Genomic DNA, 141788 nt, shown 5'->3' on the forward strand with positions numbered 1-141788 from the left:
GGTTTTCAGTCCACTTCGAATTTCCTCTGGATGCTTTAGGAGTTGGCAGAAGCAAGCCCAGAGGAATGTTTTGGTTGACTCTGGTTTTTATATATAGCAGGTGGAGAAGCCAGCTTCTCCTGGCCAAAACCAAGATTTTCCCTGTGGGCATCATTTAGATTTGTTTGCCTTACCACCAAATCCTTATTTTGTATAAAGTACTCAAGAGAAAAAGTTGCCTCCCTGCCTCCTCCACAGTGTTTCTGCCTTTACTGTACCAGAAGCACATTTGCATGGCGCCTGCTGCATTGGAGATTCAGACTCTCGGAGTGTAAGTCAGTAATAAGTAAACACTGTTCTGAACTTTCTGGAGCAATTCTCTCCTTCATAAGAAGTTCTGTAAAACAGGTCACTAGGTCACAGAGAGAACAGCAAGCCTTTTGAAAGATTCTCTCAACACTTCAAACTAAGTACATCACTCACATATTAATTGTTCCATATGCAGAAGAACTAACAAAGCCTTGAAAGTTTGGATCTTGCACCCCAGAATTTCATCATCTATACTTTATGATGCTTCCACTGCAGCATCCAAATCCTTCCCAAGACTATGGTCTCCAGCCTCTCATACACTCTAGTCTCTCCTGTGTTCCTTAAATACCCAAACTGTGTCATCTTTTCATCTCCACAGTGCCCTCCTCCTGTCCTGTGTAACTGCTGTTGAGCCCACATAAGACCTCACACCACTTCTGTAGCCTCCTGTTTTGACAAGAGACAGCACAGGTGGTGACTCAACCAGTATCACATAGATTTTGTTGGGGGAGATGTTAGCTGCCAAACAGCATAGGTAATGTCTTCTCCTCAGCTTGTCTTTGGTAGAAGTACAAGCTGGGGTCTTTCTCTTCTAAGTACAGCCATCACCACTGCCATCTGCCAAATTTGATTCCGTGCTGACCAGTAAAGCTCAAAAGCTCATCATTGAGGACTAATAGACAGTGTGTTTGTATAACTTTTGTGTTGCTAGGAAACGGGGCTGAAAACAGCAATAAGAGCTATGTCCTGTTAGCATGTTTACGGATATCTTTCTTGCTAATATTTCAGTTGAGCTTGCACCGAGAGTTAGAGTAACGCTGTGCTAAGCACCATATAAACATATAGTAAGGTATGGCCTCTACTCTGATTAAAGAAGACGATTAAAATATGAAAAGCTATACTAGTCAGCTATTATAAATAATGGTTCTTGTAAACACGCAATAAAGAATAAATTCCACACGTGTGGGGTAGATACACAGGGACAGCTTCAGGCTGGCGTAGTCCATATCTGATCAACTGCAAACACAAATAGATCCAAATTTGTCTTTATCTGAACCCAACTTTGAAAACATATACAGCTTGCAAAAGGCATTCACAGGAGCCCAAATGCTAAATACTCAGCTCATTCCATTAGTGAGGAGAAAATGCTAATGAAAGGGGTAAGACCCAGACCACATCCATCTCATGGAGTCAACCTCCCAGGTTCAGACTAGCAGCAGAAGCTTACCCTCTGAGACTCACTGCTCTGCTCTACCGCTTCATCACTAAGCTTTCCAACATATCTTCCTCAACAGCCATAAGTTCAGAATGCTTGTTGGCAGGGAGGATGCTTGTCTCAGATCTCCACTTGACCCAGATGTGATCCTCTGTGGGTGCAGTTTCTCCTCACGCTGATGTTTCACGTAACATTTCCGTAGAGCAGAGGCTGGTTTTGACCCTACTACAGTTCAGAGAGATGCTCAAGCCATAAGATCACAGAGGTAGCAGCCATGTTAGCTCTAACATTGTATCAGCCTGTACAGTCATGATGGCATCTGATCAGAAAAGTCAATTGCTTGATGTTCAGGCCGCTTCCTTAGGAGAAGCCCTTAAATCTGCCCAAATTAGGCAGGGTGGGGCACTGAAAACCGGTTTTCCATCTGTTAAGAAGTTGCTCTACCCAATGGATGGTGGGTGGAACTTGCCCACAAGCTTAGGAAGTCGCTAAATGAGGAACATGAGCCTCTCAGCGCACCTAACTAGATGCTTCACCTGATTTGTACTTTGGTTCTTATTTTAAATCTTTGCTCCCTGTGTGAATCAAATCAGAGTGAAGTGGTGTTCCATTTAGTCTCCGAAGATAAGAGGACGCTCAACCATCATCCTTGTTTTTCTCTGCTGCATCAAGGAGTTACACAACTTTAAGCTGCTCATCAGGAAACACAAAAAACTGAGCCCTTCCCAGAGTGTCCCTTGGCCATCCCAGGAAGCTCTAGCATGTGTGCTTGGCTCAGTGTCAAGCCTCTAAAAGAGCTTGTGTTGGTTACTGACGTCAGCAGACCGTGACCTGAGAACTAGGATTCCTGGTTTGCAAAATGCTACCATGACACATTCTTCAATGCAAATGGATGTGTAAAGGTCCACTTCACTGGTAAAATTTGGGGGGTTTTTTTGTATTGGTTTGGTTTGGGGCTTTTTTGTTGTTGGTTTGGTTTTTGTTTGTTTTTTTTTTTTTTTTGTGAAAGGGAAGAGATTGGGAATCAGTGTAGAAGACTTGTCAGTGAAGTGTAACAAAAGCAACTCAAATACAGAAGCAGTAAGGACTTCAGTTTTTATATTTCTTGTCTTGAATCCCAACTCTCCTGCAACTAAATTTATGGAGAGGGATGTGGGGAGGGAAATCCACACTCATTTATTTATGGAAGTTAAGACGAAGTCATTATGGTTTGCACAGTATGTTTGCTATTATAAAGCTGTGAACAGAGCTACTGAAAGAGCATTTAGTGGGAAATATTGTCAGCTGGCAGTCTCGGGCACTTGAGTACCCTCCATAACACGCATAACGGAATCAATTTAAACCTAGTAAAAGGGACATTGTCTGATAAAGTAATTCCTGTTTGAACACAAGATGGCAGCCTTAAATAAATGCAACCCCACACAGCTTTTAATCTTACACATCATTAAATTCCTAATTTACACATTATGTTTTCATGGGCCAACCCATAACTCATTAGTGTTGAACTCACGAGTTGTAAAGACCAACACACTAGACAAATGCTGGTCTCTTTATCTGCTTTTCTTTGGGTGGCAATTCTCTTTTAGTTTACCACACTTCAAACTCAACATTAAGAAAGGTTTCTGATCTTGTGTGCTTTCTTCATCCTTTAAAGAAAAATCTCTCTGATTACTGCTCTGCACCCACAGATTTTACTGACAGAGGGTGGAGTACGAGAGGGGGAATACCTGAATTTTTTCTTCTTATTCAAGATATTGGAGTTCCTTGGAAGACATTATTTTCTGTGGGAGGATTTCAAAAGTGCCTTGAAGTCAAAAGGAAAAAATGACTACAAAAAGGGTAGGTTCTGGAGCTGATCTTGCTACTTTTCTACAAAATGTAATGTACCAAATAATGTTTTTATCTTTTGTCTTTCCATTCTCTTGACCAGGTGTTGCCTAGAAGATGACCAGTCACAAATGCTATCTGATGTGCAGGAGCTCCATAATGCTTCAGTCTCGTGACACCAGAAATAACTATAACAGAATGGATAGCAGTGGTAAGAGAAAAGCTGCAGTTGCTTTCATTGTCTTGAAAGGTATGGGTCCAAAATTGTCAAGCATAGATGTCTTTACAAGAGACCTAATATCCCCATTTTAATATCACATATAAGAACATAAATGACTATTGGAGTAGACCAGGAGAAGGGCCCCTTCAAGCTTGCTCTCTGTTTCTCTATTCAGACAGTAGCAGTAGGGAGTGTGAGTTACGATGCGGAACCTTAGGAAACAGGGCTGCAAGGAGATACTTGAGGCTGTTTTATTCCTCAGCTGCAGTTCAGCATCTCCCCAAGATCACCACACTGCAAGAACAACTTTTTTGAGCAAGTCATGGTTCTGTATCCTGGAACTGGGCTGAGGTTCTCCAGATGGCTGAGAACACTTATCAAAACAAGAAGTTCAGCACCATCCCTTTCCACCACAATTGAGCAAGCTGTTGGCAAAATTCAGCTCTCTTCAGTGGAATGTTCTTCTGTGCTACTGCCAAAGAAAAGCAAAAGCCACAAACCTAAAAGCAAATAATATAATTGAAGATAGGGGAAGAATATTCCCACCTCAAGGGTGAACAGTTGCAGAATCTCCTCCTCATCTTCAACAAAACCCTGCTTAAGATGATCATCCACAACATCAGTGGAAGAAATGTTGAATAAAGGCCCCATCTATTCTCACTGCGGTTCACAGTGCCTGCATTAGTGGGCACCCTACAGACACCTCCAGGGAATGACAGTGCTGACACATGTCAGCACAGGTCACCTGCTCAGCATACCCATTTAGCCAGCTTATGACTCTTATAGCATGGATGTCTTCACCCTCATCCAAGTCCCTCCTACCATTTATTTTATACCACTCATCTTTTCTGTTTCTTTATCTTTCCTTTCTCTTAAGATCATACTCTACACCTTGGTTTACTTCCTGGGGGAAAAGGTCTAGAATGGGGGGCATTTATATGATGATTCCAATTCAGACTCCCGCAAACACGTTCAGACTTGGAGATCCAAGCTACATTCTGTTCTTCTTTCACATCTTCATCTAGAAGTCTAATGCAACCTCCAGCAACATCTGTGCCACCTCATAAGAACATAATTTAAAAACGAGATTGCACAGGCATATCAGGAAGGGACGAATTCTTTTCATGGTTAATGCACAACAGGAGGCCCTCACAGATTTAGGTTCCACTCCTAGCTCTGCCCAATAGTTTGAACAAATCACTTAATCTTTCCAGGCTTTCAATTCCCCTTTATAAAAAGGGAACTGCACTTAGTGGAGATGGCTATGAGGATTAATGCACGTAGATTAAAGGACAAGAAGGTTGTATTCCTAGATGCATAACAGGAAGTACTCTCCCTGGCTTGCCAACTCTTCTTTACTCCTGCCAGAGATGGGACACAGCCACCGTTGGAGGTGGCAATTACAGCTCTACAAAGTATTACAGCAACGTATGGCACAGTGCATGGCCACCCCTCCTTGGCAGGATGCCTTTCCAAACAGGACTGAGCCACACCACTGCTCCAGGTGGGGCAGTGCCCTTGCAGGCAGCCCAGCCCTGCTCATAACTCTCTGGATAGACGGCAGAGCTTCAGCAGGCTGCAGACCTGGGCAAGCCACAGAGCCCAGGCAGGCCACAGAGCCAGGCAGGCTGCTGTCTTGCCGTCCACAGCTTCTGCACTAGCACTCTGCCTCTGCTGCTTGCACACTGCCTTGCCCATGTCCCCCTGCTGCCCCACTGCCCTGCTGCTTTCTGTTAACCTCTGCCCCTCGCATGCAGCTCAGGCAGACCTCTACTCAAGGCCAGCCTCTGCGAGTCTCACAGAACACAAACAAGACTTACCCTTCTGCTACATGCTGCCAAAGACAACACCTCGCACCGTATGCAGCCTTGCTCTCTTTTGGCCTCCTTTACATGCCACCAGTACATCCAACATATCGCATATGGATTTTCACACTACCCAAATCAATAGCATTCTGCTTGCTGGGCAAGTTGTATTGTGGTTGCCAAATCAAGAAACAGATCACTTAGATCTTTTTTAGAGGCAGATGCATTCCGTTCAGAATGGAGACTGAACACTACTTAGTCCACTAATATTTAATGAATAGCAAAAAGCCACTGTAATATTTATTTCCATTTTTGCAGCAAAACATACATCAGGATCCCATTGTGTCTGATGCTCTATGAGAACAGATTAAGAGCTGACCCCCACACCAAAAAGAATATATTCTAGTAAGAGAGAAGGCTTACTTCCAGCAAGTACTGGAGATGATGACAGTATGCACAGCTGTTCTCTCCCTCTCCCTCCCCTCATGAATTTGCTTTCAAAATCTTGTATCCTCCTAACACTGCAGTCAACTGCTTTATGCCTTCCTGCACTTTGGACACAAAAAAACAAAAACAAAACAGTTCTTTCTCTCTTTCACATTGGTGGAGAAATCAGCTCCGCCTTGATTTTCCCTGGCTCGTATCTCCTGTCTCTGGCCATGAGTCGTTCCTCTGGTAAGGTTTAGCCCGCATCATGTCACTAGGTCAGGTCACTCCTTTGCAAGTGACACTTTGTGGTCAAGGCTGTGTTCCTTGACCTGGTTTACTGCCTTTTAGACGTTCTGGTGTTTTGACTGTTTCTCGGATTGAGCAGAGGATGTTTGTTGGGCTGCTAAGAGGTTAGTACTGTGAAGCCTAGGGAGTGATATATGGATGGTTCATGCTTTCTTTTGGATTCAATTTTTCATCCTCTGTGGTGAAAGGAGTGTTTGCCGCTTGCCTAGGGAGACACCTGACATTTAGGCTTTATCTTCTGTAAAAGCTTGGGCCAAATTCTCTCCTCTGACTTTGGGAGTGGCAGGAAAGGACACCTGGCTGAAGTGAAGGAGGGGACAAAGAGGGACTTGTGCCCTTCTGATCCCAGGCTGCAGCAGGGAACTGTACAGCACTCCGACAAAAATCAGTCACTCCAAAATATAAAGGGGCCCAACCACCTTGCAGTCTGCACTGCAGAAATAAATCAGCCCCAAAGCACTCCTGGGCCTTATAGGGCAGGAGGAGAACAGAGGAGAAACTTGGGCTATCGTGTCCTCTTATAATGTCCTAATCAGGGGAGTCCCCAGCCGTGTGTTTTTCCAGCTTTCACAGCCCCTACACACCAAACTATAATACAAGAACCAAGGAAAAGAAAAAGAACTTTTCCCTTGAAAAATTTCTGCTCAAAGCACCAACATGCAAGCTTCTTCTTTTCTTTTTCTTTTTTTTTTTTTCCTCTCATTTCTTTTTTGGCTGAGACCTAATTTAGTAGCGTCCTAACCCAATTTGGCTGCCCCTGCCTCTGGCTGTAGCTCATATCCTGAGTCCGTAATGTTGACTTAACAGAGACATATCTGACAGGAGCAGAAGGAACAGGGAAAGGAGGCCTTTTTGGAGACAACCCTCCAGTGTAAAATAAGATAGGTATGTGAACCTTCACGTCTCCAGGAGCACTGGGAAGCATTAGCATCCAAGAGCACTAACCTGCCAAGAACAGAGCACGCTGGCTTTCAGTGACTCTGTCCTCAACTGCAAAATAGGTGGTTTACCAAATGGGGCTACCACCAAGAGAAGCTGTGGCTGCAGCTGGTCTTCTCATAGCTTTTCAGTTCTTGACTTTTCCTACCCTAACCGGCTGCAGCAGCACAGAACAGTTCTGAAAGGAAGGGCAGCTCTGTGGGGCATTTGAATGGTTGATCGCGGGTCAGAGATGTCAGGAAATCTTCCTTCTCTGAACAAAAGTTTGAAAGTTTGCAGTCCCCACCCCTAAGATACAGTCATCATCTGAGAGTAGTTTCTGCTGCTTTTGCACACACCTGCGCCTTCCCAATCATTCAGATGTCTGAGCTGCAATGACTGATGGTCCATTAATAGCTAAAAAGCCCCCTTGGCACAGGCGCTAAAAGAGGTATGAACTTTCTGCAAATGGCATTGCTTTATAGGAATAAATGCTACTTAGCTGGTTTCCCGAGTTTAGATAAGAACTTTGTGCCTTCTGTGATGTGCTGCTCAGTGTGGAAAAAAGACCACTCTGCTTGCATTTTGTGGTTGTCACTGCTGGCCTCCAGCTTAGTGGATAAGCAGTAACTTTGTGCAACCATTGATGATCATCTGCAGATATGTTTTATTTCATCAAGTATGGTAGGCTGTAAAAGTTAGACCGGCAGTTTTTACTCCTATACACGAAGGACAGAGTTATTCTGTCTGAATCTTTTTTACCATTTCACTGATGGGTTGCATCTGTCAGGTGGGCTCTTCGTAGTTCAGAAGTACTGGCAAGCTTTCCTTGTCGTGCTTTGGAAGGAGGCCTGAGTGTCCTTGGACCGATAGAATTTAGAGTGTGTTTAATTTCCATGTCACTGAAATAAAATCGTATTTGTTTTAGAGATTTTGTGAAATACTGTTGTTGTTTTCTAGTCTGACCTTTAGAGGCTCTGTATTGTCATGGCAGGATGTTGCTATGGGGATCACCTCACATGGGTGAGAGCACTAACCAGTACATGAAGATATACTGGGTGCTTTATGCCAAGCCTATGCAATGGCACTTTTGAATCAGAAATGGCTATCAGCAGTCTGATCGGCTGGCTCAAAAGCACACAGGGAGAGCTTGCTTCAGTTTACATCCCCTTTCCCTTTATTTTCCCGTGTTGTTTGCTGAGGATAACTTTTTCATAAGTTGGCTTATATATTTTGTTTTCTTCTAGCAAATATAACTTGCAGCAAATTGAAGATGAGTTCTGGAAGAGTTAGGTAAAGTCACAGAAGTCGAGGCTTTAAGCTCTATATACCTCTGATGTAACAAAATACTTTCTTCCTTCTTTTTTTTTTTTCCCCCTTTAATTTTTACCTCACCTGTAAGGTAAAAGTATCAGCGGTTAACTCCTCCTAGATAAATCTAACACAAATTCAGAAATACTTTGTGGTTGGACAGATGGCTGTAGAGAAATGATTAATCTACTAACCTTGGATTTAGGAGATACAGATTCAAGTCCCTGCTTGCTGCAGATTTTCCGTGTGACATTGATGCATAAATATCCTAGAATATGGCGACCAGCCTCTGTGCTTGAGTTCACAGCCTGTAAAATAGCATCGCCTTGTCTTTCAGGGCTAGGTAAGAACTAAGGCATGTGGCTTCAGTTGGGTAATCCTGGCTTCTATACAAGCAGGGAGGTTGCCAGAGCCCACAGCTGCAGGGTGAGCAGAAGATGACCAACACAATACTTGGAATAAGTGTGTGTGTGGGGGGGGAGGAAGGGGATGACAAAATGTTTTGTTACAGTTCTGAAGTGGTATACACATATATTGCAAATTGAGGCTACTGGGCGCTATGGGGATGGGTACCACAAAAAAGCCTGGCAAAAGCAAAGCTATTTTTGGGAAGCTAGAACATAATTTGCAGCTGCTCATGCTGACACAGATTTTTCTATAGTTTCATGTCTTAAGGACACTTGTGTTCTGTATGGGCATAATTAGTGCCAGTGACCGTCTCCCAAGGGAGTGTCTGAACTGGATTGCCGCCATCCTGAAGACACAGTATTATGAGAAGGTTGTCTGAGGAAAACAGGCAGATCCTCCTCATACCCCTACCTGTTCTCTTTCTCCATCCCCATTTCCCCTATTTATGCTTTTTTTTGTGCAGACCCAAATATTCAGCAGTTCCTCCTTAACTATTCTGAAGGACAGATGCAATACTAGCCAAAAAGCTCTTTCCCTCTTTGGCAACATGAGACACATTGTAGGCTGGCTACAGGCACCACATCCACTTCTCCAATACCCCTGTATAAATCAAATACACAGGTCCCACAAAGGTGTCTGCACTTTTTTTGGAGTACCCTTGTTAAGAACATATAATGGCCCCTCTAGTGGCTATCTACAGGAGAGAGCAGTTAATGTTCGTTGCTTCAGACCATCCTAAAAAGCAGAGGTGATGGGATACAAACCCCATGTTCCACGCAGTCTCTTGTGCATCTTCTGCAAAGTCAACCTGTTCCACATTTCTCTCCACATTTTTGATGAAAAATCCATCACCAAAAGTACTTATTTGGTGTACTTATTTGGATCCAGAAACCAAGTCCTGGAGATGCTATCTTTTCCTGAGCCAAAACCCTACTTCTCTACATAATTCATCATTTCTTTCTTTGTGCTTCACCCGCTGTACCCCCATGCAACATTTGAAGACATTGTGCACAGGCCTGAAAAGTACACAAGCCTGCACACGGCTGTCTCCTCGCATCCTGAGGCTGTTCAGGCTGAATTCTCTAGGATTTGGAGCTAGGGGGAGGAATGCATTGAGCAGACATGTCACAGGCAGGGAATGGGAGAGGCACTGCCAGGGTTGAGAGTAAAGGTCGGCGTGTTGGAGAGAAAAATCACAAACATTCCACAGCAACTGGGATCGTGGTCCATCTCCAGCAAGGGCTTCACATCTGGGAAGAAACTGCCTGCGGGTAATTGCGTTGCCAGAGTTGCCTCTCTAATTAATTAGTGATTTGACTTGGAGATTGGAAATAATAGTTGAAATGATGGCATAAGCACAGGGGCACTGGGGCTGCTGCTCCCGTACTATTAAGAAAGGACTTTCCTGCACAGTCTAATGACACTATATGGCAGCTTGAGGAATGTGAAGTTGTTTGCCCAAGAGACCAACAATGTGATAATATTGGCATATAACCTTCTAGTATTTGAGTAATTAGTTGCTTAGCTACTTTGGATAGGTCATTATTTTGCAAACTGGAAACATTTGCAAGTGGTGATATTTTCCTCGGTATGGTGAAAGAGCTAAACCTATTCTGGCAGTGTTCAACTCCTAGAAATATATATGCATAAATTGTTTCTAATGAGACCATCTGCCTTTTATAGCCCCTTTGGAACTAAATAGTACCCAAAGACCACTCCGTCTTTTAGATATCTGTGGTCAGAAAGGCTGCTCCTGGCAATAAAAGTATATGCTTTTTTTACAGATTGAACAGTTTTTTGATTCCTACATTTCAAGAAGTATGTTTGTGTGTGCATGCATGCATGATGCTGCTTTTATTTGTTAAAATTATTAGAAATCGTTGGCCCAAATCTCTTAGAGATAGCATCTGGTTACTCATCTGCTAAATTAGTATTTCCAAAGATAACAGAAATTCTGATCTTTCAGTTGCAGGGGGGAGTTTTGTAAATCTTCTTCAGCACATCCATATCTTCCTGTATTTGCAGGTGATAGAGCTATCTTAAAGGAATGCTCTCTATTTACCATTGCAGCTCAGTCGCCCAGATTCAGCACCCCATGTTGAAGTGTTGCATTTTGCCTCTGGAGGAAAAGCTGCACAACATGTGGGTGCTGTACAGGCATGACTTCCATGGGCCTGGCCCACAGCCACGCGGGCTGGGATGCACGAGGGCTCTCCTGGCTTCTGTCATCCTGGAGCCCGGGGAACAAGTTCCTGCTTTTCCTGCTGTTTATAACCAGACACCAATTACTACAAAAATAATATGGTACCCTGTAATTCAGCCCCTGCCTCCTCCCGCGCTTCTCTCAGCTGGAGCTGGCCAAGCGAAAGCACAGGAGTCAGGTGCTTTTCCCCACAGCTAACCCTCAGCCCGTCCCCTTTCGAGATCAGCTGCGGTAACACAGCCCTTTAAAAAGCCTCCACCACATGTTTGTTTGTTTATTTGTTGTTCAGCTCCGCAACCACGTGGATGTGTCAGCATTCTGAGGCTGCATCAAGCTGCACTCCATGTGGTTTCTCTCTGAACGTTTGCTGCGGTTCCTGCTGGAGCAGGCCTCCTCTGTGCCAGCTCTGCCTAGAGCAGGAGGTCCTGCGAAGAGACGGCAGCCACGTGTGGGCTACAGGTAGGCAGGGCTGGTGGTCAGGGACCTGGCCTGGAGAGATGCAAGCAGGCCTGGCACACCTCTAGGAGTGCTTTGGGAAGTACAGGAAGAAATGTGAAATCTCATGCGCTGGCATGGGTCTGAAAGCAAGCAGGAGGGTTTCTTCAGGGCACACCTGGTAGGTGACCTGCCCTGAGGCGGTTGGATGTTTCCGTGGTGCACTGCCTTGGATTAAATATTATCTGCTGGGTCACGTTAATTAACGTTCCAGCTGTCATAACACAGCGGGATGGTGAGCAGGAGGGGGGGGAGGATAAACACTTCTCTATTCGCTACCTGCTGTTAATTAGAGGAGGAATTAAATAAAAAAGAAGAAAGAAAAAAAAAGCTACACTCATTTTAAGCGATGGTGAATCGGTGCTCTGTGGTAACAGAGCTGCTCTGTGCACGTCTGGGATCTCAGCTATATCCACGATTAATCCAGAAATGGAGCTGGTGAGCCCAGCACCCGGCTTGGCTTAATTGCCAAGCTGCACACCGCCTAGGACAGGCATGCAGGAGGGCTGGGTGTGAGCATCTGCAGCTGGCAGCCCTGTACCCCAGGAAAAAAAGCCCTCTCTTTGAAATCTCTCTTGTCCTATTTCCTTTTCTTTTTTTTTCTGGGAAGTTTGGTAAAACTCCTTTGGTGTTTTTGTGAGCCGTGGTGCTTTGAAATGTATCTGAACTTTTTTTCCTTTTTTTTTTTTCCTTTCTCAGCTCAAACACCCTCTGCAATTGCTCGGTTGTGTTGTCTGCCTGTCTAAGGGACGCATAGTAATAAGAATATTGACAAGTTCGTATTTTATCCTATTCTTTTTAAGTGCAGTGAAATCCCATTTTCTGTTCTCAAGTCATGTCCAGTCATCACCACATAATTTGTCACTTTACCTGTTTTACATCTAAGTAACTGTATGAACTACCACAGGGTACTGCACATGGCAGCCCTTCCAAGGTACCAGGCTCTACACTGAGCTCTTCAGCAGGACAGCTGTGCCCGTTGTGAGATCCTGGTGCGAGCCTGCCTTATGCATAACTGTCCACACCGCCCCTGGGGCAGCCATAGTTATCTTCATGATTGTTTTTTTTCTTTGACAGGGTTGTTTTTATAGCTTTATCCAGCCAGGTTTACTGCTACGTCTGCATTCACAGTGGGAGCACTTTACCAGTGCAGAGCAGCAGTGCTCCTCCACCCACAGAGCACCCGATGTAGATACCTTGTGGCTTAGTGCTCAGAGGACAGCTCTGACAAAGAGCTTAGTTACTGTTCGTCTTCGCTCCAGAGATAATGGGATTTTAAAGATAGGTGGGGTGGGGTGAGAGTTTACTTAGCTTTTGAATTGAATGGCTGGACTTGGTTGTGATACGGTTTCCAGTGAAACGCACTTTAAAATGGAACCTTTTTTTCTCAACAAGCTTGTTTGTTTGCAAACACAGTTTTTATCAGCTGGCCAGGTCTACTGCAAATATGTGTCTTAGTGTGGCTAAAGGCCATCTGCACACAAAAATTACCATCTGGTTCATAAACCATTGCCACGGGGTCAGAGTGGGACTCCCCTTGCAGCTTTTCTCAGAGCTCCAAGATACCTTCCTCTGGACTCAGTCACGGCTCTGAGCAGAAGAAACGTCATTATGCATCTGCGTGTGTTTCAGTAGAAACAAGCAAAAATTCACATCTCGGACAAGAAAAAACACTAGCTATTATAGTAAATCAACATGAGCAAATTGCTTCTGTTGCACTGAGAGCAGTGTGGCCAGCGTCACCATTACGCACATGAATGAAATGTTGTGTGCTTGAAAAGGAGGTTCAACCACAGGCAGGAAAAATAAAAGTTCAAAAGAAAATGTCAGGTGTAGTCAGAGCAGGGTGCTCTCTCCCTTCCTATACAGAAGTGGACAATCAGAGGTCAATAGCACACGAGGAGTGAGAATGTATCCATGGGAAATCTAGCAACGTGCTGGTTTTAGTCCCTTTCATTCTAATTGTAATTTGCTTGAGTGATAGAGCCCCTGGAGAAGGAGGAAGAAGGAACAAGACAAATGGCTACATCCATTTTCATAGGCTTGGGCACTGAAGGGCGGAATAAAAATTTGTGAAGTAATTGCTGTCTTGCAGTATTCCACAGGGTAGGGGCACAAGCAAGAATTTTTTCTCCTTACTATCTGCAGCGTGAGATGGACTCACCAGAAAGCACTTCTTGGAGTGTGATTAGAGCAGAGGTGAACAAGGTGATTTCATCTTAGAAAATATTTTGTCTTCAGGTTGCCACGTACCTTGTCAGCAATCAGTCTGAGAATCTGATCTGGAGAGTTGTGCACAGATGCTCTTGACTAGCAGGCCAGTTCTGGCCATGCTCTTCAGATGTGACACAGGTTCACCTTCCCACCTGCAAACCAGCGCTGCAGTGCCTGTTCAGTGTCACTCCTGATAGCTGAATGCTGACAGGTGAATTCTAGTCACTAGAAAAGCAAGATCCTATATGTCCAAGCTGTCTTCACCACATCTCTTACTGAGACCCACATTTCAGGCAGCAAGCAAAGCACAGAGTTTTTGTACAGAATACAGTTCAGCTTTGCTAGTTGGCCAGTTCTGGCTACCTTAAACAATGCAATCACAATCCCACTGGCAGCATTAATGGGACAATGTTCTTGCAATCAGCTTTCTGAAGGTTACACCGGTAATCTTCTGTCTTCTTTCCAGATGCAGGTAAACTGCAAGAGGGAGCATTTTGCACATCTACACATCGGAACCGGGCTTTCTTTTAGCATTTCTGCCTCAAGCATCCCCACTCTGACACGAAGAACGTAACTGTCAGCTTTTCCAAAGAAAAATCTGTATTTATTTCAGGCATCATAATACAGTCAGGAGGGAAAGCACGTTCATCCCCACCTGCCGCTGCAGACAGCACTCGCAGATTACTAGAAATAGCAATCCCTCCAATAAGCCTTGGTGGTAAAACATTACCTAGAGCACAATGATTGGTGGGATCCTCTCTTTGTATTCCCTTCTACCTTTGCTTCCTTGTCTTCAGTTTTAGCTATATCTCACTACTGCTGCTCCAGCTTCTACTGATTTTATTTTATCCTCTTTTCACAGAGTGTTTTCATTTTGAATGTTGTCCCTATTCCCCAAACTATTTTTAACAGTTCCCCCTCTGACTCACTGCTGGGAATCCTCCCTTGGATCCGTGCTCCTTTCCTCGTTCTCACAGCATCACTCCTTCTCTGCCAGAGATCAGATCACGCTTCTTCATTCCTGCCTTTCAAAAAACGGACGTATTAGAAATCCAATGCCTAGGGCAGATCCAAGGTCGTTCCTTCCGAAAGCAAGGCAAAAGCTTCCCTTTGGCTTTCAAAGGTCTAAGCCAAAGTTCTCCTAACTTGTGACTGCCAAATGGCTTCTGTGCTGAACGGGTGAGTATCCTGAGCATTTCTGCTCGGTCTGTCCCCATTGTCCTTCAGATGCTGAAAAGGACAGGGCACAGAGCTGGTGCCGGCACGCTTTTGACCGCAGAGCGCTCAGAGGCAGGCTACCGCCTGAGAGCAGACCTCCTTCAACAGCAAAACTTCAGTTCCTTGCCCCTGCCACCCGGCATTATGCATGCAGAAAGTTGTTCTCCTAGCCCTGTTAATAAATTTTTTAGGAGACAATAAATCTCCACTTCGTTTAATAATTCATTTTCCTCAGACCGGAGTCCAGGTGGGTGTTTAGGCTCTCGCTTTCTCCTGGGACTCGACGGATGGCGAGGAGTCTGTAAACCGCACCATTTAAAAATACCCATGCGCACACACCTGCTCTCAGCCTCCGCATCTGCCCGGTAATTGCTAGCTTGGCTGCTTGGCTGGGCTGCCTGTCAGCAGCAGCGCGGGGCGAACCTCTGCATCTGCGAGAGCTGCAGCCTTCCTGGTGCCAAGCCTTTGGGGCTGTGCCGCCCTCCCCCGGGCCTCAGAGCCTCTCTCTGCAGGATGTCAGCTGTCCTCCTCGTCTCCTCCCTTCAGTGGGATGGCTTCCTCTGCTCTGACTGTGATAAGAGTTTGTTTTTTTCTCCAGCATACCCCGGGTTACTGCCGCTCTCTGCATTTTTCTGCTTTGATACCTGCATTTATGTTCTGATTTCTTTCTCTCTCCTGGGGCCACACTGCTTCTCTTTTCTCACCCAAAGCAGCTCTGCCACAAAGACAGATATTACTGATAGCACTGGGCTCCGTCGATGAAGCAGAGTTCAATCTACCTTTTGCAGAGATCAGGGGGAAGCGGGCACAGGCGAAAACGTCAGGCTAAGATTGATGTGGGACCGTTTGCCTAAATGGGTTCCCTACTTCCTTATTCTCGTGGAGCAAGGAAGCTGCCGATATCTGCTCTGTGCCTGATATTGTCTTCAATTCCACCATCAGCAACTTTCCCCATGCGACAGCAGCAGGTACATTCCCAGCTTGAGGTCAGACCGCCTGCGGCGGGCACGAGTGCAAAGGGGCTCCTGCTTTGTTCAGGCACTGAGCGTTTTGGCACTGCCACCCTCCCCAGAGAGAAACCTCGCTGTGTTTTTGTCATTGCTGCTGTTGTGTGGGATTCGAGATCTGCCAGGGAAGAATGGTGCTGCTCTCGCCTGAGCTGCAGCAGCCCTTTCTCCTCCAAGACAGCGTGCAGCTACTGGCAAACAGGCTCAGGGCAGGCTCCTTGCCACGGCATGCCTCGTGGCTTTGTGGCTGAAGCCAGACTCCAGCAAGCCGCAGACCCACAGAGACTTCTCTACACCCAAGCTCCAATTAGCAAGAAATCCCGTTTTATGCCTGAAAGTGATGTATTTTATGGTTGTTCAAATGTGTGCAAAAACTCCTGTGTGTCACACGTGGCCTCCTGCACGGCTGAGCAATAGACACGGGATCTCACCGCATGGATACTCGTGCCTTCGGATGGAAGGGGACATTCACAACAGTGAAAAATAGGCTGACTTTGTGCTCGCCCCGTAACAAAATAAATTGAGGGGAATGCGTTAGCATTTGTTTTATTTAACTTTGCCAACTTTCAAGTCAGCTCTCAAGCACCCAGAAGGTTTTAGAAAATGTTTAATCTAGCTCAGACAATTTCCTGAGCTCCCTAACTGGACCACCCCATTTTCTGAAATGCTGCCAAAAAGCCTTAGCCGCTCGCCGGCTCTGCCGTGCTGCTCTTTCACAACTCTTTGCCGTCCTTTAACCCCCACCCTCAAGCCGTTGCACGCGCCTTAATATAGTCCAGAAAGAGGAACCTCCTCGACCTCACTGTAAATGCCTGATTAAGCAAGCCCTCCGGCAGCCGGCAGCATGCCTGTCAGGCGATGCCCTGCTGTGCCGTGCTGCTCCAGCTGTGCTGTGCCCAGAGGTGGCAGCGAACATCGCTCCTCTCTTCCAACCACTGCCATACAGGGAGCAAGGAGGGTCACATGTGGCACATGAAGATGCTCTGCTGATTCCAGAGCCCCCTAAGATGCAGCTTTCAAACCTTGACTAAATCTTTTTTTTTTTTTTCTCCAGAGCGTAGCATGCAGCTTGCTGGGTTTTTTTCACTTTCCCACTAAGCGTTGTCTGCTGTCTGGGGGCTTGCTCTTCTGTCTGGTTATCATGGGATAAAAGTTTCCTCCCCAGTTTCCTGCTCTTCTCCCTTGTTTCCCTCTGCTGTCCACCCCCACTGCTGGCTCCAAGTAAGGGCAGCAAATCTCCCCAGGGCTCCCCACCACCTACTCTTTACCCGTTGCCCTTCCTTCCCTGCCCCCTGGCCTGTCTCTTCCTCATATCAGAGGAGGTGGGAGGATGAGAAAAATTGGCTGGGCTTTTCCAGGGACTTCTGGAGGAATTTGCTCTTTCTTTCCCTGCACATGACTGGCCCACCTTTATGTTTTTTACTGGGGGAGATGTCATTCGGGGGAGGGGACAACTTTTTACATGGACTAATAGTGATAGGATAAGAAGAATGGCTTTAAACTTAAAGAGAGGAGATTTAGGTTAGACATTAGGCAGATATCCTTTCCCCAGAGGGCAGTGAGGCGCTGGCACAGCTGCCCAGAGAAGCTGTGGTGCCCCATCCCTGGAGGCGCTCAAGGCCAGGTTGGATGGGGCTCTGGGCAGCCTGAGCTGGTGGGGGGCAGCCCTGCCCACGGCTGGGTAGGCTTTAAAGTACCTTCTAACCTAAGCTATTCTGTGATTCTATGATTCAAAATGAAATTTAAAAAAAAAACATGGGGGAAGAAGATAAAGACAACGGTAACTATTAAGAATTGAACTGCTAAGTTCACATGTTTTTCTGCAGCTTCTTGCTGGCTAAAAGAGGCAGAGTGTGTCACATGCAGTGTTATCAGAAGCCACTCAAATCCCGTAGGTCAGAGTTAGCCCCATGGCATGGTTCTGCCACGGGGTGCTTGGTCTCAGTGTGTGCAGGAAGAGGATGGCATTCCAGGCTGTCCCAGCACTGCTGCATGGAGAAATGAAACCCTCCAGGGCTCAGATTTGCCTCCCCTCTCTCACAGGAAGCAGTTTTGCTGTGGGGGAAATGCTGCCAGTAGGGAACAGCAGCATCAGCAGCTTTCTAGAGGCAAATCTCTGCCAGAGGCAAGGGGGCTTTGGGGACAGCACTGTTGGGGCTAGCAAGGCTCTGTTTCACAGCCTCAATACATGTGGCTTTCCTCAGTGCCCTGACCTGCAAGGTCAGGTCTCCTGCTTCCACTTGCTCGAGGTCTCTGCTCCAAGCACTGAAGGTGTTCCACAGCTTTCGAGTCAAGGAATTATTGTTCAGAAATAATTTCCCTATCTGTCACAGAATTATTGCAGGAGGGAAAGGATTAACAGGTATGCAAATTACAGAGAGTAGGGGAGGGAGCAGGAACGATGTTAAAAAATTAATAAATGCCTTGGTGGTATTGCTGCTCAAGCTCTTGGGTACCGTTTTAGAAAAATGAATGTGTTTGCAGGCTGGCTGCAGGCCTGATGGGAGCTGGCTCCGGGCATAGGATCTCCTGCACAGCTGAGGACGGGCAGCCAGTCCCTTGAATACCCACTCATATGCACACATTGTGCAGAGCATCTCCTTTTCATGTGCTTGGGCCTGAGGAAGAGCCGTGGCACAGCTGCAGGAGGCTGTGCAAGGGCAGCCAGGCCTGATGGCAAGCTAGAGTGATTCAAATGAGCCCCTCAGTGCCCAATCTCAATTTCTAAATAAATCTGCTTCAAATTACATTGATTTATGAGTCACATATTTTTATTTGATCAGACAGCAGTGCTGCAAAACCTTCAGGCGCTGAAGGTGTTTCTCATCTCCCCACGGTTTCAGATGGAGGCACCCCTTGCAGAAGCCATGTTTTTAACCCCTGACTCCACCAGCTGCTCGGCCAGGCTGCCAGCACCCACTCCAAAAACAGGTGGCAGCTGAGTCCTAACAGCAGGCTGTGTCCTGCCCTGCTATCGGGACATCTCCCTCCCCAGTTCTTGAACACCGTGCAGCCTCCCCAGCAGCTCTGCGGTCCCAAGCTTCCATGCTGAATCCCTGGGATTCTTCAGTGAACCTGGAGTGAGGATGTTTTGGACACTGGCTGTGCCCATACACATCTCTGGGAATCTGTGTTTTAACGTTTGTACCAAGAAATCAGTTTTCCAGGTGTCACGGGGTTAGACAAATACCTGATAAAGAACTAAACCTGTCAAATAAATTTACTTTGCAAAAAGACCGAGCCCTGCAGAAGTCTCTGTTGTGTACTTAAAAATATACCTTACGCCTTCACAAACAGACAGCCCAGGACACTGCATTCCTGTGCGCTCCCAAGCCAGCAGCAGCAGCGGTGGCAGCAGAACAGTGTGCATGGAGCTGCTGTGTCACTGTGCAGCCCTGCAGCAGAGCCCCTCTCCTCCTCCTCCAGCCAGCAGCTGAGTGAGTGGCAGCTCTTGCATGCTGCTTTGCCTTATAGTTAACACAGGTGAGGCTAAGGCAGACTCTGGGTTGGAAGGACATTGTCAGAAGCTCAGCTGGATGCTCAAACACTGGCTGAGCATAGGGCTGCATTTTTGAACTGAAGTCTAGCTGTGGAAATAGCCTGGAAGGGGCTTTCTGGAAGTGTCCAGCCTGCTCTGCCCCTGGCACGTCCCCTGCTGTGCTCAGAAAATAGCCCAAACAGCATCACTGCATTAGGGCTTCTGCAGGGGTGAATGGTTTCCTTCTGCAGGCAGTTGTTGCCTGCCACTACCCAGGGCATTGCCTTGAAAACTAACAATGCACCTTTTTGATGCAGCGTTATTTGCATCTCTTTGTTGACTTTGCTAATCAAGCTCACTTCTAAGTCTTTGAAAACGGGGCTAATCAAAGGCACAGGGCTCCTTGGACACGGCAGCCACTTCAGGCGAGGTAACCCCTTGGGGACCAGGCACTTTTGGTTGCTGGGCTGTTAAGGGCTCCATCGGGAGCTGGCGGTTGTGCTGAGCATCCAAGGTTAAGGAGGCAGGTAACTGCAATCCCTCTGCACCAGCTGAGCTGAGGCAGTGCCACACAGCCACCAATAGGGCAAGGCTTTGCTGCCTGGCCTTTCCCCTTTGCCACGTGTCCATGGTTGGGCACCTGGCTCTGCCAGGTCTGTGACGGTCATCAGTTCATGGGGGAGCAGGGAGATCACCACCCCCAGCAGCATGAGGGCTACTGCACCCATCACCGCATTGCCTTGCTGAGCTGGCCCTATAGTGAGGGGCTCCAAATTCTCCATGCTAGTGTAAAACCATCCCATGACTCAGAACTGAGTCCAAGGCTGAGTCTTCACTCTGCACGGTTCCCCACTCCATGCTTTGTTCTGCATTTCCCACAAAGGAGCATGATTTTTTCAGTCTGTGCAAGACTAGCCAGTGTGCGTATCTAAACCCTCTTCAGCTCCCCGTTGCAGTCATAGTTTTCATTCCTTTCTGGCTCTTTCAATAGTCTGTAGGGTAGAGCTAAGCTAAGTCCAATTCAGAAAGGGGATTTTTTTTTTAAAACTGTTTTTGTAGACCCCTAAGATGCGATAGTAAGATATCCCATTTCCAACTGCTGGGCTTATTCCAATGGTGTGCTCTGTCACTGGTTGCCCAGCACAGTGGCAGCCCCTCTCTGTCATTCATGGTGGTGCCTTGAGAGCAGCCAGGCCAGGCTGTCCATGCAGAACCCGTCCAGCACATGCTCTCAATTTGCATACTGTATTTGCCAAGAGTTATTAGTGTTGATCGGTGGTTAAATAATCTGCCCTTTCCATTTCAGGAGGCCTGTCAGGACTCACCTTTGCATAGGCTTTACTTACATGGGAGCTTTGTGACACACTGGAAAAGGATTTTCATTAGGGAGCCTTCTCCTTGTTATTGAAACAGCTACAAATACAAAGTACTGTCTCTGACATCACAAGTGTCTGCCGTGCATGTTGACATCTCTACATCCTTTGCACACTGAAATGGCTGCAGCCCACAGAGCAGGAGAGGCCAGGCTGCAGCCCTGTACGGGGCATGGTGCTAAGGACAGATCCCACATCCTGCCCAGGGAGGTGGTAGAGTCACCGTCCCTGGAGGTGTTCAAGAACCATGTGGATGTGGCACTGAGGGACATGGGCAGTGGGCATGGTAGGGATGGGTTGGTGGTTGGACTAGATGATCTTAGTGGTCTTTTCCAACCTTAATGATTCTAAATAAAGTTATCTTCTGATAGAGAAGGGATCATCCTTGCAGGAGGGATGGCTGTGACTCACACAGAAACAGTAGGAACAGCAGGAAGGGGTCAGAACCACATTCGGTTTCATGGTTAGGCAACACCTTTGGAAACTGGAGCCAGGAAAAAATAACTTGAGGGCTGAGAGGAGCATTGCAACGACCAGCTGCTTCCTGCACAGGCAATTATGCCCAGTGCCTTGAACATTGCTAAAAGAGCCAGAAAGGAATGAAAAGTACGGATGCAGCAGGGAACTGAAGAAGGGCTTGATATGCAAGCCAGCTAGTCTTGAACAGCCTGATGGAAAAAAAAAAAAAATCATGCTGCTTCATGGGAAATGACCTTCACTGTCAGAAGCAAGGGAACTGAGATGCACTCTGGAGGGACACCCTTCATCCCCTCTTCCTCCTGCCTACAGGTTTTGAGCAGCTGCTGAACTATGGGAGCTTTTCCCACACTTCCTTGGGCATGGGATGAGGCATGCTGTTACCACTAGCCCCAGAATCCCCACAGATGCAAGAAGTTCGAATGGATTCATTGATTTGTACAATAGGTTTTCCTGCTCAGTTATTGGCAGGTTTGCTAATGGATCGCTATTTAAGTGATTCTGATATTTTAAATTACATCTTATTTCATAGATGTACATTTATTTTAAAAAAGAGCACCCTTTGCATCTATTAACATATTAAGGAGAAAATAAAACATCCAGGTTGATATAATGTACAATGTGGCATTACTCTGGGTGCTTCCTAAGCAAGGGAAATCTTATTTGTTTAATAATAAGTTAGTCATGAATATGCAAATCTGCTTCAGTGCAGTACCTCACTGCTGTCACTATTAATGAGCTGCAAATTAATGTGACAACAAAAGGAAAATCTATTTAGTGGCAGAATTGCACTTCATACCTGGCTCAAGAGAGCAACCAGGCACCGGCACTTTGGTCTGCTGGAGCAAATTGTGCACGCAGTGTGCAGGTTTCTTTCTGGGCTGGCAAGCCAGAAGTAACCACACAGTGCCTTCACCCCAGCCCTAAGGCAGAAGGCAGCATTGCTGGCAGTGCTTCAGCACACACCTCGCCTGCAGGAGGGTGCGATGTGCAAGCAAGGTGAAATGAGTGCAAAGCACTCTAAGAGGTGAAATGCGTAATTAGCGAGACCTGGGTGGGACACTTAGATTGCTTGAAAGAGCCCCATCTTCACATATGTTTGGGGATTTTTTCACCTACAAGTTCACAGAGTTAGATTTGTTGGATTCCAGTCCTTTTCTTCTGAACCTCCTCTTGGCAGAAATGCAGTGGTGACTGAGAAAGGAACTAATATGCCTCTTCATGACTGTGACATTCAGCTCACGCTTTGTGTAGTGGTGCCAAGCCTGCTCCTACCAACACAAGACCCACAAAGAGCTGCAAATGCTATGCACTGCAAGCAATGCTGAACTGATGTGCTATTTTTCGGTTAGTTTCTGTACAAGTTTAAAGCAGCAATGTGGGCTTTTTTTCCTGCGTGAACAAAGTAACAAACCCGAATGTCTAACAGCAGTCCTGCACGCAGAGCTGGGGATTGGCAGCTGCCTGTGTTTGCTGCTCCCTGACACCTTGTTCCCTTTATGCACAAGCCATGGGTCCCATCTATGGGGCTGGCATTTAGCACAGAAACGAAGGGAGAAGCCAGCTTCAAGCTGTTTCTAGGGGTGAGTCTGGCTGCTGGGAGCAGATCTGGTATTATTTCCATTCTGCTCCCGTCATCCCACAAACCAGAGGCCACACTGAGCTTCCAATGGGTGCCTGGGCTCAGCCTTTGAGGGATTGCTCCACAGGGAGAGTTATGTGGGATATTTAGCCCAAAGGGGATGCTCCCCAGCAGAGCCCAGTCCTCTGGGTGAGGCAAAGAGGAGGAGTTCATACCAAGTTCATACCAAGGCCCGTGGACCGAGGGAAGCCTTTCCGCAAGGCCCTCAGGCCTGGCTAGTCTGCTCTCCCAGGTACGCCGCCATTACAAAAAAGCACACCCCAAGGATAAAGTGGTCACTTTACATCGAGGGACTTCACTGCGGTCAGATGTCCCTGCCGCTACCCTATTTTTAGCGTGCAGGCGTGCCTGCATGACAGCAGCGTGTGGCTGTTACTGCATTTGAGCACAGGGCCCAGTGCCAGCATGGAGGGCCCAACTGTACTGAGCATGGAGAGCACACACGGCTGACTGAGGGGAGATGCTCAGGAGGACATCTCAGGATCCCGAGGAGCCAGCCAAAATACACAATGTACCCGTATCCTATTAGCCTGCAGGGCAGGGGGGAGAAGAGGGGCCTGCCACGTCACCCTGAAGCACTGCAGGGCCTGTCCAAGCCCTGCGAGCCCCACTTTTTCGCTGCCAATTCCTGAGCTATATGACAGCGAGCTTCTGTTCCCTGAAAAATTCTCCCTTTGGTTAGCCCAAAGTGTGCTCGCAGCCTCAGCGCTTTGTATTAAAACTAAATGATTTACCCTAGTACTATTTTCCTCCCCTCTGCAGACACCACTGAAAAGAAAATTCAGTCAATTCAACTTAAAAAGATGACAAAGGAGGAAAAATAATTGAACCTATTCACAATTCTTCAACTAAAAGGCAATGCAGAAAGTATTGTGAATGCTGCTTTTAAGCCTCTGTCCCATAAAGGGCTCCCAATGTTTTCTCGTAACCTTGAATTTAGAAAGTCAATGTAGATTCTACCTCCGATTTCACGAACCGCTCTCGAGCACCTGTGCCAGCTCAGCTCTGCTCTGCAGGAAATGCACGTAGAGCCTCTTTTCATAAACATTATTAAGTCAGAGCTCGTTTCACAATCATGCACAGAATTAATGGGAGTCATGTTAGCATCTTCATTTCTCAACAGTTTTATTGCCTTTAAGAAAATTTTTGTAAAATATAAATACAAAGGCAGGAGATTTACTTACAAAGTTAAAACACAGATCTCAAACATAAACACACAATTCAGAAAATTTAGTTTATGTACAGTTTTCAAGCAACTTCAACATATGTTAGTTTTTCAATATTTTACAAGGTACAGAAAAAATAGTTCAAAGTCTTCTTTAAATAAAGAGCATAAAATGTTTAAACATATATAAACAATCCGGTTTGATGTGTGAAAACTAAATTTCACAGCTTTTAAATTAGGATATAAAAGTTCTTACAATTAGTTGATGCGTATGGATATGGTTTAATTTATATTACAAACTATTGAATTATATTCAATAGTGCTTACCTGGCCAAAGCAGGTAATTTTGTAAACAAAAAAACAAAAATAATATCACCAAGTGCCTTACCGAATCCTATCTCCCAAACAAGCCACATGACTTTGATCACATCACCTATAAAAAGTATGTTCTGTGTAATCAGTGCTTTGTATGAAACAAAGTCAGTGTGTGGGTGTGTTCTCTAAAAAAAAAAATGTTCCAAGTAATAACAAACTTATCCCAAAGCCTGTGTGCATTTAAAGAAACATTATATAACAATTTTGTAAAAACTGACTGAAGTTAAAAAAAAATTCTTCCAAAATCCATCCAACTGGAATTCAGATCTCTTATATAAAGGAAAGATATTTTCATATTTAATAGTGTCCTTTCTTTACAGAAACAATTGCATTTGAACACATATACATAAAGAAGTAATTGTATATAGCACTGTACATTAAACGGCCTGTTGGTTCACCAAAGGATGTCGAAGGGAGGCTCCTCATGTGGATGCAACCAATGAAGCGAGGAGCCCAGCAAAGTCTTGAGTTCGCTTGTAAACTCTACCAAGTCCAACAGCTCTTTGCTTTCTGGGTTAAACGCTTCAAGGTCCGTAGCACAAGCGAACAACTGGCTGAGAGAAGTCTGTTTGTAAAACTCTGCCTCTGTGATGGTGACGACTTCCAGATTGGGGAAGTTGCAGCGGAAGATGCGAGACGACATTTTTAGCCTCTTTACCACGTCTGAGAGCAAGAGCCAGTTTCGCGGTCTGTGGAGGCAAAGGAAAAAAACGTTCCAGCAACTGACGCGAAGCTATTCAACCCTCCACCGCTCCACCGCTGTGTGACTGAGCCTGCCCTCCCCACACAAACAAACCACCCCCTCCAAGCCAAGAGCTCTGCCCTGGGGCTCACACACCGTGGATGCAGGTGCTGGAGCCTGCAAACCTGAGCCTTGTGAGCACGTGTGCCAGCAGTCGTACCAATGTCTCAAACTTTCACCAGTCTGAGCCTGGCAGCAAGTCAGGGGATGGCCAACAGTTACAGCGTGAGTTTCAGCATCTCTGACTTCCGGAGATGCTGATACTGAATACAAGCCATTGGAGGGTTATTTTTCAGGTTAAGAAGACAATTCTTTAATTTAATCTTCCTACTTTTCTGCTCAGAAAACTTGAGTTACATCAATCACCAAAGTAATGAGAACATGCTAAAACCTGCCCTCCTTCTTGATTAGTATTTAGATCTACTTTTCCCACAGCTGTCATTAAAATGATTCAAATGACAAATGGTAGCTGTTTACTAAGCTAATTTATACCTTGACTATAACAGAGAATAGAACTTCTCAGGTCTTTGCTTATTATTATTATCATAGTATCTTCTGTAACGTGTTTGACTTCATTCAGAGTTTAAACAAGTTCTGTTGCAGCACCTAGAACAGCAGCAGCACTGTCGTGTTTTGACGATCCCGAAAGTATGTCCGCTCAGCAAAGCAGAATTTATTCATTAAATAAAATTAAGAACACTTTACAGACATCAATGCCAATTTAAAGCACTAGAAATGTTTGCATTTGGGGATGTTATACCAGGTGTCTGGCTGGAATGAGGGGAGGAATTTGTGTTCAAATGTTATTCACTCTGCTATGCATCAGAGATGAGTTGCTGCCATCCCAAGCCCAAAACCTGTATGTGTTCTTACCCCTGAGAGAGACACACTTGTATGTTGTAACATGGCAAGGGAGGCTCATCTGAAAATTCGAACTCAAACACATCGCTAAAGCCATCTTCATCTTCCTCACCCGGGCCAGGGGGGTTTGCCAAGACATCAAATCCGGATTCATCCTTCGGATCTAAATAAAATTGAATAAAGAGACCAAGTCAACATTTAAGAGACCACTGCAGGTCTTGCTTCCCTTCCAATAATATGATCTGTAAAAAAAATTGGTTTGTTTTCTTCCTAACTTCCCCTGCCACAAAAACAAGCCAGCCTCCACCCTCACCTGCTGCATGCTTTGGAAGTCTCCACATACAAAGAGATAAAGGGTAACATTTGCTTACCACATACAGAGCTTCCATAGAAGTCCCAGTACAAACCAGGGTCATCACCATTTCGACCTTGCAGGTCAGTTAAATACTCTGGAGAGGAAAAAACAACAACAAAAACATACTGATGAGAACAAAAAGGTGGCAAGTTTAGCAAACCGTCTGTCATACAGAGTCCCACCATGCATACTTCAAGCCTTCCACCAGAAACACAGCATATTCCTGATGCACACCCTATGGAAGACATCGTGGACATGCCATCCTCAAAACACGCCCGGAATTTGCTTCTCCCTGCATCCCTTCTCCCATCACATGAAACAATGACCACATATAACCACATGACATCACATAACCACCCTGTGTCTGACAGAGATGGACCTGACCTCAAGCTAGTAGTAGTAGCTGATAATGACCTTTTATTTCTGTGAAATGTGGGATTTGCCACGCTTTTTGGCCTGCAGTTACTCTGGACATCGATTTGGGGGTGAAGCAGTGGCCACAAAGAAACTGATGAAAAGATTTTTCCCTACAACTATGTTTAGGAGATCAAAGTGTGCTACACAGATGTAACTTGTGAGATTTGAACACTGAGTTGGTGAAAAAACACTGGGATTCAAGACACCAGGAAGTCTACAGTACTGGCGTCCTGACGCACCTATGTGTTCTCTGTGCTGGTACATGGGTAAGTGCTTAAACTGATTGACTGTGAGTACTGGAGACTTACAGAGGTGAGGTTAGTAGGGAAAACAAGTATCTTTAATCAAAACGAATGGGAAAACTCTAAAAGTACGTTACAACATGGACACATGTTTGAAGAGAAGAATGTAGGCATAATTTTATGAGATACAGAATGAAGAAGAACTTGCAAAAAATAATACATGGGGAAAAAAGAAAGACCGTGGGAAACTTGGCTGTGCTTTTGTACACAGAGGGAAGCTCTGCAAGTCCCCTACCAGGAAGCAAGGAGTAGGACTTTCTGGGGCTGAAACATCACCCCATGGCCATCTGCACCCTGGAGCCACCCACCTGTGAGGAAGGTCTCCATCAGCTCGCTGTGGGTCATCTTCACAATGGTCCTCCCCGAGTACGTCGCAAGCGTTGGGTCAGCACCATAAGACAGTAACAGGCGGACAATTTCTAAGTGATCATTTTCTACTGCATCATGGATAGGTCTAGGGAGAAGGGAAAAAAAGAGATCGCGGCGTTACACTTTGACTCAAGAATTATGTAAATGCATTTGAAAAGTAACTCCTGACTTCAGACCAAAGTTATTTATAGCGAATAACACTATTAATACAGCTGTCAATCGTCTCATTGTCAGTTTCACTCGCACAGCGCTCCTTCCCCTCTCGGTTTTTCACAGTCACACTGCTCGGGGCAGGCATTTCTGTTGCAGCTATTCATGGCCTTCCGCGTTTTGAGGGCCGGTACAATAATTACAGCCCTGTAACAGAAAGCAGGAGTTTGCACGATGCCTCGCAAACATCGTTTTGCTGCAAGTCGCTCTGCCACTCCAAATCTCTGCCCATTTAGCAGCGTGTTGCGCAGCACAGGCCCATTCAGCCTGCCTTTAAAATTTATTATACGTAACGGGGAGCAGTCTGGAAGCAGAACCTATCGCCCCCTGACTAATGAAGACGTGCTAAATCCCATCATTTCCCAGGACAGCGAGAAGCAGGGAACGGAACACAGCCAAGCCCAGGGGCGAGCAGCCACAGCAACTGCGCTCCTCTCCCTCCCTTCAGGCTGCTGAGCAGAAACGCGGCTGCCCCTGCCAGATCACAAGTCTAGAGAGAGAAGGACGGCTGCAGCCAGCACCGCGTGCTGCCTGCCTGCAAAACTCGCCAAGCCGCATCACAAGGAAACCTCATCTGGAAGTGGAGCAAGAAAAGCCCTGGGCCCTGTGTGCCAAGTGGTGCTGGCTGCTCACCAGGGCCGAGCCCCCCACCACACGCAGCAGCATCCCTGTTATTTGAGGACTGCACTGGCGTGGGCTGGTGGCCAGGGAGTGAGTTGGGATTGGTGGCTATGCAAAACAGTGCGGGGCCGGGGCGCAGAAGGGGACAGCCGCTGCCTTCACATCTATTGCAGAGTGGGGCTGGTGGGAGGGAGCTTTGAGATGCAGCATCTCACGAAGAAATACATTCCAGGTGTGCTTATTCCAAGTGCCTTCCAGTAGGCTGTGATGTAGGATGATTAACACTGCGGACATGAAGCACTCACACTTGCTCCCATCTCACTGGAAAGCTGTGCACAGTTCTGCTGTTAACATGCACACGCTACGCAGACATTAAGAGGCAAATACAGAGAGTGTGGAGCTCATTCCCTGCAGAGGGAGGGCTCACTCCATGCCAAGGGTCAGAGCACCCCTCATCAATCTCTCCAACATTGCACTGAAACAACACGCCCTGAGAAAGATGGTGCCACACTGCCTTGCAGCCCAGGCAGCCTCCCCTCAACACTCAGTGCATGTGCAGCAGCAACACTCACCCACACCAAAACACTACCATGCCCATTGGCACAGAGCATCTCATGCCAAAAACCTGGCAGGGCACAGGAAAGGTGCACGCAATGTTCCAACACTGAGTACATTTCTATCCCCTACTCACTCATGTTACTGCAGTTTTTAATGGTGTACTGTTTTCCATTTTATTTCAGAATTAGGATTTTCTGGTTTCATTCGGAGTGGGGGAAGGACTGTGGGTTTATTGGTTTGTGGGTTTTCTTGTTTGTTGTTTGTTGTCATTTTCTTTTTTTTTTTTTAACTGACTTACCTAAGTGGCTTTAGAAGCAGTAACGAATTCAAGATGATTGCTTAACTTATTAAAAACAGCACCTCAATTGCTGCCCGGTGTTTTCATCGATTTAACACCCGGCCAAGTTTATTAAAGAAGAAAACCCCAGGAGGGAGCCTCTCGCCCCTCTGTACAGCTGAGCAGGGCGCTGCAACTGGGCAGCAGTAGGGCAGGCAGTGGGATGCAGCAGCTCCATCTCTGCCGCCCACAGAGCACCCTGGCACGACCTGCATTTTATGAAGGCTATGAGAAAGAAAGGTGTAGCAAGGTTGTGCAGAAGGAGGAAGAACAATAAATAGAAGGAAGCAAAGGAAGGAAAGAAAATGTTGGCAGGGAGAAAAACGGGAGAGATTCACGCAGATAAAGCAGTAATGGGGCACTGACAGGATCCTTTATTGCTAGAACAGCTTTTTGGCAGGCTCACCGGTGGGATCGTGTGAAGGATACCCACATCTGCTTCTCCCACCAGGGTAGGCAAAGGAAGGAATGTTTCTCTATCTTGACGGGGCGTACCACCCTATTCGTAAGTTGCAGAAGTGAGTGCTGGAGCTAGCAACTTTCTGACATGAGAAAAAGATCCCTGTGAGTCCTTTCCTGCCCTCCTTTGCCCATATAATCTTTTCTGCCCTGAGCACTGATGAAATACTCTCTACCCCTAATAGTACCATTAACAGCAGTACAGTTTGTTTTTAAAACATACCCTTCAAAAAGGCCCCAGAAGGGTCTGGGGACATTCAAGAGCAGTGACATCCTACAGCAGACGCGCATCTCAGCCACTCTGATGTACCATCCAACCCTTACTACTATTTTTACTGCTCGAGTCAAGAAAACATTTCATTGGGGGTTTATCATTCCACCACCAAAATTATAAACAATTTAGACCAGACGGGTTTTGCTCACAGCCTTCCAGGCACCATCCAGATTTCCTCACTGCAGCAAGAGGCTTCGTTACTCCTACCAACACCAACCAGAGGGCGTGGAGAGAGCCACCTCAGCACGTTGTCTGCTGGCAACAGCTCAGCATCCCCCAACACACATTTAAGGAAAAGGAGGGAAAACACTGCAGCCTGTTTCCCTACATAGGGAAGCACAGCAACACAGACCCAAGTGTCAGGAACTGGAACCAAACCGAGTCCCCCTGACACACTGACCAATGGTGACACTGCGGGCTCACGCTGGCTGCCCAAGCAGCATGCTGAATGAGCTCACTATTGCTGTCCAGGGACTCAAGAGCTCCCAGAGCGACCAAAAATACCTCTGGCTGATGAGTGGACTGGGGAGGTGGTGGAGGGGACAACGAAGCACATTCAGTGCAGTTACAGAAGCAGGGGTGGGGTGTTAAGTCTTTGATGATGGGGTTTCTTTTTCTTGTTTGTTTGCTTTTAAGACATAAATATCTTCCCAAGGGGGCAACACATTCAGGAATCTAACCATAGCCACCCCTGTTCATCGCAGGGAAGTTGGTTTAGATGGCCTTTAAAGGTCCCTTCCAGCTCAAACAATTCTATGAATCTACAAATTGGAACCTGAAAAGCAACAAAGTTGAGAAAGATTGACACCGCTTTTCTCCCAAAAGTTTTAAGGATGAGAACTGCTTCAGGCTTCAAGATCAAAACGCGATTTGTCTTATGAATGCCGGGAGCTGCTCTGGGGAGATGGACAAGGCTGGCCCAAGTGAAAGCAGAGGCAGCACTGCTCAGGCACTCCCCACCAAAGCCTCTGCTCTCAGTTCTGTTGGTAGTCGCACTGCAGCATCAGGCTTGCATGCACCTGGGATTTACACTGTCCACGGGACACAATCTCAAAAAACACTAAGCCTGCCACCAGAAAGCAAAGGGAGGCACAAGTTGAGTTCTGACAGCAAATCCAGGGTCAGACTATGCACTCCTAAAGTGCATTTTCTCCAAAACAACTTTCACACCAGCCAAGATTGTTCCTGAAAGATCAACTCCACCTTTGAACTGAACCCCAATCCACACTTCCAGGTGGCAGTGATGGCACAGCTCCGGGTGGTTTGCTATCTGAGTTATTCCGTCAGTGGGACAAACAGCTTTGGGATCCCTTCAAGGGGGCGCTGGGTGCCCCTGGGGGGCTCCTCCAGTGGCTGCCTTGGGGCAGCCGTTGGGGCCCTGACGGACCAACCCCACAGCCCAACTTTTGTTCTGCAGACTCCTCCCTTACCCAGCTAATGCATGAAGAGCTTAAAAACAAAAGCAGCAGACCTTAGTCATGCTGATTTTCCCTCCCCGGCTATTGGGATGGTGATGGCAAATGTGATAAACAATTTGAGATAACAAGCAGCAGGAGCCTGGCGGAATACAAAGCGACCTGTCCCCAACACCAATAGCTGCGATCAAGTAATGCATATTCGGGGGAAAAGTTATCCCAAGGTCAGCCCCGCAGAGGTGGCCAAAGGCGGTCTTAGGGGTCGGGTAGGACTTTCCATTAGGAGACGCACCAGGAGCCTAGAAAAGATGCCTAGCCACATGCTCTACATCCTCAAAGCAAAATGGAAAACATAAAACAAAACCAATCTCAATATCTATTCTGTGAATACCCCTACAATTCTCTTAAGGGAAACAAAAGCCAGCACTGGCACTAAAAAAATCAATCCAAAATATGCAACGCGCAGACAGTATGGTTTAACAGCTAAGCAAAACAACATTTTTATATAGCACATATAGGGCTTGCACAACCAATCGCTGCAAAAGCCTGAAGTGCTCTTAAAAGTAACACCACTAACAAGGCAAAGACCACTCTTTTGGCACAATTCAAAGGACCTGGAGCACAGACAAATGGAGCTGCAGCTCAAGTATCATTCCTTCCTGCCCTGCAGCTGGGGATTTCACAAACTCTTTAAAAAAAAAAAAAAAAAAAAAAACTTGTTAAAATTCCCAGGAGAAAAAAAAAAACCCACACTGCGCTGAATTTGAGGCACAACAATTCCAGCACTCCATCACTCTGAGAGCCTGAGGCCTGGCCCCAAAGACAAGGGGCAGAGCAGCACTGCAACCCTGGGGGCTTCACGCAAGTTTGGGGGCAGAAGGCAGAGGGATGAGGCACATCCCCACGTGGCCATCACGGTGCTGGGTGCTGCTCACCTGGTTCCATCCTGCGCGCTGCAGTTGACATCAGCCCCGTACTCGAGGAGGTGCCGCACGATGCTCAGCCAGCCCCTGGCACAGGCCTCATGCAGGGCACAGTAACCTGCGTTGTCACGGTGGTTGACATCGCAGACCTTGTTTTCCAGACAGTACAGCACCACTTCCTGGAAAGAGCAGAGGACGAAAAACAGACACACTGAGTTATTTGTCACTGCACGGGCTTCTCTTCTCTAAAGAAAAAGATTATGGAGGAGACGACACACACAACCGCTATGATAATTCCATGCGTGGGGCTGGCAGCAATGCTTTGGCCTTTACACCTGCACTTCTGAGTGCAGGATTCTGCACGTACAACAGCATCGTGGCTAACATCAGTTGGGATTGTAAAAGGAAAAAGCACGTGACCCGATGCAAAACACATTTAACAAATAAAGGACAGTTTACTATCAGGAAACAAAAAAGCTTGGTTCTGTCATCACCGGGGAAATCCCATCTTCACCCACGCTGATTCCTGGTGGAATCCAAGTGGCACCAGCTCCAAACAGCGAACTCAGTGCTGTAAACTCAGCACCATTCGTCCTGCAGTCAGTGCACCACAGTGGAGTCCAACCAAAGATTTGGGGTGATGCAAGTCTTCCTCTATTTGTGCAAAAAAAAAACTCAACCCAATCTGGACAGACCGGAGAGGAGCTTTTCAGTATCTGAACAGGAGCTATAAGAAGAAAGGAGACAGACTCCTTGGCACAGCCTGTTGTGATACAGGTTTAGTTGGAAATGGTTTCCAACTAAAAGGGGAGATTTAGACCAGATATAAAGAAGTTTTTTATAATAGGAGTGGTGAGGCACTGGCACAGGTTGCCCAGAGAGGCAGTGGAAGCCCCATTTCTGGAGACACTCAAGGTCAGGCTGGACAGGGCTCTGAGCACCCTGATGTAGCTGCAGGTGTACCTGTTCACTGCAGGGGAGTTGGACAAGACAGGCCTTTTAGGGCCTCTTCCAACTCAAACAATTCTGTGATTCAGTGATTCTACGATTTTAAGTGATGCTGTAGGCACACACACAGCAAAATGAAAGCACTGATTGTGCATTTGCTGCTCCCAAGGATTACAAAGTACAGCAAGGATCAGGGGGCCCTTTGCTTTGTCAAAAGACAAAAATTCAGCCAACACTACGCACAATGCAGATATTTCTCCTGGCTTCAAATCCAGCAGAAAGCCCGCAATCAGCCGCGCTCCCAGCATCCCTGACCTGGGTACTGGTATCCAGGATACAGCATGGAGCCATGCTTCTCACAGGCCCACGCCAACCAGCCTGAGAACAAGAACGGAGCAGCCAGAAGCCATCCCACCCCAAGTCTTGGCCACCATCATCCCACTCATTGCCCCCAGGGCCAAGAACCAGCCCAGAGAAGAGGATGCTCTCACCTCATGCTTTCCCAAGGAAGAGTGGTGTGAAATTATACCCTAAAGGCATGACTTTCCCTGCACACCAGGCCTCCCTGCCGGGCACACAACGGGTGGATGGTTGCAGGCAGCAGAAGCCTGGCCACGCTCAGCGCCACTTTTAGCACGCAGTTACCGTTTAAAATAGCTTTTGCAGCTCGGAATAAGAAAAGGGCCTTTCAACTATTTCTGCAGAAGGAAAAGGCTCGTTTCAGGGCAGAGGACCCACCGCTGGCCAAAAACGCTAATTCTGTCGGGCAATTCTACATTAAGAGGCTATAAGAAGAATGCCATTACCCACAAAATGTAACCATAAAGCCCATAAAACTCTACATTGTTAATTAATTAAATGCCTCATTAACTTTTTCTTAACATGATTTATTCAATTCACAAAAAAATTAGCCATCGGTGGCGAATGTGGGGACATGTGGTGTTACAAACATGCTTTGGGTTCCACAAGCATCTCTCACCAGCACTGGAGGAAGGCCATGAAAGTGCAACAGGAAAGCTCAACGCCTGTGTGGGTGCTCTGCTCTGCTCCCAGACGAAGCACAGACAGACTCACTGACCGGAGCAGACACGACAACCTGTGTTGCTCGGCATGGGGCTGGGCCCCAAGGCAATTCCCAGTGTCAGCGGAGAGAGCCCACCAGAGCCTTTGCCCCCCCTACACCACACATTTAACTGCCTTCCCAAATGGGACTTATTCCCTAATCTACCAGAGAACTTCCCAAGTCCAGGCACGGACTAAAAAGCACTGAGCAAGCACACGGACGGGCAGCCTTTCTCCCGTCGCATTCATTACAGAAGCTGCTTGTAATTTTTTTCCAAAAAGCCTTTATGCTCCCTGTAATTCCCCCTCCTCTTTCCCCCCTCCGCAAACAGTAAATTACAGTTTTAAGACTACTATTATCTCAAGTCATTTGTTTCAAATGGTGAAAACGTAATGGATTCAAGCACGACCGCAGGCTGATGCGCGGGGCCTGGCGCAGACTCCAACCAAGGAAGCGCACGGCTCTCCCGCAGCCCCGGGTTAGCTGTGAGCACAGCGATGTGCCTCTGAATGAGCCACAGCCGCCCCGCGGCACCACCGGCTCTGCTGCTCACGGGGATGGCAGAGAACAAGTGTCTCCAGCTGCCACAGGTCACACGCTAGCAAATGAGCTTGACCCACCAGCTTGTTGTTTTGTTGTTTTTTTTTTTGTGGAACTTCTTGACCACTGCAATTTTTCCAGGGGATTCAGCTTCCTACTGAGCACAGCAGTGCAGCTGCTGGCTAGCAAACAGGCCAGACGCAGAGCTCCCACAGCTGCTCCAACTACGGCAGCCATCCCCACTAACAGCCACAGAGCTCTTCCCCTGCTGTGCTCCTGGGGAGATCCAGCGCAGCCGCCCTCTGACAGAAAATGAAAACCCCACCCAAACACAGGTCCACTCAAGGCTTTCAGGACCTTCACCCTGGCTGCTGGCTGCAGCCATCCTGATAAGGGCTGCAGCCAACTCCCGCTATCAGCAAAGCAGACAGAAAGCCCTCAGCCCCTGCTTCAACAGGACCTTGGCTCATCACAGATTTTTTTAGAAGCTCCCACTGACCTGAGTGGAGCACAGAAAGCAAAGTGCCCGGTGTCCCGTGGCAGCCCACTATGCAACTGAGCGCTTGTCCCTGAAGATGCCAAGCAGGAAGAAAATACCCACTCAAAACTAACAGCATACACTGCAATATATTTTGGCTTTGGATCCATGGGAAATTTTAGATCTTAAATAATTTAAATGATGAAGATTGCCATAGTAACATTGTAGCAACTACCGCTCCTCCTCCCAGCTAGAAGTGCCCCAAGCTGGAAGCAGTTGTGCACAGGACACATACCACAGAACCACGGAATCATAAAAACTGGAAAAAACCTTTAAGATCACCCAGTCTAACCTCTAAGACCAACCAGCCCATCACACCATGCCCACTGCCCATGTCCCTCAGCGCCACATCCACACGGCTCTTGAACACCTCCAGGGACAGCAACTCCACCACCTTCCTGAGCAGCCTGTGCCCCTGCCTCACCACTCTTTCTGAGAAGAAATTGTTCCTAATATCCAACTTGAACCTCTTCTGGAGCAAATTGAGGCCATTCCCTTTTATCCTACCTGGAAGAAGAGGCTGATCCCCACCTCATCACATCCTCCTTTCAGGTGGCTGTATAGACTGGTAGGTCTCCCCTGAGCCTCCTCTTCTTCAGACTGCACAATCCCAACTCCCTCAGCTGTTCCTCGTAAGACTTGTGCTTCAGACCCCTCACAGCTTCACTGCCCTTCTTGGAACACACTCGAAGGCCCCAGTGTCTTTCTTGCAGTGCGGGGTCCAACCTCCTGCCTGCCCTCTCCCAGAGCTGCAGGCCTCCCTCCAGCCCCGGCCACACAGAGGCCATGCCCAGGCTCCAACAAGACCTTAAGTTCTGTTGATGCTCAGACTGATACCACTAGTGCTGATGTTGAGGCTGTCCCTTCACCCAGCCACTGAGGCCACCCACACTGAGGCCAGGAATTGCACGCTGCTGCGCAAGGCCTGGCACTGCATGACAACACCTCCCAGATCTATATACCCAAATACAAGTGTCCTGAGCAGCTGAGCCACTGAACGCATCGCTCTCCGATTTCCGTAGCACCCGGGGGCTGTTCCGTGAGCAGGAGCAGCGCTGGGAAGCCCCAGGCCGCCGGCACAACATGCATGGAGCACTCCTGCGGTACATGTGAGCATGCAGGAGGACACTGAGTGCTGTGTCACACACCCATCGCTCCTTGGAGAAAAGACGGAAAAACAAAAGCCCGCTTCTAAACCACCCGCTCCTCAGCCAGGGACAAAGGCAAAAATGACACGGCTCATTAGAGATCACCTAAAAAAATAAAAGTCCTGGGTTCTGTTTGCAGATGGTTCGCATTTAGGCGGAAGCCAGGGCTGCTAATAGATCTTCACCCCGTGCTTGCAGCCCTCCTCGTGGGAGGGGGGAAAGGTTCCTGCAGTGCACCAGGCTCCCACCCATCCCACTGGAACACCCTCGGGCGCAGGCTCACCTCGTAGCCCAGGCGGGCCGCTCGCTGCAGCAGTGTCTCGCCTGCGTTCTTGTTGACGATGAGACGGCGGGCCTCAGGCGGCATGGGCCGGCTGGGGGGGGGCTCAGGAGGGGGACTGGCCACCTGCAACGCGGCAGGCTGGGGAGGCGGTGGGGCGGGCTGCAGCCGCTCATACAGCTTCTGCTCGTAAGGTTTGGCGGGCGAAGAGTCGCAGTCTGAAGTGGGCTCCGTGCGCTTCCTCACCTTCTTCGGCACCGCCACCTGTCAAAGCCATCACCGTGTCGGGGTTTTGTCTTTTACTTTTCCCTCCCCGCTTTTACAATGCAGCATTTTGCCGGCAGAGAATTACACCCTTCTGCCGGCGCTGAATTTTTCTTAAGAAGGCCCTGCAATGGCTTTTAAACGCGAGACTCCTCCATCCCCACAGCAGCAGATCAAACACGGGCAGGGTAAGGAAAGCAAACGTAGAACGTGCAAAGCACGCACAGAAACGCCGGCGCGGAGCACCGCTGCCTGCATGCACGCAGTGCAGTCGCTCTGTGCGTTAGCTCTGCACACGGTGCGCTAGTGGGCAATTAAGGCTAAATAAAGATACCTTATCTTCGGCATTTTCGATATCTGTGGTGTCATCCCCTGTCAGGGATGACCTCCTCCTCCTCTCCTGCAGTGCCAAGTGTTTTGTTTTACACTGACGTTTCCCTGATGGCTTCTCGCACTCGGCGTATTTCTGCAGCAGAGACTCAGGTTGGAAATCCTCCTCTTCGTCTGTGTACAGCCCATCTGTCTTCCGGCTTTCTTTAATTTTCTGCTGTTTGGCAGCCAACCTCGAGGCTGGAGTGCAGCTTGGCTGAGCCTGCCTTTTGCTGTTTGCATTGCTGGATGAAAGGCTCTTCATGTGCGGAGACACTGGGAATACAGGCAAGCCTAAACGGGAAGGAAAGGCATTACACGTTGCATGGCGCGTTAAAAGCAAAACATATTGCTAGCACTTAACACGAACTCCTTGACTGCTTAAGAGATCTACCAATTACATTTTCAAATCATTAATATTTCAAGCGTGCCGCATTCCAATTGTAAACAGCATCCTGCAACCTAACGTCCGCTAACAGTCGCGACGCCCCAATGCGAAGAGCTGCACTCAGCTCCCTGCTGCCAGCACCCAGCTGGGGAGCAGCCGCTCCTTACCTGGGCTGCCTGCTCCAGGCACTGGGAACCCAGCGCTCCGCACCTGCGCCCCACCGGGCTGCGCCTGCAAGGATGGAGCTGGAAGGGGGAGAGGGAGAATGGAGAGTGTGGGGGAGTCTGGTGGGACAGCCGTGAGGGCAGCAAGAGAGGGAGCATCCCTGCAGCGGTTTTAAGTCAGCACAAGAGAGGCCTGCGGCAGGACGCACTCAAGGACAGGTTGGGTTGGTAGAGGGCTCGTTCTCATGGGCCAAAAGCCACAATGAGAAAAAGAGTGCAAGCAGGTCTGCAACAAAACAAGGACAGGAAAGTTGACTTTTTATAGCCCGAATTCCCCTCAGGAAGAGAAGCGAGATGACCTCAGAACCAAGTCCTTTGCAGAAAGATGCACTAAGGGCGGCTGGAAAGGAAGGGACACTTCAGCCTGACAATGCCACACCACTGAGAGACGGTGCGGAAAAAACCCACAGCACTTGAAACAGACTCTTCTCACCGAGGAGTCTCTGAAGTGATGCTGCTTTCAGAAGAGAAGAGGTGGCAGGAGCAAACAAGGCACCAGGCTGCTCCCAGAACTGAAACCTTTATTTAAAGAGGCGTGATCCAGAGCCAGCTGGTAACAAAAAATCTAGAATGCTCTTCACACTTCTACCTTCCCTTAAATAGAGCTGCAAAGGCAACTTGCAGAAGACTTTCCGGACTAAAGATGAAAACAGAAATCCCTTGCTTTGGAGCCACTTTCTAGAAAAAGATGCACATGGTGGTGTGCCAGCCAGATGTCAGGGAGTTTATGGGACACATGATGTGCAGATTGTGCACCAAAATCCAGTGAGCCTCCAGGCTCTGCAGCTGGGCAGGATGCCTTCCAGCTGAGGGCTGAGCCCACCACTGTGGGGCCGTCCTTCCAGCACCACAGATCTTTCTAACCACGATGGGAGAGCAGCAAGAGCGGGCAGGAATATCCCTTTAATATCCATGCAAGTTAAAAAACCCAGCCCCATGAGTGATGTGGCTTGTGGTGAGCTGACTCAGAGCAGGGCCAGCTCCCTGCCCGCAGGCTGCAGGATGCCTCGGCTGCTGCCGGCACCGCGGGCCATGGCTGGAGTGCTGTAGGAGCGTGCCTCCCAGCACGGCCAGCACGTGGGAGCAGCCACAGAGAGAAACGGCCAGGGAAACAGGGTCTGCTCCTGCATTAGAAACACCTGCTTGAGGCCAGAGAGAGAAATTTGAGGACAGGTCCCGGGTGAGAAGGAACATGCAGAAGTCTCCATCCTGGCGTGACCACCACACAGTGAATGCTCTGTTGCACAACAGGGAAAACTTCCCCACCCTGGTAAACTACAGATTTAAAGGCTTACACTTCAGCGAGGCCAGCAAAGTGACCTGAACGGTTTCTAGAACCTCCACATGCTGGCCATTGAGGAGCAACTTAGATGGGTTTATGGTTTTATGAGAGGCTTCCAAAACCAGAAGGCTTTTCGTAGTCATGGGGTGACTGAATCTCAACACCTCTGAAGCAGAGCACGAATGGGGCGGCATCTTTTTCTCTTTCCCAAGGTTACGTGTTAAGAGAAGACTGCCACTGCCTCAGGAGGCATTGCGGGGGAAAGCCAAGCATCCTCACACAATGCACCTCCTTGTTAGTGACCCTCGTTTAATCTCTACAAGATATCTCTTTCTGGAAGTACAAAGGAGAGCAGGAGATGGGCAGGGATGTCTGAGCGGATACCACGCTCACCAAGGCAGCACATAAAGCAAGGGAGGAAGAGTTAAAGCACCTTTTAAACTGTCTTGATCTTCTGCTCCATAAATCCTTTTGGAGAATTTCCCCAACAGTAAGCATCAAAGTTTGGGGTTTTCTGCAGTTAGATAATCATAACAAGTAGAAAGATGGGCAAGAAGCTTTAGGACAGAACTGAAGCTGGCAACTTTACGTGCGACTGCTTTGGACATGCCACCCAGGAACACTGTCTCCAGTGCAGGGTGACCTAGCTTCAGTCCTGCCCTTGGTGTGGGACAGCAGGACCCCTTCCTTCTGCTTCTCCCTCTCGACAGGGTCTCAGCAATGCCACCAGCTTGATGGAGCTGCCAGCCCTGGGGGAGTCCAAGCATCAGCCTGGGAGCTGCCCCACCATGGCCTCTCCCCAAGACAGCGACTGAGCAGAAAGGAGGAGAGAGGGCAGGGAAAGGGGACACTGGGGAGACAGTCAGAAACAAAACCAAAGAAATGGGATGCCCCTTCAGGGAGTGACCCACACAACAGAGCCTGAGTACCATGGGGCTAAGAGGATGCCTGGAGCAAACCATCCAGGCACCTCTCAGGGAGGATGATGAGCCTGGCTCAGGGCCCAGGAAGAAGAGGCAGGGAAGCCCAGCAGAGCACAGAGTGACGGAGACATTGGGTTCCCAGACACGCCACTGGTAGCTGTCCCAATGCTGCCCACCCCACCACTCTGATCCCGCACCCAGACTGACAGTCTGCTCCCTCCCAGCCTCCCTCGCCCACCACCACCATACACACCCCCCATCTCCTCTAGAGACACAAGCTCTATCTCCATGTTATCTACGAGAGGGTTATTTAAAGCCAGAAGACACACACACGCACAAACACGTAGTTACACACACATACACAAACACATTTGCTTGTCTGCCAAGTATCAGCTACGGTGCAGCTCGTACAGAGGAGGTGTCAGTGCTTACACAAAGATAGAGAGATAGATACTTTTAAAATAAAGCTCTCGACAGTTCCTTAACATCGGTGGCAGCATGCGTCACTGTAAATGCTAAAGCCAGCGGGTTTCCCTAGTAGTCTCTGCATACCTTGTTCATTGTCACTTGTTTTGAGGGACTCTTCAGACCAACTTCTATTGCTTTTGGCCTCTGACCTTTTCTTGGTGTGCCTTTCTTCTGTGAAGTCTTTGACCTTTGCAGTGGCCTCTGGCTGAACAGCCTCAGCTAAATCTTTCCTGCTTTGCCGGCCCAACTTGCCGGACGGGGATCTCTCTGGTGACACCTGCTGCTCCCATAGTTCCCTAAGATGCTGCAGGTGACGCTGCTTTTTGGGATGGAGCCCTGTTAATTCAATGCACACCTTCAGGTTGGTCACCTCATTACAATTGGGCTCTTCTAAGTGGTTAGAGGAATTGTTTGTCATTTCCCTCTCAGGCCAGTCATCTAATGGAAAAATAACTAAAAATTAATCAAAAGGCCCCCTCAACTTAAAACAAAAGCTACATTTCACTTTCGGGGCATATAGTCTCACCGCACTATGCATTTTAAAGGTTTGCTCATTAAGGGTTACATGCACTACAGTATCTCGCACTGCTGTGGCTACAGTGTCCAAGGACTAGTGCTTTACCCGTGTATACCAGGGTTTTTATATATAAGTATATATATATACATGCACATATATATACATACATATATATACATATATATAACTTTAAGTGAAATGACAGTGCTCACATTAGCAACTATCAAGTTCAAAAATGGAAACACATTAAGCCAAAGGGATGTTCCTTTCACAAGACATTCCATGAGAGAGACCACAGCAAAATGCCACCTTACCTTTGGAGCTCTTCTTCTTTTTTGCCTTTGATACAAATTCATCCTGCAGCTCGTCCACAAAGCCCTCGCTTTGGCTGCCATCATTTTGCACTCTCTCACCAGAGTGTTTACGCTTCCTGTCCAGACGCGGACATGGATGTTGGCCAATCTCTTCTGTTGGCTGGTCTTCCGCTTTGTCGTATATAGAATGTCTCTCTAAATAACATTTCTCATTTGAGAGATCTTTTTCCTCCAGAGCTTCGAGAAAGTGACCTTGGTTGTTTTCTGCACTAGCAAAGTTACCTAAAAATGAAAGAGAATAAAGACGTGGTAAGTGCAAAACAATTCACTGTGAGAAAGCTGAGCTCTCTGATCTCTTCAATGTCATCTCTATCAGGGGTTAGAGTTTATGAGGGACGCAAGTAAACATGGAATCATACTTCGGGACAGCTCTCTGGTCAGCCTAACCCAGCAGCTTTCTCAACCGCTCCATACAAATCCCCAAAAGTAGGATTCTCACTGTTGTTTACACCAGTTGGAGAAGTACAAAACTCACAATGCTTGTAGCCATAGAAACATCACAATATATTTTTTAAAATAAAGAAACATCTTTACATATTGAAAGCGCAGACCCTTTTCAGCAGGCAACCTCGCCCCCGAGCCTTGCTAAGTAATAACCCAAGCTACACTTTGCAATGACTTTCTTTTCAAAAATACTCTCCGATTATAATAATGCATCATTTTTCCACTAATTCATAATTGTTCCCACATCGAAATGCAGATTCTGGCTTAAAAGCATTTGTCCCTTCTTCTGGAGATGTAAGTGGGAAACTGCGCACGCACACTCAGACACGGGAATGCCACTAAGAATAGCGATGGTATTTTGCAAAAAAGCACCACTTGAATCCAAGGTTATAAAAAGGCTTCCTCACATAAAGCAATCAGACAGACGTGATCCTTATCATTTCCTTAAAAAAAAACCAAAAAACTGCACTCACTCAGGGAGGTATTTCCAGGGATAGCGACCAGGTGAACACTGAAAGGTGTGCTAGGATGTGGCCTGGCAAGGCAACACAGAAACACTGTGCTGTCATACTTTCTGTGCTTGGTCCTCTTCCCTCAAATTTAAGGACAGAGTGATTTTAAATGGATGCTTGGGTCCCAGGCCTTTCCCCAGGCACCTGCAGCCCCCAGTGCAGCCCGAGCGCATCCCTCCTTATCCCCAGAGCTGCAACTTGGTGCAGCGCTGCAAACACTCGCTGCTTTCACCATACCCTTCAAATGCAGAAAGGGCAGATGGGGGGGAGGGGGGGGAGGAAGCAATTGCCCCTCCCTAATGAGATTTTTCTTCATTGCATCTTGGAAAAGGCTCCAAGCAGCACCCAGCAGTTTGCAGGCACCAGCAGACACCTCAGAGTTGCTCGATGCCTGCAGGGCTGTTGTATAAAACAGCAGAAGATATTTGGCCAAGAAAAATCACAACACAAGCTGACTTTTTCCAGCCACATGTTGGGATGTTCAAGCCACTCTGCTATCTGGCACCCCCACTTCCCCCAAAACAAGAATGCGTTTGGGAAGAAGCCAGCAGACACCTCCCAGTGCAGCCCGCACAGGGTCGCAGGCAGCAGCAGCCCGTGGAGGCTTTGGTCGCTCTTAATCTTCAGCTTCGCAGGAAGCAGCGATCTAATTCCAGCCCGCTGCCACCGCAGGCAACCGCCTCCGTATTAATTCCTTCTCTGCCAGAGGAGAGAGGGAGGGCCTGGCACAGGGAGGCAGTGCCGAGACACAAGGCAGAGGGCAGGGACGCCCGATCCGTGCTGGCTGACAGCTCTCCCCCACTGGCACTGCTGGCAGGCTGAGGAGCAGTGACACAGCCAGACGCCTGTGCTCGCTAATCCGTGTTGCATAACTGCCCCGCAGAGCTGAGCGGGGCCACGGTGCTGTGTGGGGCTCATCCAAGATCCCTGTCAAGTGGGTTCCTGCAGCCTGTGAGGAGCACTGTGAGCACCGAGCCAACAGGAGGCCTGGCAGCACTTGTGTGCCCAACAAGGACAAGAAGTTGTGCTTTTAATCTGCCTCCCTGCATTCAGGTGGGATACAAGGGAGAATTTCTTCTCAGAAGAAGTGATGAGGCAGTGACACAGGCTGCCCAAGAGTGGGATAGTCCTGGAAGTGTTCAAGAACCGTGTGGTTGTGGCACTGAGGGACATGGGCAGTGGGCATGGTGTGATGGGCTGACAGTTAGATTGTCTTAGAGGTCTTTTCCAACCTTAATGATCATACAAGTACAATATCCTTTTCTCTGCTTTAGGTGGAAAACAACATGCTTTGAGCCTTCCTATCCTCATTATTCAACCAGCGAAGAGGTAGCCAGAAACAGAGGATAAATGCTGAGTTCTCATAGCAACACACCTCTACGAGCAAGGAGATTAAACTCTCAAACGTGTTCCTGCCTCAGCCCTCAAGCATCGCGACTCTCACCGCACCGCGAGAATCAACACCAACACCACAAACCATGCCTGCTGTCCTATGACACTACGGATGAGGGGACTCCTTCACACATGGCTTCTGCCCGGAGCCATATCTCAGTACACTGGCTCAAGAGAAGCAGTTCCACACGCACAGCAAAAAAAAAACACGCACAAACTTTCCTTTGTTTTTTTTCCACCTTCCTGTTGCCGTCAGCTGTATGAGACTGGGGCCTCCCATGCAATGCAAACAAGGAAACACATCGTCGTGTTTGAGCTGCAGTTCTTTTGTTCAAATAACATGGCAGCTAAAAACAGCATTTCCTCTTCCCCGCAGCTACCTTGCACTGCACTCACTTAGGCAAGGCAGTCTTTATGCATACCTGTGCCGTACTGACAACCCAAGTGCTACAAACCAGCATCCAGCACCCAGCACCCAGATCACAACACAATCAGAAAGTCACCTTCAGCACCAAATCCAGAGCATCCAATGTGTCAGAGGAAACCCAGTTGGTTTTGTGTCTTTTTTCGCCAAGCATCTCTGCTTGGGAACTTCCCCGATTTGTTTCCATTTGCCCGAACAAACACACTACCGCTGTCTCCCTGCACAGCCATTTTTCCTCCTTTTTTGCATTGTGTGAAGGCAATAACTGCACAGGGCACGGGACACGCTCGCTGCTGTGACCTCTCATTTGCCTAGGCATACTCACAGCCCAGCAGAACAGATGAGCAGAAGGCTGTTGGGCCACATACACAGTGGCACCTCGTTCCGAAGCTGCCCACCAGCCAACTGCAGCTTTCACTTTCACACACAGAAACTGCTTCAACTTTTTTCCTCACGCCTTAAAACCAGATTTTTAACCTATCAGGTCCCATTCTTCCCAGTTAAGGATTAAATGGGCAGCGTCTTCCTGCTATAAAATGAGATGAGCGGGTAATTATGCTCCCCGATGAGGAAATTCATGGCTTGTGGAATGCATTCAATCTTTCACACTCCGGTATGATTTTCAGCATCGCTCCGAGAGCTGTGCTGCACGCCAACATGCGATCATCACATGCCCGTATTGATGTGCGTGTCCATGCCAATAGCTTAAATCACTTGATCTCCGAACAATTCTCTGACTCATGACATATGCATCCTATAATTTATCGTGTTTGTGCTATGGAAATGCACCGAAGAAGCATTGCCTCAGCAACATTTACAAGTCACCTTGGCAACAAAGCAGCTTCACCGCTGTTCTCATAATGCCCCGGAAAACCTGAACAAGATGGGAGAGAATCAAAGCACCTCAAGTTAGAGGTGCTTAGATTTCCTCAGCTTAGATTTCCCCATATCAGGGCAGTACACCACCTGCCTAAAATCAGGCACGAACCTCTGGCATAGCACAGTGAGGCAGTGCTGCAAAGCTCAATGCTGCCAAGTCAGTGTAAAAGTTGAAGGAACCAGGTACAGCCTTCATTTGCTTCAAAAATAAGTCAGTGTTCGTGCTTCACACCTAAGCAAAACAACCATTCTCGAGGGTGCCTTAACAGAAGAGCCTGCATCCCATCAAGTGCCTCTCCAAGCATCGCCTGCCGCGTTACCCAGCCTGCTGTCATTGCACCGGCAGCAGCAAGCTGGCCCCATGCTGCAGGCACATTAGCAAGCTTTCACGCCAAACACAACAGCGTGGTTAGGAACTGGAGGAAATGGGAAGCAAACAGCATTTCTCCCCTGATCACAGACAACAAGCATAAGAGCGAGGTGCGCGTGGCCCTGCTTGGGCAGTGGTGTGCTGGGAGCTGCAGCTTGAGCGGTGCAGAGCCGCAGGCAGCCGGGGGCCTCCTGATTTATCTGCTGCTGTCCCCGGGGGCAGGAGGTGAAACACCACGATAAAAAACGTACTGAGGGCTGAATGTGTGCCTGTAAACACTGTCGGTAGCACGGGCAGGCATGCTGGAGAGGAGTTCTGATGTTAGGGGCTTATAGCTTCAGCCAAACTCTGAAACTCCCCCCTATCCAGAGCACATCAGCAGCAGGGAGGCACAAACCAACAAGACTGAGCACACTTCTGCCTCAGACACGCTGTAGCCAGCAGACTCGGGAACGGGAGACCTCCACAAGTGATGGATTTAAGGACGTACTGTAACACTGGCCTTTGATGAAGGCAGTACGGGGGGAGGAGGTGGTGAGGGGCAGGCAGCATACTGTGCATCCTTTCCTCTTGGATCCAATCGGGGAAGTGCCAGTTGGGTGCTGCCCTTCCTCCTTACAGCCACCGCAGTACACTATGATGAGGGAATTCCCACCCAGCTCCTCAGCTCAGCCTCCTCCCCAACCTGACGCTGCTCCACTCCGACATTCAGAACCCCCCCCGCCTCGCCGCCTGGCCAGACCAACCCTCATTCACGCTGCTATTTCATGGCAGCAATGCCACAGTAACTTGATTTAGGTGAGTAACGGAGCAAGCACGATTGACTGGCGTGCTCTCTGCCAAAAAGCATTAAACAAAGACCAGAACAATAATTCAAAGTTATTAAATTGCCCGAATAAATTTCCTACTGGCCTTACTTGCGCATCCCTACCCACAGCAGCACACACATCCCTCAGGCTGCCCAACGCACACACTGACAGGGGCACCACAATGCCCACGCTGCGCTTCCCCTTGTTTAGCTATGCTTTCAGAGCAGGCTTTTTTTTTGGAGCAGTTAAAAACAAAGTAGCAGCAGGGGGAACCAAGCCTTTCCTTAATTACTTCGTAAAAGAAAACCAATTTGGAAACTGATGGAAGCCAGATGCTTACCAACAGTTCCCAAAATAAGAAGCGATTTTGCCCACATAACGCAAAAAAAGCCAACACCAGCTATTTACTGACGCTTCCCCGCCTCCAGCGCTCCATCCCCAGTACCACACACCCCCAGGGCCAGACAGAGCCACGAGATCTGTACAACCTGCACACGCAAGACACACAGATCACCCCACGCCAGTTCTGCCCCAGCTGCTGCGGCACAGACACACAGACACATTTCCGAAAGCCATCGAAACACGCTTACATCTGTCATTGTCATTTTGGACAGCAATGGCATCTTCCAGAGCGACAGGCTTTGGCTTCTTTTCACTGCTTCCTTTCAAGTTTTCCCAGTCTGCCTGGCTGAATCTGCAGACCTCTGAGTCTTTGGTAGCTGTTTGGCCTTCTCTCTCTTTCATCTCCAACTCTGAGAAGCGCATCATTGCACGCTAGAAAGAGAATTCATATGAAAAAAAAAGTCTTGCGATAAAAGCGCCTTCATTTACCTTACCTTCTATGAAAGTATTTCCAAAGAAAAAGCTGAGCCAGACAGTTAGCGTTAGAGTTTTAAGCACCTGACTTGTCAAACAGTGTTCTAGCATCGATATGCAAACAGCCACACAATTCTTTCTTAGATCAGTGTATATATATGCATATATATATATATAAATGTATACTGTATATAAAACAAAAACATTCCAATTTGGAGATAAAAGGAGACAAAAACAAAAAGAAATTAAAAAAAAAATAACACAAAACTGTACAATGAATAAAGACGACCATGGCCCACAAACTTCCCTTTGTGTATTTGGAAATGAAATTTAACTCAAAGGTTTATGTAAGAGTCTAGTAATAAAAATTTGAAGAACTGACCTCACAGTAAGCAGCAGGTAGACATAAAATACTGTCCTCTTGTAATCCTTCCATCTATGTAATTAAAATGGGCACTCAATGGATCATTTAGATAATTTCATCCATTTTTATAAGCATCAACCACTTCTTTTCTTAACAATGCAAAACAATTTGGCTTAACTCATCTGTTCATTAAAAGTAAAATACCTTAAGGCTATTCCTACACAGCATCTCTCTGCCATCCCTCAGCATCAGCCTCGGTGCTGCCCCTACTCCTTCCTGACTACTCGCTCGCGTGGTGGAACCGTAGCGCAAGCCCCACTCCTCCATGGCTGCTCTCCTCCGCACCGCACGGCACGCCTGGCATACTAATCACAACTTGGGACACACTTTGCTAGCTGGCACTGCTGGCCGAGGCAGAGATTACAGCCACCACTAGCGCTGCCATAGCATGCACTGCATTCCTGCTCGACTCCCCTCCGCAACTGCAAACACACTTCATACATACATTAACATTTCTAGCAGATCTTATTAAGAGCCCTTTAAAACTTACTCGTGCATACATACATGAAAGTCATACATGCTATTCTTTACGCAACCTCGCTTTAATTAACAGGCTTCTCGCGCTACATAAAACCATTCCTGACAAGCACGCCCTAGCGAAAGAATCCCTGTATTTCCCCACCTGCGCTGCTGATACCAACTGTAATACTTGACTGTGACTTACTGCAGAGAAATAATGGCAAGCACCGCGCGTTGCACCGCAGGACTCACCTGTAGTGCCCGCTGCTCCCGGCTGAGCTGACTCGAGTCCGCGTACAGCTCGGTCGTCACACACTTGAACCGGTCACCTACATAACCAGCAGAGTTCGCGATGCGTTTTGCCAGTTTAGATGGCTTGGGTTTCAGTATTTTGCCATCAGCAGAGTCTGCGTCATCGGGTCCATCTTTGGTATAGGTCTGGTTGGTTTCGAGGCTGGGCTGCGCGGTGCCCAAGCAGAACTGCTTGGCGTCGTCCTGCGCTTTGCCAAAAGTGAGCGCGGGGCCATCAGTCTCGTGGGCAGCCTCCAGGAAGGCAGGCGCAGGCTGGAGGGCCACTCTCTCTTTGCCCTGAACAGCAGATAGGTCTTCTTTCCTCAAACTGAACAACGCTGAGCTTGGGGCTTGCTTAAAATTATAGCTGTCATGCAGATCACTATTCCTTCCGAACTCAATAAAATCCCTGTGCTGAGACGCCTGCTCTACCTTGTGCTTCGTTGGGTCGTTAGCCTGACCACCACTCTCAGCAGCAAATCCAGATTTTGCTAAGCTTGCCTCACTTTTAGAGTCCTGCTCGTCCCGCAGGAGCTCTGGGAAGAGATGCTTGTCACTTTTGGAGGAGCTCTTGCCGTGGCCAGATCCCTGGTGTAACTTTACCATCTTATCGCTGGACGCAACCTCATAGTGCACCTTGCCACCTGCCTCCAGCAGCTCAGGAAGCCTGCCACGCAATGAAGGATCCTCATAGCGTGCCCGCTCGTGGGACCGCGACCTCCGCTCTCCCTTCTCCTCCTTGCCCATCTCCAGCGCTGAGTGCTGCAACAACATGGGGTGCACCATCCCCATGCCCAGTGCGTCCTGGTAGGTCATGAACTCACTGCGGCCAGCTGGGAGGCTGTATGGGAGGCCAGGCTTGGGAGCAAGGTGGCCCGGGTAGAGGCTGCCGTTGGGCAGCAGGACTGGGTGCGGGTAGACATGCCCCTTGCTGTGCAGGGACAGAGGGCTGATGGCAAGGCCCTCTGGGACGGGGTATGGGAGATAACTCCTGGGGTAGGGCAGATGCGGGGAGCGGAACGCCTCATTGGGCGGCAGGAAGATGGGGCTGGAGGCCAGGGCGCTCTCAGTGGCTTTGAAGCCAGCTTCCTGGCCGCAGGGCTTGGTCACCTTATTGCTGTGCTTGGCCGAGGTGGCCAGGGGCTGCCCTACATGCTGGATGACTGAGGCTGCACTCTCCATGCCACTCCTGGCTGCCTTGGTACAATCTGTGTTGGCATTAGGAGCTGGCGAGGCCGAAGCTGGCCGTCCCCCTGCCGGCACAGTCCCTGACACACTGCCCACCGCTGCCTCTGTGCCACCCATCCTGGGGCAGGAGGAGCTCCTCTGCTGCGGGATCACCCAGTCCAGTGCCTTGTTCTTTAGCGTGACACTCTTGCTGCTCTCCTCACCGGGGCCGGGTCCAGGAACTATCCAAGAGGAAGGTGCCGTGCTGATGATCTCAGGCCGGTAGATGGGACAAGTCCCAGGGGAAAGGGTCTCCTTCTGGGCATCCCCCCCCGGAAGCAGCGGCCCACCTCCCGCCCGGCCATGCACCAGTACTGTCGGTGGCATTTTTTTCACATGCTCCACTTTCCCAGCACCTTCAGCATCAACAACCTTTGCTGACAAGTCCAGTGGCTTGTCAGCAGCATCCTTGGCCGGGGCCTGCTTCTCGAGCAGCGGGGGTGAGCGGCCGTCCTTCCGCTCATGGCTGGCCTTCCTGGCATGGGGCACCGCCTGTGCCGGCACTTCAGCAGCCTCACCAGCCTTGGGCAGCTTGCCATTGGGCAGCCGGGCAGGTGGGAAGTCACCACCCACATTCAGGTAGGGCTTGGGGAGCGGGACGGAGGAGGAGGGCGACGTGGCGATGCTGGGGAAGTGTTTGTGGAACTCGGCATAGGCATCCCCCACCTGGGCAGGCAGTGGGAGGCGAGGGGATGGCCGGGGCGAGTGCGGCAGCAGGAGCGCAGGGTCAGGCGCCAGGCCACTGGGTGCTGGCTTGGCAGCGGGAACGCGGGGCTGCTTGCTGTTTGGCAGGTGCGGGTAGGCGTGCGTCTCGACCGGAGCACCGGGGCTGACTCCCATCTTCCATGACAGACCCTTGTCTGGACAGTGCACCAATGGCGGGATGGCTGGGGACGCTGAGGCAGCCGAGATCCTCATGGGTGAGGCGAGAGAGGATGGGATATGGGGGGTAACGTAGTGGGAGGGGGGCAGGTAGAGGAAGCGCTCACCGTTGGTGCAGACAGGCGAGTAGGCCAGGTGCTGCGGCAAGCTGTAGGTGGACTGCTGAGGTAGCAACGCCTTGTACATGTTCAACGAATACTTATTTGGTGAGTCAAGAAAAGGGTAGATGGTGGGCGTCGCTCCCTCCATGTAGGGGTTCACCCAGGGGAGCCGTAGGTAGCTAGCACCATTGACGCCCAGAGGGCTCTGCTTGTCACTCGCGGCTCGGTCCAAGCCCAGCGTTTCTCCCGTTGGGACTGAGTTTTTTTGTATTCCAGGGGGCGTTTTGTAGATAGCGCTGAAACCATTCGGGCCTTTTCCAGAGACAGCTGCATTTTCTACTGCCTCGGGGGCATTAGACTTAAACTGTATCTCTGGATTTCTTTCAGGAGTAAATCCAAGACCAGCTATAGAACCTGTAGCATCCCGCGACTTTTCAGAGCCAAGTCCACACAAGCTGGAATAGACAATGCTACTAGGGACCCTGAGTCCTTCTCGCATAAGTCCAGACCTGTCCATGCTCAGAGCTGCCAAGCTGTCAATTCGATGGGCTGTAGTTGCATCCACCTTCACAGAAGAAGAAACGGTTAGCTGTGCACTCTGATAAAAAAAGGCTACCGCACAAACTACAGATACGCTGTCATTCTGAAGAGAATCACCACCAAGGCAAGCACTCACAGAAAACACACAGAGGATGGCCACGCTGGATTATATGAGAAGCTATGGAACAAAACAGTCCACTACAAACATCAATAAAGATCTCTCTATATCTTCAATTCATTGATCAGAATCTAAAGCTTGAGGATCCAGAGCCCAAAAAGCCCAAACATGCCCAGAGCCAGAGCCTGGCAGACACCAGCTCCTGGCCTCCAGCCCCGGCAACTCAGAATGAGGCTGGGAGCATGGAGAGCAGAACTCAGGGGAGAGCTGGAAGGGCAGGAGGGAGAGCCTCCTCCTTCCTCCTCCTGTCATCCTCCTCCAGGAGCTCCCCCTCCTCCGCAGCTTGATTGCAAGGCATCTGAGCGCACAGAACAGAGCCAGGTCAGCCATTGCTTGTCAACAAGGCACTGAACTCCGCTCGCTGCTCACCACATGCTCTCAGAGGAGGAGACCGTCAGCTCTGGTGCTCAGGGACTACATGAACCGTTTGTGGTAGACGTAGCGGTGTGCTGCGTGGCATTACTCATAACGGAGCGAGAGAAGGATGAAGTCATACAGCAGCGCACACCACAAAGTCAGAGCCAGAAGGCTAACGAGATAAACAAGCAAAGTCCCATTGCACTGTTCCACAGAAACAATCCCTGCATGCCCCTGCAGTAGAACTGTGTTTGAATCGCCTCTCCACATGCAACATGCGGGAACACCGGCAGGTGGGGAGGACAGATGCGATAGCAATAATTTCTTACCACACTGTGATTCAGGTGGTTTTCTTCCCTCAACTCCAGTCTGCTTTTCGGTGCATCGCCATCATTAACTGGGATTTTCCTATTAACAAACAGAAGCTTGTTACTGGAAAGCACCCTACGCACTTCATTATCAGTCCAAGGTTGTATACTACAGCAGCCCCATCCCATACTGTATTTAGCTGTCCATGCACGGTGACTGCTTTAGCAAGGAAGGATTGTTTGAGAACAAGAACACACTGAGCCCATCTCAGGGCTCAGCCTCTTGCAATGCCCACAATTATTGCCAATGTTTACTATTTGCTCCTCTTCGCTTTCTTCTTTCCCAAGAAGAAAATACACCATTTTAAACACGCCCTTTCCACGTACCACCCATAAATGCTGCAATGGAGAAAATTAAAACACACACACTAATATCATACGATTGTCAGCTGTTCCATGCTAAAGAGGGGGCTGCACATCTGTGCCATAGCAGTGCTGCAGCACTGGGACTTGTTATCATGGCAAGCACCGATAAAGAATATACCTTAGTGCCAAATTTCAAATCCCGGGGATAAAAACCGCTGACATGCAACAGAAGGAAAGTTTCATCATTACCCCAAAGTACTCCCTTCAATCAAAGCACTTAAAGGCACACATCACTTCCATCAGACATCAGCACCCGCATCGCCGTCACCCCCGGCACCCAACTGATCCCTGTGCAGGAGGCAGCAAGCTCACGGTAAGGCCTCGGCTGCACAACTTGCAGCAGCTTAAATATTTACCTGTCCTCATTAATTCCACACATGCGGACCCTTTCATTGCTCATCCAGCTATGAACGTTGCCATACAGGGGGGTTGCAGAAAGCATGACGTCTTCTTAAAAAATCGCTGCTTTTCTTCACGGTTTTATATTCTATTAAAAAAGGAGGGGGGGGGGGGAAGGAAGAAGAAAGTTGAGCAGATTTGTCTGGGAGGAAATGCAAACATCAGAGCGGAGCAGGCGGCCTCCCTCCGGGTCATTAATAATGAATGCCGCGTTGGTGCGGGGAGCGCGCTGCCTCCGCCAACCGCTAAGGGAGATACCCTGCAATAAAGGAGCAAATTGAGGGCATTTATAGGTCAGAGGAGATGGATCTTTTCCCCAGCGCGCGTCCAGAAAATTAAGTACCATTCCGGGCTATCGACAAAGAAAACTTTCCCCAGTACATTGAATCAGAGCATGCTGCAGTTCACACCAGCACCCAAACGCCCACCACGGTGGGGCCGGAGCAACGGGCTCACAGCAGTAGGCTGGGGCTGGCCACAGCAGATGAGAGGACGAGAGGCAGCCACGTCCCCACACCCGGCAGTGAAGGGAATGCCTCTCCCTCCCACCACCACCTCCGCTCGCATTAAATCCTGCTTTGCTGCATGAGCGAAGTGTCAGGACAAGCTGCGTTTTATTAACAGGATTAGCACGGCGCATGATTTATTCCGGTGCAAGATTTTAATTGCTCTTCGGAGGTCGAGTCGTCGCTTTCGACTGCGCTTCAGCCCGCATCCCACTGCCGAACGCTGGCTTAAGAAGTAGGGGGAGCCTTAATGCACAGGATATCCCTCGGCTCTTCCTCTCTCACAAAAATAGAAGCCCACAAGCGGGCGGCACGGCGCTCCTCACTGCGCACAGGGCTGACCGCGGGGAGCTCAGCGCATAGCGTCTCCCACCACACGCAGCTTCCCCAGCAAACTCATTTCCTTTGTTAGGCTCCGGGATATGCAAATGGTGGCTTTGGCATTTAATGGGGAAGAATCCCAGATTGCACCTCAGCACAATACTTCCAACACGTGGGGAGGGATGTAAGGGCCCGAGCGGCGTTCGCTCCCCAACACTTTCCTCTCCCCTCGGAATGGCCTTTTGTGCATAACTCCGCGTCTGGAACAAATGTATATTAATGGCACAGCACCGTGACCCTCCTCTCTCCAGCACCATTCGCTCCCCATAATGAAGCCCACAAAAATCACTGCGAGGAAACAAAAATCTGCGGAGATTACAGACCACGCTATCATTCAGAAGGAGTTATTTCACTGCAAAGACGGTTTCTGGACAGATTTACTGGTTTCCAGATGCGCCGCTCGTAATGTTTTCAATAGAGGCAGCAGCAGCATGGCTGGAGTGATTTAAGGCTTTCCGTACGGCTGGTGGCCGCACCACTGGGAGCCTCGCACCCTACTCGTTTTGGGGACAGCTCTGGCCTTCCTCCTGGATGTGGATGGCTGAGATAAGGCACAGTGCCCACACCAGGGCAACTAACGAAGCAAAGAACTGCACCGGAGAACAAGAGCCTCCTGATTCAGAGCCCTTTGGGGTGCAGGGTAACCAGCTGCAGCCCCATCCCCTAAAGCCACCCCAGGCACACAAGTGCGCTCGGCACCCAGTGAACTCTATGTGAACCGCAACGGGGTAGAGGTCTGCTAGTGCCACCCTTGCATCACTGCAGCTGCACCTCTAGTCGCACCCCTTCTCTCCTTCCCTCCCGGGGGTGCCCGCAGCACTACGACGAAGACAACGCTCCTCTATTTATACCCGCCTTCCGCGGGGGCGGCCCCGTTACGAAACCCCGACGGCAAGCATCGCGGTGCGCGGCGGGGAGAGCAAGGCCGCGTCCGGCCCTCCTCCCTCCCTCCGTCCCCTTCCTCCTCCTCTCCCCGCTGAGCACCGCCCGTCCCGGAGCACCGCAGCCCCCGGAGCGCGACCGGCATTTCCTCCGGGAGGTGCCTGCCCGATAGGGCCCTCCGCGGCTAAATATAGGCGGTGATGCGCGACGGGGGAAGTGGGGGGGGAGTAGTGGGGGGGAAGAGCGAGACGCGCACACGCGGTTCCGCAGCGCTGCCGCCGTGTGAAACCAGCTGTGAGCGGCGTCTGCAAGCACTGACCTGCACGCAACGCCGTGCCGAGCCCAGCCGGGAGCGCCCGGCCCCGCACCGCAGGGGCAGGCGGGGGCACACCGCGCTGCTCGGGCGGCGGATTAGAGCGGGGAGCGTTCGGGTCTCCCTCGCAACGTCAACAGACTTTTGGCAGCCGTCGACGCCAGCAGCAGCACGAAGTTTTGTTCACGCGCTCTTGGCGTGGAAACGAGAAAAACCCGGTGCCGGGCGGCGGCAGGAGGGGGAAGGCGAATCCTCGCGGCCCCGGGAGCCGGGCGGGGGGCGGCCGTCGAGGGGGGCAGGACGGCCGTCGGGGCCGCGGCGCGGGGAGCCAGGAAGCAGGGCGGGGGGAGCGGCGCAGCGGCGCACGAGTTCCCTTCTGGCGCCTTTCCTCTTTCCACCTCCAGCCCCGCCTGGCTGCCCGCCAGTTTCCACTGCACAACCGCGGGGCGGGCAGCAGCGCTGCGGCTGGGGGGGGAGGGGGCGGTGGGGGGGAGCGAGGGCTGCGCCGGGTGCACGGGGGGGGGGGAATGGGGGGGGGGGGGGGGACGGGCGGCAATCGAGGGCGGCCCCAACGCTCGGTTCCAGGCCGCTGGAAGGATCATTGGTAGATTTGCGCAAATCCCGGCGTGGGGAGCGAGAAGCAATCGGGGACTCGTAGCGATCTCCTTCGATTAGCCCTCATCTGGAGTTTGATTTAAAGGGCAGTAATCGGGCGGTATTTATAAATGCGGGCTGCCGTTCAGAGCTGCGCTGAGCCACTGCGTTCCCACCTCGGGTCTCAGTCCCCTATCGCGATCCCCAAAAGCAGGTAGCTAGCTGGCACCGGCCGCTTGCTCAAAGGGGCGGTGGGAAGGGAAGAAGGAGGCTGCGCTTTTTGCAAAATAAACAAACAAACAAAAAATAGGGAAAATATTGCCAGTTGTTTGTTGCAGCCTCCCCGCAGCATCCCCGCCAGCCACACGTTCCGGAGCCGGAGGAGGAAGCCGCAGGCTCGAGAGCCGCCGCTCGGCTCCTCGGATTAGAGCACGAGTGTGACCTTTACCCGGGACGTGTGGCATTTCATTTAAGCGCAGCGCCCGGCACAATGCGCCAGCGAGATCGCTAACCCGATTGGAAATCCACCTCGAGCCGTGCGCGGCTCCTCTGCGGCTCTCGATGTGAGTGCTCCGCCGCAGCCCCCCAACCCCCCCCCCCCGCCGCACCATCACGTGTCGGACGGCGGCCGGGACTCGCCGCCGGGTAAACACGGGACTGTCCAGGGGGATGGAAGGAGGGGGGGCACCGCGCCGCGCCAGGCTCCGGCCCGGCGGAAAGACCACCCCACCCCACACACACACACACACACACACGCATACACGCGCGCGCGCTCGCGGTGGCCCCGGGGAGGGCGATGGGGGAGGGAGGGGCGGTCCGCCCCCCCCCGCGCCGTCTGTCACGCCTTGGCCCCGCACAGGCAGCGCCGGAGCGGCAGCAGCGCTTTCCCCTTTCCCATATGCCGCGAGGCGAATCGTCGCGCTGCTCTCGGCGCCGGTTACAGCCAAAAAGGGAGGGGAAAAAAAAAAAAAAAAGTTTTCAATTAATGATAAGCCCAGGGACTGGGGAGGGGGGCGGGGAGGCGGCCAATAAGAAGAGAGAGGCAAAATGGCTGCGAGCCCTCGGGCGGCCCTGCCCGCCCCCGGCCCGCGGGGAAGGAGCCCCGGGGAAGCCCCGGCCCGCTCCGATCCGATCCGAGGGGCGGCTCAGAGCTGCGGGTCCCCGTCACCGCGGCGAGGAGCGCCCGGGGATCGCGGGGACGCCGCGTCGGCAGCACCGCACGAGCGGCACCGCGTCGGCAACCACGACGCCCCCCGGCCCCAGCGCACCCCGTGCTTCTTCGCACGCTCCGCCGCAGCGCTCCGGAGGCGGCGGGGAGGGGAAGCGCAGATCGGCGAACCCCGGCTCCCCCCTCTTCTCCTCCCCCGGCGGCAGCGCGGCCCCCTCCGGCCGCCCACCCGCCGCGGCATCTCCCCGCCCGGCCGCCCGCGCCATTTTAGAGGCACACACACACGCGCTCGCCCACGCTCGCTCGCACACACGCACGGAGCGAGGTTTCCGCCGGAGCCAACGGCACGGCCGGGCCCGCAGCGGGGGGGCGGGGGAGGGGAAGCGGCGCGGCGCTCGCACGGCCCCGCGGCACCGCAGGTAACAGAGGGCCGCGGGGAGGGAGGGAGCGCTGCCCCGCGCGCCCCCGCCCCATTAACCCGCCGCGCCCTCGGCGCCCCGGGAGCGCTCATTGTCGCCTTTATCCCGGGCGGCTTTGGCTTTTCAGGAGGGCGAGAGAGAGAAAAGAGAGGGAGAAAAAAAGAGAAAGAAAGCAAAAAAAAAAAAAATAATAAAAGAGAAAACCCCTCGAGCCAGCCCCTTCCCCCCGCCCGCCCCCATTGTTCGGCCGCGGGAGGCCGGGCGGTGGGCGAGCGCAGCCCCGGGTTGCCATTCCCGGCTGCTTCCCGCTGCCCCCTCCACCCCCCGTCTGTCACAGCAACTTCAGGGCTGGGGGGATCCTCCTCCCCCAGCCCCCACGAATAAAGAACTCCGAGAGAGTTGGACGGAAAGCCGCGCTCCCGTCCACAGCGCTACGCTCGGTACGCGGCCCCGTTGCTCCCCCCGTCGCGGTCGTCCGCCTCTGCTCCCCTCGGGGCCGCCCCGGCTCAGCGCTCCCAGCCCCGGCCGCCGCCGCACGCCAGGCGGGGGAGGCCCCCCCGCATCCGTCGGGGACGTTGGGAGATATTGATCACGGACGCCTTCATTTTGCATAATTGCGGCTGACAGGGCCTGTGGTTCCCTCATTTACGGAGCAACAGCTTCGAGGGGCTGATGGATGGGGAGCGGCTCTCTCCGCTCTCCCCTCCCTGCCCCCCCGGCTCCACAGCCCCACCGGGCCTCCGAAACTCCTGCGGCAAATGGCCGGCACGGCTCAGCACAGCAAGGCTTGGCTCAGCAGAGCACGGCTGAGCACGGCACGGCTCGGCTCGGCATAACACAGCTCAGCACGGCACGGCTCAGCACAGCAAGGCTTGGGTCAGCACGGCACGGCTCAGCATGGCACGGTGCTTTCCCCAGGGCCGTCTCAGCCCTCAGCTTATGAAAAGTGTTTGGGAAGTTAGGGCTTATCCTCCCTTTTCTTTCTCTCTCCCTCTCTCTCTCTCCTCCCAACAACATGCAAACAAACAGCTCGGTTTCTCCTAAACAACGCATAAGAATTAGCCTCGCCTCGAAGTTTAGGTCGGGCTCACGGCGCTAACGTTTCTCCCTGCTGGGAAATGCTTCCCTAGCACTTCTGGAAGCGCTGGCGATTCTCCGGCTACGGAAGCAAACATCTCTACAGCCGCATATCTCAACCACGCATCACCTTCTGCACCGTTCTGAAGGCACAGAAGGGAAAAGAAAGGAAAAAAAAAAAAAAGTATGGGGGGGAAATAGGGGAAAGAAACCCCAAGCAGAATGCTCGGCTTTTCCAGAAAAATAAAGAAGGGGGGGGGGGGGGGGGGGGGGGAAAAAAGCAAAAGTTGCCTTGTGCGCCTATGCCCCGCGGCGCGGAGCCCCCGCGCACTGCCAGCCCCGCTCCCACCGCGCTGCTCCGCGCCGAGACAAAGCCGCGAACGGAGCGCGCTGCAGATGGGCGGCGATGGGTTTGTGCCGCCGCTCAGAGCTTTAATTACTCGTTCTTGATCCGTGGGACTACGACACGACACCGCCAAGGTTAAAATGCCCTGAACGGCTCTGAGCAGATGTGAACGAGTTGGCAGACGCGCAAATGAGGTCTGCCTCTAAGCATGATAACAAGTGACTAATACATTGCATATCGCTGAAAGAAAATTATTTTTCTCTAATTTGCATTAGCTTTTTCTAGGTTTTTTTTTTCTTTTTTTCTTTTTTTTTTCCTTTATGCCGGCGACATTCCCTGCTCAGAGGCTGCAGCATAATCCTGCAAACATCGCAGCTTCAAACACGGTGGAAGGAGGCAGAGATGGCAGTGTTGGGGCCGTGCGGCCCTGCTTATCTTCAAGCCTTTGCTCCTAGGCGAAGAGCATTTCGCAAGTGGTCTTCCTGCACATGTCACACCATGGCAGAGAAATGGGGGCTAAAATGCTGCACGAAAACAGCAGTGCTTTCATCGCTAATAGTACGTCATCACCCATAGAGAGCCATGGGGACGGCCAAGGCCAAAAGGAAAAATAACATCACGTAAAGAGGATTGGAGAAAGATAGATAAAAGAGTGCAGGAGTGAGCACTCCCCGCTCTCCTCACTTCCCACCCCAAAGCTGCCTCGTCAAAAAAAAACAAAAAACATACTAAAGAGAAAAGGAAAAGGCCCTAGTACGTGGAGGTCACCCACTATATAGAACAGAGTGCTTTGGCAGGGAGCAAAACGGTGTCATGCACAAATCTAGGCCAGGACCCAGTTCTGTGAGCTCCCTTGGGTTTCCCGAAGCTCTTCTACAAGGGCCAGGAGAGCACTTTGGGTGCAGAAGCAAACTTTGAGAACAGGCAGTATTTTGTTCCTCATGCCTCAATGATACGTATGGCTGTAAATGCACACGGATGTATGTAACAGCAGGCTGAGCAGAGGCTCAGATGAGAACCCCGCCGAGGCCGCAGCAGCGTTCTGCCCAGCACTGCCAGCTCCGGGGGTGCGGCCCTCCCGGGTTATCTCGGCTGCAGAGCGATCCCAGGAGGCCGACACAGCTCCTCCTCCCGCAGCACGTGCTCCGAAGGCAAACACGCACCGCAGCGCCCGTGCCTCATGGCTCCGCTCCCGCAAGGCCCCCACACGGCCCCGCGGCTCTAAGGCTCAGCGAGGGCCGCTCCGGGGCAGCCAGGGATTTCCCGGCCGGGGGGTGAAAGGGGGGGGGGGGGGGCGACCGCCGCTGCCATCCTTCCCGGAGTCCGGGAGCTGCCTCTCTCCCCCCGGGAATCGCTGCGGCCGCAGCAGCGCTTTGTGTGCGGGTGCCGAAGAGGCGCGGGCCGTTCGCGCTCCAACAGCTGTCACATTATTTGCGCTGGCCGTAAACAGCCTTCGCGTTCCCCCCCCCTCCCCTTCGCCACATAGTTAAACCCAGACTAACAATCCGCAGCTCGACATCAAACCAACAACAGCAGCATTGTGTCCGCCCTCGCCTCTCTACCACCGACTCCCGCAGCTGGTTCGCTCCGAACGAGGAACCCCCCCCCAGGCGCCCGCAGCCCCCCGCCCCGAGCACCGAGCGGGAGTCAGGCGGGGCCTCGCCGCCCCCCCCGTTCCCCGCCCGCCCCTGGCAGCGGCCCCGGGGCTGTCCCCGCACCCGAGCGCACCCGACGCTGCGCCCTTCCCCGCGGAAGGGAGACGACGGCAAAAGGAAAAGCAGCGCCGACTCAAAGCGCGTGGCGTCCCGGTGGCACCGCGCACCCGCACCCAGCGCTGCGGTGGTGGTGCGGCTTGGGCCGGGGTCTAACGGCCCGTGCCTCCCGCCCCGCGCTCAATCATCGCTCTATCAGCCACAAAAGTTGGTGAGGTGAATCTCGCCGAGTAGCAGCGAGGGGAAAATAAATCAGTTCCAGGAAGTGCTTCCTTGCCTGCTCTGACACCGAGCGCTGCCCAAAACTACACGTCTCTACAAGGAAACTGCAACGGGGTGAATTTCTCTGAAATGCGCCCATCACACCAACTCCTGGCGCACACTTTCTCGGTGTTTACATGCAGGTTTGGAAATGGCAGGGGGAAAAGCCAGCTTCATCAGAAGCACTCCTCCACCTCATCCATCCCCTGGTGCCATCCCACACCAGCGCACTGGGTCTCCCACCACCGGGGCGCATCTCCCACCAACATCCCCACTGGATCCACAGCCTGCATGCAGCCCCGGCCCGGTGCCATTGGCCAGCCATTGCCTCTCTGCAGCGAGCAATCTGCTGGCCTGGTGGAAACCACCGCTCACAAAACAATGTCAGCAAAGGCTGCGCCACGCTCGTGAGAGAGCGGCGATTCGTGCTACCGAGGCTCTCTCAGCACAAAGGCTTTTAGAGGAAGAGGAGAGCGAGAGAGGGAGAACGGGGAAAAAAAAGAGGGAGGGCTCTCGTGTTTCAGGGCCGCTGTCCCCTGGGAACCCAGAACCAAGTGTAGCTTCAATCAAATGCTGACTTCTCCTCCGGGAGCTCGGTCGGAAACCTGATCTCGCCAGCTCCTGCCTTCCTCCGCGCATATAGGCTGCCTTTTCTTTCATACCAGCAATTTGTATAAAGAGGAGAGCCAATACGGTTTATTGCAAGCGAGACCTCGCGGTAGCGGATCTAGAGAGAGATTTCTGGAGCTAAAATAAGACAACCTTCAAGCTGGCTGCTCGGGGCAGGCCACAGCGTTGCCTCCCCAGCTCCCGCGCATGGCTCTGCGGCACGGCACAGCGCAGCACTGCACAGCACAGCGCAGCCTCCCATGTGCCTCCCAAGCCCCGTGTCCTGCAGGGCTGGCAGCAGCACCCCAGGTTGGGTTTTTGCACAATGCCAGGTTGCACTTCCATTCAAACGTTCAGCCCTGGAGGTCGCTTCCTGCTCACAAGAACTGTTCCGGCTTCCCCTGCTGCTGCAACTTCAGACGGAGCAGTTCCTCTCCGTGGGAGCGCTGCCGTGCCCTCGGGCACAGGGCTGCTCTGGCACTGCAGAGCATGGCACAGCACAGCGTGGAGGTGTGCCCGGGGAATGAGGATGAGCCCTCCTGGCGCAGCACGGCATAACTTCTCGCCAGGCTGCTTCATTCTGCGCGGGGCTCTGCTCATCCCCTTTGTGCCTGACTGCTGACATGGGAGGGAAAGGAGCACAGGGATGGGAGCCAGGGAGACCCAGCCCCAGGCAGAACTTCTCCTGGCAAGGCTTGGCCTCCCACTGCTAGGGATGAGTGGCAGAGGCTTAGATGCAGCATAGCACATAGGGGTGTGGGAGCAAAGGGGACTGCCTGGAACTCAGGGATCCCTGTGGGATCTCTCCATAGCCAGGGGCTTTCACGTGGAGAAAGTTTGGTTCACAGAAGGGATCTGCAGAAAAAAGGGGAGCCCTGCACATCCCTCTCCGTGTCATTAGCGAGTTTTCTGGAATTTCACTCATCTGTCCCTGCCTGCCTCAATGCATAAATGCCACCTGGAGCTGCAGTATCCCCAGCCCTCCCACAGACAGGCAGACCCGTGCCAAGCACCAGCCGCAGCGCTCCCGCACGGAGGAGGAGATCTGACTTTTCCACTCAATGATGCAGGCCCGACTGTTTTGCAATATGCAAATCCCGGAAGGCGCACCGGGCCCCAAGGTGAGGCATTCCCCAGCGCTGAACGAACACTCGGGGAAGAGCTGAGGCAGCTCCTCTCAGCCAGCACCGCGCAGAGCAGAACAGCACCGCACCGCACAGCGCGGCGGCAGCTCCCGAGGCACCGAAGCGCGCTGCGCTCCGTGCCCGCCCACAGCACCCGGAGCAGCGCAGCGGCAGCACACGGAGCGCTGGGGCAGAGCCGAGCGCACAGCGCGCAGCGCAGCCCGCGGCCGCCGCTCGCCCCTCCCGGCGGGCGGGCGCAGCACAATGCCGGGCCCCCGGCCCCCCCTTCCCCAGCGGCCTATTGAGCACACTCGGCTCTTTATCCTCCCGATTCCCAGCGCGGCTGGTGGATTCTGTGCTTTCCACTTTAATTGTCTTATCCAAATAAAGCTTTGTTTTCCTTAGCGCCACAATCCCAACATTCAGCCCCAGATTTCCATTGGACAGAGGAGATATTTTATTCGGCGATTGTTCCGCCGGTCGGGGCTTACACGGCGCAGCGCTGGTTGTGTGCCGTGCTCACAATGGGGCTTTGCAGCCCCGCTCCGGCCCCGTACGGCCGTTTTCCAACGCGATCGCGACCGGAGTCGCTTCTCTCCTCATTTCCAACTCTACCCCAGACTTGAACAAGTCTTTGGGTTTGCACCTAGACAATAAATTTCGTTTAATTTAGCTTCCGGTCTTTAATTTTAGCAGGTCTTCTTTTTGCATGCAAATCAATATGGCAATTACCATCTAAAAGCTCGCCCAGCCCCAGGTCAATGTAAATTGATCATTGTCCGCCTTCTACAAAATAACACCGGGAGTCTGCGGTGCATAATGAGATTATACTGGAAACTGTCTTTCAGATCACCAATTATATTTCGAGCCGGCAGGATCCTCGCCGAGCAAACCTGTGAGCACGCGGCACCGAACCCACAGGCTCACCGGGTGGGTTTGGGGGCACAGAACCTCGCATCGTCCCAGCACCATTTCACAAGGCGTGAGGGCAGGTGTGTTCACACTCTCGATTTTCCAGCAGTGGAAGCGCGGAGGGAAAAACCCGCCTCTCCGCCAACAATTGCTGTCCAGCAAACAAGAGAAAATGAATTCCCTACTAGAAAGCAGCAGAACTTTCCTCAATCTGTGCTCGCTGTGAGCTCTTGGCTTCCTCCTCCCATCCCCACCTCGGTTGCTCACCCACCCGAAGCAGCGCTGCCAGGGGAGACGGCCCTGTCCTCGGGCCAAGGGACAGAGGGAGGAGGGAGGGAAGGTCGCCCTGAGCAGCGATCGCTGGAGCAAAAGGCCGCGGGGACGAGCCCGAGGCAGGCAGCTGGCGGTCACGGGAACTCCCCCTGCCTGCAGCCACGGCCTCGTGCTGCCTGCTGCACGCACGGCAAGGCACGGCACCGCACGGCTCTTGCAAAACCGAGTGCCAGCAGCAGGCCAGCTCCGGCCATCCGTTATTTCCCAAAGCAATGCCACTCAAAGAAGGAAGCACTCGACTCAGCTTCGCACCGCTCTTCCCAAGCCCACACTACAACGTGATCTACTGCGGCACGTGAGGGAATGACAGCACACCAAACAGCGGCGAGCCCCAGACACGAGCTCTACAACTCCACCTCCACCTGCACAAACCACAGCCACATCCTGCCCTGTGCTGAGCGCCCACAGCTGTGTCCCTGCCTCTGCTGCGGCCACACATGGCCCGAACTTGGACCTCTGCATGATGAGAGCCCTTAAAGGGCAGCCCCACACTGCGACGACTGCTTTGGCTTGTGCTCTTAGTTTGGGTTGTGGTGGCCTCAATCCTTTTTCCCCACAATGAAGACCTGAAAGCACGCTCCCAGTAAGGCAAAGCTAGCTGCTATGGGGCAGGCGAGAGGGCAGCAGGGACAGAGCCTGGGGCAGTCCTGGTAGGGACCAATGCAGCATACGACACAGAGCGGCTGTCCACCCGTGCCGGAACGCAGCCAAGGAGCCAGTATTGTTCCGAGACCCAGTCCATATTTGGTCATACAGTTCACACATTCTAAATATTGCTTTAAATATTAGAATGGAGACATTTGCCAATGTGGCTCAGAATGCACTCAAATGGGAGAAGTGATTTCTGGGCGCTCTCGGATTGGCAGCCTGGCGTTCCTAGCCTTTATTTTTTTGGGGGGGGAGAAGGGGAGGGAGGAAGAGAGGGAAGCCCCACTGGGTGTGTTTGTGCCGGTCCCTATTAGATATGCAACAAATCTGCCATTTCCGGCGCGGCTCCTATCTCATTAGCCGTGTATTTAGATGTGACGTGCGAATGGCGCTGAGCCGCTGCTGCCGGGCCCCACGGATGCTCAGGAGTGCTTCCAATAGGGCTGTAGCGCCCGGAACCGGGGCTCAGACAAAGAGCAACGGGAATGGTCTGCGCTGCAGGCGAATCCCACACAGCCGGCTTTTATCTAGCGCTCCAAAGCCTCCGCTGCTTTTAATCTGTACCGCCCAGGCTTGCACGGCACCACCGCGTCTCATCCACCACGAATGTCTCGCTACAAAGGGAAACGCGCACACGCAGCGCAAATGGCCCCAAAGCCACAGCGGGATCACCGCACCTGGACAAGAGCCCAGCGCTCGGACAGGGCACCGACCCACTCTGCATACACATGCGTGGCCCCGGGTTGATGGGACCTGCAGGAAACTCGCTGGGGTCCTCCACCATGGGGCTCTCGCTGCAGCCTCAGCGGGGGAACAGGAGAAAATGGGAGGGTCGCCTCACCAACCCATACACTCCCTGGAGCTTGCACAGGAATCTCCTGGGAAGGCAGCGGTGCGATGCTCACCCACTGAACTATTTTCATGGTGCAAGAAAGAGCTCCCAGAGAATGGATGGACAGATGGACAGGAGTGAGCGTCCCTGCCAGCACTACTCCAGGACACAACCAGAGGCTACAGTCCCCCCTCGGCTCTAAGGGTTAACAGTCATCGCCACCACCAATAAAAAAAAGAAAAAGCTATCGCGGTGACCTTTTCCTCAGCGACTCCCCCACTCTCCCTTTCAGGCTCTGGTTCTGCAGCTCGCGGGGAGCCGGAGCGCTGTCTAGACCGATCTATCACAGCGGCCAAACAATACCGGGGCGGCCCCTGCCTGCTCCCCACACCTTGCTGTGGCTGAAGTGACGACCATCCCATCTCATCCCACCCCATCCTCCCGTGTATTTATAGCCTGCACACAGCCCACCTTCATGCCTGACAAATGAGATTTTGTCTTCTCTCCCCCATGTCCGCTCCAATAAACACACACATACTTTGTTCCCCCCCCTTTCTTCCCTTCCCCCCCCCTCCCCCCCCCCCCGTTGCCCCGTGCCTGTTTGTTTTTGGGAACATTCCACACGCTCGTACTTCCGACCTCGGAGCACTCCATGCCCGGGTAGGGGTGCTCCCATCTGGGAATCTCCGCGCAACCCCCCCCCCCCCCGCATTGCCCTCCACCCCCACCCCCCCGGGGCGCTGCCCGCCGCCCGCCCGCCCCCGACGGGAGGGACGGAGAGCGGAGCGGAGGTCCTCCGCTGCAAAAGGCCGGGGAATAGCTAATGAGCTGTGCAGCCCATTGATCCGGCGCATACTTCCTAATTAACTCTGAGTCACCTATTTGTGACAGCGATTCAAAGCGCTGCGCCGGGGATCAACCGCGGCCCCGGCGTGCGAAGGCAGCGGGAGGGGGGAAACGGGGGGGTGGGGGGGGGGAGGGAGAGTGGGGGGGGGGGAAGGAATTTGCTCCTAATCCTCCTAAAAGCAATTAGGGGGAGCGCCGCGCTGCATGCCCCAGGGAAAAAACGTATACATATACGCATGCATTAAAAAAATAAAAATAAATTAAAAAAAAAAAAAAACAGAAAATACGGAAAGAAAAAGCACGCAGCAGCTCCGGGAGTGGAGAAGCGAAAGGAAATGGATCGCAGCGTTGCGATCGGCGGCACCGTTCTGCAGACAGCACCGCGGGGCCGGAGGCGGCGGCACCGGGCACGGCGCGGGCACAGCGCGGGCGGAGGGAGGGGCAGAGGGACGAGGGGGGGCCGCCCCGGGCGCCGCGGGGCCACCGCCGGGGGGGGGGGGGGGGGGGGGGGAGAGGAGGAGGGTGAGCGCAGCCCTCCCGTCCGCGCCCCATGCTTACTCCCCCGCGGGAGGGAGGAATTAAAAAAAAAAGTTAATGGAAACCTTTGGGAAATGCGGGCTACGGGGCGACGTGGTGTTGGTAGACCGCCCCCCCCCACCCCCCCCCCCCGCTACCCCCCCCCCCTTCTCCCTCTTTTAATACAAACACGAATACAAAAGCTGCAGGCTCCAGAGAGCAGATGAAAGCAATGAGCGGAGTTTCTGGAAAAGATTCATTAGTGGGAATTAATGCTGCGAGGCGGTGCCATTAGAGCCGGTCCCGCACTTTGTCACTTGTGCACCGCTCGCTGCGTTCGGGGCTTTCTGCTGTCGGGGCTGGGGGGGATTTCACCGATCCCCCCATCAGCAAACCCGAGATCCGACAGACATCGCGGAAACGAGAGGGAGGAAAACAAAACAACACACACACAGAAGAAAAAAAAAAAAAAAACAACCAACCGCACACACACACACCAAGAAAGAAAGAGGAACGAGAACGCTCCACAGCCCTCGCCCCCGGACTCGTTCCGCGAACATCAAATGCTCATCTGCTGCGCAGAGCTCGGCCCGGCCCCACACAGCAGCCGCCGAGCCCTGTCCCCTCCGAACGCCGACTCCCCCCAGGGCCGCTCTCCAACTCCGCACGGCACCACCGAGGCCGCCCGAACTTCCGCGTCCCGCCGGACCTCGCGCCGCGACGGCTCCGCGCACGGGAAAGCCCCGCGCCGCCCTCCCCACGTGCGCGGGAGGAAGGGGGGGGTGGGGGGAGACCGAGCCCCGTCCCCGTCGTCCCCCGTCGTCCCCCTCCGACGGGACACGCAGCGCCGCGGGCTCTCCCCGCCCCTCACCTGCCCGCGGCCGCCCGGGGCGGGGAAGGAGCGCAGGGCCCGGCCCGAGCGGGGCTCCCCAGTGCTTTCCGAGCGGGAGCACAGCCAGCCCCGACGGCGGGCCCCCGCTCCGCTCGGGCATCTCGGCCGGCAACCGCTCCCCGACTTCCCCTCCGACGAGGCGCACCGGGGACCCCGCGGTCCCGCGCCGTAACTTCCCACCCGTGGCGAATCGAGGGCAGCCCGGAGCTCCCGCGGGCGACGGGCGGGGAGCCGCGGCACTGACCTTTCTGCCGCGCCGGGGCTGCGGCGTGCGCCGTCCGCGCCGAGGGTCCCGACGCCGTCGCCCCGCTTCGCCGTTCTCCCCGGTGCGGGAGGAGGAAAAAAGTTTCCCGACCCTCTCCCGCCGTCCGCACCGCGCTGCGCCCCGCGCGGAGCCGCGGGGGCGTGCGGAGCGCGGCCGGCGCCGGCGGGGCAGGTGCCCGCGGGGAGGGCTCTGCCTCTCGGCGCGGCGCGGCTCGACTCGGCTCAGCGGCGGCAGCGGGAGCGGCAGCCCGCGATGCTCATTCCGGCTGCCGGCTCGGCTTTGGCAGCGCCATGTTGCTGGCTTGCTCCGGGCGAAGTTCCTGTGCTGGAGAGCGCCGCGCTCCCTACATCGCGCCCGCACCGCCGTCTCCCGTGCCCCGGCCGCCGCGGCTTTGTGTGTGTGTGGCTGGGGATTTAATTCTCCTCCTCCTCTTCTCCTCCTCTCTCTCTCTCTCTCTCTCTCTCTTTTTCTTCCTCCCCCCCCCCCCCCTCCCCTTTCAGTCCGCCGGGAAAGCCGCTCTTCCTCACCTTGCCGCTGGGAGACCGGGCTCCGTCTGCTGCACGCTGCGCTCCCCTCGCATCCCCCTCCCTCCCTCCCTCTCTCCCTCCTCCTCCTCCTCCTCCTCCTCCTCCTCCAGCCGCCGCCTCCCCTCCCTTCCCCTCCCCCCGGGCAGGCTGCACCGAGGGAGCCGCCGCCAGCAGCACAGCGCAGCGCAGCACAGCAGCAGCGCCGCCACCGCTCGTTCCCTCTGCAAGTTTCCCCCTCCCCTGGCCGCGCTCCCTGCCCAGGCGGGGCGAGCCCCGGCCCATCGAGCCGCCTCCCCACGCAGCGCCGGGCTCTGCCGCGCCGGCGGTCAGAGCCCCCTGCCCGGCCGCGACCTGCGGTTCCCGGGAGAACCCCGCGCCCGGAGGGAAGCCGCCCTCGGTCTGTCCTCCTCCCCGCGCTCGCTACCCAGAAGGCCAGCGGGGAACCGCAATTCCCCGCCAGCACCGCTCGCTCCGCTCCTCACCCCGAGCTGTCAAAAGCCCGGCGGCACGGCACGGCACGGCGCTGGCAGACGGAGCTGCGAGGCACCGCGATGCCGCCCCCGGGTTCCCCATACCGCAGGGGCATCCCCCAGCACGGCAACCTCCCGGCCCCCTCCCCTGTCCCCCCAACTTCCTCCCCCTTCTACCCCTCCTCTCCCTCCCCCCCCGGCCCCCTTCTCTCGGGTCTAAAACCGGGATGGAAAAAAAAAGCCGCGTTTGTCAACGTCTGCATTGCGCGGGGCGGGGAGGGCGCGGGGGGAGGCTTATTAAAGCGCGCTGCCGCCTGATCCGGCTTTGGAAGCCCTTAACGCGCTTTTTACAGCGTGCGAACGGGGTGGCAACCGCGGACGGGGGGGGGATGCGGGGGGGCAGCCGGAGCGCGGGTCCCCCCGTGGCGTTTCTCCGGCCGCTGTAAGCTTTGTGCCCGGGTTCAGGAGCCCTTTAATCTCCGGGTTGGTACTTATCGGCTGCGTGTATTTACTTTGGCACGGCAACTTTTGGCTCGCCGAGCCCGCCTCGTAAATTTCACGTTCGCGACGCCCATCCCCGCCGCTCCTCCCGGCTTCGGGCTCGCCGAGACCGCGGCTCTGGGGCTCCCGAGGCTGACCCGCACCGCGTCCGCGCTCCATGCGCTGCCGAGCTGCGGGAGCTGATCGCGGGCAGCCCGCACCGGGGGGGGCGGGGGGGGGATGAACGGGGTGAACGGGGGGGTGCATGGGGGGGAGGAACGAGGTGAGATGGAGAACGGGAAGCGGGAGTGTTCCGAGGATATTCGTATCCAAGTCTCCCCCCCCCCCCCCCCCTCTTTCAAATAGAACAAAAAAAAAAAAACAAAAACGGGACGCGAGCCACTTCGGGAAAGTCGCCAGCTGCCCGGGGAGGGGGCACGAAGCACTCACGCATCGCGCCGAGCTGCCTCCCAGCTCCACTCCGCAGCGCGGGGTTCCGCCGCGTACCGCACAGCGCTCCCCCGCTGCGGCGCTGCGGACATCGGGGAGGGTCAGGGAGGGCAGCGGGTGGCCGCGCACCGCAGGGACAGCAACGCGCCTTGTTTTCATCTCCGCTAACAAGCGGAGGAACACCTGGCCCGGGCCGCTGTAAAGCTATTTTTTATAAAGACGTTTTAGGGCTAGACATTAAAAGTTATTAGAGTGAACGCACGTGAGTTACAGACGCACAGCTGGAGGAAAGGCCTCTGCTGCCTTTTTTCCACCCCCCACCCCCCCTTTCCTAGGGAAAACCTCATTAACATCGCTCCTTTCGGGAGGAGAGCGGAGCCTCCACGGCTCTTTGCTCTGCCCGCACAGCTCCGTCTGGGGCCCGCGGTGCCGTCGGGCCGCGCTCACAGCACAAAGTCCGCTCGCCGCGGGGCTGCCCTCAGCGAAACGGGGCGGGACTGACGCTGATGCGTTTCTTTCTTTCTTTCTCTCTTTTATTATTATTCTTTTCTAATACTACTGATTACAAATGATCCCGGGGAGAACTCGCTGCATTCCCGTTTTCCCCCTTCGGCCAAACTTACTTTCTTTGCGAACGCCATTTCCTCCGCGGCGGCGTGGAACAGACCGCCGCTTGTTCGCCTCTGTGCCGTTTTGTTCCCCGCTCCGCAGCGGCGGACCCCGCGGGCACAGCGCGGCCCTGCGGAGAGGCCTCCCCCCACACACACCTCCCCGAGGGAAGCAGAGCAGAGCAGAGCCGGGAGCGGGCGGGAGGCCGCGCACGGACGCTCGGTGCTCCGCGCCGCTGCGGGGATGCGCTCGCCCGAGCGGCTGCCCCGTTAATGGTGGGCGCTTAACCTCCTCGTAAAGACAAATCCGGCGTTAATGGCACTGCGGGCTTCTCGCGGGGGATTCCCAGTGGGACGGCCTTACCCTGGCTCTCATTTACCTTCCTCGCCAGGAGCTCCCCCCGCCCCGAAAGTTGGGGATGAAACCCAGCGGGGCCCTCCTGGGGCCGGGGAGGCGGGGGGAAGGGGAGCCGGCGCCGCGGAGGTGAAATGAATGAATGCGAGCGCGGTGTTCAGCGCGCCCGGTGATGAGTGCTGGGAAAAGCCTATAAATAACAGATCACCGTCCTGAGCTCTGAATTGCCTGGCTTGAGTGTGTCTTAAATCAGACCTTTATCATTGCTTATTGTGAGGCTGCTTTTAATGGAAGTGCGGAAATCTGAATAACAAAACACGCCGGGCCCCGGCCGGCGTGACGGGTCCGCAGCTCTCCCGGCGCTGACGCGGTGCCAGCAAAGCGTGACCCCCCCCCCCGCAGCCGGGGGGGCTCTGCGCAGCCCGACTACAGCGAACCCAGCGCGCAGCTCGAGGCCGCTCCGCTGACAGCAGAGCGGTGATATAACCCCCTCCCAGCAGAGCCCGAGACGCGATCTGTTCCCGGAGCGAGCACCGCGCTCTCGCTCATACAAAGGAGAAGGACAAACCCCGTGGACGCGCCGACGGGACGGACATGCCGACGGGGCGGACGCACGGGCGAGCGGCCCAGGCCGAACAGCCGCCGCGCTCTGAGTTTCGCGGCCGAGGAAACCTCCACGGCTCGAAGGTGTGTTCATGCAGCCTGCAGCTTGTATGTTAATAATTGGATACAGTCGATGAATCACCTCCGTCCTCCTTCTGGTTTTGTTTTCGTGTTGTGTTTTGTTTCAGAGGGGGTGGGGAGAGAAAAGCAGGAGACGCTGCGCGGCTCGGCCCTGAATACCAATGCCGCGGCCGGGTTCGCAAACACTGGGGTTATTCACTCCGCCCCAGAGGTGACAGCGGGCTCCGGGCCTCCGGGAGCGGCCCTGCGAGCGGGGGGCGGCGGCACCGGACGGGGGCAGGGAGGGGCGCACACGTGTGCGTTCTCCTGGGAAGAGCCCCTCATTTCTCCTCTCGGATCGCTCGCTTTTTTTTCCCCACCCGCGCGGTACACACGAGGAGAGATTCTTTAGTCCCGAACTTAACACTTCACAGTGTTTTTAGCAATTAAGGCGAGAGGGGGGTGGGTATAAAGATAAGCCACTTTTTCGCCCTGCAAGTGTGAAAGATAAGATAACAGTGAGCCGGGGCACAACGTCTGCTTACAACCTCCCCCCGGCGATTCCGATCGGTCACCTCTTATCGCGGAAAATGTTCATTTTGAAAACAGCCTCGGAAAAAAGAAAAAAAAAAAAAAGAAAGAAAGAAAAAAAAGAAAGAAAGAAAAACAAAGGAAAAAGAAAAGTCTTTTCCGGTCCGTAACGCCATTCAGAGCTCCCGCGCCCCACACGGAGCACCGCTCCCCTCCCGGCGCGGTGATGGGGACGCGGCCGCTCCCGGACCCGGGGCAGAGGTCCCGGGAGGGACGCGGGCTCTGCCGTTCCCCGCCTGTCAGGCAGCGCCCACGCCGGCCGCGGCCGAGGCCACCCGCTGCTCCGCTAGCCTGGGGCCTGCCCTCCGGGCCCGGAGTTTCCCCCGCCCGCCGTGCGATAAGCCGAGATCCCGGGTACAAAGCGCTTCCCGACACCGCCCCGAGGGCGAGGCGCGGCGGCGCCGGGTGCCCGCTGCCGTCGGGGAGCTCCGCGCGGCCCCACGCGGGGCAATGAGCTGCGGGGATCTGTGAGCCGCACCGCCCGACGTGCGCAGCGGGGCGGCCCCGGTCCCTCCGCAGCTGCCGCTTCCCCCCTCCCCTCCCGCCGCCCTTCTCAGAACCGCGTTCTCGGAGTGACTGGGTCCGCAGATGATGACACGGGGAAAAAGGAGAAGAGAGCGAGCGAGCGAGGAGAAAAAGCACCCTCGCGGCCCCTCGCTTGGGCGAGATTACTCATCCCCAGAGTTCCCCTAAGTTGCAGAAACTTGGCCAGGGCTCAGGCCGGGCCGTTAGCACGGGCCGGGGCTCCCCGGGCACCTCTCGCTGCGGAGGCACAGGGCCGGGCCGTGCCGCGTGGATCGCGCGGCCCCTTCCCTCCCTCTCTCTCTCTCTCTCTCTCTCCCTGCCTCCCTCCCTCTCTCCCTCCTTCCATCCCCCGCCGCCGGCGCTCGCGTTCTCGGCAGCGTTTTATCTTCACAGTCACATCGGCAGCTAACGAGGCTCGGCGGCTGCAGCCCACACGACTTCGGTTCCCCGCATTTATCCTTCAATAAAAGCCGGTTCCTTTATTAGAAACAGGAGACGTGTCTCCCGCCGCCCCTGGCAGATCCCGAGAGCCGAGGCGCAGCCGACACCTCCCCCTCGGCCCCCACCCCCCCCCCCCCAATACCCGGAGGGGCCGCCGCCACCACCGCGCGCCCCCCGGACCCCCCACCGCGAGCAGCCTCGGCCCCCCCCTCCCCCCTTTGCTCTCCGCCGAACCGATCGCCTCCGCCGGTCGCACCCACCCCCACCACTTCGGTTCCCCCGCGTTTATCGCTCAATAAAAGTCGTTTCCTTTATTAGAAACAGCGGAGCCGCTTCTCCCACCGTCCTCAGCTCAGGGGGCTGCAGCCCCCCGCCCGGCACGGCCCCCTAAAAATAATAACAATAACGCGAATAATCATCACAATAATAACAGCCGCCGTCCCCGGCAGCAGCACAGCCACCCCCCGCCCCTCCCCCGAGCCCAGCCCCCCCACCCCGCTCCAATCCCTCACAGCCCGGAGCAGCAGCCTCCCCCCCCTTTCCCCAGGCGCAGCCAACGACCCAGCAAATCCCCACTCCGGGCACGGCTCGGCCCCCGCCCGCCTCGCGGCCCCCCCCCCCCGGGCACACGGCAGGTCCCTGCGCGGGGCCGTGTGTGCCGCGGCTGCCGCCCGGGGATGGCTTTCCCGGAGCAGCAGGGAGAGCCGCTGCTAGGGGGGATGCCGATGCGATGTGTCGAGGCGAGCCGAGCCACGCTGTGCCGAGCCGCCTCCTCCTCCGCGTTCCGACCGGAGCTCACCGCCGAGCTCTCCCGGCGAGGCGGGGTCGGACTGGAGCGCGCTGTGCATGGCATTAAATGCAACGGCCTGGCCCGGCGGAGGAGGAGGAGGAGGAGGAGGCAGGTGATGCTGCCCGACACAATGAGGGGTTTGAGCGCTGCGGAATAAAGCGCCCTTCATGGGGCTGCGGGCGGTCGGGTCCCGCTCCTTCGCGGCGGAGCGGGCGGTGCGCGGGGTCCCCCCCGGCCGCGTGCCCGCTGTGACACGGTACAGCCGCTCAGGAGGCTGCGGCCGAGCCCGGCGCTGTGTCGGTGGCTGTGACATGAAAAGATGGCGCTCTCCCCTCCCCCGCCTCCCTCTCGCCTTACACTTCCTCCCTACAGCGTTTCCCTCCCGGTTTTAAAGCCCTCTTTTCTCTCTGCCCCCCCCACCCCCCCACCCCCCACCCCAAGACGCTTTCCCCGCCGGATGCGGTGCGCTCCGGGCCCGGCGGTGCCCCCCGTGCGGGCAGTGATGCCCTCATTGCATGCGCTGTCCCGACCCCGCAATGTTCGTCGCTCCTTTTTCCCGGAAGCCCCGCGCTACGCCTCGCTCCGCTGTGAACTTCTGCTGCTAACGGGAGGCGGGGGGGTGAGGGGCACGTACCCAAAACGTTCTCCTCTCCGCTACTTAGCTCCCCCCAGCTCACCCCCTCCCCCCCCCCCCCCCCCCCCCCCGTTTCCTCCCGCTCCCCGAGGCAGGAAGGCAGAGCCGCGTGCGTGCCGGGGGGGCGGGAAGCAGCCGCCGGGAGCCGCCCCCCCCACGCCGACCCACACTGCGGGAGAGCCTGGCGGGGCCGGGAGGGCATGAGGCGGCGGGGCACCCTCTGGCAGTGTGCCTGCTCGGAGATGTGCTCCTAAGCGGGAGGGCTCCGCCGCCAGAAGCCCCCTCCTGCCTCCAAGCAGCAGGCTGCTCCGAGCGGTTGTGTTTTTGGTGGGTTTTTTTCCCCCTTTTCTTGTTTCTTTTCCTTTTTTTTTCCCTTTCTTTCTTTTTTTAAGCCTGCAAATTAAATTCAGCGCCGCTCTCCCCTATTTTAGTGCGTGTGATGTTAATGGCACTTAGCGCCGGGGCGCCGCTCGCCAGAGATGTGCGAAGGCCTGGCGCTGCCCGCAGAGCCCCGAGGGCACACGGGGCCGATCCGGCGCGTCCCTTCTGCTCTACCCAGGGAGCGACTGCGCGGGCTGACCGAGCCCGGTAAGCTGTCCACTTGTTCGTCTCAGGAGCATCGATTCCTGGCTGCGAGGCGCTCTTAGCACCGCACGATGCCCCACAGCTGGTCTTTCGCCCAGACAAAACAGCGACGAGATGCGAGCGTTATTAGCCACATAAATAAATCATTACGCCGCGCACCGATGTTATTTCAGCACAACTTCTCCTGAGCAGAAAATAGCCCGGCGGGGCCGCGAGAAGCCGCGCACCGTGCTCGCCCCGACGGCCGCAGCCCCGCAGTCGGGAGCCATTCCGCAGCGCGGGGAGAGCAGCGGGGCTCCTATATGCCGGGGCCGGGGCTCACCCCGTCCCGCTGCGGTCCGGGGTGGCCGGGAACCGCGGGGAGCGTCACCCCCCCGGCCGGAGCGCGGCGGGTGCCGGCAGAGCGCAGCCCGGGAGCCGCGCCAGGCCGGCCGCCTTTGATATTCCGCACCGCGGCCGCTCCTCCGCTCGCCGCTAAGCACGCAAACGCCGGCGAGCTCCGGCTCTCTCCGTGAGAAACGCCGCGCGCATTTCTCCGCGCTCCCAAAGTAAACACGGGAGGTCTCCCACTTTTTCGCACTTAGCAACGGCCCGAGGCGGGCCGCGACCGTCGACTCCCGGTCGCGCCGCAGACGTTCGCTCTGCAGTTCAAGGGCAGGACGGGAACCGCGCGAGCGAAGCCCCGCCGGCGGAAATCTCCCATTCGCAGCGCCTCGCACCGCCGCCACAGCCACCCCCGAGCACCTTTGTTCTGCGCGCAGCTGCTTTTATCCCCCCCCACCCCCCCGCGGCCGCTCCCTCCCCCACCCCCCAGCAACCCCGGACGGATCGCGGGTGACCCCGGGGGGCGGCGGGGTCGGGGGAGGGGCCGGGAGCGGCTGATGCGGGGCGGCACCACCGGAGATAAGGGCCGGGCGGCGGCGGGGCGGGCGGCCGCGCTCTGCGGGGAGCTGCAGGGGGGACGGGGGCGGCGCTCGTCCTCCCGAGGCCCCCGGGGGGGGCGCGAGGCGGCCGAGGGAACCGTGCTAAGCCCCGTTCCTCCGGTCTCGCTGCGAAACGCGGCGATCCCGCAGACGCCCGGGACGTTTTCCTTGATCTGAACTTCCTCGGGGTGATCGCCTCTCGCTACGGAGCACGAAACGCCTCCCGGACACGGAAAGCGGAGCTCGGAGCTCCTCCCGTCCCTTTTTGTTGCCCTCTCGCCTCTAAAGCATGGCATCCCCCCGGGGGCTAGCAGCGGCGGAGGGAGGGAGAAACAGAGAGAGAGATGAGGGCACCCCCGGGTGCTTCAAACTCCACCTTTCGTGGCGGTCGTGGCCCTTGATGGTGAAGGCGATGAACGAGGCACTGAATGCATCACAGGTCCGGCGAGCCCCTGAGCCTGTGGCCATCATTTGCGAGGTTCTGAGACCTGCTGCAGGGGTTTGTCATCAGCGCCTTGGGGTAGGGAGGAGGGGGTGTCGGCATGGGGGAGTGTCGGCCGTATTGCTTCCCTTCTAAAAGACATGCAGAAAGTTTGTGCTGTTTTGACAGCTAAGCCCATCTAGCCACCCCATCCAGGGTGAGAAAAACACTCTGCCTGTTTGCTGGAGGCCATTTTATGAGACCTCAGGGAGACGACTTTCAGGAACACCGGGTGCCTCCTGATGACCCTCTCCCCATTCCCCACCACTGGCTCAGCCAGGCCACGGGCTCTGCAGGCCGAATTCTCCTGCATGGCCAATGGTTGCCCACCTGCACAGGGCTGTACCTCTCCCCTGCTCTGAGTACACACAGTGTGTGAATAACACCGGTGACACACCCGATGGGAGGGCATGGGGACTCCTCATCCCATCTCACATATTTCACTGGAATGTCATGTAAGATTCTTCTCCGAGTGCCACCGGTATGCACAGCGTTAATGAGATTGTGCCTCTGCAAAACAAAGCCAGGCAAATGGGAGAGGGAGAATTTGTTAAAGTGTTTAAAAATGCTGTCATGTTTGTTAACAGCTGCTTAACTCCTGTGTCTAACAAACACTGGGGGGGAAAAAAGAAAAAAAAGTTATTTAATTTTTTTTTAAAAAGGCAATACCATGGCTTGCATACAATTAAATGATGACAGCCCATAACGTGTTCCTTCAAGACCTCAAGTAATACCAGGGCTCAGGAGACCTGAAATACCCAATTCATGGATTTTTAAACCAAAGAAGGGCTGTTACGATTGGTGCTCTGACCTGCCACATATCACGGGCCAGCGAGTTTCAGGCAGCCATTCCTGTCTCAGGCTCATAAATCCTGGCCGAGCTTTTAGCCTGGCATCCAGTCTTGCTCCAAGACCTGTAAGTAACAGCAAACCCTCGGCCTGCCTCCATCATACCAGCGGCTGTGTCCCCTCACTGCTTTCAGAAGAACGCACCTATTTCTGCTCAGAATTCACAGAGCTTCATTTTCCAACATAGGATCTCATTATGCTTTTGTCTGCCACATTAAAGAGATCTCTGCTATCAGAAATCTCCCCATAGAGACACTTAGGGCACTTAAAGACTATGATCAAACCAAGCCATAGCCTCCTCTTGGATAAATTAATAGATGAGATTTCTTTCGTCTCCGGCAATAAGATGCGATCCCCAGACCTCGAATCACTTTTGTAGCTCTTTTCTGATCCCATATTAATTTGCCAACATTCCTCTGACATGCGAACACCGCCGCAGGATTGGATGCTGCATTCCGCTACAGGTCTCACTCAAGTCATAAGTGCTAATGGCATCATTACGTTTACCTGTTTAAAACCCTATGCAGATTACCCTAATAGATGGCCTTAGCAATAGTGACTTTATTAAAAACCCATTTTTAAAGTCGCCTGTCTCCACACAGACCGGTGTTGTTCATCAAACTCACAGCACCAAGAGTCGCCTGGCCAAGCTGCAGAGCAGGCTGAGCTTCTCTGGCCAGAGCTAGAAAGCCTCTAGAGAGGCCGTGTTGGCATAAAGCACCTTTGAGGTGAGGGCAGTGCAGCACTCACTTACAGTGCCTTTGTGCACGTCCCCTGACTCATGCTCGCTCTGTGCCGTGCTGTCACAACACGCCTGCCCCTTTAAGCTGAAATTATCGTCTATAAAATTATTTTTCCCATGACACACAGCACAGCCTGCATGTCCGACCAGCACAGCTCTCCCTGTGCTCACTCTTCCCACGTGCCCTCTTTTTGCTATGAGTCACACGTGCTTGCCCTCTCTTCCTCTGACTTACACTTTCCTACCTCAAAGGACGTGCATGTCAGGAGATAGACCTGATGGCCCTGTTTTGGATATCTGCTCATACAATCGTTAAGGTTGGAAAAGATCTCTAAGACCAACTGTCAGCCCATCACACCATGCCCACTGCCCATGTCCCTCAGGAGCCATATCCACACGGCTCTTGAACATCTCCAGAGACGGTGACTCCACCACCTCCCTTGGCAGCCTGTGCCACTGCCTCCCTGCTCTTTCTGAGAAGAAAAGGTTCCTAATATCCAACCTGTACCTCCCCTGAATAAACGCAGTTTATACTTTCAGCAAGCACGAATCGCTCTGACTGCTGTCCCAGTGTGCTGCAGGACAGGGCTTCTTCTTCTCACCCCGATGTGCCCATGACTGTGCAGCCCTTCAGTCCCTTACATCCTGCTCTCCCTCCCGAACTGCTGCAGCACTGGGGTCTGCTCTCCTCCACCTCTCGGGGGGTTCTGTCATTAGCTTCTACGGAGAGCAGAACGGGGCTGGATGTGGAAAACCAATATTGACATTCCCTTGTTTAAATATCATACATCAGAGGGGGTCATGGGCACCAAGGCCATACGGAAGGGCTCTCCCAGGAGCTATTATTGCCTTTTAAGAAGCACCGAGTGCCTTACCCCACATACCTGCCCCTCTCCACAAGAGATGTTGCTGCCACTGGGCAAATACGAATGTTCAGGTCTTTCCCTGCAAGGCAGATCTCACCTGCTGCCGTGCAAAGGCCTTGCACGACATGAATGCCTCATTTAAGCCCTCTTCTTAAGGCTGTGGGAAATACGCTTCCCACACACACTCACCTCTGTCTTTCCTTACTAAAATGCACAGTGTTTTCCTATCAAATGTGAAACAAGTAGCGTTCCAGCTTATTTAAAAAATTAATTGAACCAATACATCAACAACTTCCATGTTTTCAGAGCCTGCCCAGCCCTCGCTTGCAAAATGAGAACTGCAGGAGAGTCATTTTGCATTGAAATCCACAGAGGCCTATGCCAGGCTGCCCTCCTCCTGGCGAAGCCCAGCAGTGCTCAGGGCTGGAGAAGAGCACAGCCTGTTGGGTGTCCTGCACCTATAGTGCACTGCTCTTCCTGGCAGGGTTGGGGGGGGTCATGGGGCTACCCCTCACACACATTAGTATCACTTAGTGCAGTGACACAGGGCATCGTCGCTATGTTAGTGCATGCCATTGCCCTCGTCCCCATCTACACTGCTGTGTGCTCCTCTGTATACCTCTTTGCTGTGCACCGGGTGAGCAGGAGGCTCTCAAGTAGGAAAAAAGGGACTTCATGGGTTGCTTAAGCCAAGAATCAGGCAGAGCCATAGGAAGAGACATGTCCCTTCCTTGCAAGGGAACGGCTGCAGGATTTCTCTTTTTACCTAAACCCCAGAATGAATTTGCCACTGAAAGAGAGATAATCCACATTATGTAGACACAAAATTACATTCACATGAACACACGCACACAAACACGCACTGTTCTCCCTTGATGGTGGGATGCTGGCGATGGGAGTGAGGCCTCGAGGAGCCCAAAGGTTACACGGGGACCTCACTGGCCTCCACGCTCCCCTCCCTGTGCTGGAAGGGCAGTGTCACAGCACGCCTTTCCTTACCGGGGCTCCCAGCACTGTAACCCCGCTATGGGGTAAGGCGGTACTTGTGAACCCAGAGAGACAGAGCACGGCTGGAATGTGCCCGCTGCCCCAAGGCTGTGCATCCTGAGCCCTGCACCGCTCCACAATTTCTCCCCTCTGTTCTGTTGTTTACGTGACAGCCGCTGCTGCTGTAGTAGCACCCTCTCGGTGCTGTTCCTGCGGCTTAGCGATCGCCCCTGAGAGCACCGCCAAGGAGATTTTACAACGCCTTCAGGGCACCGAGGGACAGCAGCAGGAGGACTATCTGCACTGCTCTGGTCCCAAGCGTTCGGACTTAGATCCATCCAGGCATTAATTCAGTGAAAGCCAGACGGGATCAGGCTGAAACTGGCATTATGCACTGCTGGAAGCAAATCCAATCCACATAGTTTTAAGTGCATGCAAACCATTTTCTGTGGGGACCTGGACTGCCTTACAAGGGTGCTCGAGGGACCAGGTGACTGCTCGTGCCATGCACTGCAGCAGTGTAACCAGGGCTCACAGCCCTCCCCGAGGTAGGGATGACCATAAAAGCTGAGCCATGAACCTGAAAATGCTGTGGGTTTTTTTTCTTTTGCCTTTCCTACTGCTGCTGTCCATTTTTTCTGCTTCTCCTTGTGCACCCTGCTGTAGGAGAAAAGCGCTGTATCTCATCACTGTGACACAAGCCCACTTTTTTGCTCTCTGCTGATGGCACTGAGAGAGAGAATAGCTCTGTGCAAGACCCACAGGGAGTGCAGATACCCTGGGGCCAGTTGTTGGTGGCTGCTCTTCACACCTCCCCAAGGCCTCGCTCTGACCCAAAGTCATTCTATGGGGCACCGCAGCTATGCACGGCCCAGGAGGACCCTGGTAAACTGCTCCTGTGCTGGTTTGCCACAAACGGTTGTCCCAAATAAGAAAGCAGGACGTGGTCTTAAACTAAAGTAAGACATATGTACGCGTGTTGGCTGATGCATCACTCTCACTCTTTCTTCAGATGACTCCTTGCCATGGGGAGATGTCCCCAAGCCTTCACCCACATGAACCTACTGAACCGCTTCCCAGTCTCAACCTCCAATCAGCGGCTCCCCAGACATCTGCTCTGACATCCATTCACTCTGACATCTTCACACACACGTACAAGCAGAGATCTCTCCAAGTGCCACACACACCACTTTCCCTCTCGGGGCTCAGCCACACATCAGCAACACACCTGGTTGCCACACCGCAGGATATGGTGCTCTGGCCCCATCTGTGCTCCAACACCAGCCCCAAAGCCATTGCCTGAGGTGCACGGAGGGCACAATAGTCACCACTCTCCACACCAGCCCTGTCTGTTCAGCTCCGCTCATCTCCACGGGGGTGACACAGCGCTCTTACTGCCCATTCCGAAGCGACGGTCAGAGATGCTCCCGGATTTTCGCCTCCTTCTGCCTTCTGAGCTCAGGAGCGGCACTCTTCTGCCGGCCCGCTGCTTTCCCTCATCACCCCCCCTCCTCGTCTCTCCGGGGCAGCTGACAAGCGTAACAGCCGCCAGCCCGCTCTGCATGCAGGGGGCGGGGGGCCGAGGTGACACTCTCTCGACCCGGGGCCGCCTCCCGGCCCGCAGAGCCCTCCCGGAAGCACCGGGGCGGCCCCGACAGCGCGGCCCGGGGCACGGGGCCCTCGTGGAGACGGCCCGCGGTGTGCGGAGGTAGGGGGGTTGGAGGGAGTGCGTGCTTGGGCTGCGTCAAAGGTATTTGTTCTGATTGTCCCTTGGCTCCGAGTTCCGTCGTCGTTGCTCTTTGTTTTAGAGCCGCTCAAGTTTACTCGCAGAATTAAGACAGATTTTGGGGGGAGGGGGAGGAAGGGGGTAGGAAGCCTTTGTTCTCCGGAGTGTGCTTGTCTTACTTTTGTATCATGTGGCCTGAGCAGCACCCCCTCCCCGCCCCCGCCTACCCCCCCCTTTCCCCGGTCGTATTTACTCTATCTCGAGCCGAGTCCTTTGAAGGAAAGGGCAGAGGCGTCGTTAACCCTCTGCGCGCCTCGCGGGGCCCTCCGCCGGCTGAGCTCCCCCCCCCGGGGCCCGGCTGCGAGGGCTGCGGGTGCCCGCTCCCACGCAAGGACACGCACAGCGCGCCGGTGGGGAGCAGGCACCGGGGGCCTTTCTGGGGGAGCCCGGGGATCCCCCATAGATCACTCTCAGGCTTAACACGGGGTTGGGAGATGCTGACAAACTCGAAACAGCTGCCGGGCTTCGCTCTGGCCTGCCTGCTAAAATACGCCGATCTCCTTTTAATCTGTTTCATATTCACAAATTAAGCACTTAGCCTAGGTAATAAATCATGAGGCAGTTTACGAGGCTAGCAGGAGACAAACAAGTGGAAAGGGAAAACAATCGCTTCCAAGTGCACGCGATGCGATTGCGGAGACGCAGCCCGACCCGCACTGCACTGCGAGCCCCGGGGGAAGCAGGGAACCCCGCACCGCTCCGCCGCGGCCTTTGTCTGCCCGGCCCCGGCTGCCCGCACCGTCCCCACCTGGGAGAGCCTCTCCCGGTCGGGAATCCACGCGTCAGGGGGCCGGCAGCCTCGCTCCGAACAACCACACCGTCGCGGCCGTGGTGCGGACATGCTGCGATGACACCGAGCGCCGGTGTCCGGGAACGGGGATCGGTGCCGCTGGGCGAAGCGGCCGCACGCGTGTGTGCGGAGCCCCGTGTCTGCCAGGTGCCCGTCAGACGGAAAACAGCGCTCTGGCCGCCGGAGGAATGCCCCCCGCCCTCTCGGGCCCGTTTCTGGGGCTGCTGGCGGAGGGTCCAGGGGGAGACGGCCCCACCGGCCCATCGGACAGCCGTCACGGTCACGGCGCGACGGGGCGGCCCCAAGGGCAGGGCTCAGCCTGACCCCCTCGGAACCGAGCTGCGCGGGCTCGAGCGGCGCTACCCGCGGGGCAGCACGGGCTTCCTGGCACTTTCCGCAGTAGCTCCGCGCCGGAGAGCAGCACGCGAAGGCCCCGGACAAAAGCCCCGGCGCTAAGACCCCTCCTGGCAAAGGCGCAGCCCGCCCCGAGCGCTCCGGACTTTTCTCTCTCCGCGCCGAGCTGTGCGGTGGCAGCGGGGCCGCGGGCGGCTCCGGGGCGGCGGGGGGGAGCGCGGGGAAGGGAGTGGGCAGCGGCCCCGGGAAAAGAGAGGGGAGCGGGGATTTAAAGGGACTCCCGCGCATGGGAGCGGCACCGACCTGAGTCCGTCCGCCCGCTGCGATCGGAGGAGCTCCCGGCGCGAAGAGGCGCCGTCAGAGGCGATTTATCTCCCGCCGGAGCGCGGGCTCCGCTTCCCGCATCGCCTGTGAGTAACAATGGCAGCTCTCAGCGGCTTTTCACGCTCTCCAGCGGACGAGCGGATCGCGGAATGTGCCCGCGCCCCGCTCTCACGGCCGCTCCGCCGCATCCCTCTCGGCCGCCGCCGCGCCTTGTGCCGCTCCGCCGGGAGCCGCTCCCCGCGCCCCCCGCCCTCCCCCGCCCGCCCTTCCCTTCGCTTTTCCATTCTCAGGACTTTGGCGCGCGGCCAGCAATGTCAGGAGGGGATGAAACTCGACACAGAGATCTCAACCCGGAGCGATTTCCTCCTCCCCCCTCCCCCGCCCCCGTCCCCCCCCCGAGCCCCGAAGTTAACTTTCAGCTACTTTGGCCGCTTTTCAGTTCGGAGAGAGGGGGAAACTGCAGGTCACCGCCGCCTGTTCGGCCCGGGCATGTGTTTCTTCCTTTCTTTCTTTTAAATTAAAAAAAAAAAAAAATAACAAAAAAAAACCTGCACACCGGGGCCTGAAATTCATCTGCGACCCGGGCGTGCCGCCGTTAACCCGTGTGTGCCCCGACCCACCGCTCCGGGACCCCGCACCCGCCCGCCCCGCAGTACCGGGGGAGCAGCGCTGGCAGCGGAGCCACGCTCACCCCGGGAGGATGCCTCAGCACTTTCTGTGTTCCGCGCTTCCAGCAGAAGGGAAGCTAATTCCTCCGCTGAGGGCCTCAATCAGGCATTTATTTGACACTCATGATGCATGAACGGCTAAACGCTCGTCTGAGCGGGGGATCAGCCGCTGCTTTATAGCCCGCGAGTTTTTTGATGCAGGTGAATTATGCTGATCCCTGAATGCCTCCTATTCCTGGGGGGAGGAGAGAGGGCGGGGGAGAGCAGAGTGGCGGCGGGGGGGGGGAGAGGGGGGGGAAGAGGTATGAAAACACAGAGGGGGACGCGCGGGGCGGCTGCGCTCCTTCATCTCAGCTCCGCACGCCCGGGAAACTCTGGGATCGGGGCTGTGGCCCGCAGCCCTCCCGCCCCGTCCCCCCCGGTACCAGGCCCGGTCCGCATCCCGCACCCCTCCGGGCCGCCCCGTCCGCGCCTCCCCGAAGGCACAATATGGAGAGGGGAAAGACACGGCGACAACATGGAGGGGGGGAGCCGAGGAGGAGGAGGAGGAGGGGAGAAACCATATGGAGCGGCGGGGAGGGAGGCGAGCAAGCCGGAGGAGCCGGAGGAGGCAGCGCGGGGCAGGGCGGCCGAGGCCCGGGGGCACGGAGCGCGGAGGCGGCCACGCGGTGGGGGATGGGGGGGTCGGTACGGCCGGTGCTGGGGGTGAGGCGGGAGTCCGCTCCGAGTCCGTGCCCGCGCTGCGCGGCCCCGCGCTCTGTGCCCATCTCTCCCGATCCCCTCCGGGGAGGTTTCTTCTTTTTTTACAGCTTCTCCTCCTGGCCTCTTTCCAACTGTTGTTCCAGGACCGAAAAAAATAACAATTAAGTAGGAGGCATGTCTTGTGACTCGCACAATCTCTCCTAACGCCCGAGTTCAATTTTACACAACATTTAATACAAATATTAAAAATCAATATATCAAGGGGGCTGTTAATGAAATGTTACAGGGAGTGTGTGCCGCCAGATAGGATTCGGTGGGAACGCGTGTGATGCAGCGAGAGCGGGATGCGGGCGTCTGCTTAATCCCCCCGCTAAAAAACAAAAGATAAAGGTGTTCATTAAATCATATCGAATCGAATTAAACTCTATCGCCGGGGCCTTCCAGCAGAACAGGAGCCTGAAAAGCAGGGGATGGAGAATGAATCTCAATGCGGCTCCCGACAACGGAACGAGAATCGGAACGCATTAAAAATAAATCAGAGCGCCGCTGTAGGTCACAACGCGAAGATAGGACGGTGCGGGAATCTCCGGACGGGCAGAGAGCCGGGGGCTGCCCGCAGGTACATCCCAGCACAGGGAGGGAAAGAAAGGCGGACTGCCTGAGCCGTGGGTGACTCGGAGGCTGCAGCACTCCTTACTTCTCTGGCAAGGGCCGATGATCCGCCGGCCCTTCCCCGGCTCCCGGGGCTGCAGTGTGCCCCTCGGCGCGCTGCCAAGCGACGTCCTGCTGGCTGCCGGCTGCGCCCGCCTTCCCCCGCTCTTTGCCCCTCTCCTCCTCCGCCCGGGCCGCTCCCTGCTCTCCCCGGCTTGGCCGCGATGCTGTCCTCCAGCCCAGCCCCTCGCACTGCTCTGCGATGCCCCCGATCCCTCTCAGCAGCCCTTCGCAGCAACCCTTCAAAATCGCAGAGCTCGAGGATGAGAGGACGTTGCCAGCCCCGACGGCACATCCGCACTCACCACGGTCTCGGAGCACGGCTGCGAGACCCAGACAGGAGGCTGCGGGGTTGCTGCGCTCTCTGCCGAGGCGCGGAAGGGAGACGAGGGCCCCAAAGGGAGGCTGGGCCTCGGCCCGAAGCTCCACTCACTCCCAGCGTCCCGCAACCCGAGCCCAGACCACGTTCTGCTCCGTTAAGAGCCGAGGGCAGCGCCTGCAGTGCCCGCCATAGGGCTCTGACCGCCAGGCCTGCCCCCGCCGCGGGGCCGCTCAGCCCGGGCTCTCCTCCAGCTCCGGCTCAGCTCCCCGAGCTGCTCGGGGCCGCCGCTTGGACTTCGTTCTCGGCTCTCCCGCTCCGGCCCCCGGGACCCGCTCGCTTCGCCCCCTCCCCCGAGGCAGTGCCGGGCCCGTCCTCCTGTCCCCGCAGCCCCTGAACGGCGCAGCGCGGGCCGAGCCGGGAGCGTGTCTGCAGAGGGAGGCAGAGCCGAGGCAGAGCCGCGGCAGCGCTGCTTTCCCCCGGCTCCCAGCGGCCCCCCCCGTATGCTCTCTGCTGTCAGACGGTTTCCCGGCGCTTCGCGATCGTGCTGCTCCGTTCCCTCCCCCCATCCCTCGCCCTTCTCTCTCCGCCCCCCGGGGCCGGGCCGTGCGGCACGGCAGCGGTTACGCGTGCAGCGGCTCCGGAGCGCGATAAACAGCCCCGGCCCCGCGCTGGCCCCGGGCCCGCCGCCCGCTGCGGGGAACAGCCGCTCTGCCCTGGGAGCTGCGCACTGCGGAGCCGGGCCAGGGGCTGGGGGGGGGGGCGGCGTCGGCGGCGGCGGCGGCTCCGTGAGGCCGTGCCGCGGGGCTGCGCTGCCGGGAGCGCGGCTCCTGCTCCGACCTGAACCCGCCGCTCTTCTGTTTGTTTATTTCCCGGCCGCGGTGGCCGGCTGCCAAGCACGCGGACCTTTCCTATTAAAAACCCATTTCTCTTGCCCTGCGCGGAGCGGTTCTTCACTCGCTGCGCTCCGTTGTGCCGTTAACGCAGCGCTGCGCAGCGCAACCGGGGCCGAGGAGGGGGGGGGGCGGGAGGGTGGTACCGCAGCCCGGGGAGGCGATGCCCGGCCCAGAGGCCCCTCGCCTTTATCGGACGCCTATCCCGCAGCACGGAGTCGGCGCTGCCTCTCTGGCCGGGGCTCCTTGCGGGGTGGCTCCCGGCCCTTCTCCTCCCCGGGGTGTCTACCCGTCGGTCGGGGCGAGAGGATCCAACAATAAAGTAGATTGAAATAAGTCTGCGGTTGGTGAGTTTCCAGCGATACTTAATGGCACTCGCAGTAAACAGTCCCTCTCTGTGCTAGCGGGGAAAATCATCCAGACACAAGCGCATTCCACCCCCTTTAGGGCTCCCTGGCTGTTATTATAGTTATTGCATTACTCTGGTGTAAGCCTTTTGTAACTAAGCTTCTATAAAGCCCCGCTTACAAGCGCCCTGATTAGAATTTTCCTTGCCAGCAACCAAAGGCCACCCGCTTTCCAGTGCTATACAGAGGGAGCCGTCAGCAGCCACCCCTCTGAATGTGCGCTTTGTTCCTGCCAACAAGGAAACGAGTGGGCTTCCACTGGGGAGAATGCGGCCCTTCTGTCGCAAGGAGCTGGGGGGCACCGGGCCCGGCGGCGGCGGACGGGTCACGGGACCGCGGGGTGCGGGCCGCCCCTGATCCGGGAGGGGAAGGGAAGGAAAGGGGGGGACGCGGGGCGATGCTCTCCCAGCACCCGGCCGCAGGGCGAGAGCACAGGGGGACAGGGCGAGCGGCGAACCGCAGGCACGGAGCGGTCACCTCGCCGCGTCCAACGCCGGCTCCAGTACCATAGAGCAGGGACGGAATGCCAGGCTTTCGCTTTCACGCAGGACGCAGGATGTGTGTAACACGGAGCATTTCTCAGCTCGTCTGATTTTTAACTTCCTCTAAAACTCTGTGTTGTTTTTTTTTGTTTGTTTTTTTGTTTTTTTTGGGGTTTTTTTTCCCCCTCTCCCTCTGTTCGGAGAGCGGCAACGAGAGGCCGAGAGGAAGCACGCTGCCGCCGTGCGAAATGCGGACCATGTGTGGGAGCGATGTGCCCGGCGGCACCCGGTGGCGAGCTGGTGACAAGGCAGGGCCGGGCCGGGCTTCCCTGCTGAGAGCCGCCGTCCTAGGGCGGTCCAGCACCGCCGGTGCCATACCGACTTATGGCCGTGCGGCGTTCCCGTGTTGATCGGGATTCTTTCGGTCTGAGGCTTTCACGATGTGCTTTGTGTTCGCCCACCTCGAGGCTCTGCGGGCAAAGGGTTAAATCGTCGGAGGGCTCGAAGGAAGCAGCCGAGTTTCAGCGAAGAAAAAAAAAAAAAAAAAAGGAAAATAAAGAAAGGTGGAGGGAGAAGAAAGGAGTGGGAGCGGGGAGAGGCGAGGGCCGCACGATGCCCTGATCATCCTTCTGGCTGCTGGAGAATAATAATTAATCCCAATCGTAACCCGCGGCCTTTCTCTCCTATTGGGCTTTGCCAGGAAGCGCCTCCGGCCCTGGGGCTCCCCGTTCCCTCACCGCCTCCCCCCTCCCCGTCCCTTCCCTTGGCAGTGAGAGGAGAAAGGGCCGCCCTGCCCACCGCCGCCCGTGCTCCTCCGGTCGCGGCGCACAGCTGTGGCAGCGCGGTGCCTCCTCCAGCTCTCTCCCGGCTCCGGCTCGGTACCCTCCTCCTCCTCCCCCTTTGTTCTCCCCCCTCCGCCTTTCCTTCTCTTTAAATAGATTTCTAGGCGCTGCCTGGTGGAGAGCGGCTCTCCGGAGAGCGCAGCTATCGCTTCCCCGCCGCTAACCTCTCTTCCTCCCTTCTCCGAGCACAACGCGATCCCGAGGCCGAGCAACCTGCGCTGGGAAAGATAGAGAAAAGCACAACTGGGGCCCCCCGGCTCGTGCACAACCGCGTGTAGAGGGAGGGCTCGGGTTGACCCTCCCTAATGAAGAGGGCCGAGGGCAGCGGGGAACCCTTCCCAGGCTGTACCCCCCCCCGCACTGCCCCGCACCCGGGGCGGAGGGAGGCCGAAGACAGAATGGGGCGCGAGGAGGCGAAGTGCCGCCCGGAGAGCTGTTGTGACAGATGCTTGGCTTCGATGGTGAGAGAAGGAGTTAAAAGTGAGCGAGCTGCTTGTCGATGGAGCCGCTTCCCCGAGCGGCTGGCTGGAAAGCCGTCCATCAGCAACCAGTCCGACCTGCCCGTGATAATATGCGATCAACACCAAATCACCCCCGCCAGGCACGATCCATCATCGCCGCGATGCGATGGGCCCTTTTATGGCTGTGTCTACGCGGGGGGCGGGCGGGGGGAAGGGGGAGGGAGCGGAGAAGAGGGAGCGGGAACGCGTGAGTGGGGAGGGGGGCATCCGCCGCAATAGGAACCGCAGCCCCCCCGGCTCCTGGAGCGGCGGAGCCGAAAGTTGCCGGGCCGGGGCTGCGCCTGGCAGCGGGCCCCGCCGCCTCCGCCTGCCATCAGCCTCCCCTCCCCCTGCCGGCTCCTCCGGGGCGAGCTTGACTGGCGTTAAATTAATAATTAATCGGGTGAAATTGATTAAAGGGCTCTGCGCGCGATGGGGCGCGGGGAGAGCCCTTCCCCTCCTCTCCGGCAGCGGGGAGCTGCCGGCCCTCGGAGCTCCAGGGGCGCCCGGCCCGAGCAGGAAGGAAAAGGGCGGCGGGGAGTGGGGCGGGGGAGGAAGGCGGTGGCGGCGGCGGCGGCTGCAGCAGAAGCAGCAGCAGCTTCGCTGGTGGCTGCCTGCAAGCGAGAGCGGCGGCAGCAGCAGGCGAAGGCTGGCCCCAGGCTGGCTCGGCTCCGCGCATCTGGGAGTGCGTGTGCGTGTACAAAGCCGGAGCCCGGGAGCTGCTCGAGGGCGGTGCTCGGCACCACAACACCAACCTCCCCCACCCTTCTCTGCCCCCCCCCCCTCCCTTCCTCCGGCCGAGATCACTCTCTGCCACGGAAGGAATGGGGAACCGCAGGGGACGCGGCCGGGCCGGCGCACGCCTCAGCTGCAGCCCCGCCGAGGTGGGAAAGGGTTAAACGTTGGCGGGGGCCGGGGGATGGGAAGCGAAGGGAGGGGGATGCCGAGCGCAGGGAAACCACAGCGCACCTGGGCTCGGCTCGGGAGCCGGAACGAGCCGCCGTCTCCTCCTCCTCCTCCTGCTCCCTCCCTCCCTCCCAACCGCGCGGTGCCCGCCCGGACCGGATCGCGGCTCTATCACCGCAGCAGCGGAGCGCAGATCTACCGGTCCTATCGGCCGCTCCTTCTAACCCCAGTGACCCAGATAACGCTGCAGCCTCGCCCCCATTCCCGCCCCGCAACGCGCTGGGGCCCCGAGCCGCCTCCTCCTCCCCCCCCCGCTTCCTCCCCGGGAGCTGCGCGGCCGCCCCGGCGCTGCCCTCCGTCCGCAGCCCCTCCCGGCCCCTGCGGTGGGGCACCCTCGCCGGGCCTCGTTCCCTCGGGTCGGGGCGGTGCTGCCATCCCCCAGGGCCGACCCGGGGTCATTGTTTGCCTGCGCGGAGCCAGCCCGCCGTCAAAATACCAATTAAAACCCAAACAAACACCCCGAGCCGGTCTTTCCTGGACACGCAGGTCGGAGCCACAGCAGCCCCAGCGTTGTTATTCCTGGGCTGGAAATAGCCCTGGCTCCGCCCTGACAATCGCCTGTCAGAGGCCTCTCCTCTCCCCTCCCGGAGGCCCTGCCCTGCCCCTCTGTATTTACTTTGGAAGTGTGTGCGCGGACGGGAGCGGCGCGGTGCCTCCTGCCCGGTTCCCCCTGCACACGGGCTGTGGCGGATCCCGTCCCCGCTCCGCGTGACCCGAGATAACCCGGCCGGGGGGGGCACAGGGCCGGCGCCGACGGGGGAGGGCACGGAGAGCCCCTCGCTGCGGTGCGCGGAGAGGTACGGGGGACAGGAGCCCCTCGGTTTAGGGGCGGCCCGTGCTCCACATCGCCCTGCCGGGAGATGGGGGGGGGTCGGCGGGGAGATGGCAACGGGGCTTATACCGCCACGAGGGCCGAGCAGCGAAGTTATCACCAGCCGTGACCAAAATAAATGCCTGTGATAAAAAAGCCCTGACAGCATGATCCATTATGCGGGTGTCACCGCGTACAACGAGGTTCAATCAGATACGTCGGTTGCCGTGGACAACGGGGGAAGCGGCGGTACCGGGCTGACTGCTTTGCCGGAGAGGCGGCCGCGCTGCCCTAATGGGGGTCACACGGTGCCATCTGCACAGGGGTGGCCCGGCGCCGCTGCGAAGGCACTGAGCGCGGCCCCGCGGGCTGCCCCGGCCCCTACGACGGCACGGGCCAGGCCCCCTGGGGCGACCGCGAAGCCTCCCGTCTGGGCTGCTCGGCACGGCTCCGCTCGGCTCCCCGTGTCCCTCAGCAGCCCGGGGCGCGCCGCGGTAATCACGGAGCGTTTGTTCCGTGCGGCGCAACCACCGCCTCCCGAGCGCTGCCCTGTTATTAGCGGTGAGAGGCGAAGGGGGAGGGCTGCGCTCTCGCTGCAGGCTCCGCGCTGCTGCACGTCCTCGCCTCCGGCGGAGCCGAGTGCAGGTGCCGAGCGGGGGCCGCAGGGGCCTCGGGGTTAACGAGGGCTTAGGGCAGCGGGCTCGCGCACCACATTCCTACAGAACGCCTCCCCCGAAGAGGGGGCCCGAGGCCAGACGGTACCTTTCGGCCCCGGCCTCTCTCCGCCGCCCCCGGGGTTGAGGACGCGACCTCAAGGCATAAGGCACGGCCCGCGGCGGGGTGCCCCCCCTCCCCGCAGCCCTGGCTCGTAGTGCCCAACATCCCGGTGCGGGCGCTGCGTGGCTGCGCTACGGTCCCGAGCAGCAGCACGATGCTGCGCCGCCCCCCCTCCCCTCCGTCACGATTTAATGCTTTCCATGTTCGTCGGCAACTGCGCTTCCGCAGAGGAACCCCGGCGCGCTCTCGGCCCGGCGCTGCGCTGTATTGTGGCGAGCGAGGCGCAGCCGGAGTGAATCCATTACGCCGCGATCCGACAGCACAGGTTTCTGCGGATACCCTCTGATTTACATTTAAAACAGCGCTCAGCCATTGTCTGCCAGCCGGGAAAGAAAACACAGCCCCGTAACTTCCAATGACCTTCAAAGAAACGCAATTAACTGCTGCAATTATCGGTGCACGCCTTGTAGAAAAAAAAAAGACACAGGTGCTCGCCTCGCTGCTGTTTCACCTGGATAAGCAGCCCGTCTTCTTCTCTCCCCCCCACCCCCAAACGTACACCTCTGCAGCTCCCAAATACAGGATCCCCCCGGCTGAGAACAGCGCGGCTTCGTCACACGGCCGCACGCAGAGCTCCGCTGTTCTCGGCCGCCGCCGGCGGGATCTCTTCGCGGCTCCATAAAGCGCTGCCACCCCCCACCCCCTCCGCCGCCCCGATACGGAACTCAGGTTAATGGGGTGGGCTCAAAGCCGTGCTCCCCTTCACCCCGAACGCCAGTGATCTGCGCCCATCGACCCTCGGAGACAATACACCGAGCCCCCCCGGCCCCAGGAAGCACCACCACGGGGAGCGGCACCGGGGGTGGGGAGGGGGGCTGTCCGCTCTCGGTTCTCCCCTCTTTTGCGCACGCACACACCAAATAAATAAATAAGGAGGCGGCTGGAGCCATCTGGGGTTGGATGGCTTCTCATCTCATTACAGAGCATTAGGAGAAACAGGCAAATATACAGCTATTAAAATTAATCGCCTCGCGCTGTCAGCTGAACATAATGGAAATTATTTATAGGCTGCCTGCGATGCCGCGCTCGTCACGGAGGCGCGGTGCGGAGCGCTCGCGGCTCTCGGCAGCGAGAGGCGTGCGGGGCCCGGCCCGGGCCGGCCGAGCGCAGGCGGTGGGGCAGGGGCTACGGAGTGAGCCGCTCTCCGCGGGTACGGGTGTTTGGGCCGAGCAGAGAGGAAGCAGCGTGGGTTCCCGTAAGGCCGCGGGGTCGCCCCGGCGCAGCATCCCTGGGACCGGGAGGAGCCCTCCGGAGGGAGATCCCCCCCCGTGAGGGCTCTGGGGGCTGCGGGAAGGGGCGCGGAAGATCCGCCAACAGCTCGCCGCCCGTAGATGAGATGCTAATTGGCGGCCTTTCCGCCGCTGCCCCTGGAGCGGCCTTTCCGAGCTGTTGGCTTCTGCTCGGGGGGGAGACGGGGGTCTCTTCCGCTCGGGAAGAAAAAAAAGCAAAGCAAACCAATGGGCTTGCCGATGCCGAGCGGAGCCGGCCTGTTTTTCCTACCGAGAAACAGAGAGCGTTACGGAAGCAGGAAAGCGCTGCCCCTGCATTTCCCACTCTGCACGTCCTCCCTCCCCCCCTCCACAGCCGCGGAGCGCCCCACCGGGGCCGAGAGCCGCCGGGCGGGGGCAGAGCGCAGGCGGTGCGGGAGCCGAGAGCGCTGCTTCGGCGGTGCGGGAGGGCAATGGTTGAGTACAGCCGTCCCTGTGCTGCCCGCCCGAGGCTCCGGAGCCTCAGCGGGTAATTGACGGTCTCGAACCCAAATTGAAACGTGTTAACAACAACGCCGCGCATCCTAGGAGCTGCCCGGGAGACCGCCACCTCACGCTCTTTATATATGATTTGAATCCACCGGAGGGAAGTGGCACGGAGCTTGGGGAGCACGTTTCCCCTACCTGTAAATCAGCGCTTAGCACCGCGTTCGGGCAGCGGCAGCTCCGACGCATACAGCGGGAGGATCGCAGCCATTCCTCCTCCCACTGCCCTTGCAGCACTGTTTCCACACCGCCCCGAGCCCTCCCGTGGCCCCCCCGTGGGGCGGCGTCGGCCCACGCGTGTCCGCTGGAAACCCCCTCCCCCAGTGCTCCTTTAACCGACCCCCCCCTTAAGGGCATTTGCCGTCTCCGCAGCGCAGATCGGGTCTGGGCAAGGAAAGAGCCAACTCGTGCCGGAGCGGTTGGACGTGCCGAGGCAGCACAGCGCTGGCAGCGCTCCCCGGGAAAGGCTCCAGGGCCTCCCACCGCCAGCCGCAGCCCTTCCATCCGCAGCTGCCACCATCCCTTTCCCGCACCTCAGGAGCAGCTGGAGCCCCGCGGCGCGACCCTGCCCCGGAGGCAGCGGTGCCGCCGAACTCGTGCCGAAGTCACAGCGGGCGACCGGCAGATGGAAAATCCCCGCTCTTCCCGCACAGGAACACGTCGGGAACGGGCAGAGCGGTGCCTAAGCGCGGACGGAGATCGCCGTGGGATCCCTCCCTCGTGGCCCGCCCGCACCGACCCTGGAGCTCCTGCCCCCGCGTGGACTCGGCCTCATCTGAGGACGGAGCCGCCGAGGAGAAGCGATTTCTGAAAGGCGGTCCCGGGCCGGGCTCGGGAAAGGGCTGCGGGGTACGGCTCCTGCCCGGCACCGCGCCGCGGCTCTCGCCCACGCGTGAACTCGCTGAAAGTCACGCAGGCACGCCGCGTGTCCCGTGTCACACGCTGCCTGTCCCCCCGCCGGAGCCACGCACACACGCCGAGCCCCACGCGCACGCACCGCCCACCTCTTGGCAGCGCGCACCGAAGGGCTCTCACGCCGCAACCCGCACCGACACCGATCCGCACCCTCACACGGGGCCGCGTCGGGGCTGCACCTGCCGTAGGGCTCCCCGCCCTGGGACGCCCCGTCCCCTTCCTTTTGCACCCCGGCCCCGCACACCGTGGCGGGTGGTGCCGGCGGTGCCGCGCCGTGCGTCCGACAGCTGCGGCGTGCCGGAGGCGGCCGGGGAAAGGCCAGCGGCGCCCGGGGCTCGGGCAGAGGCCGCGGCTGATCTCTTGGCAGAGCCGCGAGCGGTTTGGCCGCCGCAGCCGGGAGGCCGGCCCGGATTATTCATCACGGGCAGGCGAACACAATCCTTCCCCCTCCCCCTCCGCCGGCCTTGAGTATTTCGTCCCGGCCGCGCAAACGATATTCAATTCGTGTCCTCTTCCGTGCCGGCACCGAGGAGCCTCCGGCTGCCAGAACGGCGCACGGCGGCGGCGTCCCGGTTCCGTGCGGCCGCAGAGGGACCGGCGGGGAGCGACCGCTCCGCAAACCGCACAGCCGCGGCCCCCGCGGGGCGGCCCGCTGCTCGTAGTGCGCCCGCGCCTACGGCAGGCAGCTGTGCGCCGCGGGGCTCGGAGGCCCCGGTAGCGAGCCGAAACCGAAATAAAAGCACGCTGCGCACATCCCGCGACTGCCCGGGCACAGGGTCGCGATCATCCTCACCCGCAACCCCCCCTCGCCGACCCCGCTCTCGCGGGGGCTTTCTGCGCCCGGCTCGGCAGCGAACCGGCCTTCCCTCGCCCCCTGTTGGAAAGCACCGCATGGTGCGGGGCCGCGCTGCCGTCTCCCGCGAGCGCAGGAAACGTGTCCGGTCCGATCCGCGAGCGGCTGCGAGGCGACGCGGCTCCGAGTCTCTTTCCCAACCCCGTCCCTATTCCTTCCCTTCCCCATCCCCATCCCCGCCGACTCAGCAGTGCAGCAGTGCGCATATCGCTCGTAAGACAGGATATTTAAAGCTTAACTCCCTGTTTATTTTCGTCCCAGACCAAAGGAGCTCGGCTGCCTATTCGGGCAGCTATTCAGATGCCTGCCCCGACCGAGCCCCGAGGTTATTAATTTCCCGAGGCTACTCGGTGTCTCCGCCCCGGCGCAGCGGGACGCGGCGCTCCGGCGTCGTTCGGGGCCCGGGGATGCGATTGGGAATCGCGGTGCTTCGCAGCCACTTGGCGTTTCGTTACTACGGGAGGAATCAGCCTGCAGCCATACAGCGTCGTTACGTAGAGCAGTATCGATTTTCGAGCAGTGCTCCCCACCGGTTTAATTGTTTTTAGGAATGTCAATTGCAGCTCTCACGTTCCCTGAATTCATCAGCGCTCACATGACGAACCCCATCGTCGCCCGAATTCATAGGGCTGCCCGGCCCTCGGGCTGCTTTCAGCAGAGCCCTGCAGCGCTCTCCTCCCCAGCACACACCTCCAGCCCATCCTGCCTTACGGTCTCAAAATGAATGCACCGAATAAATACACCCCGAAATTAGTCACCGTTCCCGGTTTCGGGTTTTACAGCTCAAAATCCCCATTGCGACGCCGACAAAAAAAAAAAAAAAAAAAAAAAAAAACAAGGCACACCGAAGACTCTTCGAGTCTTTAAAAAATAATTAGGAAGAAAAACAAGCCGAAGCCGAGCCGATGCTGCTGCTCGGGGCTCCGCTGAGAGCCAACAGACGCCCTGCATCCCGGCCCCCCGCCATCCCGCGTGTGCCCGCCCGCCCCTGGCGACCGACGCCGCGAACACGCGTGGGCCGTCGCGGGGACTCCCGGCAACTCCCGGCCTTCCGCGGCTCGGAGCGGCACCGCGGGCGCCGAAAGTTTCCGCGCCGCGAGCGGAGCCGAGCGACAAACTCCGACTAGGAGAAGCCCGGGGCCAACCAACGCTCCGCTCAGAGCCCACGGGCACGGCTCCGTCCCGCTTTAGCCTCCCGCCCTCCCCTACCGACGCTGCCCTCGGGAACGGGGTCCCGTGAGGCGGAGGGTCGCGGCCGAGGGAGGCGGCTGTACGACCGTTCCCTCCCGTTGCTCTGCCGTCCCCTCTCGGCCTCAGCCGGCACTACACGCCCGGCCTCCCCATATCCTCCCCCCGGCTCCCCCCAACCCCCGGGGAGCGCGCTGGGCCGCTCCTTCCTGCCACGCAAAGGCGCGTGTGTGTTAATCCTCGGCCGCTGCCCGCCGGGCGCAGCTGTCGCCCACACGCCGAGAGCGTTCCCCCCCCCGCCAACCCCGGGCCGCTGTGCTCCATTCCGCTCCCGACAGCCCCGCCGCGGGCTCTCCCGTCTCTCCGGTGCCGCGCTCCGCGCTGGGAGCCAGGGGGAGGAAGGAGGCCACCCCCCGGCAGCGCTTCCCCGGTCAGAGCTGCACCCCCTCGCAGCGCTGCCGCCTTCCCCCGGCACGGTACGGCACCGCGGTGACACCCGGCGCCTCATTGGCCGCGGGAGCCGAGCCGAACTGTGCCGTGCCACGCCGTGCCTCGGGCAGCCCTCGGCTGCTGTTTGTTTTGTTATCAAATCAATTAAGCTGCTGCTCTCCTCTGAAACGGGGGCGGGGGGGGGGGGGGGGGTCACGCAGCGAAAGCGCGGCCACTCCTTTGGCACCGTCTCAGCAAAGCGAAGAGCTCCTCCTGTTGGAGGAAAGCTTTCCTGGCGGACGGAAACCCCCCCCTGTACGCGAGCGATTTCGGTTTTTTATTGCATTTCGTGCTGCGTTGCTTCGCTTTGCGTTACACTGCGCTGTTTTATTGTAGCCCGCCCATTGGGAAGATCCTTGCTGGCTCTCAGGGGATTCAAATCAGTCTTTAATGCGGGGTGGCTCCTAACGTGGGCGCAGCAGAGCAGGGCACGGCGATGGGGCAGCTCACAGTGAGCACAGGACAGGTGCAGCTGATAATACTACTGCCAAGGCACAGCGTGGTGGTATAAAACCACTCCTGTGCATCCACACCAAAGGAGTGGAACTCAGTGGAGCCGATAGCTGCGATATTAAAGTGCCAACAAAACAACAGTTTGGAAAGAATTGCAAGGAAATTTTGTTACTGATACTCTGTGCAATAGTGGAGGAGTGCTGGGGGGGAGGGCTGGGAGCCACATGGGCTTTTTGTGTTTCTGATGGTGGGATGTACCCTGAGCAACTTTGATGGACTGCTAACAATGTTTTTGGTTTGGTGGGATTTCTGTGCAAACACTGGCAGATGGCGTGGGTGGCTCATGTGTTTTCATTTCTCTGTTCCTTCCATGGCATCTTGCAAAGCCTGAGATCTTCGCGTATCACCTCTCATTCCATATCACATCTTTATCTGGCCTCTCCTTACCCAGACTACGCCCTGGGCTAATGCTACATCCCCTTGGTCCTAGAGCCCAGACAGCCTCTTTCTTTCTGTTTGCTTAGCGAAGCAGTGCGAAGTGTTCAGGCATCACCTGACAGCAGACAAGGTGTTCAGATGGAGAAGGGGGCACGAGCAATGCGGGTTTGTAACTGCAGCCAGGATCTGGGTACTGTGTTTGCAAGGCACAGGTGCGAGGCGCTGCAGTGCAGGTTTGCAGTGTGAGCCAGAACAGGAACCAGCTCTCCCTGTGAACTGCAGGCTGTGTGCTCACTGCGCCATACAGGGCCGGCCTGTTTATACAGCTCCCAATGGAGGTGATGGATTGGGCAATCTTTTTGCACTGCACTTAAGGCTAAAATGTTTCTGGCCTCACCTTAAGGAGGAAACCATGTGTTTGCCTCCATCGTCAGTGTTTTGAACCACACGACCAGAGCCAGATAAAACACAGGTCTGAGCCAAATCACAATGAATGTAAACAGTTATGACAAATCATTGGAGTAACCTTTTTCTCTCTCTCTCGACAGCTTAACGCTGCTGCAGACCTCAGCCTTAAGGAACAGGTAGGCACGGTTTAGCTCAGCGTCATTTTAAATGCCAGGTTCAAAAACTGTTAAACTCCACCGGGTCGTGGGCGATCGGGCTCTCCTTTGTCAGAGATTTGTACTGAAGACAAACATTGGTGGCAATCGTGTCTAAAAATACTTCAGAACCTGCTTCTTGGGGGAGAGCGCAGACGCCAGGCGCCTGACCACGGCCATAAATTGCTGTCAGTGACACAGCTTGGGCGTATTTAGGGGACCTGGCTTTGCCCTTTCCTTGACAGGACAGCGGCTCGCCCTGGGGTTCGTCTGCTCATGTCACTGTCATCTGTCATGACACACTCGTGCGGGACTCAGCTGCTTACACTGGGAAAGAAGAAATGTGAAAATAATTGGTTGATGCTTATGTGGCTCCTTAGGCTACACCTGCACAGCCCTTTTCGGGGCTCTCTATTTGAAAAATCATTAACCTTACATATACATACTGCCCTGTGTCTTAGATAATGTGCCCTTCTGCCGTTAACCTTTACATAATGCAAGTGCAAAAAAAGCCTCATCGCTACTGAGCGCATCCTGGTGCAATCTGGCTGCAGTTTAACAATGATACTGAAAGCATCGGCATGTTTTGGTGTACTCCTTTCTGAGGTGAATGTGGTTCTCCTAGAATCTTTTCAACTCCAGGTTTTTAGCAATGCAAGAAAACAAAACAAAACCCAAAAACAAACAAAAAAAAAACCAATGATGCAGCAAAATACCCGAGGGCCAGGCTGTGAACATAGAGCTGCTCTGTGTTGCTGAGAAGCAGCCGCCAAGCAGAGTGAGCGGACTCACCCACCAGCTCCGGCACACGCAGGGCTCTGGCTGCTGTCTGCACTCAGCACGGCGCTACCTCCGGCTTCTCCCAGCAGTGCTGGCAGGGTCTCAGCCTGGGCACACCACTTGGCCATGTGCTGTGCTGTGCTGTGCGTGCAGTGGGTGGGCTTGGGCAGCGTGCTAGCAGCATTATGAGGGATTTAAGGGGGGGGAAAGAAAAACGTGGCTCCTCAGTGTAAGATTCACACAGCAAAGGCCCTAGAAGGGAAAGCCCCGTATCCCTGGAAAACGAGTGCAGACATATTGTTAGAGGGTAGAAAGGCAGTAATTAAGGCTGGGGACCGATCACACTTCGTTGCCAGAGGAGATGATTCTCACCACGGATACACAGCCAGCTCTGTTTTACTCTGTTATTTCTGCTTTTGAGCCCGCTGGAAACATCAGAGAAGTGACAAACAGGACTCAGAAGTGTGCAAGAAAAGTTACTTCTGGGCAAAACATCATCCATCAGGATACCACTTACAGTGTATTTTGGTAGTAGTCCCCAAATTGCAGTTCTTCAAAATTAAAATGAATATCAGGCATAATACAGACAGCTTGTTTCTGGGTTTCACAGAGCTCCCATCTTTTGCTGCAAGCAGCTTCTAATACTGCAGTGAAATCCATATTCTGCTGCTTCTATGTCTGTTTTGCACCAGGTTTCTTGTTTTTAAAGATATTGTGTTCGATGGGGAGTGTGACTTGACTGTCAAATGGCAATGCTGTATATTCAGTCTTTACAACCACCAGCCTGAACGATTCTGTGAATGAAATCATATTGGTCAGATGGCGCTGGCACGGTGCAGTGCAGTGGGTGCATATTGCAGTGGGACAGACTGCGTTGCTGGCCCCAGGACCTACTGACACACAGTTCCAGGCTGCAGTGCTGGGAGCACTGGGGCCTACTGATGCAGTGTCAGGTCAAATGCTGGCTCAACGCTGCTTGCAGAGCAGGTGCTCCAAGCACGAGCTGGCACGGGCACCTAAGGCAAACTTAGGGTTTGCTGGGCTTGTGAGCCTGGCCCAGATGCTAGCAGGTTCCTCTGCCTTCCCACAGCCCACTCAGCTGTGCTGCCTGGAAGCGCAGTGCAGAACCAGGTCACCCTGAGCACGCTTGAGTATTATTTCTGAGTGGAAATGCTCAGCGCACAAGAAAGAAACACAGAAGCCCTTTGTCTCAGCCCAGAAATGAAGAATAGGAGCCCTTTGGGATGTGAGCTGTCTCCAGTGTTCCAGTCAGTGCTGAAGGAGCACCTGCACAAACCTCAGGCCCCTGAACACTTCCCTGAAGTGCTGCTCCTGCTCAGGATGGGCCCCACCTCACTCCTACAAACTGGATCCCCTTCTCCAGGGAGGGGTGGCCACAAATACTAAACTGTTCATGGAAGCTGTTGTGATCACCAAGAGAAGTAAAACATTTCCAAAAGAGCTGCAGAGCCACTCCCGTTATAAAGTATTACACAGGGTCATACTAGTACATTTCCATAGAACACAGAATTGAGTTGGAAGGGACCCTTAAAGGCCATCTATTCTAACTTGCCTGCAATGAACAGGGACACCTGCAGCTACATCAGGCTGCTCAGAACCCCATCCAGCCTGACCTTGAATGTCTCCAGGGACGGGGCATCCACCGCTTCTCTGGACAACCTGTGCCAGTGCCTCACCACCCTTATTGTGAAAAACTTCTTCCTTATATCCAATCTAATTCTTCCCTCTTTTAGTTTGAAATCATTTCCCCTTGTCCTATCACAAGATACGCTGCTAAAGAGCCTGTCTCCTACTGAAATTTTCCCTCCCCAGGGAAGAAATAAATATAAAATAAAAGAGATGGCAAACAGCAGCAAAACTCAGTGACAAGGCTGAGTCATGGGACTGAGGCGAAGGCATTTCCGCAGCATTCACCTTGCTGGCATAGACTGGATGTTGGAGCAGCGCTGGGAACATCGCACCGCCCCAGCAGCACAGACCATTTACCAGCACACTGCAGGCACTGCCCGAAATCGCTGCCCCGCGCTCCCTGAGCCGCGCTCGGAGGCGGTGGGAGGGAGCACTCATGTATGGTAAATGCCCCAGCAGGTTCCCCCGCGCAGGCACCCCCGACGCTGCCAATTCTTGATCCGGCAGCACAGGGCGGATTAGCAGCGGAAGATTAATTCCTTCCTGTCATCTCCCCGGGGAGGTTAAATGATCTCAGGAGCAATTTCTCCTGCTGGGCACGCCGCAGTGCCGAGGCACACCGCTCGCTGCCGCAGTGTGTGTGGGGATCTCACGGTGGCAACGAGCTGGGGGAAGGGTCATCCACCGAAGATACGTTTATTTAATTAAATGGTGATTTCTTGTGACCCTTTTTTTTTCACATGAAAGGGATCTACAGCACGTCAGGATCTGCTAGAGACTTGCAAACAGCCATAACTACATGCATCTTGGATGTGGATACGGAGCTAGGTCTGCATTGCAAAGGAAGGCTATGGAGAAGAAACTAGCAGTAAAGATGACAGCTCAAAGTGCTTCGCTGCTGACCAGGTCTTCAGTTCCAGGCACTATGCATTAAGGCAGCAAAGCAAATACATACTGGCATGTGAGCAGTTTCACTGGTTGCAAAGGGATCGCTCAGCTGCCTTAAAGATAAGCGTAAGGCTGAGTGCTTTGCTTCACCACACTTTGCAACAGCTCTTGCATCAGCACTTAAATGATGCCGCCACACTGAGGCACAGTCACTGTGAGTGAGGGAAATCAGAGACATACAGGGTAGGTGCTTTATAAACACATTGAGCAGAATGGAGGTGAGCTTCCTCTGTGTTAGCTAGCAATCCATTAGCATGGTTTACATGCACATTACTCTCAGAAAGTTGCAAGACTGCTGCTATCCTGTTAGCCCAGCAAACCAGTAGTGGCACCCAGATGCTGGAGGGGTTGATCAAAAAGTTGCCTTTGTCTCCCACAGTTCCCCTTACACAAAAGTTAGCGTTTGGATGCAAATACTTCTGTCTTGCTATTACCTATATTAAAGCCAGACAGAGCTGATCTGGAGCAAGATTTCATCTGGAAGGCAACTGCTGTGAAACAATCACAATTCCTGTGCACCGGGGTATGAGCCTGCAAGGTAAAATGCTTAGGTGTCCATACAGCACAGGGCAGGCTGCACACCCACATGTTGGCACGGCTGGAGGACAGTGAATGCTTATTTATTCTGCAAGGGCACTAAACCTGCACAAATGAAAATTATGCCTGTTGTACGAGTTCCAGGACTTCCCTCCAGAGAACACTTTCCAAAATTTGCTGACTTTCAGAGCTTATGGAATTTCAAGAGCCAAGTGATCCACAGGAAAGTTAAAACCCAGCTAGTAAATGAAACGAGCAATTAACCAAACTGATGAGAGGGAACATGAAAAACTCGTAGCCATAGATCATGGATCTTTAGCTTCTACTTTATTATATAGAAGAAAAATTGCATCTTGTGACAGGCAAGTTAAAATGACCTGGTTTGTTACTGAATGATACATTCCATGGGTTTAAATCACACTTTAAATACTGCAGTGTGCAAAAAGCACACTTTTGATACTGCAGTCTGAGGCAGGGACTTTGGGACCTGCTGCTCCTCCATTCCCTGTCTGTCAAAAAGAAAGAGGATGCGGATTCCATCTCTGCTCCCTCCCAGAGATAGGAATCCTGTGTGTGGTGGGAGGAAAGGCAACGGCTGCATTCTGGGCTCGCTGTGCTCCCAGCAGCACTGCATCCCACAGCCCCGGCATCGCCGTGCCCTGCTGCTCCCAGCTGCCAGAGGCAGCTTTTTGGGGCCGAGTGACAGTGGCACGCATGTGACAGAGGACAGCTGGCTTCTGCTGGGCCTCCCAGGCTGCTGACAGCTGGTTTTGCCTGCGGCATAATGTTGTGTGGGCTGCTACAGCTTTGGGGAAGCGTGGGTTTAAGAACACCTGAAAGCTTTGCTTAGAGCATTCACACCTTAATGGACCAGGAGTAATAGGGCAGTGGCAGCCTTCATTTCTGTTTCAGACACTTTTTCACACTCTTTGACATCACAAGGATGCAAATCACCAGCCATGCCCTTTCCAGCTTCTGCATATGGCATGTGACACCTGTGGCTGCTGGGTATCTGCCACAGCTTGCTAGGAGTGGCAGGGGAAGCATTGGTGATGCTAGTGCATATCTTGCACCTCCTTCTTATGTCTTAATTTTTGGTCTTACTAATACTATAAACAAACAAACAAGCAAATAAATAAATAAATAAAAATAGAAATGTGGGTCTTTTTGGCCAGTCTCTGCAATCCCAGGTGTCACAGAATCACAGAATCATAGGGGTTGGAAGGGACTTCTGGAGATCATTTGGTCCAATCTTAACTTCCCATTGTAAGCTGCTTTCTCCTTGCAGAAACTGTACAACCTCTCTGTGCCTCAGCACTCCCACTGGTAAAATGGGTGCAGCATCTGGCAGGATTTCGGTAACGTGCTGTGCTGTGAAATTTCACCGTTTGCCAAGCAATTTGAGGTCCTCCATTAGGGTGTACTAGCGAAGTGCAGCATTGCCTTCATGCACCCCAGCCCTTCCCCACCTTCTCCAAAGGCAGCACAAGGAGTGTGCAGCAGGTTCTTGCAGTGGCTTACTGCTTTCTACTGATGTTGAGGCAGGGTTGTTTGGAGTGTTTTCACAAACTTGTGTGTGACATCTCATGTTTGGAGGTGACTAAAAACACCTGTCAGGCACTGGCTGTTTTCTTCACACAGTAATCAAATGCAGAAGTGAAAAACTATTAATTTTACAGTGATTTTTTTTTTTTTTAAACCCCAGGAGTACAAAATCCAAAGGGGACTTAATACAACTACTCCTGGGGGATGGTGTTCACAGCGTTGCGGCCATATGGGCACACAGCTGGCTAACCACTTCCTCTGCAGCCTTCTCCTCAAGAAGAGATCCTCAGGAGGAGCAGAAAAGGGATAAGCTGATAGGAAAGCCAATCTCCCTAGCCCTGGGGGAAGCATAACTCCAGCCATAAACAAGTTAGTGAGGAACAAAAGGATGTGCAGAGGGACCATCTCTGGTCTAAATCATCAGCTGAGACTAATTTATACCACAGAGAGACTGACATATATATTCAAGCCAGGAAAGCCCAATAATTTAAAAGAAGAAAAAAATCCAATCTGTTCCTGCTTGCAGGAACACCTTTCTTATCAGAGCAATCCTTCAAAATCCAGTAATCACCAGCAAAGCCTGAATTCACTATCGATCCAGCTTCAGCTCTCACGTACCTTCTATCATCAGTATCACGCTGCCTTCAAAGGCCGCCAAGCACCTCTTCCAAGCAGCAGCCCCCATCTTGCCTTTGGTATCTGCAACCCAGCATGAGTCTCTTCTCCTGGTCAATCTGTTATGCACTGGCACGGCCATGCAGACTGCTCCTGGGTGTAGGGGACCATCCCACAGCCACAGAACCACAGCATGGTTGGGTGGGAAAGGAGCTCTGCTCCATCTGATCCAGCCCCTGCTCAAGCACGGCGACCCAGAGCAGGGTGCCTGCTGTGATTGCATGTAGGTAGGAGCCCAGGATGTTCTACAGGTTTCCAGTGCAATTATATAGAACTGGGCAGGCCTCTCCTGCACCATCATAACCTGAGAGGGACAGTGTATTACAGATGGGATGTCAGTGAAGGGTCAGGTGAGAGGCTCATGTAACTCACCGTCTGATCTCCATCAGCAACTGGCCACAGCTGCACAGGAAGTCCAGATAGCTGGGGGCAGGTCTGAATTGCACCAGGAGTGAATGGAACACTGTGTTTGGGACCATTTCATCCAAGATTGGTTTCAGAAGCACTCAACTCTTTAGCTCCGCGTGCCAAAGAAGGCTTTTGTAACCTTTCGTTATAAAGCCTGGTCCCTCTCATCATTTATTACAACCCTCTGGGATTTATTCGGTAATTGATAAGCAACGAACTTGCCCTTCCCTTGCCTTGTCTTGCCTTGCCTTGCCTTCCCCTCCCCTTCCCTCCAGCAGCACGCCACCTTAACAGAGCCATTAGCCCCACACAATGCACTTGCAAACCTCACGCCAGGAAATGCAGAGGAAGGCTCGCAGGACAATGTTATCTCGGCCCCAGGCACATATGCGGCACTTTCCCATTCGCACCTTTCAGGCCGACGATCCCCGGTGCAGACAGCCGTCTGTCCGTCTGTCTGAGCACCCGCCGTAAGGCAGGGGCAGAGAGCAACACCTTGCTTTTTTTTTTTCCCCCTTTCTCTTCCCCTAGGGGCAGGGAGGACCGGGGAGAGCTGCGGGAGTTCGGTGCTTTGTTTTGCTGAGAGCTGCAGTGCCTCCCAGGTAAATTGTCTCCTCATCAGGGGTTGGTTATTATTAACACACACAAAAAAGTAATTTTTCATTCTGACTGATCCTAGAGGTGGGGAAACGAGAGCTCTTCCCAATTTCCTTTCCAACCTTGCGCTGAGCACACAGCGTGTAAATACCAGCATGAAGGTGCCGTGCTGAAGGAGGCTAGGAGTGCTGGAGAGGAATAGCTGTAATGGAAGTGGCAGTATGAGCAGTCCTGGGCAAATCCTCCGGTCTCTGGATGATTTGTTAAGTGTTTTGCAAATATATATACATATTGCAGATATACGTTCTGTGTGTGCAAATAACCAGTAACACGTGTGTGGCAGATGGACAGATGGGATAGATAACTACATGGTTGTGGCTCTCCCGGGATATTTATGTTCACCTATTAAAGCCACTTGGGAGTTATCCCTCTCCCCTCACTCCCCAGCATCACTTTAACCTCTATAACGCTGCATTGTTACCATTTAAGTCATCACTGGGTCTGGCTCAGCCCTGGGTAAGGGAAGCAGAAAGGGAAGAAACATTTCCCAGCTTCTCGAGCTCCAGGGACGACCTCAACCTCTGTGAAAACAAACAAACAAATAAAATGGACCATCTTGTTTCCTATTTTGCCAATAGAGAGCACGAGGAGAATAAGTGCTGAATCACCATTGGTTCACGGAATGATTAATGTTGGAAAAGACCTCTAAGATCACCCAGTCCAACCAGCAGCCCATCACACCATGCCCACTGCCCATGTCCCTCAGTGCCACATCCACACGGCTCCTGAACACCTCCAGGGACGGTGACTCCACCACCTCCCTGGGCAGCCTGTGCCACTGCCTCAGTGCTCTTGCTGAGAAGGAATTTTTGAACTCTGGAGGTGGGTCCTGGTCCCCTACTTCCAACCCAGCCAAAGTCACAGGCAGATTTGCTCGAGTGCTCGAGTGGAAATCTATATTATAGCTTCCCAGTGAGTGGGTTTTGAGTTAAAATATTGAAAATTACATTTTTGACCAACAGCAAGAAATGTTTCAGGGAAGTGGTGCTGGCTTTGCTGGCAATGTTCTTACTAATCTATCCATGTGCAAGAAGTGACAAACACCCACCTGCAGTCACTGTCCCTGCTGCCTCCCTGCAGCCTGCAGCTGGCTGTGCCAGCTGTGCAACCCCCTGCAGCCAGCCCCCAAAGGAAGTGCAAAGCCTGGTGATCTCTGCACCCTCTGGGCTATGGATGGGGGCACAAAAGACAAGCTTACCAGTTTCATATCCATCCTGGGAATAGGGGTATTAAAATGACCCTATCTCCTGATTGTATTTTTTTTTTGTTTTTAATGTGGGCCCTATGTAAACTGCACTCTAGTCAACAAACTGCTGTTATTAGAAAAATTGCTAATTAAATGAGGGCAGTGACTTGTTTTATTTCCCTAGGTATTTATAAGCTTCCTGCTTTCTTGTACTTTTCAAGGCTCTGTGTATTTTGTATTTGTTTTTACTACCCGCCCCTGCTTGTCCTACTAACTATTGCTTCATAGGGCTGTTCTGTTGTTGTTTTAACCACTCTGAGTCAGAGAGAAGGATCTGCCTTATATTAAGACTGTTCTGTTCTCAAAAGAACTTCTACAGAACACTTCTCAACACAACACACAACACAATGCAACACATACAAATGCGACACGGGACAAATGCAGCACAACAAACACAACACAACATAACATTCTGATGTTTGTGAAAAACACGCATCTGCTAAATCTATCTTTTACAATGTGTTGGCAGCCAGGATAGCATGTACTTTGGGATAAGACTTGACTTTTTAGTGCACTTTTGTCTATCTCCTCAAGAAATGGGGCCTTAAACCTTGGCTGAAAGGAATTTTCATTCGGTGGAGCTTATCTCTGTTAATTCAGGATGTGCAGTTGACTTTCAGATAAAGAAAGGCACCCAAACTGCAGCTTAGAAAGAGACTCTGGTACATTCTGTCACCTTTCTGCACAACATGCAGACTGCCATCCTTTGATTATTAACACATACCGCTAATTCTGCGTAAAACCACACAGGACTGAAATGACAAAAGCAGAAGGAAGATGACGTCAACTGGAGAGCCACACTATACGATCCTCCAGAAGACTCCCATGCGGTAACCAAGTCTGAGCATCATGTCAACAGAAGAATTTCCCTTGGCAGAGCATACCCCAAGAACCTGACATTGCTGCTGGTTATTGTGGAAGATGCAGGCTTGCACTAAATCAACTTTTCTGAGTCTCCCACGTGCTATGTACCATCCAACCTGCCTTCCCACTGAGATATGCTGAGAGGCTGGTGTGTGCCCTGGCCTCTGCATGTGCAGGGTATTATTCTAGAAGGCACCAAAACCAGTTATCACCTTCACATCGTGACCCTTTGGGGGCTGCCGAGGGGAAACCCATGCTGTCATCAGGTGTGCTTATTGATCCTGAACAAGCACTGGATGAGAATACAGGGCTATCATTATTGGAGAACGTAAACAAATGAAACAGGAGTGAATGTGATGCAGAGCCTGTGTCCTTGAAAGCTAATTTAAGCTCTCTTGGCTCTGGTTAAGTTTTAAACATTTCTGGTGGGATGAGGGAGATGAGCAGAGCAGCTGCAATACAAAAGATAAGGGTTGGAGCCTGATTGATATCTGTGTTTTGAAGGAAGAGTTTTCGCAGCCCATCTGGGAGTGATTTATTTGATACCACCAAAGACCCATTCCAGAATGAGCAGCCCTCAAACCAACAGTCCTTAATCTGGAGTGAAGAACGGGATAGCACTGAGAATAGTCTGAAATAATCACTCCAGTCAGAAGGTGAAGAACACAAAACAACAGTTTATAATAGAGAAGGAGAAACTGCAATGCTGACTGCATTCTAAAAAAGAATTAACAATAAAAAGGTGTTATAAAGAGGTAAACAGCATCTAAGTACTAGGCTGAGTGCCTGGCACCATGGCCCAGTTTCTTGAAGTGATATGCAAATGTGCACTAAAAATCCAAGCCTTATCCCAAAAGAGATCCTTTCCTGAGTTTGAATATATGAAGAACTTATTGCTGGCTAACAAACTATCAGGTGTCTGCTGATCCATGGCAACTGTCTCTGCAAACTCTTGCCATGGCCGATGTGGGATAATTCAAGCTTTTTGAATCTTCAATGGAACAGGGAAGATGTCCGTGCTGATCTGAGGGATCTCATGTCGACTGCAGCCTAGGACATGTAGATGTGCAGGTAGTTGTATGCTAGCAGCTGAATGGTTCTGTTGCTTCTTGTTTACGTGGCTGAGTCTGGATGAGTGTGCCACTGACTGTATTTTGGCCACATGTGCTTTTCTTATTGCAATACAGTTCTTTTTCTGCTTTTCCTGTCCTCAGGTAATCAAGTCTCCATTGTTGCTCTCCAGCATTAAGATTATTCCTGCAGAAGGCAAAGGTGTTAAGTGTTGAGTCCTTGGTGAGAAGTAATTTGGGGACCTTCTGATTAAGACCACCATGGTTTTGACATTACTGTGGTATCCTTTGAAAGTATATGTCTCACATGGCCACTCATTTACCTTATATCTACTTGTTCTGTATGGCTTGAACATGTTTTTTTATTGGAAACAAGGGCCACAAAGAACATTTGTTATAAAAATGGGAACCACACAAAACTAACATGAATTTAAATTTCATTACAAACATGAAACCTGGCAAAGATTAATTGAAACATTTGCCAAGGGCCAATCTAAAGTTCGATGAAATCAAAGGAGGACTTTAAACTGACTTTAATGGTCTTGGGGTCAGGTTGTAAGGCAAATTGGATACGTTTCAAGGTCCTAGGTCAATGGATTTTTTTATTTTTTTTTACATCACAACCATGACGTACTATTAGTTTAAAAGATATTTCAGCCAACAACCATAGAAATCACTTGGTAGCAGTTAAGCAGGAACTGGATCATCTCCCACAGACCATGCAGTCTGTAACATTTGGCTCCTTGGGCATTTTTTCATCTTGGAATAATCTGCCTCTGTCATGGGCGTGAGGGGGAAGCCAGATACTAGGGAGTGCAGGATCCAAGAGCCCCACAGTTCACTCGAGGTGACCCATGGCCGCGTGCTCTCCGGAGATGGCCATCCCCAGTGATCTCTCACTGCAGAAGGCAGCCTGTAGGCCAGTGGAGCACAATGCGAAGCCTGTTGTCTCTTTCCTAATGTGATGGCTTGAGGGAAAGGGTGGGTGGGTTGTTTATTTTGTGGGAAGGAGCCTTTTCCTTTTGACTCTAGGAAGAAAAGGAATCACATTGGGTATGTTTGCTGAAAGACCTATTTGCTCCTGAGACATGAAGATAGGGCATGTCCTTATAAATCAGGGTGGAGAAAAAATAAAGAAAGAAAGAAATGGGCCGGAATTGCTGCAGAGACAGCGTGTGTGCATGTGCATGTGTGCGCTCAGCCAGCAAGGGGAATGACACTGACACTGTTTCAAAGGAAGGTCATTGCATAGACCATAAATCTCAAACACTTAGAATTTGTTTCATTCATCTTTGTTAAGCCTTTATTTTTATTTATTTATTTTTATTTTACAAGAAGTTCAGCAACTATCAGAGAATTTTGAAATGACTATTTATTTCTGTGGCCCTGCAGCTTTTCATGGCTAATGATGGCCGTGGCCAACCACAAGCACAACAGACCTGATCCAGTGCCATGGATGTGAGGGCTGTGCCCTGACCAGGGCTGCTGATGCATGCAGTGGCCGTGTGCGAGTGTTTCCTTGGGTGTCCATGGCACACAGAGATGGAAGAGGGCGTGCTGGGGAGGGCTTGTTGTCATGCTCTTACACACACAGTTCTGGGCACTCCTGGGATGATGGACTTCTGGCTTGAGAGGCAGGGCCATTCTTATAGTTGCTGCTGGTCTAGTTTTGCTATTCTGGCTCTTCTATGACTCCCATAGTGTTCTGCTGAGCACCAGATGGGGTTCACAAGTCCTCCAACTCTTTTGCTCAAAAAAAGAAGGGACAGAGAGAGTTTACTCTTAACTAATCACAATTAATGTAATTAGTACTTTGCAAGATTTTCTACCCATATCTCTTTACCTTAGATATTTTCATTCATCCTAACACCTACTTTCATTCTTAATTATGCTCAATGAGCCTACAGCAAAGAGCAGATATGTCATTCTCTTCTGTAACCATCTGTATGAAAATACTGGAAAGAGACAAATTGACCAGAATTTAAACATTTAGTCAAATTCCAGCTCTCCATTAACTTGTTTGGTGTCCATAGCAAGTTATTTAACTTTGCTCTGGGCTGATTTATTCATACAGAAAATGCAGATAGCAACCTGATCCATATTAAAGATCGAATCCAGCCCCAAACAACTTTTTAGGAGTTAGGCTTTGTTTAGCTCAGCTTTACTTGGTAAGTCCTTTTGAAAACATCTTATTGTTTCGAAAAATCCCTGTTAATCGTACCATGTGGAGGGACAGAGAAAATCCATTGTGCTGTTTAAATAAGAAAACCAAACTGAGGAAAACAACTACAGCCTCCTCAACAATTGAGAAGAAAATTCTGTAGGCCCATGAGAGCATGCAGAGCATCCTGACCTCACTGTGCTTTCAGGTAGTGCCTCAATTTCTACCAGACCTGTAGACCTTGTCCTTCAGAGAATCTAGATCCACCAAAGGGCAGAGAGGACCTAGGTTTACAGAAGGTTGTGTTTGCAGTCCAAGAACTCCTTCCTAAGCAGATGGACACTCTGTATCAGCCCTTACTTGTTAATTAAGACGATTAATGACCACTTTCCACTTCCATCTAATGTTGCTAACCACCGACTATCACGCTTGACTGCATCCTTCTCCAAGACCAAGGGACTAGGGACATCTAATGGTTAACTGCGTGCATAGCAGAGCATCTTCTCCCACTGCAGCAGGCTGACCTGTAAGATACTCGAATGTTTAACTCCTTCAGTACCTCAGGGGTGTGTGCTTTCAAAACCACTGAAATGACCATGACTGTTCACTGTTAATTCAGTGCCTGTCTGTTGCTGGTCTCCATCTTGACTCGATTTTTCTTGTCCTTGAAGGGTGTAAGAAGGGTTGGAGATAGGAAAGGAGTGTGGATGAGTTACTATAATATTCTTGATGGTATCCTCACACTGGAAGAAACAGCATGGCCTTCCAGGGAAAAGAAGGGGAATAAAATTACGAAACCCTGTAGACTAAGGGAAGGGAAATAGACTTCATGAAATGGCAAAATGCCCCTTGTTCTGCCTTCAGGGCTCCCTCTGCAGGCTCATGAAACAGGCTCATGACATGATAGCTGCAAATCCCCGAGTATATACTCATATGTAACATTACATGCAGTCTACTGAATGGAGAGAAGTAGGTGCTGTTGAGCAATTCAGGTGAAATGCACAGAAACAAGCATGCCTTCAAGAAGGTGCTCAGCAGGATATTTTTTTTAATCTTTTTTTTTACAGCCTTGTCTAGGAGTGAGGTGGGGATTAGGAAAAGGTTCTTCACCAGAAGGCGGTGGAACAGGCTGCCCAGGGCAATGGGCACAGCCCCACATGCTGGATTTTTAGGAGCATTTAGGCAACGCTCTCAAATGAAGAATTTGGTTTTTGGGTGCTGCTGTGAGGAGCCAGGAGCTGGACTCAATGATCCTTAGAGGTCCTTTCCAACTTGGATTACTCTACAATTGTGTGATTCTATGGGAGGATCCCTTAGGAATGACAGAGTTGATGATTCAGATGGAATGAGACATTTAGCACTGGATTTAGAAAAGAGCCTCTGCTTAGCAAAGGTGGTGATTTATGTACTAGCACAGTGTTCAAAATCCAAGTGTCTCTCTTTTATTTTTATTTATTTATTTATTTGTTTGTGGAAAAGAAATCCAGAATAGGGTAGACAAATAAGGAATGATCAGATAAGGACATGATTCTGAAGTCTTGGAGGCCTCCATTTTTTATAAAGGAATCCTCTTTTTCTATAGCTCTAAGTCCTGACCTGCAATCAAGGTGCAAAGTGCCTGGGGCACACTGCAAGTGCACAGCTTTTCTCTGGGAATGGTCCTTCGCAAGCAGTGGTGGGAAGGGAGCTGGAGTAGCACTGCAGATTCTGGTCCTGATCATGACACTAGCTCCTTCTGCTGTACTGTTCCCGTTTGTAAGATTAGAAGAGTGACTCCCCATGTAGTCCCCTTCAGCAGTGCTTTGAGCCTTACTCTGTTCTGCTGGCTGCTGCCGTCCTGTTGCTCTGTGTGCTCAGTGGTTGTGCCCTGGCCTGCTGGGAGCACCAGGATAAGTGTATGATTTCCTCCAGAGAAGGCATTGGACAGAGTTGTAATGCTCAGAGCTAGCCGTGAGCTAAATAATTCTACACTGCTCAGCACACCTGGATTAGCTTTGTAGTCAGCACTCAGCTCCTCCTGGCACCTGACTGTGCATCTTCCTTACGTGGCAAAGCAATGATGTGACACAATATCACTCCAGAGGTGCTGGCACTGGCTGCCTGGAGAAGCTGAGGATATCCCATTCCTGGAGGTGTTCAAGGCCAGGTTGGGTGGGGTCCTGAACAGAACATATTTGGCTTTAAATAGTTTACAATGACTTTGGCTATTTTTTTATTTCTGATATCCTCTTATATAGAGGGAATTCTTATGGCTTATTCGAGACCCATGTAACTCAGTAACAGACTTTCAGCCAGGTTCTGTGTCCTGCTTAGGCTATGAGCTGTTCCTATAATGGTACAGCTCTAAAAACATTAATTTTTTTCTCTGTGCGCCTGTTTTTTTCTCTACAAAAAATAATGTATTTGCAGAATAATGGCACTTCAAATCAAATTAAGCCATTTTGGTGAGGCAGTGGCACAGGCTGCCCAGGGAGGTGGTGGAGTCACCGTCCCTGGAGGTGTTCTGGAACCGTGTGGATGTGGCACTGAGGGATGTGGGCAGTGGGCATGGTGTGACGGGCTGCTGGTTGGACAGGGTGATCTTACAGGTCTTTTCCAACCTTAATGATTCTATGATTTTCCATTTTAAGTTGAAGGAGAAATAGATCCTGGCAGAGCACTTGCACTCACCAGGAAGACTTGAACACCCGTGGAACTGGAGAAAGAGGACGTTGCGGCTAAGTAATTAAGATGCTCACTTGTTGGTCTGTGTGCTGGTGACTCAGGCACCAGTTCTCCATGTGCTGCTGTGGATAGTGCTGAGGGAACATTGAATGAGGCAGACGGATTGACAAATGGCTCTCTGCAGTGCAGATGAGATTGGGAAGGATATCTTTTCCTCTGTAGTTTTATGAGCAATGTCTAAGGTAACATCTATGACTGGTGATCTACTCTTTTACCTCTAACCTCCTTGAATCTTATTTGAAATGCTCAAAAATATATATTTTCGGCTAAAAAAAAAAAGAGAATGTATCAATTTAGAGCATTTTTCCTTCAAGCTTTAACACCACACTGAAAAAATGATTTTTATTGCAAGCCAAGTCCCACATTTTCCTGCTATGTGTGCAGACTATGCTTCAATACTAAGTTGTCAGATTCCATGGGACCCTGTCACCCTCCACTTACCTCCTATTGATTTTGAAGCTGGGAGCTGCTGTATGAAACTGATAGGCTGGCTGGGTGTTAGCTTGGGTCTTGAGGCAATTCAAGGGTAAAATGATCCAATGCGACAGTATCTGAGAACTCAGCATCCAGAGTATTACAATTCCTGACTAATTGCCAGTGCCAGAAAACTGGCCTTCTGTCAATCATAGCTACGGAGCAGGCTGACACGGTGTAGCAACGCACACACAACTACCTAATCTGTAGCTTGCAGCAGACTTAATGACCATAAAGAAGATTTCAGAAAGAAAAAAACAAGGCAGCATCTATGGAAAAGGATAGATAATAGCCGATTCAACCGGGCTTCATTAGTGGAGAAGGACGGCTTGCCCTGGAATGAAAAGAGGCTCTGATATTTTCTGGAGCTGGAATTGTTTTGATCTTAAGCATGTCTTGAGATTTTGGGTTGCTTTCTTAATCTTAAAATGATTTTTAAAATTCCTTTTTTTTTTTTTTTTTTTTTTTTTCTTCTTTTTTTCAATACAGGCTTCCCCAGTGTGCAGCCTACTTCCTGCACCTGGACACAGCACAAAGATGTTACAGCTCTCAGGAAACAGCACATTTGTCAGCACGCAGCCCCTGGCCAAACAAAGGGCTGGCTTCATTAATGCAATATCAGACAGGAAAATATCCCTTCCCAGCCCCTCCCCGCCTTCTGACTCAATCTGGTGAAACAACAACAACAAAAAAAAGAATTGTCATTGGGCTTTGCAGCCTTTGAGGCTCCTCAGCGGATCAATACGTCTTGGACATGTTGATGGCCCCTAATTTGAACAGAACTGCACAGAATCACAAGAATTTGAGCTTAAATTGCGAGCCGCGTTTTTATTTTTTTATTTATTTTATTCTTAATAAGGAGAAATAATACCAAACTGCTACCAAAGGAGAGATGAGAGCAGGTTCCTGCAGCAGGAAGAAGCGTGCTGTGCATTGCAGCCCACTCTGACTCGGCGTGCACCATTTCCAGCCCTCCCTCGCCCCCAGAAGCACGCACCCTTCTGACAGCAGCGCCGTGTTCGTTAGCGCCGTTTGCTCTGCCTGACATGACATTTAAAAGCCCGAGACCTGTACTGCATTTATTAGACACTGTCATATTCAGCAAAACATTTAAGTAGCTATTCAGCTGGAGGCACCTAAGTAGTCCCAGTGTCAACAACGGGACTTCTCAAATGCTGCAGTGTATGCATGTGTGGAAGTACCTTGCTGAATCAGGGCTTCAGCTGCTGAACTGGAGGGATCGCTCCCGCCTTTACTGACAGAGCCCCACAAGCACATGTGCCACACAACATCATTTGAGTTAATTGGGTAAAATTGCACGTGCTCAGTGACCTCAGAGAGTTCTGTGAACAAATACACCAGTGCCACCCTGCATGCCTATTTCTGGGATTCGTCACAGCCACCTGCATGAGACGTGGCCGTGTCACCTCCTCTGTACTCTGTACTCTGTGTCCTCTGTCCTGGGTGCTGGCTCATCCATCCCCAGGCCCCGCGGGTGTCACACTGTGACAGAGCAGACTGACAGCTTTGGTGCTGCCATTTTTAATGTGTTTCCTTACATCCCCCTTTCACAAATTAATAATTTCCGCTGGGCTGGAATACTGTCAGGCTGGCATCAGATAACTTCCCAGACAGTGCTATACCTGGCATTGCCTATTTTATCTAATAAAGACTTTGCTATCTCTGGTCTATTGCTTGTAATTTACCCTTCATAAACTGACTTGCCAACGCAGTCAGTTGTAGAGAAAAAAAATAAGACGCTGATGTACCCCGAGACTCCTTTCAGCTCATTTAAACCATCCCTTCTCAAAACAGGATAAAGAGAGGGAAAAACATTTTGTCAATTAGAAACTGAATTTCAGCTTGCCATGTGCCTACTCTTTCAGAATTGTGACAAGAAGCAATGCTTTGGCCATTTGCACACTGGCAGAAAATAAACACTTTGAGTCTGGAGATGTGGCACTGAGGGCCATGGTTAGTGGGCATAGTGGTGATGGGCTGATGGTTGGACTAGATGATCTTTGCACTCTTCCAACCTTAATGATTCTTATTTTGTTTTACAGGAGGAGTGTAACACTCAACCTGGTAACACCTTCCCTCTGCCCATCTGCTACATACCACTGCCCCAATCCTGCAAATGCCAAAGCATACGGAGACCCTGCTGAGGTGAGCAGGCAGGAGCTGTGAGCTGCAGTGCTCATGGACACATCTGCACGACCGGTACACAGAATTCCTGGGTCCTCAGAGCAGGGAAAAAAAAAGCAGTGGCTCCCAGCAGTCCAATAAAAGTGCACCATATTCCCCAGGCCTGCTAACTGTGCTAATTGTGCTTCGATAATTGCCTCTCTAATCCAGTTCAATAACAACAAAATGTTTCAGGAGTTTCCTCAGCAGCAGACTTGATAAAAGGTGTTGCCAAGACATGCTGGAGAAGAAAAGAAAATTATACCATCTAACCTGTGGGAGAAATAGGGGTGAGACTTGTTAATTTTGGATAATGTCTACATTCTTCTGCTGGCACAGTTTTAAACTACAGTCCTATAATGGATCTCCTCCTACTTTTAAGGCAATGATAAGAAAATTGTCTACAAAATGGTAATGCCCTTGTTGGCTCTGAATGTACCTTTTGAGTCGTGTCTGTTGAATTTAATGAAAAAATAAAGCTAATACTGCCACGTTCCCATCCCAATAATAGCATCCCATGTTTGGATAATGAAGGAATTGTTCTGGGGCAGAGCTCAGCAGCCAGACAGGGCAGAGCAGGGTGGCAAGGCACCAGACCATGTGTGGGTCCCAGGCTGATACTTGAGGGGCAGTACTCCACAGATGTGCCTGTTGCCACCTCCGTGGCTCTTGTCACACTACAAACCCAAGGACTGAATACAGATTGCTGTACAAAAGATTGAAGCCACCTGAAAACATTTTTAAACCCTAAAATTTGAGGGGTTACATTTGTACTTTAGTTTGCATTTCTTCAGCACACAGCACAGGTATTAGAGGAAGTGGAGATGCTCAGGTGAAAGTAAATAAATACCTTTTGTTTCCTAATCACAGCATGTTTGACATGTATTTGACAATTGGATTGAGCTTTTAAAGTCATAACATGTTACCAGAAGATATGGCTTGATTACAGCCTAGACGTGAATGTATAATGCCAATTTTCAAAGGGCCAATTAGATGCAGTATTTCATGTAGCAGTTCCATGAAGAATGAAATTATGCCAGTGTATGTTGTATGTTAATTACTTTAAATTTTAGAAGCCAAGCCGTTTCTTAGTATGATGACAGCAGTAAGAAGGACTTGACTGAGCACATTTTGCCTTGCTTGAGGCTAAGCAGGGTCTGGTGATTAGTTTGAACTCTGCCCTCACACACCTCTGTGATGTCAACCCTACGCATGCCCTGCTGTCCCTCTTTACATGACAGGATCTTCTAGAATCACAGAATCATTAAGTTTGGCAGAAGCCACTAAGGTCACTTAGCCTAACCAGCAGCCCATCACACCATGCTCACTGCCCACGTCCCTCAGTGCCACATCCACATGTCTCTTCAACACCTCCAGGGATGGTGACTCTACTACCTCCCTGGGCAGTCTGTGCCACTGCCTCACTGCTCTTTCTGAGAAGAAATTGTTTCTAATATCCAACCTGAACCTCCTCTGCCCAGCTTGAGGCCATTACTTCTCTGGTCCTTGCTATAGGTGGGCATTGCTGTACCTCACAGATAACACTGGCCTGCAGAACTTCAGGCACTTGATCCTGCAGTTCTTGCTTAAGCAAAGCTTCCATTCCACTGCATGGACATTTTGCTTGAATTCACAGCAGCTCAGTCAAACCCTTCAGAGTTCAGATTGAGAAACATTAATGGAGGAAAGCTAGGCTGTTAACACATCAGGCCCTCCATATTCTACCACCCGTCAGAGCCTGATGATGTTTTTGTCAGCATTAGATCACGTCATTATTAATTCTGCTCTCAGATGATACGCACAATTTGGAAGTTTTCTCAATGCAGGGCAGTAAGGCAACACTGCAAAGGAACAAGAAATAATAATAATTTCCAGTACCTTAAAGTTCCAGAAAGAAACAATAAAAGTTACAGCAAAAAGATCAGTGCAAAATCTAGAAGATTCTTTACTGCAGTTGGGATATGGCCCTTTGTACAGAAATCAAATACTCACTCAAAGATTAATTAAAAGCATTGCTGGTGTTTGCATCCTTTGTAACCTGTTGGGCTTGCTGCTGCCTGAGATTACTCATGCTCCAATGATGAGTGACTTCAGGCAGTTCTTCAGAGAAATACCACACAAAGTACTTTCTGCTGGGTAATGATTCTAGGTTGAACTGAAAAGCATGACGCCTGTCTCACTTTTACAGGAGTGGTCCAGTGACCTTTTTCATAGTGTTTTCTGAAGGCTGGATGAACTTCAGCAGACACATGACATGAATATGTAGGACCAGTCATACATAGCAGTTGGGGAGGAGGTGAGAATTAAAAGATACACGACAGGAAGAAATCCCCTGCTGAATACGTTCACTGGAGATCACATTCTACTCGTTCTATGGCAAAAACAGTAAAGGCAATTAGGGGGAGGAAAAGTTCCTCTGCATGCTTTGCTGCAGACACCTCCACATGAGCACTTGCAGGGCTGTGTTTTCCATCGCCACTTTGGCAAATGCAGAGACGTCCCTTGTGCAAATGCTGGTGAAAACCCTCTGTAGGCAAACCTCAGGGCTTTCTCTGAATGAATGTACATGAGTAACTTTTTGGACAGCTGGTGGCTCGAGTGAAGTCGACCTAGTCAGAATTTCCAGCATGGCTACGAACAGCAGCTAAATGGGGAAAAACACAGCCTGCACACGGAAACGTGATGGTGATCCTCCATGACCCTTCCAGTGATAACCTAATACAAATCACAAAATACTTAAACCTGTAAACTTCTGTACTGGGATTTCTGCCTCCTAGAGCTCTTCCATAAATCGTGTGTGCTGACACAACTGTGCAACCCTAATGCCTCCATCGGTCAGGCAGGACCAACCCATTTCCCTTTTCTACATTTCCACGGCATTGTTGCATTTTAAGGGGATGTCAGCACAATCGCAGTGTTTGCTTAAAGCTTTGCATGTCCAGCAAGGCTGCCACTCACAGTGGACACCTGGCTGAGGAGCTGGGAGCAGCAGAGAGCCTGTCACACTGGGGACATGGGAGCTGCTACCATCAGGCACTGTGAGGCGCCTGTCTCAGAGCCCAAGTTTTACACCCCTCGCACATGCATATGGATTTTATCTCATTATTGGCATCAGCTGTACTTATTGTTACCAATTTGTGACCCGACGCTATTTTTCTAGCCAGCCTCAGTGGGACAGGCTGGTGTGCGGAGCAATATTTGCATGTCGGCTGGCCTTTCTTGGTATACATGTTGTTAATACACACATAAACAGGATGCCATTCATATTTAAACAGCACTTTCTGCGTCTGATGGCATCACAGTCGAGGGGATGGAAATGTTCTCTCTGATTTGTATCACTTATCTCAGCAGAGGTTGTTTCCTTCGCATGCTCTGACCTCTATAGGGCTGCTGCTGTAAGGTGGTTAGAGTCACACAGGACGAGATGCAGGCACACATACCCCACACTCCCCCCCAGAAGCCTAAGCTTCAGCCTCGCAGCTGATCTTTGCAGTTGTTCACCCCCTCCTTTCTCCTCGTGCTGCCTTTATACTTCAGCTCTCCCCTCCGTTTTCATTTGCACACATTCAAGGCCCTAAAGAAAAACAGCTCTGCATTAAAAGGCCATTATAGAAATATATGCTATTTAACCAACAATGGAGCATGCTTTCCTTTGGGAGGAATTTTTTTTAAAAAAAAAAAAGAAAAAAAGAAGAAAGAAAAAAAAAAGAGGATATTTTAATTCCAAATAAGACTAAAAAGGATGTCACATGTTGTTCGGGGTACTTTGGCTTCCAGAATTCGTCTTTGCTAATGCCTGCAATTTGTCGTGGCTCTCGCTGCAGTTGTGCTCTGCCTTTTGCTGTATGTTCAGACATGCAGAGAGCCTGATGCTTCTACGTGCTGCAGCCCTGTAGCTCTGTGTTCCCGTGCTGTGGGTGTGCGAGGTGGTGCAACCCACACTGGGCAGCATGCCATATGTCACACTGACTTCTGCAGGCTGCTGGAACCAGCAGGGCCAGCCCTGGCAGCACCAAGCTTTCATTCCTGGAAGTCAGTGCTGCATCCAGCAGAATGCTTCTCTTCTGCCTGCAGGAGATAAGGCACCAGAGGGGGTTGCACTTGCTAAACTTCTGTTGAAATGGCAGGAACAATGAATTTCTCCACCATCCTACACAGACTTACTGCGTTCAGTTTTGGACCCTTCTGCAAGAAGAACACCAGGGCGCCGGATCGTATGCAGAGAAGGGCATTGACACTGTGAGGGGTCTGAAGCACCAGTTTATGGAGAGCGGCTGAGGGAACCGTTCAGTCTGCTTGATTGTTCAGTCTGGAGAAGAGGAGGCTGAGGGGAGACCTTACTGCTCTCTACAACCACCTGAAAGGAGGATGTGGTGAGGTGGGAGTCAGCCTCTTCTCCCAGGTAACAGGGATAGAATGAGAGGGAATAGCCTCAAGTTGTGCCAGGAGAGGTTCAGGTTGGATACAATTTCTCCCTGGAAAGGGTGGTGAGGCAGTGGCACAGGCTGACCAGGGAGGTGGTGGAATCACTGTCCCTGGAGGTGTTCAAGAACTGTGTGGATGTGGCACTGAGGGACATGGCCAGTTGGTGGTGGAGCTAGCTGCTAACTTCTGGTAAAAGCTCCTGGTCATTATAAAATAAAAAATATTCAAGTTATTAAAGGTAAATTAGTTCTTATCCATAAACATAGATTCTTTATATCCTAAGGAATCAGTCTCTGTGGTAATCTTCTAGGAGAAACATTTTTCTCCTAGCCCAACAGTTTGGAGGACTTCATGTTCTTTCTATTTCTATTCTATAGGAATCTTGAGATTTGACATGAGTCAAAATCCAGACTTACCCAATAATGCGTAAGAAGAATGAAATATCACAGAAACTTTCCTATAAAATGGTACAGTCCATTTTGAGAGCAACTGTGGTCAGAATCGTAATGACGATTTGATTTTAATGTATTGGAAATGATAGTCCAGGAGCATTTGTAACCTTGGGCAGTTAAGAAAAATGTCTCTGGGTGTATTTCTGCATTTTTATGCATCTAAACACTTTTAGGGAATAGGCTCTCAGTGCACATAAAGCTCATATAAACGAGCATCTGTGTCACTTGTGTCATGGGTTTCAGAGTAACTTAATGCAAGAAACATTAGGACTCTATCACATGCTGTTAAGAAACGGAACAATGGAGTTGAAATGGGCGAAGATGATTCAGTTCAATCTGAGGAGAGTAGCTTTGTATTCCCCATCAGTTGAACAATCCTTTCATCTTTCAAGGAAATTGTATCTGTAATTCACTGGGACAAAGTTAGCAACTTCTCTTTTTATCTAAGTCCTATTGCTGGTGCTCGTCACAGCCATTCAAGGACCTCCTGGGAATCCAAAGGGACAGTTGCATCCTTTTCTCTCAACCAGCAAGACTCTGGGTATCATTAACAACCCATAAATTAGTAGTGAATTTTTGAGGGAGTAAATGTACTCCAGCAGGAAACCATGGATGAAGAGACCAGATACACAATTCAGCTCAAAGTCCTGCCTGTGAATGGAAGGCTGCAGCATTTTCCAGTTCAAAATCAGACACTCATAAGTTTGCTGCAGCAAGGTGCCCGTGATTGTTTTGGCCCATGGAATCAACAGCTAGATTTCACAGAAGTCCATGACTTCTTATTATCATCTTGAGGAAACAGGAAGCCTCTCCTAGTAAAATGGTGCTTTGCTAGTGCATCCCTGGAGCTTCCACAGAGCATTGTACCCCATGCCAGATCACTCTCTTGCCAGCAGCATTTACATACTTGATAAACCTGTCACCCTCCTTGTTGTCGCTCAAAATCTATGCTTTTCTTTTGCCTCCTCGGTCACTCAGCCTCAGCTGAACACGGTTCCACTTGAGAGACCTTCAGTGGATATCATTGTAGTTATAGCCTTTCCTTCTGACCCTTTTTTCTCACGTTGTATCGCAGACTAACAATGTTTACCCTTTCCTTAGCAGCTGAGCAAGCTGATGAGCTCAGTGTAAAAGCAGAGGGTCTTCTCAGCGTAACTCAGCTAGCAGGGGTCCTGGAGGTAATAAGAAGAATGAAGAAGGTTTTGCCCCTTCTCCAAAGAAAAAGCTAATTGAAAACCAGTTATTTTCATGCCATTAAAGGAACTCAATCAGTAACAGGCAAGAAATAATCCTCCTATATAACAGGTCAAATAATAATATGTCATCAAGGTGCTTTTAACTTCATTAAAATTTGTCCCTTGATAAGTGACATTTTAATTATGTGATCAGGTAATAAAATAATATGTGCCTGAAAACTTATGTCCAACCCACACATTATTAATGGTCCTAAATTAACCCCAGCTGAGAGCATAGAGCTTAATCTTAGATAGCAAATCCTCTACTGAACATTTTTCACATGCACGTTTTGGAGTTTTGAACCCATGATTCAGTTTGGCGAAATAACTGACATAGAGGCATTAATCTAGCCTATAAAACAAACAATAAAGGTAACAAATGCTTTTTAATCTGCATTGTAATGGTGCCATGATCTATGAAAATGTCAGGAATTTGAGGATTAGACTTCTATACTGCTTTAACACAAGTATTCCCCCAAGGGTCTTGGCAGTTCATCTAAACCTGAGAGGTGGGTCCCAACATGGTGTAAGCATCTCATGAACCAGATAAAGCAGCCACTGCTGTACATGGAAGCACATTTCTTTAAAGGCTGGATGAATTTGCCGATACGATTCTGCTTCCTCATCCCAGGCAGAAGAACATTTATTCCTCCTTTTTTTTTTTTTTTTTTTTTTTTGTAGTTCAAGCCCTGTGCTTTGGTTACTCTCTTACCACTGCCCAGAGTACATGTGGTTTCTTGGAAAGCACAGAGCAACTCACGCCAAGCACTGTGCCTGCGTTTGGCAGGGCAGGATGCACTGCACTGAGCCTCGAGCATGGCAGCCTCTGAGTCCAAAGAGCAGCAGTACTCAGCCCTTCATCTTCGGTGGTGGGAAGACGTTATTAAAACTGGAGAGCTGACTTCTTACGGGAGAGTTGGATGCAAAAGAAAGACACTCATTTCCCAGTAAAGATTAAGCCACACTTGGGATGGGAGATGAACAAGGCTTTAAAATCTACAGCCAAGATGTATTAGCAGACCTGCCTGTCTCTATGAGAGAATAAAGCCAGCTTGAGGTATGAGAATGCTTCACTCTGATGGAAAGATACAACCGTAGTAAGTCCTCAGAGGATGACTACTCACCTGCCTCATATTCCCAGCTTCATCTGGGAAAAAGACATCCTTGTTGGGTGGAAACATTCAATGAGACAGGCAGGGAGGACTTCTGTATTTAGGTCCAGTGGGAGAAAAGTTGCAAGATGTCCCCAGGAAGGTAGCAAACACCATTCCAACCTTGGGTACACTTGAGTGAAGGATGGCCTGGAGAGTGTGGTCTGGGCTTCAGTATAAGATTGTTCCTGATCTGCAAAAAAACAAATCAGGAGTGTTTTTTCAAACTAGGAGAGAGAAGAGTAGATTGCATAGATCTAGGCATGAAGAGGCAGTACTTGTAGTACCTTAGCTTGTCTATCAAATATCGGAATATGACTTTGATAGGAAGGTAATCTTAATTATTGGAATCTTTTATGTATAGTGACCTTTAAAAAAAAAAAAAAGGACTTAAGAAAAATCTTTATCTGTGAACTTTTAAAGCTGCTAGCATTTGTAGATATTTGTTGGAGCAAAATCCATTAAAAAACAGAATGAACTGTGCTAGTCAGAAAACTCAGTGCAAGTCATAAACTCCAGAGGCTCAGCTCCAGAATTCAGCTGCTGTGTCCTAAACAACGTGAGTCTAATCTAACGTATAAACATCTCCAAAGCATTCATCACTGTAGTATCTAGGTCATGTACATAGATTTCATAATATAGTGGGATCTGTCCAGAAGAGATGATCAATTTCCCATTCATCTGCTGTGCTGCCTATTGGCTTTGCCATTACATTAAAAATAATGGAAGTTACTCTCTGATCACAAGCATGTAATTCACAAATGGGCTGCCCCAATGTGATTTTAATGCGGGCATTCAGGTAAGATTTATTGTGTTTAGCTTTGCTATTTTGCAGCTCCCCAGACATTTCCGAAGAGCAGAGTCTCTGGCTGCATCACTCCATTCACATCCTGCTGTTTCTAGAGAGCAAATTTGGCTTTCAGCAACCCCAGGAGAGAAAGCTAACTGGAAGGACAAAGGTATGCTGTTTCAAAGATACACACGTGCATCTGCCACCTCTTTTATCCTGGAGAGCTGGAAGCTGTTTGGGAACTTTGATGTTCTGTGGGGAGACAGACCAAGCAGGAATGGGCCTGGCCTGGCCTGGGGGCTGTTCTGTTTTACGCCTAAGGGGCATACAGAAGTCTGCACACCACACCTAGCAACCGGCAGATTATGCTTTCTTCCCATCCCTGGCGTTTCCTCTTGTGGCCTTTCTGCAATGCTGGGTGCAAACAAATGCAATGTCCAAATGCTGAAAGACACGGAAGTTACCCCCAGGTTATGCTGGTGACCTGCAGAAGAGTTGAGTAAATTTATGCATTAGAAAGACAGGTGCACCAAAAGACTCTGGGGGCAGTGCTCCTTTAAATTAAAAAGAAAAAGGGGGAAAAAAAGAAAAAAGGGAAAAAAAAAAAAAAAAAGCAGTGAGAACAGGAATGGTTCTGAAATGGAAAGTATGCAATAAAAAGTTATTTATTAATAGTGCTGCTGGAAACTCCCTGGAAAATCTATCTGCCAGCAGCAATATCTGCACGTCAATCTAACTCCCTCTTTTTATTCTGGAGCAAAAAATCTGCATTATTGCTCTTGCTGCTGTGATCCCCTCTCAGGCTGCTCTGATACATGCCTCTCCAGTTCCCTCCTTTTGGGACAAATCCCCTCCCATACCATCTGCTTTACGCTCCAGCTTCTCCTCAGCCCTCCCAACACACAGCCTGAGCCAAGGCCTCTCAGCACCCTGCCTGAACCCACAGCTACAAGCACTGTGCTGGGGGAGGTTTTGGAGCTCCCTGGTACTTCTATTTGCCCTGAGAGCCTCAGTGATGTTTCTGAGATTGTGAGGGACTCTGAGGGACTGTGGCCGTGTCGCTTTCTGTGTGCTCAGGCGTTGCAAAAACATTGAATAGATTGTGTGGCCCCACTTCTGCTTGCAGGCTTTCCTGGCTAGGGCAGGAGATGATGGGACCTGATGTTAACTTCACATCATATCCTGCATCTCTTCTTTGCTCCGGTAGCCTCCAAAAGCATTGGCATGAACAGGCAGATAAGTCACCAATGTAACAGGGTAGTACCCTGACAAAACCCTTGCTGGAGGGTAGATAAAGGATGATGTGACATTTTTCCATCTAGCATCAACCTGCTGGTGGACTAACTTGGTGTCTGGTTTACTCCCTGTGTTTGAAGTTTTTTACTAGACAGCCGCTTCCAGGTGCTCTGATCCAGGCATCCAGGCACTGGCTTTGGATGCTTTTCCACAAATCAAGCTGTGTGCTTGACTCTCCCCATACATTAACTAGCAATCTGGTGCACTCCTGCAGCCAAGGAGCAGCTTACATCAGAGCTGGAATGATGAGAGCAGCATGTGGTGGAAAGGGAGCAGGCCTCTAGGAAGGAAGGCTCAGGGCACCCCCAGCTACTAAATTCTGCAGCTAAGCAAGGAAGGAATGAGAAAGAGCAGGTAGCATGGGCCAGTGCACTACAGCACTGGAGAACAGGTATAACCAGACACACTGCCCATGTTTTGGTAATAACACCCTGAGGGTGAGGGCACAACAGAAATGGAAGCGTGCTTGCTCTGATTTCCTGTCAGACCGCAGCTCTTTGCATGAGCCTGCCTGCACGTGGGCTCTGCTTGGCAGAGCTTGCTGCTGGGAGCAGCCGCAGCACAGTGCATTGGCAGCGTGCAGCCAGGCAGACGGCGCAGTACCAATTAATAGCAGGCAGCAATATTTAAACTAATCATTACAGAGATCAGCATAAAACAAAACTCTTATTAAAATTAACAGCGTAGTCACTAAAACTGATGCCGTTTCGTGCTGTTCATTAGCTAACAACAGAATCTAGCCAACAGCACTTGACGAGGGCTAGGGTTGCTTTTAGTCCTGTTTGTCCTGGAGATAAGGCTGATGTGATTTCAGATGCTGTGTACACATATTGGTGTAATCCATTGCAGTGGTGCTAAGAGAGTAATGGCTCAGAGATGGTCACTGCCGTGATCAGACTGATGCCTGAATGCAACTGCAAGACTCCAAGTCAGGAGGCAAGGAGAACTTACACCACAAAAATACCATTCCAGCGCACTAAACTGCCAAGGTAGATACCTGCTCCTGATAACTTTTGAACCATTTGACAGAGTGTGAAAAGCTTTAATCAGCCCCCACAATGCGCATGAAAAGAGACAGACAGAGCCCTTATTAATGTCTCCCACTGAAAGGCTGCTCAATGAAATCACAGCTTCCTGAGGAGCAGTGAAGACGCGAGAGAGCACCCTCAAAACAAGGGTTTGCTGTGTGACCAAACTAGTACAGCAGGAGAGACATTTCACCACCAAAGAGGGATTTCTGCCTTACATGAACCTGTGATACGTCCATTCCCTAGTCCACTGCAAATATACAATGAAACTTTTTTTTCAAATGCTTTCATAATTCATCTTGCCTTCACAATAGCCTAGAAGTGCATGCACAGTCATTTACCATGTCTCTTAGGGAGGAAAAATTTTTCAAATGTAATTCCCAAGAGACTGAATTGGTACAAAAGCAGATGCTAAACTGGCAAAGAAAACAGCCATCAGATTTTTTTTAATCCTTGTATTTGTTTGTTTATCGATACCCTCATATGACCTCCCTCCCTCTCTCCTGTTCCCCATCAGACTCCCTTGAACCCTTCACTTTTTAATTCTGACAAGGTCATACTTTTGCTGGGTGATGTCAGACCCAGTGATCTAACTGCTGCCCTCCAACTACCTAACTGCTCTGCTCCTTACCTTTCCCCAGGTCTCAGCATGTGCTGTCTCCCTCTGATCTCAGGGGCACATTCAGTGTCATATATATGGGTTGAAACATCGGCCAAGAACATCACCACCAATTGCACAGCAGTAGGACTGGGAGTATCCAAAGAGGGTTGTTGTGCTTAGATCTGTGTAAACACCTATGAGAGACAGCTCCTGCCCTCATAAGGTTATGGTCTGAAAGGGAAGGCAGAGCATGAAGGAAGTGGGAGACATGAAAGCTAAGTGTTCATAGTAACGCTAGTCACATAGCATGCTAGTCTCTTGCTTCCTCCTCACCTCCTCAAAATTAAAATAAAACAAGTTGTTGGCTTCTTTTTCATAGAGCTGTAAATTACTATTCGCAGAATATTTCAGTCATTTATTTCAGTCCACCTTGTTTCTGTACCAAGAAATGCTGCATAGTTTCCCAAGGAGGTCCCACAGTTCTGTGGGAATAGAAGCACTAGAAGATGGAAACTCTTGTAAGATGGAAACTCTTGTTTGCCCACCCTCCCCTGTCAGAGATGGCTGCAGCCTCACAACAAGCTTATCAAGGATGATCTGAATGCAACGCAGCCCAAGGTGTTCTGCCAGCTACCAGCACAGGACTGAAGGGGAAGGAAGGACTGCATCCCTTTGCTTGCCCTCGTGATGACTCAAAAGGAAAGGTGCATTCGTGCCATGCCACAGAGTATATATGTGTCCAGGAAAGGACAGAAAGGAAGTTATGAAGAGCAGGAGAAGGACTCTCGAGTAGGGCATAATGTCTCTAATGTCTAACCCTAAGGAGAATCATTCATTCTTGTCTTTCCTGACAGGTGGAAGCATACCAGCAGCACAGAGCTGCACAACAAGGACGAAGGACAGTCTGTCCTGTCCTATGCAAAAAAGTCCCACTCTTGAAGCGAGGCTTCAGAACGGTGTGTGCGACTTTGATTTGCATCCAGAGTGGAAACACGCTTGCCAGCCATCAGGCTGATCTGATTTGAAGCAGCTGAGATATTAAATGCACTAAACCAGAATGTATAATAGCTGTGCTGGCAGACCTTTAATTATTGTCGTGCTTGTGGGCACCGATATCATTCAAATTAAAAGCTTTCCCCACTACTTGCATTTTTTTTAATACGTTGATGTATGCTGCACTGATGGATTGTCCTCTGTTGTCCTTCTCTCACAAAATGCTTGGCACAATTTACCCCAGTGCAGAGATAAAAATTATTGGCACTCACTTGCCATATTTTTGGTTCTCTTTTCGCTTTGTTTTAAAACAGGGACTTCATAACTAGAAAAAAGATTTGACAGTTTGGAGGGATGAGGGATGAGTTAATTCCTCAGTCACCAGTCCTCCTGTTCAGTAAAAGTAGGAGTGCTTGTTATTAATAAAAAGACCAAAGTGCTGGAACAGTCTTCCCTTAAGGAACGCCTTTGATAGTGTTGGCTGATGGTAGAGCAAAGTTTCCTTGCTGCTTGCTGCACAGATGCTCTCACTTCCCTCTCAGCTGGTCCATAGGCAGATATTTGAGGCTGGTTCAGTGCAGAGCTGCAGCAGCAGAAAGCTCGGGCAGCTCCTCTGAAGCCACAGCAGTGTCTCTCAGTGCTCGGCTGTCAGTGCTAGAACTTGGCTCCCTATCCAGTGCTGTGATAAAGCTGCTCATTGTCATTCTGGAGCAAGTGGAACTGTTATGAGCAGAATGAGCACAGTACCGGTAAAAAATATTTACCAGAAAAGTTGTTTGCATCCTCCCTTGAGGTGGAAGAACCCTAGGACAGACAGAGAAATGTTCTTATTTATTCCCCTGTATGACTGGCACAGCACATCACGTCTCCAGTAGATCTTTGCAGGAGAGGCAGGACTCTATCTTCATGTCGCTTTCCAATAACAGGCCCTACTTTGCCACAGCTGCCACTCCTTTCAGCTGCATCCTACAGCTCCCCTTGCTGTACATTCTATGCAGCCAGCTCACATGCAGCAACAGAGCACAGTTAGAACGGGACCAGGGCTTGAACCAGGAAAGAGACAGGGCTTGTCTACTCGTCCCATATCTCCCTTTCTCTGAGCATCAGCCTCTCTGCATGCCTCACAGCAACACTATTGCTTGCAGGGGAGGTCATGCCTGCAGCCTGTTTTACCCATTGGAGTCTTGTGCTGCTTGCCAGAACGTAACACCAGGAGCTGGAAAACTCCTGTGTTTCTGAGCCTAAATCTCTCACTGGCCTTAAGCAATTTGCTTCACCTTTCTGCCTTAGTTTCCCCACGTGCAAAAATGAGATAATGTTTGCTTTTCTCTCAGGAATGTTGCAAGGATTAATTAGTTAACTGGGTTTGATTGAAAGATGCAAAGCATCTCACACATGTTAAGTAATGTTGTTTTCTTGGGAGGAAAAAGCCCCTCCACTCTACAGAAATGATTTTAGAAGCTAAGAACAAAATGAAACAAAACTAAGAATACTGGCTAACTCAAACAAGCAGGATGTGGGAGTGCTGAAGAAGGGAGATGGCCATAGCATGGCAAGGTTTCCAAACATGCTACCTCCAAGATATCAGGACTTGTAAGAAATAAAGTTTTTAGCTGTAGAGAATAAACAACTCCTAGCTGTCACAGACAGTGCAGCTGATGAAAGCAATGGATGTATTGCCTGGCTCCAGCTGAGGAAGTGGCCAGGTGTAATTAATGCTCTTCTTAAGAACAATCCTACATGAGTCTGCAGACAGGGAAAAATTCACTTGCTAGGACTTTCCCTCCAGGGGAAGCGCACATCCCAAGATGTGCTCCATGTTTGCAAATAGAAATGGGTCTTGCTGAATATCACGCTTTGTGGCAGAGGTTTCAAAGCAAGCAAGCAAGCAAGCAAGCAGGACCCAGACTCTGAGCACTAAGCCCATATGTAGGCACTTGTGTGAGTTCAGTTTTTCAGCAGTGCTTAGCATGGGGTAGCTCACCCTCCTTTCCATTCTGCGCCCCTTTTTTCACACCAAGTTCTTCCAACGTAACCTGCATGGTTGAGTATGATGGCAGGTGTATTTTCTCCTGATAAGCTTGGATCTGTATGCATTTCTTGTTCTGTGATGGTATTTGTCTGGCAAGACTGATAGGCAGGCAAGTGAATACTGCTGGACCTCATGGCTATTTAATATAAACAGAAAGACCAGAATCTCTCCACAGCATTGAGTAACTTGCTTTGTTCCTTCCAGAGCCATTTTTGTTTGCTCCTGCTTTAGGCCTACGCGTTAACTGCATTCCGTGGAGGATGAATGGTAAGGGGAACCTTTACAAAGCAGAGGCTCTTGCTAGTGTAGCCGAGTATTCTGCCATGGGACAACTCTAGGTTAGCTCTAACATAGGGAGCTGAGCTTCTTCTCCTGCTTGCCACACTGGGCAGTGGAATCATCGTCCCTGGAGGTATTCAAGAACTGTGTGGATGTGGCACTGAGGGACGTGGTCTGTGAGTATGGTGGAGATGGGCTGATGGTTGGACTAGATGGTTTTTGAGTTCTTTTCCAACCTTAATGATTCTGTGTTTCTATTTTCTGTTTCCTCTCTGGTTTGTTCGAGGTTTGCCCTCGTATTTGGGTACCCTCATGTAATGGAGGTAGAAGACTCAGAAAAAAGGCTGGGAAAGTAGAAAATATGGAGATACAGTATCTCAAGGAAACAGAAACTAAAGAACACTGCTGGTGGAAGACACAGAGGGTTGCAAAACATGCTTTCTAGTCCCTAGCCCGGGGCACGTCATTCTCTGTGAGGTGACACTCTTTGCTCAGTTTGCCAGATGTCACAGTTGTGGCTTTCACCCCTGTGGCAGCGGTGGGGGCGGTGGCTCAGTCCGCTTGTGGGACGCGCAGGAAGCGAACCCAGAGAGAGCGTTGTGTCTGTCTGGAGGCATCCTGTTGTGATGGAGCGGCTGAGAGCCCTTCGAGGTGAGGTCCCTCCACCTCTCTGGACATCGTGGTGCTGCCCGAGCACGTGTGTGCCTCCAATGTTTCTTCAGGACGTGCCAGCAGCACTGTCCTTGCTCTGCTGCAGCCGCCCACTGTGCTTTCCCCAGTACCCCAGCCAGGGGAAGGCTCTCTCCCCTCTCCCCACTGGCCACACGCGTGCCAGCTCAGCCCACCCCGCGCTGTGGGGCTGGAGGAGTGTTCCTCCCAGAGCTGGCTGAATGCTCGGCCCTGGCTCCAAGCAACACCGGCGGCAGCTGCTCTGCTCTTTCCTTCCAGGTCTCTTTGCCTGTGTGGGCTGCATGCCCAGACGCACACGTCGCGGGGAGAGAGGCAGGGTGGAAAGCCCTGTCCCCACCTGTGCCGTGACTTTACTGCTGCAGCGCCTGCAAGACCAGGAGGTGAGCTGGGGACGTCCAAGCATCGCTCCTTGCCCTGGTTCTTGTCCCGTGGCTGCCAGGCCCCGGCAGCACATCGGCATAGCGATGGGCGGCAGCGGGCGGCTCCCCGGGAACAAGGGCAAAGCAAAACGTGACCTATCCCTGTCCCCAGGGTGACCGAGAGCAGGCGTACTGCGAGCTGGAGCACGTCCTGGGGGAAGAGGACAGCCGCCCGCCGTGCGGAGTGGTGAACCGGCTGCTGGCTGAGGTGTCCCAGGACCTGACAGCAGCCCAGGTGAGGGCTCACTCCCGAAGGCAAAGGGAGCTGCCTGCCCGTGCTGCTGTTCTGCTGGCAGACGGCGCTGGCTCAGCCCTTCCAAGGGAAGGCTCGGGCAGCCTCCTGTGCCGTGTGTCACCAGTGACTCTTTTTCAGGGCGTGACGGACAGCGTGAGGACGGCTGCCAGCAATGTCCTGGTGGCTCTGGCCCGGACTCACTTCTCCTTGGTGATGGCCGAGCTCCAGGGCCACCTGAAGGCCACACGGGAGATGTGCAAGGAGTTTGTGCTCGTCACCCTGAGCAAACTCTTCAGCATCTATGGTAGAGTGCCCTCAGCCTCCTGACATCTATAACAACTGGGGAGAGGGGTCTCTCCCCTTGCGCATGATCTGCATAGAGCTGGGGGGTGCAGGGCTCTGCAGCCTCTCCTCCCTCCCTGCTGAGGCTCTGACCGTGCCCTTCTCCTTCCTCTCTGCAGCTCCGCAGTGCATCTCTTTTGTGTGGCTGACGCTGGCCGGCCTGTGCAGTGTGGTGGGCCGGGTGAGGAGTGGCCGGACCCTGCGCACTGCTTGTGCTGGTGAGTGCCGGCCCCAAGGCAGGGGGGCTGGGGACAGCCCTTGCACCTCACCCTGCTGCAGACTCTCACAGGCTCCCTTTTCTCTTCTTTTGTTTTGTTGTGCTATTTTTTTTTTTTTTTTTAAATAATTATTCTTTTTTGTTTTGTTTTGTTTCAGTTGTGAAACAATGGATGGACGGAATCAAGAGTCACTTGTCCTCCAGAAAGCAATGCCCCTGGCCTGCCACAGACAAAGAACAAATGTATGAGAATCTTGATGAGCTCCTCTTCTTTGTGGTCAGCAACTGGCAGGACTGCAAGGAGGAAGAGGTGAGCACTGCTGCATTCCCAGCCCGGGACGGCAGCTGGGGCATCCATGGCAGCAGCTCTGTCTGTGCCCAGCAGGCTGAGAGCAGAGGGGTGACAAGAGGGTGCAGCCAGAGAGGGTGGGCTCTGCAAAGGGCCCCATACTGGCTGTGCTTGGGGCTGGATCTCCCTGCCAGGGAGCAGTCACAAGTCACAGCACTGTGGCAGGGAGAGCCGGGGATGAGGGTATGGGGAAAACCTGCCTGCCCAGGGAGAGCGAGCCCATGTCCTGCTGGGCACAGGGGTGTGGGGAAGGGGAAGGGAAAGAGAAAGCCCTCTCTGTAGGAAGGGCAGATGTTCAGTCTTTGATGCTGGGCCTCTGCCATCCCTCTCCAGGACAGACAGGCCGTTCTCGGGGCTGTGACTGCCATGATGACTGTCCTCCTGCAAGAGGAGCTGCCCCGAGAGCACGTCTGGGAGCGGCTCCTCTGGCTCATGCACCCGTGTCAGGAGATGCAAGACACCTGCAGGGTGGCCAAGGTAAGATGTTGCACAGGGCTCGGTGTGGACGTGGGGCCCGTGCAAGTGCCACAAGGGGTCAGGGGGCTGCAGGGAGGAGGTGGGGAGCCCTTGGAGAAAGAAGGAGCAAGTGTTCAAGGGAGGTCTGAGGCTTGCTGAGCTCTTCAGTCAAGGAAGGAATAACTTGGACAGGAGCCAGGAGGGAGCCAAGAGTCACTGGTGCCCATCTCCTGGGGATGGGAGACTTCACCACCACCACTGTGGGGTTCTGAGTACCTGAGGAGGTCTGTGCTAACAACTGGAAGGACGACATCCAGTTGCATCTGATGGGGAAGAAGAGGGCCGCTGGCAGGGAAATGCCTGCAAGTGATGCCCAAACAGGGCTCGGTTGAGAGCAGAGAGACTCTCTTGGTGCTACTGGGAGGGGGGGAAAAACAAGAACACCTGTGTGGGAGCTTCTCCCAGCAGACAAACCACTGACAAACAGTTCCTCTGCTCCCAAGTGGCTAGATGTGACTTCAACCCTTTCTTCCTTTCCTGGTCTCTTGCAGAGCCTTCATATGTTCCTGGAGGCCTTACAGGGAGTTCAGTCTGTCATCCCCAAGGACAAGTTTCTGGCCATCACCAGTGCTGTGTTCTATCAGGTAAGGGGAGCCTATCCTTGTGTGCACAGCAGTTTCGCTCTTGGCTAAGCCTCAGGACTGCAAAGCTCTGAGCCTCTGATGGCTGCTCAGCCTTAGCTCCTGCATGTCTGTGGCTGCTTCAGAGCCCTCCGGGATGGTGTGGGGTGGGCTGTGTTTTGTCTGTGTGTCCTCTTCCCAAGAGTGTCAAGGGAGACAGGAGCTGGCAGCACAGTGTCTTTTCCATCCTCAATGCTCATGTGATTTTCCCAAACGGACTTTGTTCCCACAGCTCTCTGATGACGCCAAGCAGCACAGCAAGGCTGACAGAGCAGAGCTGACCCGCTGCATCCTGCTGCAGGGTAAGGAGAGGAGCTCTGGCGATGCTTGCCGGTGCTCTGGCCAATACATCTTTCTCTAACCTCACAAATGGGCATGAGTTGCTCACTAACACAGTATGGCATTTCCTTCCTGCAGCCCGAATCTGTCCAGAGGAAACGGTCCTGTTTCTGCAGTTGCAGCTGGGCGATGAGTGGGAGGCTGGATGCGTGGCAGCCCTGGGTCTGCTTGGCGCTCTGGCTCGCTCTGATGGTCAGTACCACGGGTCGGGACTTCCAGGGATCCCTTTTGCCATCTGAGTTGTGCCTCCACGCATGCTTCTGTGCATCTCTTGCAGAGCCTGCGATGACAGAGAAGCTGCCGCAGATTACAGAGGCTGTGCAGCGTGTGTGCAGTGACCCCAGGACCCGGGTGAGCTGTTTGGGGAAAGGAAAGCACTGTCAGGGTGGTGATGCTGCTGCCAATACGGCAGGGCCTGGGGTGACCAGGGATGTGCTGGGGCATCGACCACATGGTCACGATGGCTCCTGTCAGGAGAGCAGGCAGAGTGGAGCGGTCGGGTCCCTGTGCTGTGCATGGAAAGTGCACAGCCTGGTGCTAAGGCCTGGCCCTCACCTCTTCTCCTCTGCTTTTGTCATCTCTGCTCATGCCCAAAGGGCACCTGAGGAGCAGGTGGCTTCCCTTGGCCTTCTGAGCAGGAAAATCACACCCACAATTGACCCCTGGCAGGTGAGGAGGGCCGTGCTGCACTTCATTGAGGATCTGCTCAGCGCCAACATCTGGAGCTGCTCAGCCTGGGATGTGGTGGGGCACATCTTCATGGAGTTCAGCCGCACCACGGGAAGAAGGGTGAGGACAGTGGGCAGCATCTTCCTTTGGAAGACCTGTGCAGCTCATAGGCTGGCACAGAAGCACCGGTGGGGCCACACCTGAGCCTCCTGAGAGGCTCCTGAGAACTGAGAGTAACCAGTGTTTCAACACCACTGTTGTGCAGGCAGCCGGAGACCTTTCTACCCAGGAAGAGGGAGCTCTCCAAGAGCTGTGTATGGACATCCTGGGGTCACTGGATGTCTCTGCAAGAGGAATCTCCAAAGTAAGTCACACTCTGCCCTGCTGCCACTCCTTGCCTTTGCACCACGTGTTCCTCGTCCCCTTCCAACACCTCAGGTCTGTCCTCCAGCGTGCTCTGAAGGACACAAGACTCAAGAAAATTCAGAGTCCTCTTTATCTCTGAGCGGAGGCAGGAATGCTGACATGCTCAACTGCCTCGTTCCCTACAGCTCCTGTGGCCAAGGCTGCTGCTGTACATGGTGCCAGCCCAGTACACCGGCATGCTGATCCCGGTCTCCCGCTGCGTCCAAGCCCTGGCCAAGAGAGGGGAGCTGACGGTGCGGGACATGGAAGATCTGGATCCCCACTTCCTCAGCTCCATGTTTCAAGGTAGGAGCAGAAGCTCCCCAGAAGGGAGAGCAGCAGGGCACGGAGTGTCTTGGAGTCTTACTCAGCACTTCTTTCTCCTCGCAGGCCCACTGCTGACTCCCTAGACACTGCTGGCACGTCTGCTGGTAAGTAGATGCTCCTGAGGCCAGTGCCACAAGCCCCGAGGAGGAAGCAGCATGGCCGAGCGTGCCAGCACCTGCCTCACTCCTGGGGATGCTGTTCTCTTCCTAGCTTGCAATGTCATGGGCAAAGCTGCTGGCTGCTCCTTGCCCATCAGGGCAGAGCCAAGCTGCTTTCCTCCTGGGGGAAGCTGCTTCTCTTGCAGCAGAAGTGACCCTGTTTCTCCTTGCTCTCGCTCAGGTGGTGGCAAGGAGCCCTTTTGCAGGCAGCGAACTCCAAGCCGCTGCCTTGCTTCTCATGCAAAACCTCCACAGAAAGATCCACAGAGCTGTGGGGGCCAAGTGGGCTGCTGAGATCCCTCTGCTGCTGCAGTGCCTCGAAGGTAAAGTGCTGATGGGGAGGAGAGGTGGAGGATTGGAAGGGGGGGGAGTGAAGATGCAGCTCTGCAATTTGGCAGAGGGAGAGCATTGTCTGTGGCCCAGTGCTTGCTCTGCTGCTGTTTCCATTCCAAGGAGACAGCACTGGGGACCGGGACCTTTCCTTCTGGGGATCTGCCCATTCCAGGACACGGACGGGCCCTTCACATCTCCTAAGACTGAATTCGAGCAGTTCTGTGCTCGTGCACAGGGACAGTGTTTGTGGGGAGGGACAGGTCATTATGGAGGGGGTGCAGGTCCCAGCTTGGCAGTGCCGAGTGCCCAAGCCAAGTCAGATTTGCAGCAGCTCTTCTTCTGAGGCTTTATTCCAAGCAATGCTCTTTTGCTTCTTGTTGCTGTGCAGGGAAAGATGAGAGCTTCCCGAACTCTGAAGACTGGGAGCACCATCTGATAAAGGTACAGTATTGTGGGGAGACATGGTGCACAAAAGTGCTTGCCATCCCCGCTCCCATATGAGCCACCGCTCCCATACGAGCCACCACGGGACAGCAGCAGCCTCTCAAAAGCTGCTGTGGAGCAGCTGCTCACCTTTGCAGCGCTGCCTCTTCCTCTTTGTCCCAAGCCCAAGGGGGGTCTTAGGAGAGGAGCAGTAGGTGGCTTTAATGGAGGGAATGCTGGGGGGAGCTGGGAGAGGGGCTGTTCTTCCAGGCACCTCTCCCCAGAAGGCTGCAGTGACTTGGGAACGCGGGAAGAGGCAAAGGGCAAGGGAACATTGGCTTCTCCTGTTCTCCAACAGTTCCTGAGGGCATCGCTGGACGTCGTGGAGGACGAGGCCTGGACCAAGGCCCTGAGCTGCGAGCTGAGCCGGCGGCTGAGCAGCTCTGCCAGCAGCTCTGCAGAAAAGGTAGGTCTCCCCTGGCTCTCCCCAGCGGTGCAGATGCAGGTGCCCAACTGGGGCTGGGGCTGAGGCTGGTGCTCTGCCCACACGGGCTGCTCTCGCTGCTTCCCCAGCCCGTGCCCCCCAGCGGGCCTTTGCCTGCAAACTGCCTGGGGCTGGCTACAGCTCGGCCCTGCAGCTGCTCTCAGCATCTCCCAGGGAGTGTGGGTCCTTCCCATCTAGCCCTCTCCTGTAAGGTCAGGCTGCTGCCACATCCCAGCTTACTCCTTCCCTTCCCACGCAGACCTTCCTGTACAAGGCTCTGGGTGCCGTTCTGGGAGCTTGTAAGGAAGTCCTCCATGTCCAGGAGAAGCTGCTGCAGCACCTGGAGGAATCCAATGCAGAGGAGCCATCTGAGGCCCAGGTGAGCTCTCTTCTCCTCCAACTCTGTGAGCATCCCCGCTCTGTCCCTAGGGCAGAGGGCCTCTCCTGGCCCTTCTCCGGGCCTTTCCATCTCCTCAGTGCTGCCGTTTCCCCCAGGCAAGGACCAGCCCGGCCACTGTGGCTGGCTGCGCTAGCAGGTTCAGGCCTGGGCCAACTGCCCCTCGTTCTTTTGTGCAGGGAATGATCTCTCTTGTCAGCCATGCTGCTGACAGCAACTTCCACACAGTCCTGGACACACTCACCATGTTTGCGTCCAGGCTGTGCAAAGGCCGGAATGGGAGGATTTCCAGGCGCAAGAAGGTAAAGTGCTACGGGTTCCCATCTCGGCAGTCTTCTGCCTTATTTTCACAGCAGCTCCTGCCCTGGGAGCCCAGGTGCACCGCAGGGCACTGGGGGCTGCTGAGCGAGTGTCTCAAGGCATTTCTCCTCACACAGACGGAGCTGGACAGCACGAGAGCTCAGGCTACACGCAGCGCTCTCATCCTCGCCCATGGCAGCTTGGCACTGCGAGCCTCCAAGGAGCAGCTGCTCGCCCGCCTGGAGGGAGACATTGTGGGCAACATCCTGCTGCTGTACAGCTGCAGCTGCCAGGTGAGAGCTCGAAGTCTGCCAGGGTGTCAGAGCACCCAGCTGCCGCCCCTCCACGTGGGGGGAAGCTGAGATGGGTCTTCTCTTTCCAAAGGTCCCTTGGGGAACAGTTTGTGCCCAGATGAAGATCCAAGCCCTTCCCTTAGCGTTGCCCCCACGTGTCCCCCTTGCAGCCACTGGCCCTTCCCACAGTTCAAAGAATGTTCTTCTCTCTTGGCCCCAGGACTTGCAGAACAAGCTCGCGCTGGTGCAGAGCATCACTGACTTCAGCTCTGCTGTCCATGCCGTGGGTGGCTCCGCCTTCTTTAACCCCTCCTTGAAGAGCAAGCTGCTGGAGATCCTGATGGTGAGTGCCTAGAGACAGGGCTCTCTGTAGAGGAGTTCTGGGCTGTGCCACAAGGCTCCCATCCCTGGAGCCATGCAGATCTCCCTCAGCCACAGGTCTCCAGCTGGTGGGGACCTTGGGTGCTGGCAGGCAGCAGCAGGCAGTGGGCTAGGTCCACCAGCTGTGGAGCTGCTGCATCCTGCAGTGCTTGCATGGGAAATGTGGGAACGATGGGGCTGGTGTGTGGCAGTTGTTTCTGTCTCTGGGCCAGGTGGAAGAGCTCTCTCGTGGCCCTTGCCCACTTTGACAATGTTGCTCTGGTACTTGCAGGACTTGCTGAAGAAGTATTACTTGGGCACCCCTGTCTCCCCAGTGCCCCTCAAGGTGATTCTGGCCCTGGAGTAGTTGAGGTAAAGGCGGAGGATTGCAAGGCAGATGGTGGTCCTCCTTCTAGGTAGCTTCCGAAGACTTGGAGGGGGGAGGGGGTGAGGAGTCGCATCTACAAGAGAGATGGCTGGGCTGTTGTGGCCAGTGAAGCTGAGATTTTGGGCAGGGAGAAAGGCCTGGTACTGCTGTCCCCAGGCGAGGAAGAGAAGGGAGACCTGGGGCCTTCTTCCCTTCAGAGCGGGAGGTGGTTCACTGCTGCTGGGGAGGAGGAGGGTGCTGCTGGAACTGAAGACAGTGCTCAGCAGCACAGGCTGGGGGTGTTGGCTTTGCAGCCGTTGATTGGGAGAATCTCAGACATTGTCTGAACCAATCTGGAGAGCAGTGGTAAAGGCCCTGTCTGCTTTCTCTTCCTTTTTTCCTCCTGTCAGCAAGCTGAAGCCCTCTTTAGGAAGCAAGGATGTACGTGAAATGTTGGCTCTGTGCTGCAAGAACATTGTGTCACACCCTTCAGCAGAGATGATGCTGAAGATCAAGAAGTCACGGCAAGCAGCACAGTACCTGCAGGTAACCTGCCGTAACTTTCCCGGCCACCTCTGCGTCAGAGCCCTACCTCAGCACACACGGCCTATGCTCCAGCAGCAGCCATGATGCCACACCTCAATCCCCTCTCCTGCTTTCAGCTTCTGCAGGCATCGTTGAAAGCTCTGAGCCGGCTCATGGTGGTCCTGCTTGAGACAGAGACCATCCATGGATTCTTCCAGAACATAGTCCAGGTGAGTACGTGTGGGGCAAGGGAGGAAGCATGGTGCCCGTTGATAGCAGGGACAGAGATCTGGGGACTGAGAGTGTGATCGAAGGGGGAGAAATCTCCTGCTAACAGGCCAGCTCACTGCGAGCTGAGAAATGGGCAGAGAAATGGGCTCTGCAGGGGGAAAGGCAGGAGCCAGCCCCTGGTAGGGCACAGCTAAGGAAAATCTCCTGGGTTAGGAGGCAGGAATGTCTGCAGAGACTGCAGTGTCAGCGCACAGTGAGGTGGGGGTCCACGTGGAGCCACAGGGCAGGACCTGAGGGAAACTGTTGGGAAAAGAGGGACAGGGAGAGGAGTGGCAGGAAGGGAAAGATGTCCATGGTGAGATGGATGCTCTGCTTCAGGTCCTGCAGAGATCACTGACCTCAAACAATGTGTGGGAGCACAATAGGGCCCTGCAGACCTGCTCCCAGCTGCTGGCTGCTTGTGAAGAGCTTCTGGTGAGTAAAGAGCCCCACTGCATGCTCCCTGCTCCCTCCCCAGTGCCCCTGAGCTGGAAGGCGAGCTCCGCCCAGCTGTGCATGTTGTGTCATGGCATGGGGAAGGCATGGGCAGGAGAAGCTGGGGAGAGCTGGGGCTGCCTACAACTTTGTTCCTGCCTCTCATCCCTGCAGAGAGGAGATGCCTGTGAGTCCTTTGGCTCCTTGGTGGGATTGCTGGCTCCGCTGACATGCGACCCCATGCCCACATCCCGCCAGTTGGCCGCCACCTGCCTGAGCTTCCTTCTGCAAATCCAAGGTGAGTAGAGCGGGATGCACCAGCCCTGTGCTCTCCTCCGCAGCGCTACCAGAGCCCCACGGGCTGGGCCCTGAGTACAGGAGGGAGATGCACTGTGCACAGCTCTCTTCTTGTCCCCACCCTGTCCTCAGTCTCTCCCCCATGGAAAGCAGTTCTGTTTCCAGAAGCATGACTTCCCTTTTCTCTCGTGCTCTTTCCAGCCAAGGCGGCCAACAGAGTCATTGAGACAGGAGACACTGGGAGCCTGTGTGAGGGGTTGAATGACTGCAGCTCCATCACTCAGCTCCAGACCTCATCCAAACTGGCAAGGGTAAGTGGACCCAAAAAGGGGTGGTGGCATCTCAGTGCATAGGCTTCTGCACGACCCTAGGCTGTCCCCAGCCTTTCATACCATTTCCAAAATGAGCTGTCACCCTGAGACCTCTTTTCTCAGCAAGTAGCAGGAGGCTCTGAGCTACGTCTGCCCTTCAGGCCCCCCATGCAAGGAGCTGATTCCATGGTGTGTCTGTGTGTGTGTGTGACTGTGGCTGCTACGTAGGCTTTGCATGTAAGCAAACACCATGGGTGGAGCAGCTGAGAGAAGGCTCAACCGCCTTCCGTATAAATAGCAGGGTAGGAGAGCAGGAGCGTTGTGATGGCCCCTGAGTGACCGGCAAGCTGCTGAACTAAGAACGCCCTCAAGACTGCTTTCTGTTCTGAAGAGCTGCCGCAGAGCAGTGATGAGATCTCTCCTGCTTCTCTTTTCTCTGCAGATGGTGTGCAGAAGCTTCCCCCTGGAACGCACCATTGACTTCCTGATGGCCATCAAGGAGACCTTGCGGAAAGGCAAAGGAATGCGCGTGCGTGCAGCTGGGAAGTGGATGATCACCTTTCTGCAGATGTACGGGAAGGACATCTGTCGGGACGTAAGAGACTTTCTTCCACCTCTCTTGGACTTTCGCTGCTGTTGCACTACGCCTTGTGCCATTTGCCTCCTGTGCTAAAGAAGCACAGCCTGAGGGCAGAGCCAGGGCTTGGACAGGGTGGCTGGCGTGCAATTTAGGCTCAGGCCTTGGCAGCATGTCAAGGGAGCAGGCACTGCTCATGTGCTGAATGTCCATCGTTAGGCCCTGCAGAGTCCAGGATGCAGCAAGTCATTCTTTCTGCCCTTCTTCTTTCAGGTGCTACCAATCCTCCACATCCTGCGCAGCTGCACATCATCCGTGCAGCACAGCACGTTCATGCCCTTCCTGTGCCAGGCGGTGGTCATCCTCATCTGCTGCCACAAAGAGGTCATGATTGACAACTTCTCCCGGCTGCTTGGGCCCACAGACAGGTATCGGCACTCCTGCCTTTGCTGTTGGTGCAGCCCCAGTTGTAGCTTGCCTCTGTCAGAGGGATCCTGGGAGGAAGCATTTTTTCTTTTTTCTTTCAAACTGTGTTTCATCTCACAACATGTGACTCTCCTTTTTCTAGTGAGATGTGGAGGAGAGAGTTTTGTCTTCAACGGTGGAGCTGACAGAAGAAGGGAAGAAGAGGGAAGAGAAGAAAGGAGAGGAGAGGGGAGGAGAGGAGGGGAGGGGAGGGGAGGGGAGGAGAGGAGAGGAGAGGAGAGGAGAGGAGAGGAGAGGAGAGGAGAGGAGAGGAGAGGAGAGGAGAGGAGAGGAGAGGAGAGGAGAGGAGAGGAGAGGAGAGGAGAGGAGAGGAGAGGAGAGGAGAGGAGAGGAGAGGAGAGGAGAGGAGAGGAGGCCTCATCAACTTCTTTGTCCTGATCCAGTGGCCTGTAATAGACATCCACTGCATTATCACCCGTGCCAGCCTGCCCCTTAATTCTCACCCACAAACTCTTAACTCACTCCTCAACTGCCCCTGGATAGCACTTAATGCATTCTAGTTGCTCTCCCACATAAAGAGCAACTCCACCACCTCTCCTTGCTGGCCTGTCTTTCCTGAGAAGGACACAGCCATCCATGACCACATTCCAGTCCTATGAGCTGTCCCACCATGTCTCTGTAATTGCCACCAGATCACAATCTCCTGCCCGAACACGGATTTCTAACTCCTCCTGTTTATTTGCCATGTTGCATGCTTTGGTGTACAGGCACTTCAGAGAGTGAGCTGAGCATGCTGATTTCACTCTAGGAGGGTGGGAGGGCACCTGGTATTCATCAGTACTAGAGGGCTGCCCCAGCAGTGCAAGTCTATCTACAACCCCATTCCCCTTCAAATCTAGTTTAAAGCTCCCTTAATGAGCCCTGCTAATTCATGTACCAGAACCGTTTTGCCACTATGAAATAAACCTCTCCCATGTACTACTATCAGGTCTGGTTTCTTATAAAACCAGCCATTATTGGAGAACCCAAA

General features: G+C 53.1%; 1 protein-coding gene, 1 long non-coding RNA gene and 1 pseudogene across 8 annotated transcripts; 1 reads left to right on the top strand and 2 right to left on the bottom strand.

Moving 5' to 3' along the window:
• Nucleotides 1-23930: 23930 nt before the first annotated feature.
• On the bottom strand, nt 23931-82839 carry BCOR (BCL6 corepressor). 7 transcript variants are annotated; one of them, XM_052673934.1, is made up of 15 exons: nt 82619-82839; nt 52740-52870; nt 51979-52057; nt 48326-51139; nt 47573-47626; nt 46965-47148; nt 41485-41766; nt 40738-40989; nt 37334-37662; nt 36739-36999; nt 32231-32397; nt 27361-27506; nt 26350-26427; nt 25991-26141; nt 23931-25064 (listed from the first exon to the last, which is right to left on the bottom strand). In XM_052673934.1, the coding sequence occupies exons 2-15, from the start codon at nt 52823-52825 to the stop codon at nt 24770-24772; spliced, it is 5178 nt and encodes a 1725-aa protein (XP_052529894.1). In that variant the 5' UTR covers nt 52826-52870; nt 82619-82839; the 3' UTR covers nt 23931-24769. The 7 variants fall into 7 exon arrangements, with proteins under 7 accessions (XP_052529894.1, XP_052529889.1, XP_052529890.1 ...); XM_052673929.1 differs by having other exon boundaries at nt 40738-41091; XM_052673930.1 differs by lacking the exon at nt 82619-82839 and adding an exon at nt 67946-68002 and having other exon boundaries at nt 40738-41091.
• A 4118-nt stretch (nt 82840-86957) lies between these two features.
• LOC128076460 (uncharacterized) lies at nt 86958-89171 on the bottom strand. Its single transcript, XR_008204384.1, has 2 exons — nt 89133-89171; nt 86958-87876 (listed from the first exon to the last, which is right to left on the bottom strand). It is a non-coding gene; the product is annotated as an uncharacterized LOC128076460 (long non-coding RNA).
• Nucleotides 89172-130157: 40986 nt separating this feature from the next.
• On the top strand, nt 130158-140971 carry LOC128076461 (maestro heat-like repeat-containing protein family member 2B; annotated as a pseudogene).
• The last annotated feature ends 817 nt before the right edge of the window (nt 140972-141788 follow it).

Source organism: Tympanuchus pallidicinctus, unplaced genomic scaffold, assembly GCF_026119805.1.
Source record: "Tympanuchus pallidicinctus isolate F22 unplaced genomic scaffold, pur_lepc_1.0 scaffold14, whole genome shotgun sequence".
Taxonomy (NCBI): Eukaryota; Metazoa; Chordata; class Aves; order Galliformes; family Phasianidae; genus Tympanuchus; species Tympanuchus pallidicinctus.

What these genes read in the sequence shown, in the direction of transcription:
- BCOR (XM_052673929.1), bottom strand. Translation starts at nt 52,825, where the DNA reads ATGCTTTCTGCAACCCCCCTGTATGGCAACGTTCATAGCTGGATGAGC. An exon ending in AACAAGTGACAATGAACAAG is followed by an intron (nt 37,663 to 40,737) that starts GTATGCAGAGAC and finishes CTTCCCGTTTAG; the next exon opens with GCTTGCCTGTATTCCCAGTG. An exon ending in CTATGGAAGCTCTGTATGTG is followed by an intron (nt 26,142 to 26,349) that starts GTAAGCAAATGT and finishes AATTTTATTTAG; the next exon opens with ATCCGAAGGATGAATCCGGA.